At 44.0% G+C, this 141312-nt stretch overlaps 2 protein-coding genes and 1 non-coding gene across 20 annotated transcripts; all 3 read left to right on the top strand.

Annotated features, from left to right (window-relative positions):
- The first annotated feature begins 24593 nt into the window (after window positions 1-24593).
- On the top strand, window positions 24594-32101 carry EIF5 (eukaryotic translation initiation factor 5). Of its 2 annotated transcripts, XM_064713495.1 has the most exons (13): window positions 24594-24652; window positions 24820-25012; window positions 26314-26509; window positions 27005-27284; window positions 27536-27617; window positions 27850-28022; window positions 28328-28439; window positions 29118-29257; window positions 29761-29919; window positions 30113-30274; window positions 30528-30692; window positions 30909-31043; window positions 31705-32101. In XM_064713495.1, exons 4-13 carry the CDS (start codon window positions 27213-27215, stop codon window positions 31795-31797), a joined length of 1293 nt encoding a protein of 430 aa, XP_064569565.1. In that variant the 5' UTR covers window positions 24594-24652; window positions 24820-25012; window positions 26314-26509; window positions 27005-27212; the 3' UTR covers window positions 31798-32101. The 2 variants fall into 2 exon arrangements, with proteins under 2 accessions (XP_064569565.1, XP_064569564.1); XM_064713494.1 differs by lacking the exon at window positions 26314-26509.
- On the top strand, window positions 28793-28916 carry LOC135449286 (small nucleolar RNA SNORA28). The gene has a single exon (XR_010440712.1). It is a non-coding gene; the product is annotated as a small nucleolar RNA SNORA28 (small nucleolar RNA).
- A 28406-nt stretch (window positions 32102-60507) lies between the features above and the next one.
- On the top strand, window positions 60508-121485 carry MARK3 (microtubule affinity regulating kinase 3). Of its 17 annotated transcripts, none has more exons than XM_064714328.1 (20): window positions 60508-61178; window positions 69265-69303; window positions 73616-73807; window positions 79541-79594; window positions 86435-86483; window positions 87234-87299; window positions 89796-89866; window positions 95041-95097; window positions 96003-96239; window positions 96334-96453; window positions 97114-97213; window positions 97478-97590; window positions 98306-98459; window positions 99942-100159; window positions 105424-105527; window positions 110127-110291; window positions 111129-111302; window positions 113590-113616; window positions 118240-118284; window positions 120368-121485. In XM_064714328.1, exons 1-20 carry the CDS (start codon window positions 61128-61130, stop codon window positions 120711-120713), a joined length of 2382 nt encoding a protein of 793 aa, XP_064570398.1. In that variant the 5' UTR covers window positions 60508-61127; the 3' UTR covers window positions 120714-121485. The 17 variants fall into 17 exon arrangements, with proteins under 17 accessions (XP_064570398.1, XP_064570407.1, XP_064570395.1 ...); XM_064714325.1 differs by having other exon boundaries at window positions 60509-61178; window positions 111087-111302; XM_064714322.1 differs by having other exon boundaries at window positions 60511-61178; window positions 111045-111302.
- The last annotated feature ends 19827 nt before the right edge of the window (window positions 121486-141312 follow it).

Below are 141312 nucleotides of genomic sequence, written 5' to 3'. Positions count from 1 at the left end.
CCTTACCACACCCTTCTTGCAAGAAAATTACAAACTGGGCTTATTTCTCCATTCCATTATTATAAAGATGAAATCAAAAACTTGAGGATTTTCATCAGCTGAAGACAGTTTGTATTAATCATTACAAGCTGCATTGATTCAAAACCATGCACTATGCCACAATGATTTCAGGGGTATGAATTTAAGGGGTGATTTTTCCACATGTCATTTAGACTGTTCCAAATATGTTAATTCATATTTCTGGGTTTAATGCCTGCAGTTTCTTCCAAGATTTTCTACATTTTCATGATAGTAAAATTCCACTAGTTTCCTTCTTGGAAACCACGTGAATATTTTGTTCTGGCTCTTTTATCAGTGCTGAATTCCACCAGCATGTTATCACAGAGCTGTTTGATTCATTAGTAACAATAGGGAGGAGGAAATAAATACATTTCATTTGGAAAGAGAAACAGAAATTCCAGCAGTGGTCACACATTTGAGCTGCTGCCAGTAGGAAATACTGAGGTTGCAAAATACAGTGTTTTCCCAGCTCGTGAATAAAGTTGAAAACTGAAAGGCTTTATACACATTCCATTTTGACCTTAATTTTTAATTTGCTGAAGTAAAAATGTTTCATATTGAATGTTATAACTGCACAGTATATGAATACAAAATGGAGTAAGAGGGTCAGTACTGAGAGAAGCATTCCAGGCGTGCTGAAACCCTTCAGCAATATTTTCCCATGAAAATTCCAACACAATATGTTTATGTTTCACTTCATCAGCATTTTTCCAAGCCTGTCTCTAACAAAAACCATTTCCCTAGACTTCTCTGTGGAAGGAAATTAGATGTCAAAGTGCCAGTCCTGAAGGCAAGACTCCCTGCAGTACACAGATTTTGAACACACTTACAATTGTAGATCGTGCCCTAAGCTGTGGCAGCGTGATGTGTGGGAATGGCTGTGTTTTCCCAGAAAGCCTCTTTCAAGGGAATACAATACAAGCCTGAGGAAAGCAGGGAGTGACTGCAGGGATGGACTGACATCCTGAGGCTAGGACAAACTCTTATTCCATGCACCACTTGACCCGCTCAATCAAGGGAATGTCAGGCACTCCCCAGGATGAGAGGGCACGGCCCACCCGAGCACTGCAGCAACAACCACCCCCATGGCTCTGTGTGCTGCCTTCCCTCAGCCACAAAGCAGGGCAAGCAGGGCAGAGCAGGCCGTGGCCTCCAGCAGCAGGCAGCCAGGAGGGCTGTGCAGGGACAGTAGGGTGAGGAGGGTCACTCTGAGCAAGGTGCTGGGCCCAGCAGCAGCAGGAGGTGATGCCCCAGCTGATTGGTGACAATCCATTGTCACCACTCTGCACCCCTGCACACAATGGCTTTGTGCAGCCATGATATTTTCTGAAAAATCCTTTCCTTAGGATTTTTTCTCCTGAGAAGCTGAGAGACCTCAGGAACAAAACGTAAACAATGGTTATCTGTGCTGTGGAATGCAACAGGTGGATCTGTGTTTGGTCTCATGTGGTTGTTTCTAATGAATGGCCAATCACAGCCCAGCTGTCCAGCCTGTCTCAGTCAGTCACAAGCCTTTGTTATCATTCCTTTTCTATTCTTAGCCAGCCTTCTGATGAAATCCTTCTTCTATTCTTTTAGTATAGTTTTAATATAATATATATCATAAAATAATAAATCAAGCTTTCTGAAACATGGAGTCAACATTCTCATCTCTTCCCCATCCTTGGACCCCTGTGAACACCATCACAGCTTTGGGTTGAGGGATGTTGTCTCTGAGGGGAATGCTCTCCTGCAGGAGGGGACATGGCACAAGGGAGCTGCCCAGGGGCCACCAGCAGCCTGCTTTCCTGCTTTTCTGTGTGCCTTAACAGCACACACAGGGGGTACAGGTCTCTCCCCTCTGTCCCCAATGCTGTGTTACTGCTCAGGCTGAAATTCTGCAGTTAAAAGATGGGGATGATCTGAGTCTCTAGGAATCATCCAGCACAGGGCTCCCATGGATGCTGTTATGCTGACACAGGCAAAGCTCACAGGGAAGCTACACCTTCATATAAAGGGTTTAGATCAGACTAGAACAGAGGTTTTCACAAAGAGTTTACACAATGCAAAGGGGATTGTTTGCTGTCCAAAGCCATTGGTTTGGGCAAAGGAACTGGTGGACGGCCACATTTTATCTGCTCCTTCCATGGGCTCCTGAGCTGCCCACCCAAGGGAAGCCACACCAAGGAAAGAAGTGCAATAGGAAACCAGAAAAACACAGGACCAAGAACAAGGACAGTTCTGCTTCTGAACAAACTCCTTTGTCAGGTGTACAAAATGACTTTCTTCTTCCTCCAAAGCCACTTCTTGGAAGCCAGCCCTCTCCTTCTTCCTGGTGTTTCAATGCCTCCATTTATCCACAGTGGGATTTTCCTAGCAGGTCATTTTCCCTGCCATGACCCTTACTATGCTTACTGTGAAAGAGAAGCCATTTGTCTCCTAGGAACATCCCCAGCATTCAGGAGTTTCCCTCATTTCCTGGAGCTCCTAGAAAAGTCCACAGCCTCCCCACATCACTGAGACTCTGTCTTCCTATCTCAGAAAAACTGTAGCTCCTTTGTCTTTGGGATTTTACATTAAACAAGTGAATGTTGTGGAGAAATTTTATATTGTTTCCCTGTTGACTTATCTTTATCTTGCTATTTCCCAATTCTTCTGCCTATATAGATAAAATCTCTTCGTAACAAGTGGATCGTGTGCCTGACTTGAACAATAGGTGTTTGGTCCTGATGCTGATCAGATGAAGTCAGACTATTAGCACTACAAATTAAATGACTTTGCAAGAGTCCAATCACATTAATATTCCAATTCCAGCAATGCAGTGATGCCTCTGCTTGCTCTGCAGGGACATTGCATTAACACAGTCATGCATAGACAATGGAAACTTTGTGTTCAGTAGCATCTGTTTATGAAATACACTTGGTCCTAAGAGGCAGGTGGATTGCAGTATCTGGAGAGGTTTTTCACTTCCTTCTTTTGTTTCCAGAACATGCTGGTACTTTCCACTGCTTTGAACCAAAGGCATGAAACATGGCAGAAAGGATATATTAATTATTATGATAAAATGTGCAGAGTATGGCACAGAAAGATGCTGGATTCCTAGGATATAAATCCATGCAAAACCACTCTGTGAAGCTATATTGCAGTCAGACAAGGTGTTCCTCCACTCACACACAGCACCTTTGATTTCATCAGCAATCAAAGAAGAGCAAGTCTCCATTCCAAGCAGGGTAGGGTTTTCTTTGAGAGATACAAAACAAACAAACCAACAAAGAAACAAAAGTACCTTCCCCTCACATTTGACATTGCAGCTGGCGTTGCCATCACAGTCGTGTGCAAGAGGTGACTTTGCCTATTGCGCACAGTCAGATGTTTATCATCTGTGAAAAACATACATTAATTCTTATTTCCTAAGGATAACTCCACTTCCTAAGGAAACAAGACAACACAGCCAGAGTATCTCTGTATTCCTGTGATTCCCTGCCCTAATACACAAGAATGGATTTTAAGTCAGTTTTAACCAGTTTTAAAGCCAGTTTTAGCCAAACTGAGAGAAGGTGGCTCACACAAAATAGTTCATCCTTACACACTTTATAAACATACGCATCTGAGGAGAGGATAGACCTTCAGTGCCCCTCTAAGGAAGGGAACACAGCATGAACTCAGCCTTTATTTGATATCAGAGGCTCCACCCGGCAGCACAGTCTGAAGGTACACAAACACTGTTTCCTTGCCTTGGTGCTCACCAAATCCCCTGTACTCTCCAGATAACCTGTGTGCCTGTGCAAATAAAGCAGCACAAATATTTAATACAGGCAGCCTCTCCTGTAGCAACAGATGGAACAGAGTTCCTTCCCTAGAGTGATTCCCAGCCCCAAGCTGCAACCTCTCCCTGCCTGAGATCTGTGAGACCCCAAATTTGCCACCAATTTTGGAGCAAAAGGGAAAGAAGAAAGCTTCTTCCTTTCTCTTCCTGAGTGTGTTTGCTTGGGTAGCTTTTCTCTGCTCAGTCACTGATTTTTATCCCATTTTAGAAGAGTTAATCTGAAACTTCTGTTCTTCTCTGGATTTGTCTGAAACTGGAGGGGATGGGCAGATGGGTTGACAAGACACTGCATGGCCCAGCACTTTCAGCAACCACACTAAAGTCCAAAGAATAAGTTCCCTAAAGAATTGGATAGTGCTCCTTCCCCTGCCTTGAACACTGAAACATAACACTCATTGGATGTGTTATAATAAAATTTTTCACTGCCTCTGTTTCCCCTCTGATTGTGAGTACCCCATTTTGAACTGACCTCAATTTTCACTTAATTAGTAACCTACTTTGCTGTTCTTTTAGAATATTTTTAGCTAATTCCTGGGGATTTTGCCTAATTCTGTGGGGTTTTTTTCAGAATGAAACAAGCATTGCTTTAAGGAAGCTGCTTCCTCTTTTGACAAAAATGGCAATAGTAGTAATAATAAATAAATAAAACACACAATCCCCAAAATTGTAAAGATGAACTGTAGAGAGCCAAGCAATAGAAGTGTTTGATGTGGTCCTAAAAATCCTTGCATTGGGAATATCTTAATCCACATAGCAAAAGAACACTTGCTATAAACAGGTATATAAAACAGTGCTTTTCAGAGTAGCAGCTTAGTCCTCAGCAAGGTTTTCTGCCACCTAAAACACCACAGCACTGCAGGCTGCCAGTCTGGTCACATTGAAGAACTGTCACCCAGCAGCTTGGTTTCTAATCTTATGAGGTATCTGAAGTTATCCAAGGAAAACTCCAAGGGCAGCTTTGCCAGAGGAAATCTACAGCTTAGATGCTCCTTGGTCTCCTGGGAATGGAAAGAGCTTTTTAAAAAAATTAAGCATGTATATTGTTTGCTACACGTCTCATTTCAAGATGATCCATTATTTTTACCAGAGGGGTTTTTTTTTGGGAAAGTTTGTATTATGAATATTCCATCTACTTTTGGGCAGACAAGCCTAAAATGTTGAGTCTCTTCACTGTGCATTTTTACATCAGTTCTTTCCAGCAGTAAAAACTTTAAGTTCAACTTCAGAGGAAACTTCCTACACACATCTGCACCTACAGCCCTACACAGAGCAGCATATGCAGAGATTTGGGACTGAAAATCCACATTGCATCATTCACATCCTTCTTCTGCTGCCACAAGAGGCCAGTGATTGTGTAAATTCCAGTCTTCAGTGTTTCACCCCCAGTGCACTGACATGGCTCCACAGGCACATCTGCCAGACACCACCTGGAAACTAAAAATCCTATCTACAGATCAGCTGCCAGGACACCCTGAGTCCTCTGACAGGAGCCAGGTACATCTCAATATTGACAAATTATCAAAACTCAACTGTTTCTCCCCTCAACATCCACTGCAAGTGTGTCTGGCTAAACTAAGGCAGGAATGCCCCATGCACTTGCACTACACAGGAGCTATTGTATGGGGCATACTGATATATTAATATATTTGAATAAATATATATTCTAATATTACCACATTCACATATAAATATGTAATGTGGTCATATATCAATATATTAATACATTTATTAGTATGGGGTGGGGTATATTAACAACACTACTCAGGGCCCTCATCCTCATGGCTGAACAGTTTATTTAGGAGAGGAGGTCGAAGAAGAGAGATCAGCATTTGTATAGACACTTAATCTTCAGAAATGCCCAGCACAAAGTGTCTCCTGTTGTCACTTCTGCACAACCTGAGCAAGAATTCCTTTCCCACCCCACAGTGAGCAGCAATCTGGCTTAGCCACTAGCCCTGGTAAAGCTCAGGATAACCAAGAGGCCAAATCACCCTGTTAAAAGGTCTGTTTAGAAAGATTTTTGCAATCTTAGCACTGGAGCTTGCTAGCTACAGTGAGGGACTTCCTGCAGCAAGAGGCACCCAAAAAGGTCCTAGGAGAGAGCCAATCATCCTCTGAAACTATTTCAGAGAAATACCCTGGGGAGGAACTCTTCATGAGCACAAAGAGAAGCATTAAATTTTTATTAGCATCAGTTCAGGCTGAATAAAGCAGGCTTCCCAAATACATGGTGATAAAACATTTACACTACATCACTAAGTTTTCTTCCAAAACCAGAAAAGCATTTAGAAGAGAAATGGCACTAGAAAATTCAGCACTGTTTCATGATGTGGAATCTGTCTGAGGGTCTTCAGCATTTTCAGACCCATTCCTATCTTACAAGAATGAAAAAAAAAACAAGAAAAAACAAGAGGTGGGCAAAACCTGGGGAGGGAAGCATCAGGAACAGGCAAGGTAAAGGGAAGAGTATTTGTAATGCATGCATCTGCTGTCAGTATCAGGATGTATCTCATCTTTCCAATGCCTCCCACGTCTGAGCAGAGTAGAGGCAGTGCTAAATAAAGATCCAGAGACACTCTCCAGCTCCTGAGAGCTGCACAGCACCAACTGCCAGCACTCTGGCACTGCTCCCTGCCTCCTTCCCAGCCACTCTGCCGCCTTCATCCCTGACAGAAAGATTCTCCCTGAAAGGAGGAAGATGTGGTCCTCGAGGAACTAAAATTAGGAGACTTGGAAGGATGTTGCTAAATTATTGAGCACTCTAAAAAAGGAATGGCTATTTTTTCCCCATCATGGACAAGCACATTATCTGCACCATTAGGACCTTGGATCTCCTGCACGTGTTGTTTACTGGTTGTCAAGAGCCAAGAGCCATTCTTGAAAATGAATGAAAAAAGAGCATAAAGGCCACATTGCAGCAAAGGATTTAAGTAACTGACAAATTCCTTTTGTTTCAAATTCAGCCTCTTAACTGTACACATCTGTTTAGTGAGCAGGAAGGAGTGGTGCAGTGTGGTGTTTGTACACTCCATGACTACACAACAACAAATGCCTTGGAGTCAATAACCTCTGAAAATCACACAAACTGCAAACCAAGTTAGCACAGCTGATCTTGACACAGCACAGAATCACTGGATTTTCAGGCAGCTGCCTTGGAGCTTGTCTGTTTGAATAATTGGATCAAAAATGGTATTTTCTACACAAGGTTTTAATGTGGAGGTTCCAAGCCCAATAATGGGTGTATGTTCTCCTTGGCTGCTGCCCCACTCAGTATACCTTACACATGTGGGCAAAACATGTAAAATGGTAGCAAAAATATAAGCTGGCATGCTCAAATCCTGTTTTACATCAGGAAAAAGATGACTGCACATATTTTGTTGATGAGGACAAGAAGATGAACAGGGCACTCCCTATCCCTGGTTCCTATTAACCTTACCACGGGTAACAATTTCATCTACACAAAAGCAAGGCCAAATAGCTGCTAAATATCTTCTGGATAAAAATGTCTATGGATCACATTTCATACTAGTGGGACCTGAGTCTTTCATGTCTGCAACTGCCTTCCCCCACCTCCTGCAAATGTAAATAAAATGGAGAAAAGACATATTAACATTTTCTTTCCTCTTCCTTCCCAGTCTCAAGGAGCCATTACAGCCAGAAAAATCAGGAACTCCAAGATGGACTGCAATTTTATATAAAATATATAATACAACAGATCTTCTGCAACTAGTTCCAAGAAGAAGCAGATGCATCTTGTGATTATTAATTTATTCTAACATTTTTGAAAGGAAGAGATGGGGATAAATATTGATGTATATGGCAGGTACTGACTAATATTTAAAACCTTTGGCATTACCATGTGTTCCTGGAAATGACTGCCAGTGCTATTAGCTGCTGTCATTGATGACAGCATGTAAATGACTCTCTAATCTGCATATACAATTAAATAATTAGATGCCATATGTAAGAGGAGTTTTTTATAGGTGTGAAATCAAAGAAAAAGTTCATTTTATAATATATGTTTATAATATTTGTTTTTATAATATATGTTTCTAATATATATTCTTACTAATCAGATCCTCTTGACCACAGATACAGATCTTCATTACTGAGGATCCTATCTTAAGTTAAAAAAAATTAAAAATCACAATTAATACCTCATACTATTAATTTTGCCCTATGATGCACTGATTCAGTAATGCTTGCATCGAGCCTGCTGGCAGGATGCTATAGCTGCTGTCCACAAAATGCCTGTCAACTTCTGGAGCTCACTGTGAACAAAACAAGCCAGGGAAAAACCCATCCAACTGAAGGTCTGTCCACTGCATTCAATGAAGGCTTGATCTATTCTTACGAACAGCTGACCTAGATTCTCTGCTTGAATGAGAGCATTTCCCAGCATCAAGGCTGCTCAGAGTCAGAAATTCACTTATCATGAGAGATGGGAAAAATAAGGAAGAGGATATGATCTTAAGGGACAGAAATGGCATTCGTTTGCCTTAAAAACTTTATTAATATCCCCACAGAACACTCCCTGACACACTTTGCTCTCATTTAAGAGTCTGGAAAGGGCTACAGCCTTCCTTGCAGCACAGATGACAGGCCAGGCTCCAGGAGAGGCTGTGATGTACCAAGGCTGTGCAGGACAGGAGCACAGAGCAGGGTGACCGGCCTGCTGCTCCCGAGGCACCTGCAGCTTCCCAGCAGCTCAGAGCAGTGAGGCTGTGCTGGATCAGGGGCTGCTGGTTCACACCCCACCAGGCAGGAGGAAATGGGCCAGAGGGAGCTGCTGAGCCTGCACTGCCAGGGGGTGCTGGGATCCAGCTGCAGACTCAGCACATCATCACCCAGGGAGCCCAGGGAGGCCTCAATAAGGCAATGCCCTGTCCTGCAGGTGAGCCATGCAGGACACTTCTCCTTCTGCCAGTTCTCCAACACAGGGGAAGCACATCCTGTGGCACTCAATAATGTGAAGATAATGGTAGGCTCAGGTGGGCAAAATGATGGCTCAGCCCTGGGGGAAGGACCTTTTCATCCGGCCTTTGCTGCCGATCCATTTTGCCCTCATCTCCCTGAGATCCTGTCAGGCCCCTTCACATGCCCATCCCAGTAATCTTGCATATTAACCAATAATACTCAAAAGACCAGTGATCTCCTGGGGTGATTTCCAGGAAATTCAAGGGTGTCCATCTCCGTGAGGGAGGCTACCTTGATGCCAGCTGTCACTGTTGTCACTGATGCTGAGCTGCCCACAGAGAGCAGTTCCAGGTCCAGGCCAGGATTTGAACAATATCCACTTAGAAAGGATGAGAAGGAGCTGGCAGACAGGGATGACTGATATCCCCCAAGGTACAGAACCTGTCCTAGGGCTATGCTGCAGTCCTGGCCACAGGGACAAGGACAGGGACACAGACTGAGTCTGTGGGGCAGTCAAGGGTCATTTCCTTCAACACCAAAATGTTTCAATCTGTGCCACAGACAAAGACAGAAATCTAAACTCACATACACAAATTCAGGTCCACAGATTACAGAGATATCCTGCCCATTCTCCAGACATGAACTTCCCAGACTGAGGCTGCAGAAGAGAATTTCTGCTTATGTGGAACCCTTGCTGACTGTACCACACATGTGCAGGTTACACATCCAGCCCACACAGAAGGCAAGTGACTGCTGTGGGCCATGCTGCCAGTGAGCATTTCCCAAGCCCCTCTCCTCTGAAACCTCCAGAGGGGCCACCAAGAATCACAGAATCATGGAATTTTGGAAGGGACCCACAAGGGTCTTCCTCCAGCTGCTTCTGGCCCTGCACAGGAAATCCTCAAGGGTCACACCATGTGCCCGAGAGTATGGCCCAAAGCAGAGACTGTAAGAGCTGTTTGACAACCTCTCAATTCAGATCTGGTTCAGCAAATGCAAATACTCTGTCAGGCAATGGGTTTTCCTCACCAACTTTTTTTTTTTTTTTTGCACGTGGGCAACCTGCAAACTAGGTCAGTATTATTCCTACCAAAACACTTGCCAAGGGTGTTATTTTTAGAAAAGCATGTGATTGTCTGACTTTTATTTATGAGCACACTGAAAGATCCACTGTATATTTTCCTGTCTGTCTTGTTTGGGGTGGTTTGTGTTTTTTTTGTTCTTTGGGTATGTTGCTGAGATCTTGGGTCTCTTTTTAAAAGGCAGATTCAGACTTCTGAGAGACCTTGCAGGCTGCATGCCTTGGCCATCAGTGAAACAAAGCGCAGGCAGAAATGAGCAAATGAAACCAGACAAGAGCACAGACAGAATATGAATAACCAGGATAGTGACATAGGTAACAAGGGATGAGGTTATGGAGCAGAAAAGATGCCAAAGGTTTTGGCAGATGGAGAATCAGACAGAGTTGGATGGATAATAGGAAATCCATATCTTCACAACTCCTGAAAGGGTATGCCCAGGATCTCAGCAATCAGACAAAAGTCAGCAGGAGAGCCCAGTTCAGTGAACAGAAAATCTGTCCAGAGATTCAAGTTTATTTTCTGGGGGCTCTTCTTATCTCCTTGGCACAAGTAAAACAAATGAAAACCAAAATCCTGCACCAGCTTTTCCTTTAGCAGGTCAGTGGTCACAACCCTGACAGATATCCATCAGACAAGCAAGCCAGGGGAGAGGGCTCCTACAGCCAGGACCTTCTGTGTCCAGATCTCTACTTGCCTGGCTTTCATCTGGCCTGTCTGGGGAATCCAGAGTTTGTGCCCAGTGCTTAAGTCATCAGACTATTCAAATTCTGAGGAGGTGAGTCCTTCCACTAAGTGCATGGCCAGTGTGAAGGAGTGTACATCTCTGTGGATAATCCAGATTGCTTCTGTAAGCAGAAAAATACACAGGAGTAGGCAGTGTCCTTCCTCTCAAATGAATGCAGATATCTAAAATAGGCCAGTCAAGGAGCACACCAGCACTGCCTCATTCTCTTCCTCAGCAGCAGAAGGAATTCAGAATGAGTAGCTCAGGCACTGATATGCATATGTCAGAACTGATGAACCACAGCCTGAATTCCCAGAAATTAACCACAACAAAGAATGTCAGGAACCCATCTCCAGGCCCAAGGGTCTTCTGACTTTCCACTGTTATGAAAAACACAGATGTATATGATCTGTGAGGGCATGGGGTCAGATTGTTTCTTGCTAGGGTGAGTCAGCTCAGCAGGAGGGAAGTGCCACATAGAATCCTCTTTGCCAACCTCCCCAGAACACCCCCACCAGCCCAGAGCTTCTGCACAGCTGGGAAACACCTCTGCTTCTTTGGTTTCAAAGCTGCACAAGGAACATCAGAATGGGCTGCTGACAGGAAGAAAGCATGGGGATGATCTTCTCCTGCCACAGAAAAAGGGAAGAAGTTGAGCTGGCTGGGAGAGTCTGGTGTCTGCTGACCTTTTCTGCCTCTGTCTCTTGCCCAAGAGCTGCTACCCCACAATAAGGGGGTCTCAAGTGCCTCTTTGGCAATCCACCAACACATTGCAGTCACTAAAATTCATTAAAGTTACTTTTGTCTGTCCTTTGAAATTGATCTCAAGCCTGAAGCTCCCTGCCCAAGCATCCTGCCTCCCTCAGGTAACAGCTGGTACCATCCAGGTACCTGCAATAGGAAACAAGAATTCAAAAAATCAACACAGGCAAAGACAACTGGAACAGATCCAACTCACCTTCCAAACCCTAAAAAACACTTCTTTCTCCAGCAAGACCATGGTGATACAGAGCATCAGGTACAGCCTGCAGATGCAGTTCCACAAACTACATCTTCCACACAGGGCAGACAACAGCAGGTTCTCCTGCAAATAAACAAACAGGGAAAGGACAGGCCCTGTTACACATGGCATAGCATGGGAACTCAACAGAGGGGAATAATGACACTCAGGGGTGCTCAGGGGTGTTTTAAGAACATGGGGCATATTCTGAAAGCTAGAATGGCCCAGTTGATACAAGCTGGCTGGAGGCTTAGCCATGCTTCACAACCCCATCATCTAACATTGATATGCCACATGTTTGTAATATTGCTCCCAGGGAAATCACTGGTTTGGGACAAACATTATGAAGACAGCTTCTTACACCCCAAATTTTCCAATTTTTTTTTCCATCCCTCATATAATACTCACATACAGATGACTTCAGCTGCCTATAACCTGCAATAGCTCACATGTGATGTTGCACTGAATTTTCTGTAACCATATTTTGGGGGGAATCAGTTAATCCACATACACTTAATCAGTCACTGACACATGCATTCTCTGTCTTATTATCTTGCCTTGAAAAAGAACTGAAAGCAGCAATTATTCCCTGCACTCATTAGCAGCAAAACCAGATTTCCAGCCATTTCAGTCACACTCCTGAAATTACCCAGTTGGTGGTTGGTGCCAGAGTCCCCTTTAGCTCAAGAGCCCTTTGTAACAACAACAAACAATAGGTTCTTCTTCATTTATCTGGCTTCCCTTAAGAGGAAGAACTCATGTTACAAAGGAAGGGCTACATAATCATGTTTCACTAGCTCAAGGTACACAGGACTTTCATGAGTATCTTAGAAATTTCAGTATTTACATTAAAGCTATGAGTAGCCCAAAGGAAAACAGACTGATCTTGGTAACAGGAGAAGCACCAATGAGTGCAGGACAATAGTCACAGGCCAACAAAAAGAAGAGGAAAGGTGCAATAGGAGCTGGGTTATCAGCTGTGCTGTAACAGGAGAGCTGGTGCAGGCCTGCTCTGTGTCCCACCAGCACTGTGCATGATGTCTCTGAAGATCACAGAGCCAGCCCAGAAGCTGAAGGTGTTGCAGAGGTGAGAAATGCAACTCCTCTATTCCTGCTAAACAGAAAACTCCAGTCATGTCCTCCTCTCACCAAAGAGATATTCCTCTACCTTTCCTCATGGGAATGTTCACTTGTCATTCCAGTACAAAGCTGCTGGGAGAGCAAGCTCAAAATCACATCAGACTCATTCTTTAAATATCCCTTTTTCCTTTCTGGTTTTTTACAAGCATGAAATGAAGATGTGTCTTCCTCAGAGAAGGTAATTATTTATTAAGAGTGGCCTGCCAGCACCATGAATTTTACATGACAGAACCTCCATCCCACAATACATTTAAACCTCTCCTCGTTAGTCATCAGAGCTCTGATCCTTCAGCCAGAAGATGTGGCTCCCACCAGGAGTCCTGGCACAGGGTCTGGCTGATGTTGTTCACAGGCCTATTCCTTCTCCCTGCTGACCACCCCTGAAACAGAGCCTGCCCTGAGGCATTGCCTTGGAGGAGACAGATCTGCCGCATCAGCTCCTGCCTGCAATGTGTGCCACTGAAATGCACCCCAAGCAGGCTGTTTGGAATACACAGATGTGAGCAGAGATTTGGCAGGTCTAGCAGAGCATCCTATCTGCTGCAAGGCCTCTGGAGGTCACAGATAAGCAAACACAGGCAAGGGCAGTGCTGGGGGCATAGATATACAAGCAAAACAAGACAGGCAGAAGATGAGACATGTCTTCCTTTCATTCTAGATGATTTTGGTTCTAGTGCAGAACTCAGTTGATGACTGTGGAGTTATACTTGGTAATGAGTGTCCAGAAAGCCCAGATTTTACAGTAAATGAAATTTATTCAATTCTCAATTAGCTATGGAAGATTAGCTGTGTTGAGGATTAACCAGACACTCCCCCCCCCATAGCAACCACAGCTACAGCACCACACATGGAACTCAAGCCCCACTTTCACCCCAGCAGGTTAAAGCTGTCCCCACTCAGGACAAAAACTGCTGGTGTTCTACAATCATTTCACCTGTAGGTGAAAGATAAGACCTGAATAAATTCTTATCTCCTAAATACCATATAGCCTGTACAAGCCAGTAGCTGTTTCATCTAGGTTTCATCTAGGTTACCCCATCCCACATTTTCTTCAATGGCTGAAAGCTGACGACATTTAGAGGAACCAGCCAACATTAAAACAAGAACACACCATGTAGCCTGCAAAAGCTGTCCCAAGCATTAGGCAGCTGGTGTGCTGACACCGTTGCCCATGTGCTGAGTAATGATGTCTCACTATTTCTTTGTGCTCCCTTACCCATCTCTTTCCATCTGTTTTTCCTTGGCATCCATTTGGATCATATGCTGCTCAAAGCAGGGCTTTCTGTCAGCACCTAGGAGATAATCTGTGACAGGGCACTGCAAAAATCAGTCTGATTGATTCATGTGAGTAATTAGTGAACTGGAGTCAGAGCTGTACAAGGACATGTGTATGAATGGGTTAAGCACAGTGTGCCTGGATGGAAAACGTGACTCATAAGTGTTACTAACATTATTCTTTCTCATGTCCATAAACCTAAGTAAGAAATGGGGGAAATGGAGTGGGTAGAAAAAGACAGCAGGCTGGCGGGCAAGTCTCTCTGAAATACAACTGCACTGAGTTCTGGGCACATAGATCAGATGCTGAGAAGAGCAGAGCATTTGCTACTCCTACACACAGCCCCATTTCTTCTTTCACAGCTATTAACTTCTCAACCTTCTCCGTTTTGTTTTTGCTTCATCTTTCACATACACAGCCCAAGACTTGGATCTTATCTTCTCGTATCCCAGTGGCTTCCTGGCATGTCATGTGCAGGCACAGCTACTCCCACACATTGAGGCCTCTCTTTCTCTGCCTTCTGTACATGATGATAGTGCAACTACTCTGGTCACCAGGACAACAGTCACAGCCTGTCAAACTGATAAGAAGTTGGTTGGTTGGGTTCATGCTCTGAAAGAGAGCAAGACAGGAGCAATAAACGTAATACACAGCAGTGAACTGCAAATGACATTTGGTTTTCCCCTTAGGGAGCTGAAATGGGAATGAACATGAGAGGTACAAAGAAAGAAGACAGTCTGACTGCTGTTTAACTTCTAAAGTTCCTTAGTTAATGGGAAATGGGAGTTTTCTTATGTAAGACACAGGAAATTTAGATATGAGGCTTATCTCAACCTCCTCATGAAAAGGCAGAGGTTTTGAGCCCACACAGTCCCAAATTTCCAAAAGTGACCAAAGCTACTGTCATGCTAACAGGCTCAGAGATTGTCACTACCAGACACTAAAGTAGGGTGCAACTAAAAGAAATAAGCATTTACTTTGCTAGAATTGCCTTTCACTAACAGCAGCCAGGACTGCTATAGGACTTTGCTCTCTCACCCAACATGTCTCTTGGCTGGATCTGAACCCACTGCAGGAGCAGGAAGCTATATGTTCCTGCAAAACAGCCCCATCAAACAGTGCCTAGCTGCATACAGATATGGGACATGCTATTCAAGCAAAATATTTTGCCAAACAGGCATGTGGTAGTTATGGAAGTCAAGATGGACATCTAAGCTTTTGAATGCTGCCAAAGCTCAGGGAAGCACAGAACTGGTATCTCTCACATTCAGTTTTACAACTTCAAGGTCCACAGTCTGACCATTTTGTGAGAGCAAAAATAGATACGAAAGACAGTCTGAAAAGAAAACCAGTTGTAACTTGAAGTGAAGTCTATTTTATCTTGTTATCTATAGCCTATGGCAGGAGTACTTTATCAAAGTGGTAAAGCCTTGTCACAACAAATAGGAACTGCACATATCCAGGTGAAGTACAAGAACTTTGGTAAGACTATCTCTCTAAAACTGATAAGAAACACTCTCCTGTCTCTTTGAGAGATACTCATGGACACAGCAGAGCTTCAACCAAAGCAAGATTTGTGTTAGCTGTGTTTAAAATAAGATCTGAAAATCCAGGTCACACTGGTCAAACTGTAATCCAAATGGGAAGAGGGAAGAAATACAAATACTGGCAGACAACAGCTGGTGATAAAGGGGTAGGTGATGAGTAAAGGTCTCGTCCCCACCTTTGCTCCTCACTCCTTGCTAAACGCAGATAAATCCTGTTTCTCACCTGGTGGCCCAGCATTCTCCCCCAGACTGTATATAAGGGAGGGGGGAGCTTCAATCCAGCTGCACAAACATCTCTGTTTTGCCCAGGGATGAGATACACACATTCAAGGCCTTTCTAAGCACAACAAACCAATGCCAAGAAACAGAAGAATGTCATCAAGGCCATGTAGTTTGGTTTCTTGCAATTGTTTTGCATCTCACTCAGAATGGGCAGACAGTGCAGGGAGACAAAGAGGCCTTTCTCAGCAAGCACCATGTCCAGCACTCCTGGGTCACCCCGGGCGGCTGTCAGTCTGCTGGGCGCCCTTTACCCTGCTTAGATTGTAGCTGCATCCTTTTAGTATCAAGATGTGGGTACTTAATGCATGCTCACCTTTGCCCCTAGCTACACACTGTTTCTGCTTAGCTAATGCTTTTCTTGGCAGGCTCAGCCAGGCAAGTCAGAGTTCAGCTTGCACCCCGATCAGCTGAAGCACAGATGACTGGCTCTGGGAAATGCTGCAGAGGCACGGCCAAAATGAACTGAAGTCGCTTACAAGGAGCTGCAAATTACCCTGTGTTGGTACTCAGCCAGTTTGATTCTGGCCCATGACTGGGCATCCAGCCACAGCCAGAGGAAAAATCAAAATAAACAAACCAGAAATTTCTTCTAGGGGCATGTTATGAAGAGATTTTCAAAGCAGGATTTAAGAACAGAATACTGTCTGTCCATGCTTTAGCAGCATGGACAGCACAATGACAGGCCCTCTAAAAAGGTTTAAATGCAGTCAGTGCCAGTGGGAAACAGCAAGATAAAGGGCACAGAACACAAGTTAAGACATATACAGCTATTCTCAGCTCTGGCACAGCTCTCCCATGCAAGCAATCCATGAGCTTTCAAAAGTGGTTGGAGCAAATGGCTGAAGCTTAGCTGGTCCTGAGTACAGGCTTATGACTATTTGTTTTATCTGATATTTTTATATTCTTGTTGAGAAGTAGTCATCAGTTATCAGTTATGAAAGAGACCACTGTGGGAAACCCATGACTGCTGATTCTCCTTTGATTCATGTGTGTGTTCTCATTAGCAGGTCTTTGGAAGAATATATTGCACAGCCTTTTGTGCAACAGCCCTGTGCAGAGTCCACAGATGTGAACTGACAGTCCTCCCCAACACCCATAATGTCTCCCAAAGGTCTCTCAGGAGGTTTACTGAGGTAGGTTAGAATCAGTAAATGGGAAATACAACACTGTTTGCTGATTTGCAGCACAATAGGTAAACAGGCAAAAATCAGGTGAATCTGCCACTACCCAAAGTCAGTTACAGAGCTGCCTTTAAGACCTCTGCTAGGGTAAGAGAAGTGGCTCACTCTATAGTAGGTCTGTGCTGACTCTCGAGCAACCTGGCCAGCAGGCTGAGACTTGGCAGCCCACCACTACTTTTCCTGATTCCCTGCTGCTCCAGGATGTGAGTGAGCTGTGAGCAATCTGCCTGCACACATCCCAGCATATGCCCCTGAGCACCAGAGCTAGCACAGAGCTGGACAAGGTGCAGGGGACAAGCTGTTCACCTTCCTGCCCACCCAAATGGTTCTCAGGGTGCAGAACTCACTGGCTCAGGACTCTCTGCAAAGGAACTCAGTGGGACTCCATCACAGCTGTGAGAGAAGAAATTTCAGGCTTTATCTGTATGACTCAGCTGTTTACTGCAGATCTCTGTGGGAGCAGCAGTGGCACTGAGATTCACAATTCATTATCTATAAAATAAAAAGAAGTTTTAGCAATTGTCTACCAGTAACCACTCTTCAGAGCACACAGACCCACACAGAGACTTACCATCAGAGCAGATAAACTAAACTATCAAAAACCCTTGTACCAGTACTTCTTGTCTCAGTGCATCAGGGGAAAAAAAAAACCAAACAAGCAGGGAAAGTAAAGGCTTTCTTTAGCCACATTAGGTTCAACCAATCAAAAGAACTGGATATATGATTACAAAAATAACCTTTTATAAGCATTTGTCTTTGAAGACAGAAGCATTATATCCATAATCAGGGGTAAGTGCACAAAGCCAGTACCAGGAATGATGCCTCAGAAGTAATGTGCTGAGTTAAACCAGCACATTATCCACTGGTATAAAATGCTGCAGGCGCACAGACTTGAATGAGCTCACATGTATTTACACCTGACCTTTGAGATCCCACCTGCATCCACACACCCTCCCTAACTTCTTCTAGAAGAGGCTGCTCATCCATCATCTGTCCATGCATTAATCTGTCAAACATCTCTGCTGGTTTCAGCTGGGGCAGAGTTAATTTTCTTCACAAGGGCTAGTATAAGGATATGTTTTAGATGTGCAAACAATCACAAATGAGAGGAGCTGTGTATTTATTACACATTTCTGAATAAGTCATGCCAAATATCTAGGACAAACAATACATTAAGCCCTAAAGAACCCTTTGAAAGCTTTTTGTCTGCTGGAGGCAACAATGAAAAAGTAACATGATAGAAAGGGAACAGTAAATCATTCATGAGAATGATTAAAAACTAACTGTGGGTGAGATGCAGCAAACAACATTGAAAACAGCTACAGTATTTTTTGAGTATCTCATCTTTTAGAGGTTGGAGTGGTTGTGAGGAACTTTAGAAAGTCCTACTTTGTGTCCTTTATTGCAAAGAAGACATAGCAGATACAAAATCCATGGAGAACTGTACAAGAACAAGCTGCAGATTATTCAGATGTCTCATGTCTACATCAGGCACTGAAGCAAAAATGCTACTGGACTTGAAATTACTTGTGCAAATAAGGCTTAAGAAAAAGGCATCTTAAGGACACTGGTGAAATAAGTATAAATTGGACTAAGTGCCAATTAATTCTTTATACATGTGATCTCACTTTCATGCACACAATCATTTTGGAATCCTAAAATCAAGTTCTGAAAGAATTACAGTGTCAAAATGTTCACAGCTACTACATAATGTAATTCAGTTGTGGGTGCCACAGTTTCCCAAATGAGTGTGGTAGCCACAAATCATGTTATCATTAGCATTTATTTTAGACCACTTCAACTCTATGAGAAGCCCTTTACAGGAAAGCTTGTATCCTAAGACTATCCCAAGTAAAAAGCTCAAAAACAGGCACTAAGATTGGTTAAGATTTTTCTTCAAATGACACCCTTGAGCTTCAAGGGGAAATTCACTCTACATTATGTCTTCGAGCCTCCACTGGCCTAACTCTGTGTCTCAAGACTTTTGAAAAACTGATTTTGGAAACAACTTAATGTAGTTAAATCCTTGTCAAAATGTTTTCCCTTCAGTGTCCCCTGGGTCATTCTCAAAAGCAGAAGTCTACATTAGGTCAATAAATTCATGCTAGACTTTTTAGTCAACACCATGTTTGACCTGGATTCATATTCAAGGATATTTTTAGCCTCATTTCTTAAACAACCAAGATTTATGCAATGGTGGTGAGTGTGTTTGTGTGTGAGTATGCACCTGCCTGTTTCCTCAACACCATTTACCTGTTCCTGAACCCCCTGCACAATTCCAAAAACAACTGACATTCACAGGTAAGGACATTATTAGCGCTTCAAGTCAGCTTTTATTAAGTGTCAAAGAATCCCCACCAGCCAAAACCAGACTTAATTTATTACAGCACTCTTGGAAACCATGTGTGTTATTAGCTGTTCTAACATTGCTACTAGTCTGTGTAATACCCTAAGCATACATAACACTTGGCATATGCAAAGCATAGGACAAAGATTTTGCCTCTATTTTCCTATTTAAGTACCACTCCCCCACTTTGTTTTGTAGTTTGGCAAACAATTTATTTTAGTAATATAAATATTTGAGCTGCAAACCACCAAAGCATTCAAAGCCTTTGGCACTGCATGGCAGTCATGTATTATTTGCTTCATTACAAAAGGTAATCCCTGTGTTTCTATTAAGAAGCTGGCACCAGCTGTAATCAAGCTGCTGGTTAAACATCCCAAACAAGCAGCAAATTCTCAGCCATGATGTACAAATTCAACATTATCCTCTAGGACCTGTAGTGCCCTGAAAAATACCTTCAATGTTGCAAGAGAGGCAACTCTTAGGAATTCAAAATCAGATTTAGAAGAAAAAAATATTTTCTGTGATGTGTCTGTCTGTTTCCAAATGCACAACACCAGCCAAGCAGCACCTTCAAAGGTTTTGTTTTGGAGAACATAAAATTTTCCTTTTCCTTCAAAACTGGCTTTTCCTTTCTTTTCCGCCCAAGTATCTGGGATGCTTTATCCTTTTCCTAGAGCTGCCAGCAGAAGCAAAAACTTAATTCCTACATGGGCCTCAATATTGCCTCCAAAGCTCAGCTCTCCCAGCAATGCCCTTGTATCGTTCTACAGCAAAGAAACTCCTCCATGCTCAGATGGGCAGAAAAAAAAATAAGCAAAATTTGCTGCAGCCAGCAGTGCAGACCCCCAGAAACAAGAGCAGCAGCCACATTTTAGCTCAGGGCTAAATTTTAGAAGGGCTGTGAGGGCACTTAAGGTGTCCCCAGACTGGGAGGAGGTTTGGAGATAGGCTCTCAATACCAGGGGCTACCACATTTTCCCTTAGGAAAAGTAGAAATCCAAAAGGTAACTCTAAGTACTCATGACTCGTTTTTACTACTTAGAATTAAATCTGCTGGAAAATCTATAGTGATAATCACAGTACTTGTTGCTAGACCACCAGAAGCCAAAGAAAAAGGATGGATGTGGAGTTGCTGCAGAGGGCCTGAGCAATTCCTTTAACAAAATAGAAGTGCAGATTGCTAAAATTGTACTGGAAGAGAGATTTAACTTAACACAGAAGCAGATCTTGATGTCTGGAACTTGGCTATGACAAGAAGCAGGGAAATGTAAATGCAGTGGTTACTGATGGGCATTATGAACAGGCAGGTAGCTTTGGCAGCAGGTTCTCAGCTGGAAGCTGCATTCCCAGGGACTCCTTATCTTCCACATCCACTTCTTTCAACAACCATATAAATGTAGCAGGCAGATTTGCCAACCTCAGGCATGCAACTGCTGGATAATGGTGGTGGTTGCCAGTTAGGCCCATAGCCAGAGCTGCTACCTAGACAAACTGAGAATGCCTGGCTTCCCTGATTCCTATCACCAGCATTCCCACTGACTGCTGAGGCACACAGAGAGAAGGTGGGTTTCCAAGGCAGGGACTTCACTGCTATCAAACACTGGTTTGTATTCTGCAGAGAAGCTGTTTCCCTCTCCTTGCTGTGGTGACTCCCTGTACAGGCAGACATACACTGGAAGAGGAAGAGGGAGAGTACAGGGAACCTCACTGGTGACAGGACCAGATCTGGGGCAGAGCTCATGCTGTCAGCTGACACTGAGCCCTTTCAGAGCACTCAGACCCAAACACTAGCTGGGAGATTTTAGCATTTCTGCATAGTAATAGAAGGAACAAAAGTAACTACCATAAGTAATGGCTATATGTGTGTCTAACATCGCACTCGTGCTCTCATGTTTTTCTCTGTTTACCAATTCCTGAACTACTAATAATAGCTGACAGGACTGATAGTGCTACAGAGCATGGAAAGAAAAGCATTTCACAAACTGAACCTCTCTAAGACAGCCAGTGAGGTGCTGGACAGAAATGACTGGAGCTCCTGAACAGTAAAACCAGAACTAACCTCTGCCCTTGTGACTGATCAATGCCTAGTGTCAATCCCCATGGATTTCAGACCCACCTTCCCTAAAGGTTACCTGACATGTAAATAATTAAACTTCTCTACACATTGCCAAGATAGGAGGAAGAAAGGCTATTGCTATTCCACGTAGCTGCAGATAAGCCTGGCCCTCCTTCCATCTCCTGAAATTACAGCCAAAGCCATGAAGATGGCACAAGGAGGAATCCCTTACTCAGGTGCTAATGTTCCTGCCTGCACTGGGCAAAATAAGAGCTCTGACCCAGCCACGGGGAGAAAACACAGCAGAGACAAAACATTCAAGGCCAAGGCCATCAGGAGGGGGTTGAATCAGGGTTGTTTGCAGCCAGCTGTACCCCTGAGAGAGGACAAACTGGCTGAATAAACCACAGGAGGACAGCAAGCTGCCGATCAGGGATTAAAAGAACACATTGTAACTGTTCAGAAAACAAACCTAATTCTGGGGGTGGTAAATATGTTAAGAATTTCAATAGAGTTTTGATTTTGCTGCATTGTCACAGTCGTTGAGTCTTGGTTATTTCTAATAAAAACCAGCTAAGGCAACATGGAACAAACTCAGTTTGTTCAAGGCTGAACTCAGCAATAATAATACATTTCTGTGATAAGGAAATGCACACTAAATTCAACTGTGGAAAATTTCCTATTCTTAGGCATTAAACCATTTGCAAAACCTGACTTACTAATGTAGTTTAAAATGCTGTATCTACAAAATTATGTATAAAACCTGCATAGTTTCTGTCAATAAAACGCAAAGTACACAAGCAGTCTGTATTTTGAAGGTCACACAAGCAATGTGAACTATGAACTTCAGGATTCATGAATGTGTGACATTTTAAAGTGGGAGAAGAAAAAAAATATTTTTCTGTCTTGTCCATACCATGAAATATTAAAATGAACAAACTGTAAATATTAAGGTTCAGTAAAAAAATATTTGGAATCCAACATTTAATGTTAATGAATTTTCTACTGAGGAAAAAAATCAGCAACTAGGCACCATGAAGTCAATAATCCACAATTTTAGTTTGATTTGCATAATTCAGGAGAATGTTATGTGACTTCACCTGGATGAGTCCTGCTTTTTGCACAACAAACACTGTCTTAAAAGGCTCCTCTTTAACTTTGTCAATGTATATGCTATATTTTAAAACCATCTTTCTTTATGCTATTAATGGTAAGGGTTCAGTGTTATTCATAATGTCAAACACTACCAAATCCAGGGTCTCTTTCCCAGCAGCTTACTAAGTGGTGTTGGCAACAGTAAACTTTAACACTTGTAATTTATTAACCCCCCAGGTGTTGTAACACGGAGCTAAAGCCACAGACAGGAGGCATTTAGCAAGTTATACGTGCCACATGGTTTTACAGCAGAGGATTTGCTGCTGTGCTTTTCTTGCCTCACACTTTTTTATGACTTTTTTCCCCTCGTGGTAGCTGCCAAGCCTCACATTCCTTGGAGATGCTTCCTTATGCTGCCCTAGCACACTCTCTCATTTCAGAAAGTGTTGCTGTGCATTTCTCAAGGAGACATTTAACATATCCTGAAGAATTTTTACTTTTTTCAAATGCTGATAGTGAAGTCGAAGACAAACTTACATGATGGACCGTCCATCCCTGGAAGTGTCCAAGACCAGGTGGCTGATCTGGTGGAAGGTGCCCCTGCCCATGGTGAGGGGTTAGAACTAGATATCTTTAAGGTCCCTTCCTACCCAAACCATTCCTGGATGCTTTAAAGGACAGTGTCCTGGCCAGAACAACCAGCTATTCCACATACTGAAAGGAGACATGCAGCAAGGGCAGCTGCCACAATGAGGGTTTTGATGGAAAGCTCCAAGATGTGCACATTTTTCTCTGGTTGCTCCAGCTGAGGAAACAAGCTTGTCTATTGTCACTGTGTGCTACTGGAAGTGGCAGTAGTCTCCTGCTTTCCTGACTTCTAAGAAAATATCATTTATCAGCCACCTTCTTGAGTGCAGTTCTGCATATCAGACCAAAAGTGTTCCATATGTACTTCAAGGTTCAACAGGAGGGATGTCTCCTTTGACCACACCAATGTGATATCAAAGTCAGGCAGGAAAACTACGTGTCAGAACTAACTTTAGGCAGGAAGAGATTTAGAGTATATAACATCATTTAATGTCACTACTAGTTTTATTGTCACTCCCTCTTTTCCTCTATACTCCCACAGAGCCATCAAGAAGCTTTACAACATTACTCAGTAAGGCAGTGACAGGAACTGAGGAGCATTGCTCTGCTGGGGAATCTTTATAGGGGTAACAGAGCTGGTTGCCCACTCAATTCACAAAGTCAGGAAAAAATTCTTTGCCACTTGAACATTATTGATACTCTAAAATATCCAAAGCATTTAACTCCTGTAATACCGGGGGAGTGTAGATGGAAGAAGATGGGAAAGAACAAGAAACAGTGAAAAAAGGATGCAAGTTTTCTGCTTTGTACGTGAAAATAAATCGAGACATGCATTTAATTCAGGGTCCCAATTCAGCTCCATAGCTGGCAACATTTTCCACTGAGAACAGAGCACACGCATATGACACTTGTGTCATCCTTTGTAAGGCACCCAGAGCCACCCAACGCTGAGCCTTTATGACACCGGAGCTAAATAACAGGGCTCTTCCCCACACCCCGAAAGCCGGCTGCGCAGGAAAAACACAACTTCTTCACCAACTTAATTGCTTTAAATTCTTTGTATTATTACTCGTAACATAGTTGCTGAGATGTCAAGCACTGGGTCACTGCCCTCCAGGGAGTAGCTCGCCCCCCCACCTCAGAGGCAGAGTCTGGGCACACCGGGCAGGACGGAGGGGCCGGGAGAAGGTGGGAGCTCTCTCAGCCCCCGGGAGCCCCGGGAGCCCCGTCAGCCCCCGCCGGCCCCTCAGCGCCGGCCCCTCAGCGCCGGCCCGGCCTCGGCCCCCTCCAGCCCCGCGCTCTCTCGCGAGACTCGGTCGCTGTAGACGCGATGTCCTTTGGGGCACACGCGGGGGGAGGGCACGGGGGAGGGAGGCAAAGCCTTGATTGATAGCGGCTTTGACCAATAGACGAGGGGAGCGGCGAGGTTTTAGCCAATAGCTTTGCTGCGGGGAGAGCGTTGAGCCAATGGTGATGGTGGGGGGCGGGGCGCACCGCTGGCTGATTGATCCCAGCTCTGGCGTTGTTCAGTCGGAGCGAGAACATTCTAGAGGTGAGTACGGGGCAGCCATTGCCGGGTCCCGTCCGCCGGCCCCTCCTGCCTCAGCTGCGCGCCTCTCGCCGCCTCTCCCTCCCCCCTTCCCTCTTCTTCCCCCTCCTCTTCCCTCTCCCTCACAGGTGCCGCCGCTAACGATGCTCCTGATTGTGTCTTGCCCGCAGATATCCCGGCACCGCTCTCCCTGGTGATACCGCCCGCCCCAGGACGCCGGGACCCGGAGGCTGCGGCGTCCGCCTCCGCCTCCCTCTCCGTCTGGATATAAGCGCCCCCTCGGCCCTGTTCTCCTCTCACAATCGGCTTCGTCGCAGCCCGGGGCGAGCAGCGTTGGGTTTATGTCTTTATTGGACGAAAACGGTGAGTGCTAATAGTGGGCTAGGGCGTTGGAGGGCGTGGGGGACGGGCAGGCGGGCGGTTTGTGCTGGGCTGGGGCCTCGGGCGGTCGGTGAACGGTGGATGTTTGCGGAGGTTTTGTGTAACGAAGCGTCCGGGACTGACGGGAGGGGGAAGAGAAGCAATGCGGGAGGGGGCGGGGGAACAAACAACATAAAAACGCACAGCAAAATTCAACTCTTAAAGCAGCAGACCTTCAACTGTGAGGTTACTGATCGTTTTTGGGGCGGGCGAGGCTTTCCTATTATTTTTTAATTATTTACTTATATTCATTTCGCCGCCGCCATGCGACGAGACAAGATGGCGGCGGCGGGGCCGCGCCTCCCGCGCTGTGGCCGTAGGGGGGGCGGTGGCGCAGTTCCCACCGGCCGCGGGGGGGGGCGCTCGGCCGCGCTCCCGAGGGGCGGCCCCGGGGGACGCTGGGGGGCGGCCCGGCCTGGGGGGGGCGGCGGGGCTCCCCCGAGCGCGGCGCGGCGCATGCGCGGCCGGCGGTGACTCCCCCGTGGCTCCCGGCGCTGACTCAGTGCTTTAATTGCTGCATTTCTGAGTCACCGCGAGCGGGGCGGGGACGCGGCGCTGTGCGGCACGGAGTCGGTGTGTGCTTTCCCGCTCTTTCCTCCGTGTACGGCATATGGAGGGGTGGTGCTCGGGATGAGGTGGCGTAGGGACCAGGAGAGGGAGCTTCAGCCTGCAGCACAATAAGTGCTGCGCTCTGGAAGGAGGGAAAAGCGGTTCGCTCCTTCTGGGAACTCGGCCGCCGAGAGAGCCGCTTCCTCGGCGTTTCTGCAGACACGTGCTCAGGTTACGCAGTGGTTCTTTTTAGACATCCTGGGGAAGGAGATTGTGTGTTTTAAACTGAGTGCGCGTTGTACTTTTTGCTGAGGAAGGGTAAAATTGCATCAGGGCTAGTGTAGAACCCAAGGCACGTAGAGATCTATGTTCTTGTTGTGTAAAAAAGTTGTAAACCTGACCAGAGGAACTCGGATCGTGTTGCACCATAGGCACGCTCTTCCACATAAATATTAAGAAGGCTTTTTTAATGCGTCAGCGCTTCTGTCATTAACGATAACAACATGATGACGTGTCAGAATAGCCATGCTGTGTAGTCAGGGTTGCCTGTGTACTCAACCAGTTGTGGCTTAAGTACTCTTAGATCTGATTATAGAGGCACGTGTTAATTTAAATATGTAAATACTGCTCAAGGCAACTTTAATAATAGGATTCATCCTCCTTCCCCTTCCTCCCCCTCCTCCCTTTCCCCCAAGAAAAAAATCAACTGGAAAAGCTGCCGCACTGCTCTGTACCTCTGCATTGCTAGGCTTTCTACAGTGAAGCAACTTCTGTCAGACTTTATCAGGCTTATTGTTAAGTCAGAACTCAACAGAAGCTGCTATGAGAATCCATAATTGAGAGGGAGAATTACGTAATTTTCAACTCTTTTCCACTCCGATCCAAAAACTGGTAAGCCATGTAGAAACTATGTTGGGCTACAGATTGCTGCTGCTTCACCTTATATTTCACATTTTGGCAGACTTTGGTTTGTGATACGTTCATGATATGATGTGGAATTTGAAATAGATTTCCAAATCTTTCTCCTGATTTCCTGTGCCCTTCAGCCTGAAACCACACCATGTGACCCTTATGGTGCAAGTCACTGGTCTGCATAATAAATTGAGGAGTGTGCCCTTCCTTAGTGATCCCAGAACTTCTGCTGGAGTTGATTGTATAAAGAAGTAGTTGTAAGCTGTTCAGTGGTTTTAGGGTGGTAGGAGAGGGTGGAAAGCTTTGTGGTGCAGTGGTGGATTTCAGTTCCATAGGTTGAAGAAAGCCATAGCATAACAAATGTCCTTTTCCCTTTTTCTCAGCCTAGATTTCATCCCTTATATAGCTTTGTAGCAAGAGTGGATTGATGTACATTGAGCTAAACTCAATTTTTTTGTGTGTTAACACTTGCAGAGCTGTTGCGCAGCCACTGGTACCTGTATTGGGGAAACATAGCGTGCAAGCAAGAACCTTACAGCCTCAGTGGCGAAAATTTTTTCATGTCAGAGACCGAGAACTCTTGCAGTCGTTTATGTCATCCCGTCTTCTCCAGACAGAAGATACCAAAAAACTGCAATCAAAGATCTCTTCATCTTATTGATAAAGCTACTAATAAGGCAAAATGTCTGTCAACGTCAACCGCAGTGTTTCAGATCAGTTCTATCGCTACAAAATGCCCCGTCTGATTGCCAAGGTAACTTCCTAAGCAGCAGCTGGGAGCAGGGAGTGTTCTCCCATAGCTGCTTCTCCCAGGAGGGGAAAGAGAGGTCATGGTGGTGCTTGGCCACTCAGGGCAGGGAGGGCTCTGCTCCTTCAGTCACACTAAGTGCACATTAGGTCTTGGGAGGAGATGCACTCAGAATTTTGGTGCAGTTAAATGGGAAATGCACGTTGGGTTTGGACGTTGCAAGCATTTAACCTTGAAATATTGTTTGTTTTCTTTAGGTGGAGGGCAAAGGAAATGGAATAAAGACGGTTATAGTCAACATGGTTGACGTTGCAAAGGCGCTTAATCGGCCTCCAACGTGTAAGTAGTGATGTGGAATGACACAGCATTTTGTAATGCTTTTCTCTTTGAAGTGGTAGTGTTAATTTGGCTAACAAAGCGTTAATGCTCTTCTTTAAAGATTTGTAAGAAGAAAATGTGCTTATCTCAGGATTAAATAATGGACAGAAAGAAACAGTAGCCTGTTTACTTGCTGTTTAAGAATCACAACAAAGATATGAATGTGGTAGTGACTGTAATTCTTCCTTTACAGATCCTACCAAATTTTTTGGTTGTGAGCTGGGAGCACAGACCCAGTTTGATGTTAAGAATGACCGTTACATTGTCAATGGATCTCATGAGGCGAATAAGCTGCAAGACATGTTGGATGGATTCATTAAAAAATTTGTTCTCTGTCCTGAGTGTGAGAATCCTGAAACTGATCTGGTGAGTGCTCTGTCTGCATTAACAGTAACACTATGGAAACAGTGTGTTAAACTTTGCACAGCTTTCACAAATGTTTAAAGACTTCAGTATCTATGAACAGAAAATCAGGTACACGTTCTTGCACCCTTTGGGAAGGTTTTACATCTCTAACAGTTCATAACTTCTGAGATAAATTGCTACTTCTAAACTTTGTCTTTAGAGGGTGATACAAAGTATTTAAACCTCTGGCTTAAAACATAGATGCCAGATTTTGATGCAGTTGTTCTGTAAGTAGTAAATTAACTTGTGGTTGTTCTCTTTTACAGCATGTCAATCCTAAGAAACAAACTATAGGTAACTCTTGCAAAGCCTGTGGCTATCGAGGCATGCTTGACACAAACCATAAACTCTGCACGTTCATTCTCAAAAACCCACCTGGTAAGTGCCTTTCCTTACTTCTGGGGACAAAGAGAACTTATGTATTAGTGGTGTTATGGAAGTAGGAAAATAAACAGCTCGCATGCAATTGAAATGTAAACAGGCACCAGCATACTCCTAGAGTGTGTTTGGGGATCCAGATGAAGGAGCTGTGCTGGTAATGTCTTTCCTCCTTACAATGTGTCCTTCCCAAGTAGAGCTGTTTGTTAAAAGCTGGATTTGCCTGTGCAGGACAAAACTTACAAGGAAAGAAGGTAGTTCGCTGTAGCTCATGGCAGTGGTTCCTTTAGGTCAGCAAGAAATGTGAGAGTAGGAAGTAAAAACTGTAGTAAACACGAACTGTAATCTGTTGCAAGCAACACTCTGTAGTAAGCATCTAGTTGCCTGCTGCAATTTAAGCTTGCTAGAATAGAAAAGTCTAACCTATTCCAGGGGTCTCTGCTTTGTGAGGTCACCTGTTATATAGACTTGGACAATTTTGGTGACAAGCAAGACATTGACTTCAGCTGGGGGTTTCCCCACCAGATGTACATCTTCCCTCAGTGTGTTTGGGGATGGGTTCTACCCATAAGTTGCAGCTAATGAAAGCATCCAAACCCACTTGGGGATTTGGCAGAGGTGCAGGGACTTTCTAGTTTGCTCTAGTTCATAGAACAAAACATTAAAATTCACTTGCAGAAAGTGGTGACACTGGTACAGGAAAGAAAGAAAAGGAGAAGAAGAACAGAAAAGGCAAGGACAAAGAGAATGGTTCTGTGTCCAGCAATGAGACACTTCCACCCCCACCACCAGAGGAGATTACTCCTCCACAGGTTGTGGTAAGTAGAAGGGAAAGTGGGGAGATAAGGGTGTGTGGTGTGTTGCTCAGATTTAAACCTCTGAAGTCACTGGCACTCCTTGCTGGTCAGCATTGCACCTGAAAGTCTTACTGTGTCCAGAACTTAGTGCTGGAATAGAAGGGTCCCTGTGTCCTCTGTAGCAGCTTTATCAGCTCATCAGTACCAGCATTTGTGCTCCTTGCTAAGTGAAAGCTGCCTATCTGCTATCACTCCTTTTCAGGCACCTGGATTGTCTTCTGTGTCCTTGGTAGAGTGGTTGAACTGCAGTTCAGGTAGCCCTGCAGATGGCTATAGAATTAGCTTTAGCTTGCTTTACTTAGTTCCTATTTTTGCACTTTCTCCATGATCTTTGACTTGCAAATTGTACTATAAGCATTTCTTCAGTTGTATGGTGCTATCGAGTCCATATAATTTCTGTTCTCACATAATACTAAGCCTGCAGTAATATTGTGTGGATCTCTTGTTTTGGTTTTGTGTTGTAGGAGGAGGAGGATGATGATGACTGGGGTGAGGACACAACAGAAGAAGCCCAGAGGCGTAGAATGGATGAAATCAGTGACCATGCAAAGAACCTCACACTGAGTGAAGACCTGGAAAGAACCATAGAAGAGAGAGTCAATTTACTATTTGATTTTGTAAAGGTAGCTATCCTCTGGTTGTTGGCTTGATGCAGTCTCTCAGCTGTAATTGTACAAAATGTTTGTAAGGAAAGCAAAAGCACTTTACTCAAGCCTCTGCAAAGTACTGGCTCTGTCAGCAGTGGGAAGGGAGGATTGCAAGGAGCAGACCTCAAGTGGCATTAAAATGTTTCTCTCTGTACCTGGTTCCCTCTAGAAAAAGAAGGAAGAAGGTGTCATCGATACTTCTGACAAGGACATTGTAGCAGAAGCAGAGAGACTGGATGTAAAGGCCATGGGCCCACTTGTTCTCACTGAAGTCCTTTTTGACGAAAAGATTCGTGAACAAATCAGGAAATACAGACGTCACTTCCTTCGTGTAAGCCATCTCTTGTGCACTCATTGTGACAGCTGCTCAGAGTTTTTTGTAGCAGTTGCTTGGTACTGTGGGGAAGGACTTTTTGTAGTGTTTTATTTTTAAACTTCCCCTTAGCTAGGGGGAGCTGCTGGGAAGGGATAGTATGAACAATGGTAAACTTTGCAATGTCATAGAGCTGCTTCTGCTCTCTGTTCAGTCTGGAGAGAGAGTAAAAAAGTTCACTCAATCACTTTTGCTTTTATCACAATTCTAGTTCTGCCACAACAACAAGAAAGCTCAGAGGTACCTTCTCCATGGCTTCGAGTGTGTGGTAGCTATGCATCAGTCTCAGCTTATTTCAAAAATACCACATATTTTGAAGGAAATGTATGATGCAGATCTTCTGGAAGAAGAAGTCATCCTTGGCTGGGCAGAAAAGGTAAGGGGCAGTATGTAATGTACTGCAGCAATTAAATACCTGAAGGCAGCCAATTGCACGTGGCTTCTCCATTGTGCTGTAGCTTGTGCAGCAAAAAACCTTCACAAAAATGGGCTGTGGAAGGCAGTGGTGAGATTAGAGTTCCAGTTTAGGCAGTGTTTGGGTACAGTCTGGTGTAAACTCCTTCAGTGTTCACACAAAGTATCTGTCTTTCAGGCCTCAAAGAAATATGTCTCAAAGGAGCTTGCCAAAGAAATCCGTGTCAAAGCAGAACCATTTATTAAATGGCTAAAGGAAGCTGAAGAAGAATCTTCCGGTAATGAAGAAGAGGATGAAGATGAAAACATAGAGGTAGGAAAGGCTCATTTACTGTCAGCAGCTCCAGGGCTGCGCCGTTCCTGCATGCTTGAGTCTTGTAACCTTGTCCTGTGCACTCTGAAATGGATTACTTGGGGTGTTACTGTGCAGGAACAGGAGGAACACTCCATTTACAAAGCTTTAAGTGTTGTTAATTGTCAGGTGTCTGCATGAGATTACTGTAATGCAGTTGTAGGTGCACTGCAATTGCACCTGGGTGTAGCCCAAGATTTTACCATTCTGCAGTGACAGTAGCAGTCATGTAGTGCAAGGTTGACAGGAGGTACCAAGCATTGTGTCGTGTGTTGTAGATGAGTTAGTGGGGATGTGTTTGTTAGATAAGCTGATGGAAGGATAACTGACCACCATCTTCCTCACAGTTTAGGCCTAGGTGAAATCTGTTGGTTACACTCCAGCTGGCTGTGGCTGGAAGTGTTTTTACACAGGATTGCTTGGTTGTTATCCCAGGATTGTATTATTCTCCTCCTGAGTAGGAGATGTTACTTCTTCCAGATGTACGTGCACAGCTCTCCCTTACAAAGCAGAGGGTTCATGGCCATGGTCAGGAGGGTGGTTGGGTGCTCGGGTGTTGGAATTACTCCAGTGCTGTTAAGTAGTAGGTGCTGTAATTAAAGGAAGTGTCTTGTCTCCACAGGTGGTGTACTCCACAACTGCCAGTGTACCTAAAGTTGAAACTGTGAAGCCTGCAAACAATAAAGATGATGATATCGATATCGATGCCATTTAAAGTGATGCAACATAGCTTCCAGCATAATAATGCAAACTTCTCTGCGTTTTCTGCCAGAAGTGTGACTTGTATGTGCACAAGCTGAAATGGCTTAACATCCTGCTACTTTGTACTCTAAAATGTATCTTTTTACTGTGACTGGTCTTGTGTAACTAAGCCTAATACAAGGAGTCAGCACGTCGGTGAACTGATCTAGTTTGCAACTGGCATGTTCTATTTTGTTTTTCTAACTTGTGTTGGACACATACTTGGAGCACATTTATACAGTTGTGGAAATAAAGGATTTGGTTTTGGTCAATCTTCATTTGTGATTCAACCCCCTTATTGCTATTTCAAGTAAGTATTGACACAGCTCAGTGAAATTTGTGAAGCTGATCACACAGTGACAATGTCTTTAATGAGACAAAAAAAGCCACCTTAACCCTAGACTGCACTGTTCCAACAGTGAAGATTTGAAACCTGGGCAAGAAGCAGGTGTTGGATAATCAACAGTGTGCAGCTGCCAGCTTCTTAAAGCAGGACAGCTGTGTCTGAATTCTAATCTTTAGAGGTTTGGTTTTTTTAAACAACCTTCAGTTGTAATCATACATGAGTTGGGTTTTGGCTTGGGTTTTTTCCTTTCCTGTGGTTTTCAACAGCTCCAAGTCCAGGATTAAAGCAGCAGGAGCTGGTCCTGCTGCAGTTGGTGTGTGCTGCCCTGAGGAGCTGGCGGTTCCAGGGGTCCAGCTGTGCACAGGCCCAGCAGTGCCCAGCTCCAGCCTCCTTTGGGGAGGGAGGGGCACAGGAGGAGATCTGGCACCCACAGCAGAGGTACCCAGAGTTCACCTGCTTGTCTCTGGAAGTGAGTGTGTTAAATACCAATGTTGAGGAACCAGATTCCTTTAAAAGCAGGATAAATTAAAACCTGGTCCATCAAAATCAGGAATTTGGTATGACATGGTTTGTGACAAGTTTTGGCCAGGCACAAGTTAAGGGTGGGGATTTTGTTGCCCTTCACAGCTGCCTGCCAGGAAAATCGAGAGAGGGTTTGGGTTTTGTTTTTTTTTGTTGGATTCTGTATGAGAAGTGTAGGAGAGATCAAGGCTGCTGTGCACAGTGAGCTGCTTTTTCTATTCAGATTGTTCTGGCAGAACTTGGACAAAAACAAGGATTGTGTTTGGGTAATTGCAGCAGGGGTGCCTTGAGCTGCAGGTTCTGTTCTGCAGTGTCTTGTGTTGCATGTGAGTCATCATGGGCACTGGCAGCTGTGGCAAACAGCACTGGAACAATGGGGTAGAGCCATGGAGCATTTCAAAGTGCCCTTTTATGTGGGTTTTTATTGCTGTAATGCAAACCCACCGTTTTTAATTGAGAGACAGGTTCGTTCCTGGCTTCTTTTGTCTGAAAGAAAATCTGTTCTCCATTGGGTTTAAACCAGGTTTGTATTTCCAAAATACCCATTGGGCATGCATGTTTGGGAACCTGGAAGATAGATTACTGATCCCTGTTTACCCTCTCAGGAAGACATCTGTTCCTCCTGGTGCAGGCACATGCCTCCTTTGTCTAACTGTTGTGAGCACGCCCTGATAATTGTCACTCATGACCAGAAGGTTTCTGCCTGAAGTAGGTTCTTTGTGGTGTTGGCTGCAGTGACTGGTGACACCAGGGAAGTCCATTTCAGAGCAGACTTGGTGGCAATTGCAGGCTCCCACCAATAGGGATAATCTCTGGGTGTTTGGTTTTTTTCCCCCAGGATGTAAAGATTAGCAAGACATACCTGTTCCTTCCTGCAGGAAAACTAGGAAATAAATTACCCAGAAAAGTGTTTTATAGGGTCAATGAAGTGATGATGCCATACCAAAGCTATAGGATGGTAGATTTGCTGTAAAACGTGGTGGGGGTACACAGGGAGGAGAGGTGTTCTTGTCTGTAGTAACCCACAGGTGGATCGGAGTGTATCACACATTGGTACCCTAATTCAGTCATGGTGGAGGCTTCCAGAAGTGCTGAGGCTGCCCCTGTGAAATTCCTGGTGCTGAGTTACACTTCTGACCCCGTTTTCACATTCTTGGTGCTGTTTCTGTCTCAGATTATTAACCACTGATTCCACCAGCTCATAAAAATTGAGTGTTGGTTGTGCGACTATTTCTTTAGGGAAGGAAGTCTGACTTAAAAGTTTCATGAGTCTTTGAATGGATTGCCTCTGCTATCTGATTAAAAATAATAAGTACATCTTCAAAAGGCAACTTGGAGTTCAGATAAAGCCTACTCCAGGCTTCAAAGATAGATTCTGGCACCCAGGAAGGAAACAGGGTTGGGTGATTCCCCTCACTTGGGGCTGTACCGTGTCTCTGCTGCAAACCCCAGTGTGAGCACTGCCCTTGGGCAGCTGCAGGGGCTCGTGGCAGCTCCATCAGCCTCAGCTTTTCAAACCCTCATCTCCGTGCAGGAGCCTGAGATTGGGAGCTTTGCTGCAGCTTGGCAGCCTCTGGCAGCGGTTTCTCTTCATCCAGCAAGGATGACAGGGAGCTGCTCAGCTGCCAGCTCTGCTGGGGGCTCAGCAGCTTCAACCAGGGTTTGAAATCCTGACTGCTGTTGTGCAGATAAGAAGTAAAATTGCCTGGTTTTACTTTTATCCATTAAAACCTATGAGCTGTCATTAGAGCCCAGTGCCTCCTCAGTTGGATCTGGTTGGACATCTGTTAGATGAAAATGTGCTCTTTGCTCCTGAGCATGCACAGCTTGGGCTTGTAGTGAGGTGAGGAGTAAAGATGGGAAAAGTGATCTGAAGGGATTGCAGTAGGCAGAGAAATGTGCTCAGTGCTTTTGTTTCACCTTGCTGTGGTAGTGGCTTCCCTTGGCAGTGTTCCTGTGATGTGGTGCTCCCCCAGAGGTCACCTCTGCAGAGCCACTGGTCTGAGGCATCACCACAAGGCTGTTGTTCCTCCTCCCTAAGACCTGCCCTGTTCCTTGGGGTAGGAGGTTGTGGAAAGGTCCTGATCTCCACCCAAGTCTAACAGCTCGGTTGATTTGTTGCTGTCCAGATGTACCACAGAGTTTAAAAAGTTGATAATAAATAATGCTTAGCCCGTGGGTGTCTTCCAGTTGTGAAAGTTCTGAACCTTGCTGTTTGAAAAGGAGAGGCACCTCTGAAAAGTGTTTAATGTAGTGATCTGTAATAAACTGCCCTTTCATCTGAGAGCTGCTACAAAGTTGTAATAATGATCACAGGACCTCTGGGCTCCAGTGAAAGCAGGGACTGGACATGGCAGGGAGAGATGGAACAAAAGTAGCTGACCCCCAATTAGTCTTTCCAAACTGGCAGCTATTTTCTCCTCAAACTAATTAGTCCCAAAAAGCCTCAGAGGCCTGTTACTGAGGATTGACTCCTTGGCATTCAGTAACACCAAGGAACCATGAAGTTCTGGAACAGAAAACCCAGAAGTAAAGGAAAAAAAAAACAAACAAAAAAACCAAAACAACAACAACAAAAAAACCTTGAAAACAATTAAACAATGCTCTTTTAAGCCTTATCTGTGAAACAGTGCATGGCAAAATTCCAGCTTAAGGTTTATAAAGTCGTTGGAGCTGTTGGGGTTACTTACATGCTTGACAGGCTGCGGGCATTTTCAGTTTGTAAATGATCATCTTGCTGCCACAGAGGTGTCAGAATCTGTCTCTTGCCCTGGAATTGCTGAGGAGATGTTCTGGAGCCACTGGCAAGCAGCTTTCCCAGGATGTCCCTTCCTTCCCTAGTGCAGACCAGCACCAGGGTATCTCCACAGCTCCCTCAGAGCTACTGCAGCTGACATCCATCAAGGGCACGGCCCCACTGCCCAGGTGATGCTGCTTTTATTCAGTAAAATTCTTCCATTTTTTTTCAGAGCAAAATCAAAAAGAGTCTTGATAGTTTGGGTTAGGAACCTAAGAAACAGATTCACTCAGAGGGAACTCTTCTTCCTGTTGTTATTTGTGTCAGGGAAACCAAATGAGTGCTAAACCATCTTTTCTGCACATCAGTTTTTCTACTTGCATGTGCTTCCAAGTCATTGCTTACTCAATAACTGGGGCTCTTTAGGCTAATTTGTTGTGGCTAAATTACCAGTCCTGGGTGTCCTGTGGGTGAGATGGCATCAGCTTCCAGTGCTGGCCTCAGGGATCAGCTGTGACAGGACAGGTTTGGAGTGAAGCAGGGTCAGTAAGGCAAGGCTGGGACCTTTCACTCCTGCTCCTAGGTCCTTGATATTTTCTGAGTCTGGAGCGGATTTTCTGGTGCTGCTCTCACCCCATTACCGTGGTGTTAGAGGCATTTTCTGCACATTATTTTCTCAAGGGGAAAAGAGACGATTCAAAGGAGTGCTCTGAGCACAGAGTCACAGGCACTACAGCCATACATTCCAAATGAGGGAAGTATCAGCACCAGGAACAACTCAACTGGAGGTTTGTGTGGGTGTTTTATTATTCTCTGTGAATTTGTGCTTGATACTGTTTTTTATATTTATCTGATATTAATAAAACCAAGTAACTGCATTGACGTCAATGGAGTTTGGCTTTGATTCTGTGCAATTAAGGTAGACATCTGACATCTTGAAAAGAAACATGAGGAAAGTATACTTCCCCAGGAGAATCCTATCCCTGTCTTGTCAGGGAGTTGTTAATAAATTATTTATTAGTCAATTATCACTCTTACAGACAAAGTCACAGGTATACAAATTGTGAACAGAGTAGTTCACATAGGAAAATACTAAATAAAGAAGTAAAAAGAGACTAAATAAAGAAGTAAAATACTAAATAAAGAAATAAAACGCTAAATGAAAAGACTAAGGGTGGTCTCTGGGGTTGGGAAAACTGGATTTAAAAGCTTCCATCTCCTGCCTCCTTTGTTCCTCCAGCCTGTGCTCACGCTCTGTATCACAAGGCAGAGGAGCTGGTGGTTCCAGCTGGATGTGCTGTGGAACTCAGGGTGGTTTTGGATGGTGGGCAAACACACTCAGGCAAAATTGCAAAGAGGAGCACAGCTCCAATGACAGAAAAACACTTTGCTGTGTGGAAGTAATGAGATTTTAAATAACATCTTTTAGATTCTTATTTATCAGCTGACATTTAACACAGGAGTTTGCATTCTCCATGCCTTCTCCATGAACAGGATTGGCTAGATTGTAGTTTTGATTTATTCTGCTGAAAGATGCCTATAAATGGTTCAGAATGCAGAAGGGGAAATTTTAAAGAAACTTGTAAAAAAAACCCTTGGCTGTTGGTCCATTTCATCAAAATCACAAGAAACAGTTTAGACAAGGTGAATGATGTGGTAGCTGCATGCTGTCAGGAGCACACCACCTCCAAAGAGCAAAACCCCTGCTTAGGGCAGCAGTACAGAAACAGGGAGGGGGAAACCTCTCTGTGAGGAAAGCAGGCTGGAGCCTACCCAACAGAGGCCACTGAGGAACAGCACCTTCACCTTGCAGTCAATGAAGGAGCCAAAGTTTTATCAAGTAGCACAGCTTGCTGAAGGGGAGTCCAGGGATGAAAAAACACCCACCATGAAAACCAGTAACATATAGAGAGAAATAATCAGCTGTGCCCTCCTCATGCTGACTGAAAATCAAGGAGATGGAGGGGCGAGAAGTCCTCCTAACCAGCTCCTGGTCAATCCTGATACCAGAAGATGGGAGCAATGCATTTGACTTGGGGAAAAAGTGCTGTAGGAAGAAAGAGTTGTTCCTGGAGTCCCCAGAGCTGTGCAGTGGGCAACCAGCCTCTGCGACCCTCCTCACCTGTGGGGACCTGGGGGTGCTCTCAGTTCTGCATGGCCAGGTTTGTGTGCCTGGGTGAAGCATCTGCTCCAGGCCTGTCCCTGGGAGAGGCCAGGAGTGTGTGGGCTGGGCAGAGACTCAGGGCAGGCAGCCTGAGCAGCACAGGCATGGCTGGCTGCATCCTGCTCCGGGTCACCGAGAGGGAAGCCAGGAAGGGAAGGTGGCTGTGGTGTGTGGGTGGTGAGGATTGAGAGGTGAGCGGTGAGGCCTTCCTGTTTATAACACCAAAAGGCTTTTCCTGGGCAAGGGGGTGGTTTTATCTGAATCACTGAAGGGGAACTGAGTGTTCCTGGTGGGAGGAAAAGTGGGAGAGCAGGTACCTGTCTGTTGTGAGAGCCTTTCTGGGGGTGTTCAGGGATGTGCGCTGAGGAGCTGCGGAGCTTCACTAACGCAAGGCACTGACTGCTGCAGTTTCTTCTTTTTATTTTTACACTCTTTTATGATACTGTCTCTGCCTTTGTTCCTTTTTTTTTTTCACTTCAGCACCGTGGGGTGGGACTGGGAAACAGAAAGAAGCAGCGGTATCGCTAATACCAGAAAACCTGTTCTGCAGGAAAACCTGCAGATGTGTGCAGGATGGGGAAGGAGCACTCATGACCCAACCTGCCCTGCCCTGCACACGGAAGGCCAGAGGGTGCTGGGGGCTGACAGGCTCCTTCCTGTCTTTCCCCTTTCCCATGAACCCATTCTCAGCTCTGGGCAAAGAGGCCACGTGCTGCTCAGGGCCTGACCTGATAACCCTCAAGGAGCAGCGGGAAGGAAGGTCTCCTGCCTTTCCTGCTCCATGGGCCTTGCTCTGCTGTGTGTCACACAGCCTGTGCCTTGGTCCGGGCTGGTCAGTAATGGTGGATTTGGAGTTTATAAGGGAGATGCCCATATCTGTCAGAGGGCTGACATCCTGGGCCATGCCCTGAGAAGGCACCCAGGTGTCACAGAAGCCACCAGTGCTGGCAATTTTCTGTGGCCTACTTTTCTTCCTGAAATTCTGTTTCGTGACACTGGCAAAGACCCTTTCCCCAGGAACATCCCTAGGAACATCCCCAGGCTGCAGGAGGGATCCCAGCCGGGTCTGACCTTGCTCCCCCCATCACCGTGACACATCCATGGACACAGCCCAGGCAGGCAGGATGGGGAGGGCACAGGGGCACATTTTGTCCTGCCACAAGGCCTGGGTGCCACCTGCGACTCCGAGCATCCGCCACTCCCGGCGGGGCAGGGCTGCGTGGGGCGCAGGGATCATGGATTGTGGTTGAGATCGTGGCGGGGAATGCGGGATCAGGGGGAGCTGGGGCCAGGCCCTGGCACGCCTGTGGGGAGAGGCCAGGCAATGCGGGTTATCGGGAATGCGGGGTCCGGTAGTGCGGGATCCCGGGATTACGGGGTCCCGGGACTGCGGGGTGCCGGGGATGCCGGATTCCGGGAGAGCGTGGTGCCGGTAGTGCAGGATCCCGGGACTGCGGGGTCCCGGTCAGGCTCCCACACACCACGGTCCCCCCCCGGGCCCGCCCCGCCCGAAGCGCAGTGGCCGCCAGGGGGCGCCCGCGCGCCAGCGGCACCGCCCCGGCCCAGCGCGGCCCTGAGGCGGGGACGGAGCCGGGGGAACGGGAGGGAGAAAAGAGAATTAAAATATAAACCAAAGGAAAAGCAAAACAAACAAACAAGCAAACAATCAAAAAACCTCAAATGTAAAAGCAGGGGGAAAATTTAAAAAAATAAAGAAAAGAGGAAAGGACGAAGGAAAAAAAGGAAACCACCCCAAAAATCCTCCTCCTTCCAATTTTCACCCTCCTGAATATTGTTTGGCTGCAAATCTATCACGGTTGCACTTCTCCCTCCCAACGCCACTGAGCTCTCATGCTCTCTTGTCTGATGCACGTTTTTGGGGAATAAGTGGAAAAATCTCGTGTTGGATGGAAAGGGGGTTCCCACCTCACAGCTGCCCCTGCTGGGTCACAGCTGCTGCAGGGCCCAAGAGGTGTGCACAGCCTTGGCACAGCCTTGGCACAGGGAGGTGGCTCAGTGGCTGCCTTGTCACCTCTGCCCTACGGTGGCTCTGTCATTGCAGAGGGAGATGTCTCTCTCTCTCTGGAAGGGAACAGGGGGGAGCTGTGTGATGGGGAAGGGAATGAGAGTAGTGAAAATAATGCTTTATTGAAAGCACTGTCAAGAAAATACTTGAGACAGGGAGAGAGAGGGAGAGCTGCAGCTGTCTCTCCATCACACACAGTCCATGGGTACATCCATGTCACACTCAGGGAGACATTGCTTTTTTACATTCTCCAACCTGCGTCATCAGGATGCTCTTACAACCCTGGTCCATGTAACCTCAGTGCACATGCTTTGAGGGCAAAGTGATGCCTTTGGCACCACTGGAGGAAATATTCAGGTCATACACAGCCAGCTGCCCATCAGCAGCACTTTTACCAGCAGGAACAAACCTCCTCACCTCCACATCTGTGTGCTACCTGACTCATGCCCAGTAACACGTCTTGTAATGAGCCATTCACCAGCTGCACTCACCCAATGTCATGTGAGGAGATCCTGCACTCACAGCCAGTGGCTGCTTTGCCTGCATGGATGCTGCCCTGCCCTGCCCTGCTGATGATCTTGGCTGTTCAGATTTCCTCCTCCAGCAGGGAATTGTGCTGGGATGAAGATGGTGCCCTCTCTCACACAGCAGCGACTCACAGTGCAGCTCCATGGCCTCCCCTCCATCTGCATTTCTCTAATTAAACACCTCTGAAGAGCTGTGTTAGCATGGACATACCCAGAGCTGCAGGGAGCCACAGAGAAAATAAAACTGATGGCAAACACCATCCAGCTCCTGCTCAGCAGTCCAGTGGGGGGAATCTGAGAATCCATTTCTTTTTCTTCATTTTGCTCTGATGTTATTTTTCTGTGATGATGTTGCTCACAGCAAACCTGAAATGAAAAGCACAACAGCCAAGAGTAGCAGCAGTGCAGGAAGAGAGATCTCCCCACAAATTCTGCCTCAAGCTTGTCCTGGGGAGCAGGGCTGAGCATTTTGGCTTTGTTTGGGCAGTGAGGGAGCTGGTGCAGGGTGCTGGGATGGGTTGGTGGAGGCTGAGCTGTCCAAAATCAGCTGCTGGCATCTGGCTGCATCCCTGTAGCTCTGCCAGGCAGGTGAAAGGACAGACACAGCCACTATCCAAAAATCACCTGCAAATCATCAGTGAGTGCACATCCACTTTTCCTGGTAAATGAAGACACCAGAGGGGTCTGGGTGTTTTTACAGAATTATTTTTCCCAGTATTCCTAAATTCTTCAAAGACAAGCATAGGCTCCTTTTGGGAGGGCTTTAAGGTGACTGCCAGACCAGTGAATTTATGGCCTTGCAGGTGTCAGAGAAACAAAAAACTGATTGCCTGGGTCAGACTGGGGCAGTTTTAATGTGTGTGAGCTCCTCTGGCTTGACAATTGCAATGTCAGATGCTCACAGAAAGGCCGGGTGGGCACAAGTCTCTCCATGGACCAGCTGGACACCAAAGGCAGAAAGGGAGGTGAGGGATGATCCTGGGCCTGGGTGATGGATCTGCTGCAGGGACAGGGGCTGGTGTCACCCTGAGCAGCACAGGGAGGCTCAGAGGGTCCCTGCAGGCCCCTGCCCCAGGGCTCTCCATCACTCTCCTGACCCAGGAGGGGACAGACAGATCCTGCAAACCTCAAGGTGGTCCCCACATTCCTAAGTAGAATTTTTTATTTTTATTTTTTTTTTCACCAAAGCAGGAATACGATGAAAGTTGTGTCTCTGCATCCCAATTTTCCTGTTTGGCTCTGAAACATTAAGACCTGGTCAGGGCCTCAAACCATCCTTTGTTTAGGCTTTCTCAGGCAGGTAAATCCTCTGTGCTGGGGTGCTGATGGGGATGGCAGGTTCCCCCTCCCTGCTTCCCCCCACCTCCCCAGGCTTTGATCACAGCAGCTCTGGAAACTGAGCTTTGAAAATGCAGTCATTTCATGGATGTGTTGATTAGGAAATGAAATTCCAAGAAGCAAATGACAGCCCAGCTGCGCTGCCTGACTCTGCAAGGTTGGAGCTCCCCACCAGGAAATGTATTCTCCTATTTTTTTGACACATCCAGGGTGTTGTATCATTAATAAAAAATGCAGACAGAACTTCTTAAGAGAAAATGACTTCCAAAGAAACTACCTTTTTTTCCCTAGTTTTTCCTGTGAATCTGCAGCTTCCTTGAAGACAGCTCAGCTCAGTTCTTTCTCCCTTTTGCAGAGCAAAATGAAGCACAGATTTACCCTGGAGCAGTGTCTTCTGGACACACAGTAAGACCCCAGGGATTTGTTTCTCCTAGCAGGCTGCTAATCAAGGTTTCCAGCTTCACAGGAATTTGATTTTATTGGGGGACAGAGAGAAGCTGTGGGCCTTCATGGTTAATTCTACAGAAAAACAGCCCCAGCCTTGCAGTCCTGTGAGGACTGGATTCTGTCCAGTCCATCCAGCTGGGACAGGGACAGCTCTGACTGATGTGTCTGCCACACACTCACTCCAAGCAAGCCTTTCTTATTCAAACAACCCCAAATCCCTCTCTGAAAAAACAATCCTTTCCCTTCCCCTGTGTATTAATAGCACTGTGCTTTTTTGAGTATATTATATATTATAGTGCTGTGCTATTCTGGGCATATCAGCCCAGGGTGGGAGGGTGTTTTGGGGCTGATTCACCTCAATTTTGTTGCTGAGAAAGCAGGACATTCAACAAGGCTGATGGCAGAGGCTGGGCTGATTTGGTTTCAAAGTGGATTCAAGGATCTCCTGAGGCTTCTCAAGACTCACAAAGGCAAAAATCCCAAAAAAGGCCATGCCTGTGTGGGGCAGCCATGTGTGGGGCTGAGGGTCGGTTCAGACCCACTGGAGGGTCACAGCTGCAGCAGCAAGTGGGACTTTGCAAGGGTCTAAATTTGCTTAATGTTTAATGGGAGGTTTTTTAAGAAGGCCTGAAAAGAAGATGAGGTATTTGGAAGAACCTTTTTGTGAGTAAGAAATACCTCTGCAGGAAGAAGATTGTTTGCTGGGACACAAAGGAGCGCTCAGCCCCGGGCTGGCAGTTCAGGTTTGTTGTGAAAATGTTATAAAGGGCCTTCCTGTAAAAGGCAGATCACCTTTTCCTGAATGCAAGGAGGAAAGAAGAGCCAGGGGAGCGATACAAAGGAAACCTGTCAAAGCAGCAAGCAGGAAAAGCAGCTTTGCAGAAGGGCTTTGAAGGGCTGCACATGCTGTGGCAGGGGATGTATCGGAGCCAGAGAGGCTAAAGCATGTAAGATGAGAGATGATGCTGGCCTGGACATGAAGAGCCTTCTCCTGCTCTTCTCTGGTTTGTATATCCAGAAATAACCAAGCACACAGGGTCTGACTTCCAAACACTGTGAACAGAGGTAGACACCAACAGCCTTTATCCCTGCGCTTCTTTCCACCCCAGCACAGAGTGGTTAAAACTATTTCTTTTTCAATGGGCTGCCTCCTTTCCCTGGGTGCTGATTTAAACTCACCCCAAAAAAGGTCAGCTCTTACAACTGTAGCTCGTTCTGCACAAGACACCCCATTGGGAAGGGATTTTTGCTGGTGATGGCAGGAAATCCATTTAGAGCCCCCAGCACTTGTGCTGCAGCAGCCCCTTTCCCTCCCACTGCTCCTGTCCACAGAGGCACCCCCACAGTGCCAGAGGCTCCCCTGCAGCCCTGGGGATGCAGGAGGAGTGGGCTGGAGATGGGGATGCAGGCAGGAGAGGGGCTGCAGGTGGGGATGCAGAGTGGGGCAGGGTGGGAGCAGGCTGAGCAGCCCCAACCCTGAGCACATTCCCCTGAGGGATGGGGCTGTTCTGGTCCCTCCAGCTGGTTGCTCTCACCCATCTCCATCCCCATCCTATCCCCATTCCCACAAAGAGCAGCTTGCAGGTGACATCTTTGACACCTCCAGCTGTCTTTCTGCACATTGCAGCTTTTCATCCCTGGCAGCTAATAGCAGAGTGCTGGGGGAAGGGAACATATGCCAAAGCAGCTCAGCTGAGGTGCCTTCCTACTAATCCCATTACCTGCCCCCTAGCAGGAGAGAGGGGCCAGGGAGGTTCCAGAATATCTCCCCTTGCTGTAGGAGATGCTTTTGCCTCTGTGTGGGCTGCAGGAGGCAGCTCCGAGAAGGGGCAGGGATTGGAGCAGCCCTGTGTGGAGGGATCCCACAAAAAGCAGAGGCTGGACACAGGCAGGAGCTCACGTTCCTGACAGAAGTGCCCCGGGAGTGTGCGGGGTTGCAGCTGCTGTGCAGCACCGCAGGGCTCAATAGACCTGCAGGGAGAGCCGCCCTCCGCCGCTGCTGCCTGCAGGGCATTGCTGCAAGGGCAGCCTGGGGCAGTTAGAGGGCATGGAGCTTGGGCTCAGCTCAGGGAATCTCACCGCCCCCCTTGCAAACACCTTTTGTAGCTCGACAAGCTGTTAGCGATGTATCCCGCTAATGGCTGATGGTACACAGCGAATGCAGGAGTCAGGAATGCGGGATTCAGGCGGCAGCAGCAGCAGCAAGGCGATGGTTGCACCGGGGGAGGGGAGGAGGTGTCCTGGTACTCTGGGGAGCCCAAGGGAGGGGGAGAATCTGAGCTGCAGGTGATGCTGTCCCCATCTCCAGGCCCTGTCTGCTCCCTCCTGAGCTCAGCTGCATCCTGCCTCAGCCACGATTTCATGGAGCTGGTGCCCAGGGCCTGGCTCTGGGGATGTGGCAGTGACAAGGTGTGGTGCCAGTGGGGGCTTGAGAGAGAGATCCTGCAGAGCAGTGATGGGGTTACCTGTGGGGTTTGGCCCATGAGCATCACAACAGTGCCAAAACCCCCTTCTCGCCTTTTGCTGGCCAGCCTGACAGGAGCTGAGTAGTTGTGAAGGATGAACTGGTGGCCTTTTCCATCTCTCAGTGCATAAGAAAATATAACTCCTGCACCTTTTCCTAAAGTACATGGGAGTGCCAAATGTGCAGGTCTGCTCCTCCAGAGCCTGGGGCTGTGTAACTCTTGGCTGTGCTGTGTGGCTGCTGGAAGGAGCTGGGGACCAGCCTGCACAGGAGACAGACAGACAGACAGACAGACTCTCCAGGTTTGCTTCCCAGCTGGGGGAATCCTGACCTGTTTCTCCTCTCGTCTGATGGATAACTTTTCTGTAACTCCTGCTTGTGTTTGGGACTCCTGAAACCCCTGCCAAAATTGCCAACCCCTGCTCTCATCTTTGCATGCCTGGAGCCCTTTGGGGTCTGTGTCTCACCAGAGGAGTTATTACAGAGGGTTTTCCAGGGACTGTCCCCTTCCCTGCTCTGCTTGCCACTATCCAACTCATTGGCCAGAGAGGAGGCACGGGCACGCACATGTTTCAGTATGAGTCTCTTTTTAATGCCTTTATTTTTAGCTTGTTTTTGTGGCCCATAGAGGATTCCACAGGAAATCCTGCAGCCATGGGATCATGAAAAGCTCAGGTTCCCGATTGTGTTACATACGTTAACAGAGATGTGATCTATACAGGGTTTTTTAAAAAGCAGCTATAAATACTTCCTCCAGCTGCACCAATATCCCCTCGTCCCTCTGCTCTCCATGGCACCTGTTGACACTCGTGTACCCAGTTAAGATTAGCTGCTGCACAGGGAAGAGGAGCCCTGGCTCTGCAGCCATCCCTCCCTGCTCTGCTCAGCAGCACCTGGCTGTCCTGTCTGGGGACACGCCTTGGGCTGGCAAAATCTGAAAATCCCAAATGACCAACTCCCCTGATGGGTTTGCTTGGCCCAGCAGTGGTGTGGGGCAAGAGCCACAGGAACCAGCCCCATGTGGTGTGGTGGCACTTTGCCATCTGAGCCCCAGGCTCCATCCAGGCAGCCCCATCAGGGTGAGGAGGTTCTCAGTTCTCAGCTCTGCTCCTTCCCAAGCCCAGGCTGGCTGGGGAAGCAGGGGTGCTCAGGGCTGGTGTGCACACTCACACTTCATTCTGCAGCCGTGGGGTGCACTGCCAAGTGCATCATTTCCCTCCAGCTGTGGAAGCTGATGGCTCTTTCACACGACCCCTCCGACCCCTCCAGGCTCACCAGGATGTGTAATGCCTGCAGGGCTGGCCTGTGTTTGGGAAATATGGAGATATGCAGGCATGGAACTGGAATTCATGGCATTCAAGTGTGTGGGAGACCTCTGGGTCCTTTTGGTTGGATGTAGAGGGGCTTTTCACCTGAGAGAGGCAGCTCTCAGCCTCCTCACTGCCTTTGAGCTTTGTGGGGGAAAGGTGCTGCACAGGGTGCCCCAGAATGAGCTAGGACATGTCTGGAAGAGGAATCTGCTGGGAACATGTTCTATTCATTACATGATACATGCAGCCTCCAAACTCAACCCTGAAACACTTTTCCATGGAGAGCAAACCCCAGCAAGGCAAGAGGGAGCTGTGCCAGGGTCCAGCCCCTGCTGTCCTGCAAAGATGCCAGCCCGTGCACAGGGGACACTGCTGGGGAAAGTCCAGCTCCAAGCTGGGCCCGTTTTTCCCAGCCCATGTGTCATCATTCCTGGCTGCTGGTGCCTCCACAGCCGCCCTGTTCTGTGCTCTGCAGGAAACCTCAGCCATCAGGGGAGCCCATCATGTAGAGGCTGCAGGCAGTGTTCCCCTTCCATGCTGGGAGGGAGCCAAGACTCTCTTAAAGGTTTGTTTATGCAGAAATTATTCAAATCATAACGAGAGATTCCTTCATTTGTCACTTTCTCCCCTACGCAAGAAGCCAATGCCATAACCCTTCACACTCCTCTGGTCCTGGATTTGCCTAAAGAGTCTGTCCTGGAGCCAGAAGAGCTGTCTGATGAAACTTCAGTTGAACCTGAAACATGAAATATTGGCTGCACCATGAGACTTGATGTGGGAACTGGAAGATGCATTCAGTTCACAGTTAAAGCAATCAGAAATTTACCCCAGCACTTGGAAACACTTCTGATCCCCTCCTACACTCTCCCAAACTACACCTCTGAGTGTGCCACACTCCCAGGCTGGATGCTGGGCTGTGTCCCTCTTTGCCAGTAAGGGGGATGGATTGTGAGCCAAGCAAAGTCCTTCTGCCCAGCAGACCCTGCTGGGATCCCAACGTGTGTCCTGTACAGGGGGGTTCAGACGTGTCTTGTCAGCCCTGTCAGTATTGCTGTACTCCAGCAGACCCAGAGCTTGTACAGATGGGATGGCAGAAATCCAATGAAAGGCTCATACCAGCTCAGAGAAGAGCAGAGAGGGGAAAATGGGGTTGTGCAGGCTGAGCTGATAGAGAAAAAGCCAAAGTCAGAATCAGAAGGCAGAGGGCTTAGAGGTAAACTAATTCTGTTTATGTAGCTCTGATGTTCATTGGTGGTTTGGTTGTCCAAATCACCACAGTGAAGCCCATCCTGGGGAAGATGCTGTCACACACTGTGGCACACACCAGGACTGCCCTGGTCCTCTGACTGACCAAAGCCTCCTGGATCTGGAGAAGGTCTTGCCAGCAGGATCAAATATAAAGAGTGGGGGAAAAGGAACAGAAGTATTACCTTTCTTCTGCCCTGCTCCTCCCAGGCTGTCACTTTAGTCAGGGCTCCTGACAACCCCTTCAGATGAAGTGTACTCCAAGAATGCACGCTGGGGTTATGTAAGACTCTGGTACCTTTGGTGACTCACACGCCTTGTCCCAACACGCCGTTCCCCAGAGCCGTTGTGTAACCTCACTGGGAAAGCACGCAGGGGCCAGCCCGGGATGGGGAGCTGCTCTGGGATGGGAGCCATGGCCCCAGAGATCCTCCTTTGTGCCCCAGGGATGGGGAGCTGCTCTGGGATGGGAGCCATGGCCCAGAGATCCTCCTTCCCAGAAAAGGCAAACCCACTGAAGGACCATCCCATCCCTCTCACACATGGAGATGAAGGAGTCCTGCTGCAGTGTTGGTCCTGCAACAGGAGGGATGGTCAGGGAGAAGAAAAGTGTGAAATTTGTGAGACTAGAAAATTTCTGGTTGGCATCCAAACCTATGGTTTTCCCTATTGTGTGCCGTACTGAAAGGTCTGCTAGTACTTGTAATTAAAGGGTTCACTGGTAGGAGTACAGGAATAGGGATATCTTCTTCCCTTGTCCAGGGAGCCTTCTTCCTACAGTGAAGGAGCCTGAGCTTTCTCTTATTTAAGCATGAAAGCATCAGCATAGACTTTGCAGCCAGCAGTGGAGATATTGCCTTTCCCTCTGGCACAAAAGGAGGACCAGGCCTTTGAGCAGTGAGGGGTGCAAGCACCCAGGGGCAGCTGCATTGGAAGTGGGACAATATTCCCAGCAGTGGGGTGGGGACAGAACAGCCCAAGGGTGTCAGGATGGATAAACCCAGGCGGGTAAATCACATGTGTGTCTGTCTCAGTGTGAGAGGCTGTGAAGGAGAGGGGCTGTGCCTGTGTATGAGGAGCAGCTGCCTGGGGCTCCTTGCACACAGGTCCAGTCTGCCATGTCCTGCCATCTCCTGGGACAGCATCCCAGCAGCACAGGGCAGAGGGCCTCAGCTTCCCTCCTATCCAGACTCTGCTGGAGTCTACACTTGCTGGGCACAGCTATCAACTGGACAGCTGTACCTCACTCAGCATTTTGTGTGGCTGTTGTTTGGTTTGGATTTTCACCCTGCCCTTATTCTGTGTTTGAATGCATGTGCTGTGAATCCAGCCCAAACACCTCAGCCCTCAAGGCAGCAGAGCTATGGTAATGTGGTTATGTTTGAGGAAGGCTGAGACTTGGCAAGTCAGCAGCAAACTCTGCTTCTCTGAACTCACAGTGCTGAGAAAGTTCAGACTTCATCCTGCCTTGCACTCGTGTCTGTCAAACAAATGAGAGGCACAGAACAGCATGCTGCAGGTTTGGTGCTGCCTTGTGACTCCAGGGCCAGCTCATCAGCTGGGACAAGTGAGGGTGGCTGCCCTGAGGCAGCCCAGATGAGCAGGTATTTTCCTGACATCTTGCCAGTCCTTGATTCCTGTCCAGGACTCCACACCTACCCCAGCCTATCTTCTGGGGCAAAAGTGAGAGGTTTGAATCATGCAATGGATTTACTGCCTGGCTCATAGGCTGAACTGAAAAATAAAGTTTAAAGAAACTTTTCTTGTTTGACTAAGGATCTGTTTTCCACTGTTTTGTAGCTCTGCAGTGGAGCGATAACATATTAGGGCTGAGTCTTGGCTTCAGGACTCCACTTTTAGACTTGTATAAGATCACAGTAACACAGGCATCAGACTCATTATTTTTTATACAGTTATGAATTATACAATTTTGCCCCCTCAGTCCATAGCAAGAAATCACCACTTCCCACATACAGCATATGCAATGCTTTATTTTTAAAAAACAACTTCCATCTTTCTAAAGAGTAAAGGCAGAGCAAAAAAAACGAATTTATATGACCTATTATTAAGCTATGAAATGCTTACAAGCCCACAAAACCATGCATGGACTGAGCTTCCTCAGGAGAAAGGGCAACTGCAAGGAATTTCAGAGCCAGCACCTTTCTGATGGAAAGCAGAAGCCACTGACTTCAGCATTCAGCAGGAATGTCTGCTCCTAACTGCAGAATTGGTTCCCAGAACTGGCTCACCATGAAGCCCAGAACTGGTGGAGCTGAGGGATATTCATGAGAAGCAAACCAATTATTTTTCCTGATTAATAAGGCAGAATGCTCCTCAAGCCGTGCTCCAGTGGCCACAACCACATGGGCACCAGGAGCCAGGGCTGCAGGAACACAGAGGCCCTGCCTCTGCCAGGCTGCTCAGGCACAGGGTGTCTCTGCTGCTGTCACCATGGCATGGGTGCTTTCTGTAAAACCTGCTTCAGACACATTTTGTCAGGCTCCAACCACCAGGGCTGGCCCTACAGATGCCAGCTGGCTGCCACACCAGGAGATCTCAGGCAAGGTAGTCTGGCAAGGGTGAGGCTGGGAGATGACAGATTTGTCCCTCCCCTTTTGGGATGAAGAGGTAAAGAGAAGAGATGTGGGCATCCTGGGAACAGAGGGGGAAGTCTGAGATGGGGTGGGATGGCTGATGAGAATACAGAGCTAGGGGAAAGGAAGGAGTGCACCTCAGAGGAGATGGGACAGCAGGAAAGAGGAGTCCCTTCTCCCCATTAGGATGTGTCCTCAGCAATGTCTGGGGAGAATCACATATTCCCACCTGTGTTTCTCATCTTTCATCAGCTGGAACCTTCTGGCCCCATGTCTCACATTGGCTGATGCTTTGTGGACAGCAGCCTTTCACTGGGACAAACACACTGCTAGATCCCATCACACTTCTCCCTGTGGCCTCTGTACTCTGGCTATGCTGCTGGCCGTCACCCCCAGGTGGGCCTGCTGGGGACTGCCATGTGCTCTGCTGGAACCCAGGAGCAGCCCCACAGATGGGAGCATGTGTGCAAGTGACCTTCAGAGAGCTGAGGTCACACAGCCACTCCAGGGGCACGAGCAAAGCTGCCTCTGCAGGTTTCCCCTTTCACTGTTTCCTCAAGGCTCCCCACCCAGGCTCATCTCCATGCACAACATGGATGGTTCCTACCAGCAGAACAACAGCAGAGCCACAATCCTGCTCTCAGAGATACCTGAAGCACTGTGTGAGCCCTAAAGCAGTGCAACTGCTGAGCAGAGAGGAAATCAGCCCGTTCTGCTGTGCTAATATTGCATTTATACTGTTCCTGGTAGAGGTACCTGCTGTAACCCAGCTAACCCAGCAAAGGGAATTCCTCTCCCACACACAGCTCTGCTCCCAGTGCAGGGAGAGTGTGCAGGGGCCTCTGGGAAGGCAGCACGAACTCCTGTAATTAAAGCCTGGATCCTAATGTGCAAGTACTGAGAGACCACATGCTGGCTGGTTCTCTTTGTAGCTTGAATAGTGTTCCTTTAATGTAGGTGGGTTGTTTTTTTGGTTGGAGGGTTTTTTGTGCGTGTGAGAAACATAAATAGGCCTTCATCTTTTATGCATTTCCTTGTGCCTTCCAGACCCAGAGCTCCTCTCCATCATTTGACATCATTTCTAGCTCTGAAAGACGCACTTACTAGAAAAAGATAGGTATTTTCATTGCAGTACATCATATTCACATACATAAAATATTAAAAGCAATATAGATGCACCCAAAAACAATGCAGCACTTTAGAAAATAGTATTAGTCTTTTCCCTAGGTGTTTGAGAAGGAGATAAATCCTACCCTGAGAGACATTACAGCCTCCATGGACTCCCAAGGGGGGTGTGTGTCATGCTTAGAGATACCATGAGGGTCTTTTACAAGGGGAGCAAAAGATTTCCTGCTATATGCATGCAGACACAGAGGAATATAAATGTGTGTGTGTGTGTGGATGCTTACACAGCATTTGTCAGCACTGCCAAGGAGCATTGGCTGTGCCTGCCCCACACTGCTGTCTCTTGAGGACAGAGTGCATTTCCTGAGTCCTCTCCCAGTCTGTGCTGGGTCTCTCCAGAGGTTCTGAAATCGATGGCACAGTGCCATGGAGAGGCCTGCAGGACGCTGAATGGCAAATGCAGCCCAGTGGAAACAGCAGGTTTTTCTCTAATGGACAGCCCCACTAAAGGAGCCCTTCAGTGTCCTCCAAACATCCTTGCTCAAGTCACTGCAGTCAGACTTTGGCCCCAGGTGAGCCCAGGCTCGCTCTCAGGTGACTAAAGGTGATGGATGTGTCTGCCCATCAGCAATGTCCCCTGGAGACAAGGGCCCTCACAGGTCATCTCCCTCACATAAGAAGGCAAAATGGTTTTCTTCCTCTTAAAGGGTGTCCTAGAAGCTCAGCCCCATAATAACCAACTGCAATACTCACTGAAGCCCAGTAGCATGAGGAAACAAGACCTCAAACCATCCAGGATCACACCCAGCATGGGACTCAATGCAGCTCTGAGTTCACTCCTCTTTGTGAGAAGAGATTTACTCCCAGGGTTAGTGTCTGCATGTTTTTCCAGCTGCTAGCTCTCTCCCCATCCCTCAGATCCATGTGCCTTCCCAGTCTGTCAGTTCTTCATTCATGTCCACATGTGTGTTCCCTTCCTGCTCTCCCACTGGGAAGCCTCCCACAGCCCACCCAGCTCCTCCAATGCCATCCTCCACTTCCCCTCCTGGGACAAGGCAGCAGGAACCAGCACTGCTCCCACGTCCCTGCTTACTGGGGTTAAACCACCTCATCTGCTAATGCAGACACACAGAAGTGCTTTCAGGAAAAGCTCTTTGGAAAACAGGAGCAAGCGTTTACTGAACCTTTAAAAACCTGTAAATTCCTCTCCATTCCATTATCTTCCCTTTTTTTCAATCTTCCCTCTTTTATTCCCCTTTTTTCTACAGAAAAGTCCCATATTAATAATTGTTGATGTCTCTTTTTCGTGGGTATTTGATTCCATATTGCTGCTGAAAAAAAGAGTAAATATAAAAGGTTCCTAAAGCATTCACAGTCATACACCCACATTTCTCTCCAATATTATCTTGCTTTTCAAAGTTAGACTGAAAAATCTACAATTATTGTAAAAGTTTTAAAACTAATTTAAAGGTCTGATTCCTCGAAGCTCAGGTGGTCCAGGCTTCAGTAGCCACCAAAGAAAGTAAAACCAGAACCAACAGAAAATATGAAAATCCTTTTACAGGCAGAAAATGTTAATGGGAGAAATGTTAAAGGTGTTAATAGTACCAATGCCATATTCAGCATCTCCTATAAATGGGGAAGGGAATGTTACTGTTGGCAACCCTAGGCAATGACAGGAAGTATTTATTAGCTCAACGGGATCCTATATTTGCAGGGGTAAATCCAGCCAGCAAGAATTATCACTCTGCTGACAGACAAGCTAAGGGGCCAAGGAGAAGGTAGGCAGCAAAGAGGGCACTCACTGAGGGCAAGGGAGGGGTGCAGAGCCCCCAAAAAGCAGCATTTCCCAGGCATGAGGGTTCCCAGGGCTCACCTCCTGCCCTGCTCAGAGCAGCTCACAGCTGTGCCTGCTCTGATGGTATTTTTATGAATGGTGAGAGGGGACTTTGGTACAACAAGTCATAGAAGTGCTGGGCTAAGAGAGAGAAGGGCAAAAGAGAATAAAATCAGTGAAAGGTGATTAATGCTATGTAGTTGTACGTAGATGCTTGCCTATAAATCATGTGATGGTGTGTAATGTGAAAAGAAAATTGAAGCATCTTATTCAAAGGGAAGCTCCATGACACATGGAGAAAACTCTTCAGCTGTGCACCACAGGCTTGATTTTCTCTGCTCAGAATACCTGCAGCAGGCATAGACTCCACTGCCAACAGGGACTATTCATTTATTACGGTTATATAGTGCCAGGCACTTGAAGCAAGTCCTACAAAGCTCTGTGATTCATACAGACCACAGACCTAATCCCAGAATGTTTATTGTCATCAGTGAAAAAAGGCTAAGCTGTGACAGGCACTCTTGGCCAGGAGGAAGCAGAGCTGGTGCCCTGACTATTTTGGGACAAAGACGTCCTGTTCCTCCAAAGCCTGAGCAGGGAGTACATCTTTCCCACTGGGAAGCACCAGCCAGGCTGGCTGCAGGGGCAGCCAGGGGGAACCTGGCCCTCTACAGCAACTTCAGATGCCTGCTCATAAATACAGATGAATAAAGGACTTGAGTTTATTTTTTGTGTTTGAAATGATGATAGTCTTAATTCTTGCTTTTCATTTTGATAAGAATAGAGCATTCCTTCTAATTCATCTTGCTCTTCTATGCATCTTGAAAACTGTCCCATGCTTAGATGATAAAACAACCCCTCTCCCTCCAAAAGTGTTTTTATGTTCTTGTGTGATGTGAATTATAATCAGGATTGGGGCAATAGCATTAATGTGGTATTTTCCAACTCAGTTTGAAGTTACTGACCTTCTACCCTTTGTAGCCATAACTCTAGGTTGTGATAAAAAACTCACAACCTAAAACTCAGGATAAACATGCAAATAAAATATTTCTTCTTTCCTTTTACAAAGGTTGTTTATGATTATAGAGTTATTATACTATATTGTTCAAGCCCCCCTTGTTTCAGTAGCACATATAATGTTGCTGACTTTGTCTGGGTAATTATCAACACATAAGCACAGCAATACAGATGCCTGTGATATCCAGTAACTTTTTGGGCAGTGGGAAAGCTCCAAAGGAAAGCAAATGCTGGAAAAGGTTTTGGGAAAGGTAGAGAGAAGGATCTAAGTAATTACAGGCCTGTCTCCTGACACGAGTCCCAGCAGTATAATGGAATGACTCATATGGATCCAGATTAACAAAGAATCAAAGGAGGAAAATATCATTAATGCCAATCAACAGGAGTTTATGGAAAGAGACCCTTTCAAAGTGACTTGTTATCTTTCACCAAGGAGATTGTAAGGGTGAGTGATAAATGTAACAAAGCTGATGTAAAACACTTGGATTTCTTTGAGACCTTCAACTTGTTGCAGCAAGACATGGTGATTAAGAAACCGGAACAATCCAAAGCCAACGTGACACGTACAAATTGGGTGTCTAACTAATCATCCCTGAGACACCACCATGGGTTCCTGGAAGGGTGCTTGGGGCATTGTGAGCAGCAGGCACTGCTGGGTGCCAGCCTGGGGCAATGTAAGCAGCAGGCACTGCTGGATGCCACCTTGGGACCTTCAGCTCAGTGTCCCACCCCAACCATTTATTCAGTCCTCAGTCCTTGCATCCCTTCCCTTTGCTTGCTGGAAGACCTCATTAATCAGCTGTGTTTTCTCAGAGGTGTTTATTTTTTCCTTCCTCACCCATGCATTGTGTGAATTTTCAAGATGGCAATTACTTACTGACAATTTTTTAACATCAGAAAAATGCAGTATGGTCCCATAACCCTGCACAATTGGTTCTTCATGTTCACCAGCTGGTATTTTATCAAGAACTGTAAAGAAACAAAAGGATTGTTGATAAGGTTTGTGGATGGCACCAAGACAGAGAAAAAAGGCTAAAAATAAAAGATGTGTCACCAGTACAAGCAGACCAGTTTACAAAATTGCATTCAGATGAACAATAGACATTTGAGTATGACAAAAGGTAAAAATCACACCTGTAGGAATAATAATAATAAAGGGTAGTTTCAATATGGGAGATACCAAAAGGGCACATGAGACACAGCTGAATGTGAGACTCCAGAGTTCAGTTACAGTAGCTGAGAGGGCTAAATGGGTTCTTTGGCATCAGCTAAATAACTTGTGTCATGTCTGTATTTGGGTTTCACGTTATTACAGATGAAAAACCATGTTCACATCTGGTATCCACAGCACAAACCAAAGAATAAGGCAGAAATGAATCAGAGGAAACATGCATGCTACTGCTTACAAATTTAAATAGGATGCCTTTTGGTAACAGACCCCAAGACTTCAATCTCTTCAGTCTCTTGAAGAGATGGATGTGGGCTGAACTGGGTCCTGATTTGGAGTAAAAGTATGATCATCCATGACACAAAAACAGTGTGGGAAAGTTCCCATAGCTGGAAGATGTCATTAGCAGGCATACCCAGAAAAGAAGCAAAGGTTTCTAAAAGCAAGGAGGAACAATCACATGGACAGTCTTCCTAAATGCTAACTGATTCCTTGCCTCTGGTAATATTTAAATAAAATATACAATCCAAATCAAACACAAGGTATGTCAGGGAAATACACAGAGGGACTTCAGGGCTTGGTTCTGCTAAACTTGGAGACTGTATGAGCAAAAACCTGGGTCTTCACCTAAAGTGCCTTCAGAAAATGCTGAAGCTCAGCCTATGTCTGGACCTTGACACACACTCTAGTATGAACAAGGTGGATTTAACAAGTGTGGGCTGTACCAATTTTTAGTACAACCTGTACCCAAAAGCCCTGGAATTTATCTTACTGCTACAAAACACTTACTTCCCACTATTGCCTGTGCACCCCAATTCTTAACCAGCACTTGAAAACGTGACATTTTCAGGAGTCATCTATTCTTTTCCCATCATTGTGAATAGAGTCATTGATTTAATATCAACCACACAGGAAATGGCATAGGAGGCACAGTAATGTGCCTGACTTAGATGGCAAAGCATCTAGGATGTTGCCTTGGTCGGGTCCTGTGCTAAGAATGGAAGAGGCTTGCTATAAAACACCTATTTTAGCTTCAAACACACAGAGTCAAATTCAGAGCTAGCACCACCACCAACTGGCTACCTGTCCTTTGCATTGCCTTCGTAACCCACATGGCACCAGGGTCATGGAAAGCCAAGGAGGTATTTTCAATCCTCTGCTTCTCTAACAGTGACCTTGTGCCAAGCCATGGGAGCAGTGCTCTCAGCAGCTCTCTGCAGCACTGTGATTCTGTCCTGGAGCCATGATCCATACAGGCATTTGCATCAAATGGCACCAGAATTAGTGCAGTTCAGGCACTTGGTAGCAATCCCACCATGAAGATTCATGTGCCTTGCACCACACTGCATGGCTCTGCAGGCCAAGCACAGCATGCCTGGCCCTGCAGGAAGGGAAACAAATGAGGCATGCAGTCCAGGAACCAGCTCTGTTTGCTCCTGTTTGCCCACAGCTGCAGCCCAGCCCCTGAACCTCTCCCCACCTGAGCAATGCAGAGCAGCCACAGTGCCACGGCCACTCTGCTGTCCCAGGCACTGGTATGGACCAGAGGGAGAAATCAACACACACAAATTCTTCTCCCACCTCTCAGATCTCAGCCTCTGCTTGAAGGAAGATGTTTTTCCTTTCCAATGTTTTCTCTGCTGTCCACACCACATTTTGCTCTGGCCTTGCAGGAGGTTGCACTTAGGCCTCATCATAACTGAGCATGGACTATTGATTCAGGTTGCAGACAGTACTCAGTCCTTTTCCATCAATAGCTTTGCCACTGACATTTTAAAAATCACACTGTTAAGATTATGTATTGCCTGAAAGCTAAGATTTTAAAACCAAATACAAATACTGATTTCAAATGCAAGGAATGAATTCCGTTCTAAAGACAGCACTAATGATAAAACAATCCTGGAAATCTTTCACTGCATGGAATTGCCTTAGAATTTCTACAAGAGAAAGAAAAAAGGCATTGGAATAAGAATTAATAATATCTATATCCCAGTGGATGTAACATATTTAAAAATGTGTTTTTCAAAAGCTTAAGGAAAAAATGAAGAAGTTTCATCAGGGTTAACGACTATCAATCTAAACTGGAATTTTGTATAAACTAAAATGATTTGATACCTGGGCAGGTTTCCAGCTGGTAAGCACTGTCATAGCTGCAGAACACAACAGAGCACCTATAACAATTACATTAGCTGATTCTCTACTTGTCTCTACCAACTGATGTCTTTCAGTCCCCAGCCTCTAAAGAGCAGTGAGTGGAATACAAATTTCTCAGTCAGTTCTGCATTTGTAATCCTTCTTCCAGAATTAAGACTCAAAACCTGTGCATATGAATACATTAAACTTAATCCTTATGTTTTGCCCAGCAATTGTAATCAAGTCCAACATTTTTTGCTCTGACTGCAAATGCTGTTGGACTCTGCTCTGTGCAGTGCAGTGTTAAGGGGTTCTTAGTGTGGCTTTTAATGTCCAGAACAAAAAATTCTAAATTTTTCCCCATAGTGATGTCATTCTGTATCTTATTGTTTTTTTCTGTGAGGTGGCAGCCAAATGAGTGACATAAAAACATTACCTTAACTGGCAGAATCTGCTTCCTGTATGTTTTTGAGTCATATTCTCCAGCTCTACTGCCAAAAGTTTTTATAACTGCTAGCACTGCAGCCAGTACAGCTCAAAACACAAATTGCAGCCTATTCTGGTAAGATACAAACACTATCACTGAAGTCCCCCTTACAAAATCACTGCCACTATTACTAGTTATAGCACAAGAACCAGAAAGCATGATAGGATTATCAGACTGCTTTCTGAGTTTTCAAAACCTTTATATAGGAAAAGAAATCACCTTGTGATTTGTGAATGTGGCTTAAGCAGTACCTGATAATACACAGAATATTTATGGAAAACAAAGAAAGGCAAAACCCATACAATCAGCTTTTTTCTATGGCCCAATTTCTAAGAAGAACATGAATACATTTTGAAATTAACTTATCTGTTTAAATGGGAGAAGCAGAATATAGCAACAATGAAATGCAGAAGAAAGCACCTGCTATGCAGTTTGTCATTCCCTGTGCAACTTTTGCTACACAGTAAAACCAGCTCTAATCAATGTTGTCATTTAATGGCAATAAAATAGCAAAATCAGCTACTGTTATTTTTGTGGTCTTAAGCACTTCTTCAGAATTTCTTACTTCAAAATCCCTTTGCCAATCAAAAACGTGACTCTGAAAGGTAGAGTCATCCCCCACAGCTCCCCTGTTCCCTTTGCCCTTTAAATTTGGACTGCAAGTATTAAATGTAGGCTTTATCAAGGGCCACAGTGGAACTCCTACTGTATCAACAGGCCCAGGAATTCCATCTGACTATCCACCATTGTACAGCTCAGATTTTATCTGAGTGACTACTGCTTCCACGGAGCAGAAATGCAAGTATGTAAAACACAATGCTGCTTTGAATGCCTCTTCATGCCCGTGCACAGAACTTGCACAGATCAGGACAGGCACACTCCTAGGTGCAAACAGCATTACGTGTACTTCCCACACTGTGCCAACAGCTCCAACAGGGGCAGCTCAGCCTTTCCAGGCTGGCTGCAGTGCCACAGAGTGCAGGGTGAGAGCTCCAGGCTGGGTAACCACCCAAAGAAACCTCTGTCCAATTGCTGCCCTTTTTCTGACTCTGTCATAACTCAATTACCGTTTTTTACAAACACATCATAAAGAACATATTCTACTGGCAACCAAAAAGAAAAAAGATGAAGCAGCAGCCCTGTGGCAAAAGCAGAGCCAGGAGATCTGGATATTTTTCCTGGCTTTGCTTTAGATTTGTGACTGACCTTGACGAGTCAGATATAGACAAATCCCACTCCCTGCTCTGTGCAAGGGGTCCTGCCTGCTTCCCAGGGACAGTGGCTCTGCTATGAGCATGTATTGCCTGAGCAAAGACACACATGGATGTGCAGGTACACACAGAAATACAAACATTTGCACAAGGGGTGAGTCCTGAAATCCAAAATTCCTGTCACTGACACAGAGCAAGACATCAGCTTAATAAGAGGTTGGAAGGAAAATCTGCAGGTCAGACATTGTGGAGCATTTTGTAGTCCTGATGATGAAGTAACAGACATACAACATTATTGGGGGGCATTCAAAGGCCATCTTTCCTCGTTCATGTCTCTAAAAGCAAGGGAAATATCATCTACATCATAGGATGGATTTCAGGGCTGAGCTGGCAAATATTTATGAGAGCCATAAAGTTTAGAAGTCTAGTCTAATCTTTCCACTTTAGAAAGACAAAATGTTACTGCTAGGCTGCCAGATCCACAGATATGCCAAGTCTCTACAAATCCCACCAGACCCAACATTTTTTTTTTCTACAGAGGTTCATATTTTTTCTGTTAAAAAAAAAGGACAAAACCAAACAGAAATAGGTTTGGTTTTAAACCATCTACATGCTGAATATACAGAAGTTATTTCTCTTTCTTGTTTTTCATTCATAATTTGATCTACTCATGACGATACCAAGATCTTCTTCATAGACTTGAAAAGGACTATGCAGAGTAACTACTGGATACACAAAGAATGTTTTGATAGCTCAGGCTTCCACCCTCCTTCAACAAATGAGCCAAGCATCAAGCTGGTATGAAAGCACAGTGCTGTAACATTGTATGGGTGTCAGATGGCACCAGGTGAGATATGCCAGCAGCAGCCGCAGACCCCCACCACGTGTGAGCTCCCTTCTGTAACACACACCATCCTCTGAGCTGGGAAAGCCCAAGGAAAGGAAGGACATGCTTTGGCAGATGGCCCAAGGACAGAGCCTTGAACATGGATGACCACTTCTGGACTATGCCTGCCTGTGTCCCTTCCCCGGCTGTGAGTGGGCAGTGGGGTCTGTCCCCTTCCCCAGCCAAGGGCTGGCTCTGTAGGGAGATCTGCCATTTCTCCAGCCACTCTGTGCACCATCCCCTCTGCCCCACGGTGCCCCCCAGAACCTGAGATCCCCACCCCACATCTCTTCCCATGGCAGGGGAGCCACAGCTCCCTGAAGGCCTCTTTACAGAATCAGAATCAGAGACTTTTAAGGGGTTCGAAGAGCCCAGTGCCAACCCTCTGCCATGGGCAGGGACATCTCCCACCAGACCAGGTTGCTCAAAGCCCTGTCCAGGCTGGGCTTCAACACTTGCAGGGATGGGACATCCACCGTTTTTCTGAGTAGCCTGTTCTGCTGCCTTGCCACCCTCACGGTAAAAAATTTCTTGCTAATATCTAATCTAATTTTCCCATCTTTCAATCTGTACCCATTACTGTTTGTCCTATCACCACAGCTGTTCATGGAGCATCCCTCTCTAGCTTCCCTGCAGACCCTCTCAGACACTGGAACGTTGCTGAGGTGCCCACACCACCTGCTCCTCTCCATGCTGAACCACCCCAACCTTCTCCATCTTTGTAGGGGAAATGCTCCAGACCCCTTAACAACTTCAAGGTCCCCTCTGGACTTGCTCCATGCCCTCCTTGTATTGGGGACACCAGAACTGTATGCAGTGCTCCAGGTGGGGTCTCACAAAAGCGAGCCCGCCCCAAGCCGTGCCCCCCGGGGCTGCTCCGATCCCTGGAGGCCAGCGGGGCCGGCACTGAGGGCAGGGGCCGATCCCCCGAGGACAGCGGCCGATCCCCGGAGGCCAGCGGGGCCGGCACGGAGGGCAGGGCCGGTCCCGGCCCCGAGGCCCCCGCACACGCCGGGCGGGGGGCGGGACCTTCCGGTTCATGTCGGCGCTGGGCTGGCGCGGAGGAGCAGCGCGGCCATCTTGCCTCGTCCGGGAGCGGCGGCGGCGGCAGCGGGGCGGGCGGGGGGCAGGCACGGAGGGAGGGAGCGGCGGCGGGCGGGCACCCACCGAGCGTCCGCAGCCCTCGGGGCGCCGGCCTTCTCGGAGCCTGGGGCGGGCCGCGATGCGAGCGGCGGCGCGGTGAAGCGGGGCCGCGGCGGGGGAAGGAGAGGGCAGCCCCCCGGGCGGCGGGCCTGCGCTAGCCGTGCCCCGGCGGCAGCGGAGAGAAGCTGGGCTGCGCGGCATCCTGCCGCCGCCTCCTCTCGCCCGCCCTGCGCTCACCCCCTCCCCCCCGGAGCCGCTCCCTCGCCGCCTCCCTTTCCCCGGCTCCATCCCTTCCCTTGGCTCCATCCCCTCCCCGCTGGATGAGGCGGCCCCCTGCCCGCTGCTGACCCCTGCGGACCCCGGCTGTAGGATGAGCCCGAAGGACTCGGAGGGGGCGAGGCTGCTCCGCTCCCCGAGGAGGATCTAGTGGGGGGGCACCGACGCGACGCCGCCCCCCGCCAGGCACCTCGTCCTTCATGGTGGCTCCCTGCGACCACCATCTCGGAGCAGACGCGCAGCCCGGGGCCCGTGTGTGTGTCTGTGCGCGCCGCCGCCGCGGCCGCCCGAGTGAGGGAAAATGTCCACTCGGACTCCATTGCCCACGGTGAACGAGCGCGACACCGAGAACGTGAGTACCGCGGCCGCGGGGGACCCGCCGCGCCACCGCACCGCGCCCGGCCCGCGCCGCCCGGCCCCGCCGCGCGGGCATCGCCCCGCGGGGCGCTGTCAGCAGCCGCCCGTACGCTGCCCAAATTGCCGATTTAGTCTGAATTGATTGTTTTTTTAACCCCTCCACAGCACGGTTCGCCGGCTCCGTGGCGTTTGCGGGCATCCCTCCCCCCTCCCAAAGCCGGTGTCCCCTCTTTAATTCCCCCGGTTCTGAGTGTCGCAGGGTGGTGTGAGGATCGGGTTGGTCGTGTCGGTAACGGGGATCGGGGTGGGGACGGGAGCGCTGAGGGGCTGCTGCCTTCTCCTGATATGCCAACTTACTGCCAAAGCACCCGAATAAACCTCTGGTAAACAGATGGGAATAATTCAGCTTGGCTAGGGGTGGGCTAGGTGACCTAGATAATAGGCCTCTTCCCTGCTTAATTTGCAGGGTTCTCGGTGGTAATGACGCTGTGAGGCTAGTCACCTGTTCAGATGACATTAAAAGGGTTTCTTTATTGGAATTACCCTTCGCGCAAGGGAGCCTGTTCCCTTCACACCGAATACCCCCTCCTTTTTTTTTATTTTTTTTACCTTGACAAAGCCAAGGTTTAGGAATTGACACTTTATTTACAATATTAAGTCAGTTGCAAAGGTCGTATGCTAAAGGAAGAAACAACAAAAAAATAAGCTAGTCCTACCTACCACATGAGCATATAGCAACAAACGAAGCTCGGTAGGAGACTCCCTTTCTGCAGATAGAAACTGTGTTTCTCCTGAGTTTAAACTTACTTGATCCTGGTGTATCCTGTCTGACCATTTTTCTGCATAGGCTCTGACATGTCCCCAAATGATGAACAGAAGGGAGTTGTCACTCACTGTGGTCTAAAATGAGTTGATAGGTGAACTTTGTATTCAGCTTTTTGTGAAGGCTATCTGATATTCTTTACAAGATAGATGCTAAGCTTGACATAAGAGGCTTTTTTCTTTTTTTTCTTTTTTTTTTGCGAGGGTTTCTTATGTTTTGGACTGGCATAAAAGGTGGAAACTTTGGTTAAAGATCAGGAAAAACTGTTGGATTGTTCCAGACCATAAATAGTCTGAGAAAAGTGATGGTAGCCCCATTGTTTAAAACAAGACCAGACAAAGCGTTAGAAAACATGCTGCATGGAACAATTACTGCATTACCAGGGATTTAGATTTTATTGACATAATAGGCACTTCTAACTTCTGTGATCTTTATTTGCTTTAGCACTACATGCAACCTGCAGGCTAAGGGCTGTATTGAGCAAAAAGCCAACTAAGCATATTTGGTTGTAAAATCTCAATGAGCTTCCTGTCTTGTGGAAGAAAATAATTAAAATATTATGCAGCCCTTCCTATGCCATGGGGAGAGTTGAAGTTGAAACATACTCTACAAAATACTGTGCAGAGTTTATTTGGATGATTTTAGTCTATACCAAACCTGACTGGACTTTTCATGCTCCATGTGAATGTATGGAGGCCACATAATAAATAATTTTAGAAAGTGTTCAGATCAGATTCCCCAATTAATTCAAACTCTTCTGTGGATAACTTAACAGTGGAAAGACTTAATATGTGCTTGAGGAAACATAATTATTCACAAGCTGTGTGTTCTAGCACTTGAAGTTAGGTTTTTACATGTCTTCCACTTAAGGCACCTTATTCTCACTTCAGAATATTGGTCTAACACTTCTGTTTAGTTATCTTCATAATCTGACATACATGGATTGTCTTGCTTGCAGATAAATTGCCTTAGGTTTAGAATGAGGCATATTTTTAAGCTGCTGTATTCTGTGCTGGTGTCCACAGAAATACCTGTGGGTAGTGATATTGACAGGGAGTATTAATCCAAGTACTCGCCAGATCCAGTCAGCCAAGCCCTCCCCAGTACAATGCCATACTCCTCTGCAAGCTCTCTGATGTTTTGGCCATCAGCTGTCTAGAAATTTACCAAACTCTATTTTGTTATGCCTTGCTTAAAAACTAAATTTAAATCTGACATTTAGTCTGTCTGAATTACCCCTACAGCTGAGAACATCAGATCTCTTTTTTTAATACCAAATGCAATAATTTTGATTCTTCAGCTAACTGTTCTTTACCCCAAAACTGGGTGTGTTATATTGGCAGGTAAATTGAGCCTTGATTCATTCCCTTTCACATAAGAGAAGTCTAATTAGTTAATATTCAGAGGGCTCTTGGAAGAGGCTTAGGAGGTGCCAAGGCACTCAGCTAGCCTTTGGGCCATGGTTGTGGACCCCATTAGTGCCTTCTCTCTGCTTGGAAGGTTACCACTGCTGACAAAGGCTTGGCTGGTGTTGAATCTGGTTGAAGTGTGCTGATCACAGCTTATCCATGCCTATACTTGCAGTTTTGAAAATGAAGTTAGCCTCCAGAATGACAGTGAGTGTAAATTATCATTGTCTGTGCTTGCACTTAACCATGTTTAGAGGTTGGCTGGTCCTGTTGAATAAAAAAGTGTAATTGCCAGTACTTGATTTTTATTTTTTTTTCCCTAAGGCTTCTTATCAAGACATGCTGAAGTGGAAATACTGTCACAGTGACTTTCCCCAAAAGCTCCTCGGAGCTACCAAGCCTTTGGTGCCTTTGAGATTGCAGAATTTGGCTGCGAGTCACCTGGTTTTGAGAGGAAAGGCATCCCAGATGATCTGTGATCATAGGAACTTCACACTTGGACAGTTGGAAGCTGGCTGGTGGCCTGCCATGAGCAGAGACACAGCAGCTCCTCTCTGGCCATGTCTTGTGCAGCAGGGGCTGCTCAGGGGACAAGTGCAGCACAGGATCAGATCTTCTCTGTCTTTTTCAAAAGTATGTCCTGCATGTGAGAAAGAAAGCAGCAAAGACAGCAGAGACCTCCTTCTTGCAAATCTGGGAGACAGGATAGACACAGAAGAAGGACTTTAGATGACAGAAGAATGAGTAAACCTGTTTTACTAGTGATGAGAAGGAAGGGAGAGAAGATGGAGGAGAATAGAGTGTGGCAACACAGTGGAAAAGGAAGATAGAAGGTGGAAAACAAAAGATGAGAGGAGTCACAGAGGAATGTGCATATGGCAGGATGGAGGACAGCCAGTGACAAAGAAATAGGAGCAGAAGGAACAAGATTGTGAGGAATAGGACAACTATTCATTAAAAAAAATATTCAAAGAGTGGGAAGATGATAGCAAACTATAGATAGAAACAAGGAAATACAGGTGGTATGGAGGTTGGAAGATTACTTTTTTTAACAGCATGAAACAGAAAAGAATCTTGCATTAAAGAGTTTAATTAAAACCTCTGTGTTCGTTGCACAGCTGTGTTTTTTTGGGGGGAAGAAAGAGTAACTCTTTTGAATGTGTTGGTTCTGCAGGCCAATCTGAATTAAAAATTTAAATAATTTGAGGGAAAGCAAGACTAAAATATACTCTTATCTCCATGACTGTGCCTAATGTGAAAAATTTGCTATTGAGAAATGCCAGCATGATGGCAACTGTGCTTGCACAAAAGGATTCTGTGCAGCAGAAGTACCACCCCTTTTTGGTTTTTGGTTTTTTTTTTCTTTTATTTAAAAAGATTTAGCAAAGGCAGAGTTAGGTACAAAATTGTATTTTGAGCTACTGGGAAAGTTAGTGCAGTATTTCTTGGTTTATTACCAATTAACTATGAAATGCATTAGAGCATTTGCAGACAATATGCAAGCTTGCATTGTTCTATATATTATTTATCAGTCTTCTCCTATTACAGATAGATCTGTAATTTGAATGCTTTCTTCCGTAGCATGAAATCCTGTGGGGTTTTTTTAAAGAAGGGACTGAGGAGGGAAGCGTTCCTGTGGCCAAGACTTCTGACAGATTTTCTTCTACAGGACCATCTACACTATTCCATATTTTTCACCAGTTGTAATAAATGTTCTGGTTTGAATTAAATTGGGCAAAGATGGCAAAATAACTAGAAATAAAGAATATTTTAGGAATTCACCTGGCATGTATTTTATAGTGCCAAAATTCCCCAGAGCAGAAAAAAATGCTGATGCTCGATAGGCCTGGTACTGTGTCCTCAGAAAATACCTGGTGAGCTGCATGACACTGCGAGTCATCAAGTGCTAGTGTTTTCACATTTTTGCAGTGAGACATTTAATTCTCAGCTGTGCTGAGCAGCCTGTGCTGTGGTGTTTAATCACTTGGCTTCAGTCGGCTCACAGTGATGGGAGGCTGCTGGGGGCATCAGCCTCGGGTGCCCCTTCCCACCCGCGGTTTGTGCCAGCTCTGATTATCACGGGGCTCTGAGATGAGTCTGGTCAGCTCTGATCCGACTGGTAGAAGCCCTGAAGAAAAGTGGAGTTATCCCCATGCTGTGGCTGTAAACAGAATGCCCAGTGCAGGTGGGGAAGGTTAGAAATGCTTCCTAGTGGTTTTGTTTTGGTTTGAATTAAGCCAGTCATAGCACAGCACCCTAGGGCTGGGGTAACTTGAGTTGTGCTGCAACTACAAACAGATACATATTTACAACAGTGTAATTTGGGATGTTTTATTCCTGGAAATAATATTTTTTTCTTCCTTTCTTACATTATTTCAATAATAGGTTGCAGGACCTTACTCCAGAGAATGTTAAATAGTTAGACTTAATTCATTAGCACCACCAAATGTGGCTTATATTGCGGGCTTAGAAGTAGCAGTCTGAAAAACAAGACAGCTACAGGAATTGCTGAAAGAAAATGAGAGTAAATACAGTATTTAGTACACTGAACTTCACGGTCTTCTTCCTAGCTTTTGTTACCCACTCACCTGGTGTCCTTACCTGCTCAATTCTCCATTTTAGTTCTAGCCAAAGATGTATTCATGTTGATGTAAGCGGACAGTTCCTGTTGACAACATGTCTCAGGTGACTCAAGTCAAAGGAATTCAAAGAGTGGAGGCATTTGTCTCTCCCAGTCTCCATTTCATATGATATATAAGTAGCATGTGTCTGCAACTTCCTCTTCTCCTCAGTCAAGTAATGCTGCCTCATGGGTGTCAGCCAGATCAAAAATGGAGGTCACTTTTTTTTTAGGCTCATGGCATATCAAGGTTGGCTCTGCTTAGCGTGGAGATCATCTGCCACTAAAATTCTTTAGAACATATGATAAATAGGTGCATACTGCTTTTAAAACATAAACCTGAAAGTTACTGAGAACACCTGTGATGAGGAAGAAAACCTAACCCTCCTTGGGTTAGGAGGAATTCTTGCCCCATAAAGCAGCGCGTTGCTGAGCTCAATATGTGTATATATACATATAAACAGAAATTGACTTTCAAATAAAATTTGTTCCTGCAGGGTTAAAGCCTAAGCAAAGCTTTCTATCTGCAAGCTCAATGTGGTTTTTGAAAACCAACTGTGAGGTGGTTGGGTTTTTTCTTTTTTGTTTAGCATGTAATTACTGACAGTGATGATTCTGGAAACAACTTAGTTGGCAGTATTGTTGATGAAGAATAGAATATGGTTGGCTCTTTAGCTATTATTCCCCAGGCTGATGTCAATAAATATCCATTTTAATCAGCACTAAAGGAACTTTGGCTGGAAAGATATGATGAATGTCAGATCTTGATAATGTGAAGCAACAAAAGAGCTTTTAAAGAGCTTTTCTAACCGGCACCAGACTTATCTTTTTGATTATATAAGCAGGATTTCTTCACTGTTGTGTTGTTCAGTGCTAATCATGGAATTACAGATTCACTCTCTTTCATATGCTGTATAGAGCACGAACCAAATACTGCCAAACCCATCTCAGAGGCTGTTGTGGTTTTGCATGGGAGGACTCTTGAGCCAGACCCTGTGTGTCTGTGGGGGGAGCATCCTGCCTTGCTGAGGGCTCTTGGTGCTTGGCTGTCAGCAGTTCCCCACTCTGGTCCTCAGGGCACTGCTGCACTTGTCACTAGCAATTCCCACTTCAATTCCCACTGCAATTCCCACTGCTGGTCAGTAGCCAGAATTAGGGGTTGCTTTTGTGGCAGTGTTGCCTCTGCCAGGTGAAAGTGTCCTGTGTCCCTACTGTCCCACTCCATCACACTGCCCAGTGTAGGCTGTTCCACTGCTGTGCTCACTTTGAGCTGTGTCCTGAGCATTACTCCTGGTTTTTTTTCTTTTATTTTGCCTTCCCCTCTGAGGTGTGGAGGAATTAGGAATGTGTGTCAGAGGTATAGCTTCCATGTGCTAAAGGCTGTTTACTCTCCAGGTTCCCCCTTTAATCCGGTGGTTTGACAGATCTGACCTAATTAAAAGAGCCACTCGTTTTCATGAATGTCATACCAATTACATGAATGAACACTGTGACAGGCTGAGACTGCACAGTGAAATCTTCCCCTTTTGACAATGGAAGCATCCCAATTAGTGTTTTCTCTCCCTTAATATCTATATTATATTTCTAGAAGGTCTGCTTGTCTCCCTTGATGAATTCTGACCCTTTCAGTTGTTCCACTCGATCACAACATCCATAATGGTTGGGCTGTAGCCTACATCAGTGAATAAATCTGCCCTCATGGGTTGATAGCTTCAGTGTCACTTTAGGTGGATAGCATTTTTCTTCTTAGCAGACCCTTTAAAATTTTGTGAGATGGAAGCCATGCCTGTTTACCCTTAAGAGTGATTATGGAGCAAGCTAGTCTAAAAACTGCTTTTTAATTATATGTGTTGGAATCAAATAATTGGTTATGCAAGCATCAACATATGCATACTAGGTTTGACAAAACCCACCTCACTCCATATCCTGTTTTGTGCCTTGGTCACTGGTAAGAGGGAAGTAAAATCAGGACAAGTACAGGACATCTTCACCTGATGTATTCCTGTTTACAATTTAGGAAAATAATGTAATATCTTATAATACATGATGATTTAGGGAATCCCAGAGCAGTAAGTGGTATATAAACAATTGTGGATGAGTGTTTGCTGTGACACCCTTTGGTGGCTGCCAGAAACGTAAGTCTGTGTTTTGGCTTTCCAGCAGAATTCCTGTGTCAGCAGTTGCAGGATGCCCTGCTGTGCTGTTTCAGGGATATCTGTGCTCAGTAAGATGCTACCCCTGTGCATATCCTTAGGGCTGCATTTTTGCTCTTACACTGGTAGTACTCAGCAGTCTGAGTCTTCCTAAACATGTTAACGAGAATGGGAAATAAAATACATCGCATTGTTGGGAAGGGCTGCAGTGATATTTTGTCTTTGCATGTTTGATTTAAAATATTTTTGAGGTTTTTTTAAAAAAAACAAACTATTGTTTGTTTCCTGTTTTTCTGTAAATACAATGCTAATGGAAAGTGCAGAAATTACCATTTATTTATATATTGTGTGCCCAGGTTAAGGTAATGAAGCAATTTAGTGTCTCAAAAATTAATGTCCTGGATTCCTTACATTATTAACATTATAAGGTATAGGCTTTAAGTATGGTTTTTTCTTATTACAATTAAAAAAGCTGAATGAAATGAGGCTGTCATGATTGTTACTGGTCTGGATTGTTACTGGACAGATTTCCAAGAAATTCTGTAATATCACTTTGTAGTATTTCATGCAGAGGTTAGGTAACAGCTAAGGTAATAAACATTCCTGGAGACTTCAGTAAGATTAAATTTCATTAGTTCATTTTTGCTGATGATATGCTAGTTCTCACTATTTAATTAAATAAATATTTTTTAAAAATGCCATTTGTTCCCTACATTTCAGAAAGAGTTTCCTATTTACTGTAATTAAACATGGATTTTTGCAGGTCTTGGACATTCTGATTTCTTACTGTTTTTCAGCTCTTTGAATGCATATCAGATTCTGTTTCTTTCAGGTTTTTTCCTCAACTTTTGGCACCTTCTTAAGCAGTTCAAGAACTTTGACACTAGTCATCCCCTGCCCTGTGTGTTTCTAATTCTCTGAATGTTAAGATATCTGAAACCATACAGATGCTGGATAAAACTAACATCTACCAAAAAGATTTCAGTTGTTGACACCCTCATACTTCATTTGCTTTTTACTTTTTTTCCTTTTCTTTTTTCTTTCTCTTCATGCTAATCATTATCTGGCTATGAAAGGATGTCGGCTCATCATTGGGGGAAGGCTTTTGCGAAAAGGTGGGTTTTGTGTTGTGTTCCAAATGTAGCTGGTCTTGGGTGCAGTCCCTTCCTTGCAGTAAGGTCTCTCACAAATGGACATGTTTTACTTCATTTCCTTCTGGGTTGAGTAATAATAGGGTGGGGCCGAGGGGAGGAGGAGAATGTTTTGTTTTGGGGTTTTTTTTAATGACAAAGGTTGTCCTGTTAGCTTGAAAATGGATGGTGCAAAAAAAGAACAAACGTTTAAAGTATTTAAAAGATTTTTAAATGCAACCTGGTGCATGCCAAGACATGGAAAAAAGTGCTTTATTGTCATGAGTGGATTTCAGGAATTAATTTTTTTTAAAGAGGTGGTGACTGGCAAACCTGAAGTTGCAGAAAGTACCTCATCTCCTTGCCTTAGTTTACCTCTACAGTGTAATGGTCTTGCTTTACATAAAGACAGATATTTTGGGAATCACTTAGCCCTGGTGAGTTCATTAGCAAGTGTTATTCTTACACAGAAAACACCTCCAGGAAATACAACTCACCTACTGCAATATATGGAAACTTACTAGAAATGAACACATACTGATTTTATGTTTTTAAGACAAAGCCTGTATCTTCTTGAAACCATATAAATGTGGACCTGGAAAAGAAGCCTGAAATTGAAGAGAGTTTTGGAGAATCAGTATAGTGAGGAAGGCAAAATCTGGAGATTTGAGGGAAAAGATAAATGACATTCATCTCAATCTGGGGAGCAGAAGATGCTATTGCCATTTCTCTGGGCTGAGATTGGCACTGTTAACCTGTTAGCTGAGGAAACTGCCCTGGGAAGTACTTGAGCACAGCCAGATGCTCTACAAGCCAATGCATGATTTGAGCTTTTGTTGGACCACCTATATTTTGCTTTTTGCCCACACCATTTAGCTTTCCATCTGCCTATCACGGCTTCTTGAAAATGACTAGGCTGGGAGAAGCACTTTCGCTCAGTTTTGAGTTTATGCTCTTCATTTCCATATGCAAAAGAAAATCCATGTTGAAATGGACAATCTGTTTTCTGTGGTTTTTAGAAAGCTTGTTGTCTGTTCAGTATAATAATGTAACTGACAGAGGAAGGACTTGCTGATAGATTTATTTATGTGAAGTGGAATATAGTCCAAATTAGATATGGTTGCAAATGGCTGGATTTCTATAGAGGGAAGCATGGCTTTGAGCAAATCAGTTGGAGAGAACTGAACTGCTTAGGAACACACAGCTTGATACTTAAAACCCACAGCTGAAAAAGGTCATATTCTTGAAAAGAAATAATCTGGGTTGGAGTGGAAATGCAAACCTCCATGCAAGGAGATTGTGTTCAGTTTATCAGCCCTAGTCCAAATCAGTTCACAGCTTTTCATGCTGCCCTTTAAATGCAGAGCTAGGAAGCATGAAAAAAGTATAGGACACGAGAAGTCATTTCTCAACAAGAGGACAGTGAAGCTCTCAAGACACAATTACTGGGTGGTTTGCTATGTGGAATAGAGTTTGTTAGTATAACAGAACCTTTCCTTTTTCCTGATAGTGCTTATGTGGAGTAGGGTATGAGTCAGATCAATTTTGGCGAACCTGTTCTCTGGCTTGTGACTATGTCGTGCCTGATGCCCACATCTCAGCTGCTTCTTAGGCTAGCTCAGGGCTAACAGTGTTTTTGTTCCAGCACAACTACTGTGTTTTCAGAGTCAGCTGTGTGGTTCAAAAGCTGTTGAATTGAAGTTGTTGAATGTGTCTGCTGCAGAGCCTAAGCTAACAAGCCCTGCTGGGAGGCAGTCTGGCTCCTGCTGAAGGCAGCTTGTGCTGAGTGCCCAGGTGTGGATGGCTGTAGTTTAAATAGTTCTGATACACTTCTTTTTCTGAGGAAGGTTATCAGCTCAGTGAAGTGCAGTGTAAGTAGTACAGTTGTATTCCTGGGATGCTGTACTTGAACTGAAATGAACCTTCCTCTAATATATCCAAGAAATATCCTTATGGCCCTGTACAGAACATCCTGGTCTCTGATCACCAGGGGTAGCAATGTAGGAGGATGTTAGCACCTAGAATCAGCAGTTGCTGCTTTTTTGTAGCTGGTCTGAATAATTTGACACTGAAAGGTATGAAAGGAGCTGACTGAGAAGTTTTCTTCATTGTGTGTTGCAAGGTTTGTTAGAAGTCAAAGTTTAGGGAAATACAGAGGATTGGCATTGCTGTGCCAGTGCACACAGGGGTGGCTAAGGTGGCCTGAACAATCAGCACCAGCCTGGCATTAAGGACTTGCAAAATACTGAAATTGTTAACATAGGATTTCACTGGGTGTAGTAGGTCCTTCAGTTGTTGGCTGCTTGTCCTTCCTCTCCTTGAGAATTACTGATTGATAAACACCCCGTTGTTGCAGGTCTCAAGATATTATTGAGAACACTGAATTATTATCAAGCCTTGAATTTTTACTGGATATTGCTAAGGATGTGCTTCTTGTTCTTGTGCCAGTTATTAGTGGTTTGGAAAAAAGTGTACTCTTGCTCCTGAAAACTGTGATAAAATTGCTAGACTATGAAATAGGGCAGGATGGGCCTTTTATTAGGAGCACTTGATATTCTGCATGAAAAGAAACTTTGCATTTCACCTCAGCCAAGTGTGGTCATGCATGTAAGGATCCAGGAATGAGAAGAAGCAGCAGATCAGGGTTGGTGTTGAGTGGTCAGGTACAGATGTTCTTCTGCAGAGAGGGTTGGTTCTGCCCCTGTGAAATCAGTGGGGTGTTGAACAGATGATGCAGCCTCTGTGTTAGTCCTGCTGCACCTACTCTTGGTATGGTAGGTCCATGTCTACCTTGAGCCCCACAAAAAGATGTTGGAAGAATAGAGGAGGGTTCTCAACAGGAGTACAGGAAATGTTTCCTTGTCTTTAATCATCCATACAGCAGCCTGTTCAGGGAGCTCAATATACATATCACTTATTGAAGTTGAAGGGTGTTGTGACCAGAGAAATGAAGTACCTCCATGGGAAGTGCAAATCTTGTGGCAATGCAGTAGCCAGGCAGTAAGGAGAAGCTAAAGCCAGATTCTGTGTTTTTAAAAATAGTAACTATTGAAACAATTTTCTAGGAGTTGCCATAGACTCCTATCAGTAGCATTTCTTAAATGAAAGTATTTTTAAAAATAATTTGATCACAACTGTTGCACTCAAATGAACAAATCAAGGAGCCCAAGATGTGAGAGTGTATGGTCACAAGGTTACATCAGGCAAGTGAAACTTGCCAAGTGTCATGCAAGCACGGATTTGTTCATTTGTGCCTGTACCATGGTTGTTAGCTCTTGAGGTATGATCTCATCCTCACACTACAGGGATTTGCAGACCGAATGTTGCTCTATGCCAGTTCCTTGGTTGTCCCAAATGGGTTTCAGCAAGAGGAGGAGTAGTAGTAGAGCAAGATCTGGGGTTTCTGGGATGACTATGAATTTAATGTGTCATCTTTGGTGGAGTCAGATATTTGTTCCACCTTTGGAGGCCCCTAAACATTTCTAACTAATACTTTAATGTGTGTGGTTGGTGTATGGGCCTCAACCATGAGTGAAGAATGTAAGAGGGCACCTGCTCTTACATAAACAGGCTATCAGGAAGTGAAAAAATACTTAAATCTTAACCATGTAATCTAATGAGTAAAGACTGTTATAGATAATATATAACCATTCCTTTTTGCAATCAGTAGCTGTTCAGGGAAATGAGAGTGAAAGGAACTTGAAAGATTGCAGACAGTGTCTCAGATCTCTGTAACTGGCTTTCAGCTTATCAATATTCATGGTTTCAGTTATATTAGGTAAGATTTCTTTCCTTGTTCTCCAGGTCATCCTGGAGTCATATGGATCTGTAGGAACACAAGTTTAGTACCACAGGAAAGAAAAAAAACTTTTTTTTAAATTAGTGTAAGGGTTAACAGTTTGTGATCTTGGAAAATCTGTATTCATGTTTGCTTTCCAAAGGCTTTCCTGCACTAGTTATGCACAGTAATACAGATAGGAAATAACATTAAACACCTCTATATTTTGTGCCTGATGTGGCAGTCCATGTGAGTTACTTAGAAATGCTCAGCTGTTGCTGCAGTGCAGGTGATGTTCCACTGTCTTGACCAGGTGACGAGGTGAATTCTGTGTCATGAACTGGGCCCCACTTTATTGCCCCATCAGAACAAAGTTCAGTGTGAGCGTGAAGTTTCAGTTGGATCCTTTGAAGGTTTCTTCAAAGGCATTGCTGATGTTTTTGAATGCTGTGTGCTTGTCCCCATTGCTGTGTTTGGTGTGTGTCCCTCAGCCTTACCCTGTGTGTGTTTTTGTTGCAGCACACGTCCCATGGAGACGGACGGCAGGAAGTTTCCTCCAGAACTGGGCGCTCTGGAGCTCGCTGCAGGAACTCCATAGCCTCCTGTGCTGATGAGCAGCCACACATTGGAAATTACAGACTCCTTAAAACCATTGGAAAGGGGAATTTTGCAAAAGTGAAGCTGGCAAGGCACATCCTGACTGGCAGAGAGGTAACGTGGTATGGGTGTAAACAGCAGTGAGTTGCTGTAGGTGTGAAGGTTCTCTTGGAATAGCACCATCTAAGTTGGTGAACACAGAGCACATTTTACTAGAGATATTGCCACTGATGTAGAAAAAAACAGAAATTGAAAACTAATTTTTTTTAGTAACAATTACAAAACAATTTCTCTTGGAAATGGTTTCTTAAACTTGTATTTTTGGCGAGTCTCTGTCCAGCTGAATTATTTTAAAATTTGCTTCTAATATTCTTGGATAAATCCTCCATTTTCAAAAACCAGATCAATATACAGCAATTAAGTAAGCTTGTTGGAAGGACTGCCTCTTAGTGTCTTTATACTGTATTGGAGGCAAAGTTGGGCATGAGAACTAAATGTTGTCTTATTCATGTTCCAAGTAGCCCAAATGCAGTATTTTCTTGCCAGAGCCATGTCTCTCCCAGGAATCCTAGGGTGGATCATCCTAGGGTGTGTTTAGTGCTGGGTGGCTTTGGGAGGATGCTTCAGTTTGTTCAGGGATAGTCTTGTTTCAGTGACAGTTTCCTCAATGTGTGCAGTATAGACAAACTTCCTCTTGCATCTCTTCTTGGAGTCAAACTCAGCTCCATATTTAGTTCCTGCATGCCATTGCAAGTAATTAATCACTGGCACTTAATGGTGGTTCTGATTTAGTGAGCTGTAGTCCTGTCTGCTTGTTACAAGAAGGTGTTTCTGGTGCTGTTTTATTAAAAACAACTTATTTATTAAAAGAGGGAGAAGCACCTTGCTAACCTTTTCTTGCCAAACCTGTCTGATGAAGTGAATGTTTGCTGATACCAGCAAGGACTTTTACAGAAGCTGTGCTGCTGACTGCAGTGCTTTAAGGGAATTTCTCTTTTCTGAGCTAATACAGGGTTCAGTAGCAGGAACAGAGGGAAGAAGAGAGGGGACATCCTTTTGCAAGAGCTATTGAGAGATTTTTTTGTTTTGGCTGACAGTTCCCATTGTCTTCTGATGTTAAAGTTAGTTCTCATTTGTAGAGAAAGTTTTTGATTAATTCCTTTCCACTTAAGTTCCCTCCTCTTTTTACTGATACTTAAGATGGGATATGCAAGTACTTGGTTAGTGTTTCTTTGCTCTTACTATAGGTATAGAACTTGGAGATAGGTACCTGTCACACTTTGCAAAAAGCAAAGTACATTTTTCTTTACTTGCAGATAACTGTTTTGACCTCTGGTTCATTATTTTTGTTTGAAATTTGAACAAATAACGGGGACAGTGTAAAATTTTTGGCTAAATTTGGAAAGATTTGAGTACTAAGCTTCTTCCACTGTCATGGAATTGATGTAGTTTGATCATTTGAGAGCATAAATACTTTCTGGGTTGTGACCATTAGAATGAGTGTCATTCCGTAGAAGGGAACAATTAAGCTAATTTTATAGGAATATCTTCAAGATATTTCAAGCTTTTTTTTTTTAAGAGGCAGAGGAGTAAAATTTCTCTTCCTGCTGGATAAACTGTACAATGTTGATAATTTTAGGTGCCTGTGACCAGAATTGTTTCCAATATTCTGGAGAGCAATTTCCCCAATGTCATTACTTCACCCTTGCCCTTACTTTTTATGTGTATTTATCTGATCAATCTTCAGATTGCTAGGCTTTCTCGTGGCTGTTAAATTGATGTGTTTTGCTTGTGATCAGCAACAGCACCAACCTTGTATGTTGAATCTCAGTTTCATTGCTAACTCATCCCCAAGGCTGTTTAAATTGGTTTTCCATTGTGTTTGATGGTGCCTCTTAACTCCTTCAACAGATTTAATCATTATGCTTTGACATCCTCTGCCAAGGCCACTGATACAGATATTAAACAAGATTGGCCCCAAAATCTTGTCCTTGAAAAACTCTTACTCATTTATTTCCAACTTAGTATCTCTTTAGCCTCTTTTTTAAGGAAAAAATAAAAACAATTCTGTGTACTTTTCAGCTTACCTAGTTGAAAAATTTCCATGCAGCCTCTTAGATGAGGCTTTTCATTAGTCCAGGTAGTCATGTCTTGTGTGTTTCCATAGGGTACAGTTAACTGTAGGAAAATATGTTGCATTTAAACCTTCTCTTTCCTTGGTTTTTCCCTGCCAGTTTCAAGTTCAGGAATTTTATGATGAATTGGAAAAAAAAAATTGTCTGCTCATTTCTAAACCCAGCTCTGCTCTTCTGTTCTTGGTAGATGCTAGGAACCTGTGCTGCAAGAATGCTTTTTTTTCTTTCTCCTTTGAAAATCTGTCTCTTGTAAGAATTCCAGGGTCATATTCTCAGCCTGGCCTCAGCCAGATGGCACTTAGCTTTCTGAATTTGTGATTTCCTGCTTTACACTCTTTCTCCTGCAGCCTGTCCTGTCTTTGTTCCTGTTCTTTTTTCCATCTTATGTACCAAAACCTAAACTAAATGCTTGGCTTTGGGAGTTACACTGAAATGAGTTTTCATCTCTGCTGTGTTCTTGCTGTATTTGAACCCCACTTATCTTTTCCTTGTTATCTGTGTCTCTGTTCTGAATGTCCTTTTAAGTGACCATGTCAGGTTCACTTTTTGGCAATTCCTTCTTTATATCTCTGTGCTGAGTAGCTTCCAAATCCTGAAGCAGATCAGCACTTTTGTGTCCCTTCCTGGGAGGAGGATATGTTTGTTTAAGCATTCTTTTAGGGTAGTTGCTCATCTCTTTTCATCTGGAATCCTTCCCTGGGAGTTTTCCTGTTGCTTGAGATGAAGATTTCATGTTTCCAACTGGAGTAAGTTGTAGGACTCTTGTTCATTTCCATTTTTAGTATGTCTAAATGAGTGCCCATCTTCAAATTACTGAAAGGAAGAAATGATCAGAACATCAGCCTAATTTGAGGGGGTTGAATTGTCTTGCAAGGAGTGTGAGGCCAGAGATCAGCTTCACTGCATTAGGGCTGGTGCTTGGACACACCATCCTTCTTGGTCCTCTGCCTGGGAGAGTGTTATTTGTGGGCTGTCTGCCCTTTTGAAACCACAAGTCTTCATTGTCAATCTGCTTTTCTTAATTCTTTGACTGCAATCCATGTATTTGCTGTTGTACTTTTATCAAAAGGTGTTTCCTCTGACAAGTTTTCTGTGCTTGCCAAAATGAATCTAAAAGATAAAACTACCTTCTGCTATTACTGAGGTGGCCAAAATTATTCTGGACCTTTCTGTTCTTTAAAGACATGTTCAGTTAATAGCCAGGGAGCTGAAGTTTCCCAGTGAGGCTGAATTCTTTCAGAACTCAAGTCTGACTCCAAGGAATCTATTGTCATCTTCTTTCTGTTCTTCTCTTGGAAAAAGTGAAATTTAAGAGGGAGAAAGCATTCTGAATAGTAGCAGTTTGGCCAATTTGCTCAGTGTCCCATCTCCTGATTTCTTTAACTCCCTTATTCAAATAATGTAGGAGGAATGTTTTAAGTCACATTATTGTGAATGGTGGAAGCAAACTCAGTTTTAATTCTATTAACAATTTCACACAGAATATCATGGCAGTGGTGTAATAGTGTAGGTGGATGTGCATTTTTCCAGCACTGGCCCTAGCTCACAGTACATGAAACCATTCCAAAAGCACTTTATGTAAAGAGAGCAAAGTTTCTGCTTTAAAAGGCAATTTAATGTTTTATTAACTGTACTTAGAAAAGTCTCCATTTAACTTTGTCAGAACTGCTCTTGAGGGCAGGCTGCCTTTGCCTGTGATTTGGAGACCTTATCAAGGCACCTGAAGTTGTTCCCTGTTCTAATGATGGGTTCAAGCTCTCACAGCCCATGTTAACACATTGTACTCAGTGTTCATGTGGATAGGAATTCTCTGAATTCACCCTGCCTTTAAGGCTATAATTAGTGCACTGAACAGGCCTGAGAGTCTGTGTTCTGGAAAACTGAGGTCTCCACCTTCCCTGTATCTCCAGGGCTGAGTTTGTTTGACAGGTCAGAGCTGAGGTGAGCTGGCTTTGCAGTAACATGGCACCTTAAGGCTTGGTGGGTTAAAAAAAGTTTGCATCTTGTAAAGATTCACCAGAATGGTACAGCCAAGAACAAAAATGCAAACTTTTCTGAGTGGAATGTGCTTACTAAGTGAACAGCTGTGGGTAGTCTTGGGGCACCAGGTCACTTTCAAATAACATTATCTGCTGTTGACAAAGGCAGTGCTCACATATCCAGCATTAGAAGAGTCCAGCAGTATAATCCAGAATTATAAGAGATTGCAGGAAGTGAGTAACTTTGAACTATTGTCACAAAGTTAACAACAGGCATAAAGGTAGAGATAAAAATCTTTCTTGGGTTTGTACACAGCTGCTAATATAAAAATACCTATTGCTTAATGCCTTTCTCTCTTGTTTGTATTTTTGAAGTGATTTCTCAAGGTTTTGCAATGGAATTTTGCCTCGGGAAACAGCGATCTATAATTTCAGTAGCTTGCCTTAGAAGAAAACACTCCCCAGAGTAAAAACATTCTTAGATGGCTTCTCAGTCATGTCTCATCGTATCTTGCAGCTAGAAGAGCTCAAAATAAGTCTTGAATATCAGTTTCAGAAAGCACCATATCCATTATATAACTCTGTGATGCACCCAAGCGTTGAACACTGCTCCCCTCTTACCCTCTCCATCGTGACAATCCATCCCTGTGTTTTTGCACTTAAATGTAGGGATATAAATTGGCTTTGATGTAAGATATTCTTTATTCCATATGTCACCAACCCCAAGTTAATGAGGTGACAAAGATAGCTCAGAGTGATGCAGGGAAATGGGAGCTGTGGCATGGGAAGGAGCAGCATCTACTGTTTGAGCCAAAAATTGAAGTGGAGTTGAAAGCCTTTGCTTTGCACCAGTGAGGTATTATAATCAGCTGAGTTGCAGCATCTTGCCTCTTTGAGAGGCACCATCTCCTCCTGTAGAACTTCTTCTGGTGTGTTTAGTCTCTACTTTAGAAAGGAAAAATACCAATTGGCATGTAATTCTAGAAAGATTCTCATTTCTTGTTCTACCTCGTCCAGTATCCAAACTGCATTGCACTGAAGTTTCTGTTGCCTATTCATTGCTTCAAATCTTCAGGTTCTGACTAGTTAGCATGGTATGGAATTCTCTTCTGCTTATTGTGTGAATTTGTTATTATGTTCTTTAATATTTCTGTGCAACATTTACTGAAAAGAGGAGAACAAGGAATGTACTTACCCAAAGTGTTGTACTACAGCCAATGTGTTTTTGTTGATTTCCAAGTGATACTTTTTTTAATACCCATCAGGGAACAAATTGACACAAATATTTAGTGAATTTCCAAAGATGAACTTACTTCTTGCCAAATTTGTGTGGAAATGCTTTCAATATGCTCTGAAATCTCTGCTTTTAGAAACTGCCAGTGCCCAGTCACTACAGTGTAATCTGTTGTGTAATTAGACTGTGTAAATATTATCTGTAGGCACACTGCTCTCTATCAGGGCACTGTCTGCTGCTGGAGCTTCCACTGTCATGTCTGTGATAGTCTTAATGTCAAGTCAAATACTCAGCAAGCTTCTCATCTTAATATCCTTAAAATACCAGGCTTTTTCCATTCCTGCTTCTAGTTTAAATACAAGTGTATAATTTGCAGAAGGACCTTAAGCGTTTTTTTGTGTAATTTTCATGTTTTCCATGTCTGTTACTGGATTTGAGCATGTTGTAATAACGTGGTATTGTTCCTATGGAAAATACTGATCATGAACTCTTCCTTTAGGTTGCCATAAAAATAATTGACAAAACACAGCTGAACCCAACTAGTCTACAAAAGGTACGTTTTTACATTTAATCTTTCAACTCTATTATAACTTGTTTGCTTCCCCACCTCTTCCATTAACTCTGAATGCCTGTGCTGGAGAATCTGAAGCATTGCATACCTTTGCACACATCTGACTACTGTATTTAATAACTGGTTTTGTAACAGATATTTCTGACAGCCCTGCAGTTGTTCAAGCTGAACTCATGTGGAGCTGTAAACTGAGAAAACAGTGGTATTTGCCACTTCCTTTGTCTTCCAAGCAGAGCTGACTCTGTAGAGAGGACCTGTGGTTTGGTGTCATGCCCCCATGTCTCCTTTGTGCCTGTTGCTTTGTTAAACTTAGAAATGCAAAACTTATGTTCTGTCCTCTTAAACTGGCCTTGAAAGCACTGCCTGTGGACTGCAGGCCAGGCAGTATCTGTGCCTTTCATGCAGCTTGCAGCAGGAGAGGTGATGCAGTTGTGTGAAACAAATTGGGCCAAGTCTATTCTGGTTTCTTCCCTCTAGCTCTGAATGTTTAATGTGCTGTTACAGTTGTATCACCTTATCTTTTTAGTACAGAGTGATAAACCCTGCTCTTTCATTAGGCAACCCAGTCTGTTTGGGAATCCGTGCAGGAAGTACATTTAAATGTTACTTTTACTTGGGACTTCTCTAGCTCTGTCCTTTTAAGTTCTGCAGTCAAAGGCTTTTTGTTTACTTTTGAGTACTTTGATAAAAACCCCCTTGAAATATTTCTGTTTGAACAAGAGAATATGCAGAATTTACCTGCAAACAAAATGAAAGAGGATAACTAGAGCAAACTGGAGAATATACACATTTGTATTTTATGCAAATACTAAAAAGATCACTTGACTAGACTTTTTATCAAGATTAATGGTGCAAAAGTAAATTGGAAAAACACACAAGTTCTTACATTTTATGGTTTCATTGAGAGGCAAAGAATAACCTGTAGAAGAAAGGCTCCGTCATCCAAGCAGGTGGCAGCTTTGTATGACTCTGTAGACAGGGTAAAAGTAGATAATCTAGTTCCATTTTTCTCAGAATTTTTCTCAGTTTAGTCCCTGAGGTTACTGGTGGTTTCTGGGTAAGCAGGGTGAAAATAAAGTGCAAATTGGGTAATATGATGGATTAGATAAAGTTGATTTCTGTGGCAGATTGCAACTTGGAATGCCTAAATAAAAATGGTTGAATGCTTGAAGCACTTGAAAGTGAAACAAAGTGTGTGATAAAAATGGGAAATACCAGGGCATGGGAAGAATGGTCAAAGAGAAGTAAAGAGGCCATGTTTTCAGTTAAAAATGTAAAATCATAGTCCTTCAAATGTGGACTGTGTTACTTGAGATTGGGCTCTGATGCCAGTTTGAGCTCATATGGGGGCACAACACAAACCTTTTACAAATCACAGATGTTCAGCTGGAAAAGCTACAAGCTGGAAGTGTGCATGATGGTCCTTTGATTCCTGGGTTTCAGCTGGCTCAGCATCCACTCACGGCTCCATCTCTGTTGTAATTTAATTTTTATTTACAATTTATAAAATTAGATTATGAAGTGTGATTTGTAGTGTGATCTTGTGTACCACTGGATTTCTTAACTGGGAGTCTGGAAGAATAGTACCAAATGGCAGGGCAGATATCAGATCAAATTTGTGGAGTGAAATTGCAAATGTGCTTTTGTTTCTAAGCTCGCTTGATATACGAGGACAAGAAGAGTTTAGTAAGGTGTATCAGTTTTCAATTAAAAAACTGAAAGCATCTTTATTAAAATTAAATTCCTGCTTGCCATAGGAAGCAGAGTGAGTGCCCAGCATACAACTTGCCAGCTTTGCCTGACCAGGGCTTTTTGTGCTGCAAGCCTTTTCCCCTTCCCCCAGCGCTGCCGGCAGCGCCGCAGCCTCATGGCTGCACACAGGACCTGCGGATGCGGGGGAAGCTCAGATGGAAGTGCTTCTGGTCCTGCACTTCTGCAGAGAGAGATAAAATATTTGAGGTATGGTGGGGAGGGAAGGGCTGTGCCCAGAAGAGGGTGTGGTGTGCAGCGTCTCAGCTGCGGTGTAGCTGCATGCCCGAGTCATCCTTAGGTGGAGAAACAAATGGTGATTAAAGGCTGCCAGTTGTGATTTCTTTGTGCTCCGTCTTGCACATCGATACTTCAGCTGCCAGGAAGAAGTTAACCTTGTTAGGGACAGGCTTTGCTTTCCGGAGCAGCCATTCCTGGTATGCCCTCCCTGACAGCTCTGTGCTGACACTCAGCAGCGCGGCTCTGAAGGGTCGGGTTTCTTGTCTGCTGCTGAGGAAGTTCTGTGGCAGCCACATGCAGCTACTCTGTACTGTTGTTTTAGGACCTAATTACTGCTCTGCTGCTCTTGCTTAGTGAAGAGGAAGCTGTAACTGGTACTTCCCTGCTTTGAAAGAAAAGGGAATTCTTAGAGGTTTTTTCCCATGCTGGCGGTGTTAGTCATAGTCACTGTTCTCCACAAATGGACTTGTGTGTTTTATTCCAATGGATTTTAGTCTCACTGCAAACAAGTGCTGATGCTACAGAGTTCACTTCCTCCTAAACAAAAAATAAAACAGTTTGGTTTTTTTTTTCCCTTTGATTTACCAATGCCATTATATGCAAGGGTTTTTTTAGCAAGCCCATGTAATAGCACTAAATCATTTCTCATTTTCCTGTTTTAGAACTTGGCTCCTCAGCCAAATATTTTTGTTCATTATGTGCAGATGTTTTGCCACTTACTTGGGCAATATTTATTGTTAAAGCATTTAAGTGTTCTTAAACATCAATTTTAACATGGTTCATGTCCTTTCTGACCATGGGTCAAGCAGTGTTTTAAGAACTGCAAGAAAAGTATGAGAATTTTAAATGCTCAGGCCCTTCTGTTTGTAATGAGTATCCCTTTCTGTTTCCAAGTTGTGCTTAGTTTGAGGCAAACTTGTATTGTGTAAAGGCTTTTTGCCTGAGGTTCTTTATTAGTTGTAGGGCATATTTCAGTGAGCAGTTACCAGGAGAAGCCAAATACACAGGTCAGGCTTGAGCTGGCTTGGGACAACATCCTGTGAAAAGCCTCCTCCTTTAAGGGACAAGGTGACCAGGAGAGGTTGGTGCTCTGCAGCTGGCACTGACTCACTTTTCAGCAAACTTTTTCAGTATTTTTAAAATAATTTGTTACAGTCTTGTGATAGCTACTGTGGGAGCACTTCTAGTCTGTCTTTTGCTGTGTTCAAAGAGAGTTAACCTAAAAGAACCAGCTTCCATTGCTGGTTCGTTGGGGTTTTTTTATTCAGTTTTTTGGCTCACAGCATTAATTAAATGGCATTCTTTTCCTGTATCTGACATGGCTTGCACTCAAAGGACCAGACCACAACAAAGCTGAAAGCCATTTGTTTGGCAGACTAAGGATGTTTGTCTTTGCCTGGAAACGTTTGTAGAGCTCCTGTTGACGGAAAATGAGCTGTTCAACAAGCTGGGAGTAGTTTTGGAACTCAGTATTAGAAATTAAACTGATGAGAACTGTTTTCAGTTGTTTGTGTGCCTTTATGGTTTCATTATGACCAGTAATTTCCTAATACTAAGAAAATAAGTTTCTGTATTGAGAACCTTCATGTTACATTTTCTGATACTGCACCTTGTTCTGTGTTTCTGTGGGTAGAGAACCTCAGAGGTGTGAGGTTTTATCATACCTGGCTGTTTGCAATGAATTTTATTGTGTGATGATAGTTACCAGGTCATTTCCTAGAAGCTGATGCACATAATAAAATCTGTAAAACCTTTATCCAGAATACTTTGGGAAAGTTGTATGTATAAATGTGTACATTTTATTCCTCTGTCAGAAACAGACTATAACACATATTACAATGTCAGGAATTTATAGATAAATATATCTATTTCGCCAGATATCCCCATCTTTGTCAAAATGTGACACATAACAGATAAACTGACTAAGGATGCATGATCTAAAGTGCATTTATCTAACTAAAATTACAGTTTGGTGGTGGTTGTATCCTATTCTCAAGTATTTTTATTTTTAATTTCCTCTGAGGCAGAAATAGTCTGTTTTTTAAAAGAGCTTGTTCCTAGTCACCCACTTGAACAAATGGCTCATGAAGGAGAAGCTGCTTTTTGACATGCTTCATTTGGGTTAGTAAAGCAGAGCAGTCATTTTGTGGACCAGTGTTTTGGTGAGGGTGTGACCCTGTAGGCTTTATCTGGGTATTGGGGGTGGAAGATATCAGGTACCAATTGAGAGTGAATTAATCCAACTCTCTTTGAAATTGTAACAACTGATAAGAGCCTTTCAGTTATATAAGCTATGACTAAAAGTATTAATGGAGCATTCAGAATATATTATACATACACCAGTTTAGCTGAAATGAATGAAAAGCAAGAAAAAATAGCTATAGATTCAACAGCTTTTAAATTCCTGATGATCAAGAGAGAGATGATGTAGTCTACCCTGTCTGATTACATATGAAAAAGCTCCAGAAATAACATAGTTTAAAAAAGAAAAGAAGGCAATTTTACCTCTCTAGAGGATAAAGAAAACGTGTGCACAGAGGTTTTGAAACTATTTTGCATGGCCAATAATTACTTGATCAATCAGTCATGATTTCATTTAAGCAGCTTGTCATCTAGCAAAGTGTCAGGCACAGACCTGGGTAACAAGATAATTAAAAGCATTTGGAAAACTGTTTGTTTTTTCTCTGTTCAGGTAGTGTGCCAATCCCAGCTGGTGCTGTAGCAGGGAGAAGGCCTCCTAGGCAGTGCAGTGAGGATTGCTCCCCAGATGTTGGCATTTCAGAAATTCTGTGATTCTGAAATATCAGAAAGCAGAGCATGGTTAGGGCAGCTGGTCTCCGAATTGTGAATTTGTCCTATTGATTTATTTAAAACCCACCCCTTGCATTTTCTTTTATTAAAAATCACAAAGGCACAAGGACTTTGCTTTGTTGACTCTTTGGTTGTTTTCTGTTTGTTTCTAATGTTTCACCTTTTTTTATTACAAAGTTTCACCTTTTCTTTGCTGTTACTGAGTAAATACACTTACAAGTTTTTGGGTTGTTACTAATATGTGTAGACATACCAAATTTCTTCACTTTATCTGAAATCTGACCTGAGCCAAATCCTCTAGCAGCATTTTTTTTCCCTACTGTAATCAACTATGCTGTTCTCCCTATTCTATATTTACAAAACTTGGGTTTTTTCCTATGTCTGCATTCACCTGGAGCTGTGGAATTCTATTCTGCTTCGGTCTCTTTACATGAAGTTCAATATGATGTTAAGTTACTGATATTCCTGTAGAAATTTGTGTTAGGTTTCTAGTAAAACCTCTTGATTACTCCCACTTTTTGAAGCATGCTGTTAGAAAATAATTGACACTGAAGAACATTGGGCTGGAATGGGTGAGCTGCAGAGGGAGAACAGCCAAACACCTGGCTGCCATGTAGTGTTGTGCATAAAAAGAGAATTCTTTGGTTTTCTGAATACAAGAGTATTTATGCTTTTTTTGTAATAATATTTTATCTTGGAACTGCTTTACATTTATCTGCTATTTACCAGCTTTGTTCAAAGCAATGTTTCATTTTGCAGAAACACCACCTGTGGCATTTTTAGTATTATGGTTATGAATTTCTGTGTATCTTACAATAGTCTTTTGCAGAAGAGAGGTGAAAATAATTTACAACTGTTCAGTCATGACTTTGCTTTCATTTCTAGTTTGTTAAATGTCACTCCATATTTTCATGAAGCTGCAGAAGGACGGAGTTTGCTCTGTGTGACAGGCAAAATTGAAATATTCAGAAATAGTTACTCAAGCAAAGCCCTCTTCACACAGGTATTGGCAGTGGGGGAGGGACAGACAGGACATGAAACATGACAATATCCTTACAGTCAGTACACAATCTCTGGATTTAGGGCAGGGGATATAATGTCATCCTGCAGCTTGAAATGGGCAGTTATCCCTCACCATCATCCTTCTGGGATGGGCTAGAGATGGGGTGCTTTTATATGGGGAAGTTGTGTGTTTTGTTTTGTGAGGTATTTCTGTTAAATCATTCCTGTACCTTGTGTGTCAGTCAGGGTTAGTGCCTGCAGGAAGGGAAGCAGCAGATGGGGTCAGGAAAGCCCCATTTGTGTTGTGCCCTGGTAGTTTTGGCCAGTACATTCAGGGTGCTGCCCCTGGGCAGTGTCTGGGGGTGATCAGGGGAGCTGTGCTGGCAGACCCAGGGCTGCTGTGCCTCAGTTGCCTTGCAGCAACGCTTCTGAAGGGCTCAGGGCTGCCCTTGTCTTCCCTGCTCTCTGCAGAACTTGCTGCTGTAGGTGGATAACATGGTTTTTGCACAATATAAACAGCTGATGTTTCACCTGTGAGCTGCTGCTGTAGCACAGGAATTCTTGGGCTTTAACAGTGTCCTGAAGAATGCTGAATTCATACTGCAGTGGTCTTCTGAAGGTGTTCTGGTGGGGATTCACAAGAATTTGGAGCTGAACTTTTGTGAAGGGAGTGAAAGATGTGTGAGATGTGCTGGTCAGCAGGAAGCTGTGTGGGCTCACAGTGCTCTTCTGACCTCAAAAGTCTGCAAACCACAGGGCTAAGATCACTGCTTTCCTGAGCTGTTTAGAGTTCTTCTGGGTGTTTGCATGTTTTTGAGTGTTGATTTGCTTGGGAGGGGTGTTAAGCAGGCATTTAACTCTTCCTTTCAAAAAGTGCTTATTTCATGAACTTCATTGATCATGTTTAATAATGTTTGCCCTTTCTGTTTAAATTACTATATCAAAGTCTTCAATCTTTAAGGAGAATGGCTGTTTGTTAGTGATTTCATTAACTTATTTAATGTTTTATGTTTATTTCAGCTCTTTAGAGAAGTAAGAATAATGAAGATCTTAAATCATCCAAATATAGGTATCTTGTTTCTTTCACATAATTTCCATCTCTGGAGAAGTTTTAGCTTTTTCACTGTTAAGATTGCTGTGGCATGAGTTTAAAAGATTATTTTGCGCTGGAGTGAATTTACTCTAAGATAGCAGTAATAACTGGTATTTCAGAACTGTGTGTTTAAAAAAATAAAATAAACATTGTGATCCCATTGCACAGAACTGTTATTTGCATAGCTAACTGATAAATTTGCTCCTTTTAAATATAGTATTGATTTTTGACTGAATTCAGGTTCTCATTAAAAATTAACATTTAAAATTTAAAAAATAAAAAATCTCATTTAAAAATTAGCATATCAAAACCAAGAAGTGGTCAAGAATTTTTTCAAGTTTGTACATTTAAATAATGTGATACTCCTGTGGGAGTGTCAGCAGGCTGGTAACTGATTTGTCACCACATGTGTCAGTTCAGTGCACATGTGTGGCTGTTGCTGATGCTCAAATCTGTGCATGTTCTGCTTAGTTCAGTTATGTTCCCATGTAAATGAAGCAAAGTATTGGTTCTTGAGAATATGTTGTTCTGTATGAGTTGACCAAATGTGTTATAGTGTTTTCTGCTTAGGAGCATTAGACAGAAAGCTTCTTTAGAGTAAATAGTCTGATATTATCAAGAGGCAGGCAAACAGTTTGGGCATTTTTCTCTCACAGGATTCTGTGGGGTGTTAACATAATGCTTCTGCAGCTAGTTAACTGATGACTAAATGTCTTTCTCTTTTAGTGAAGCTATTTGAAGTCATTGAAACTGAAAAAACTCTCTATTTAATAATGGAATATGCAAGTGGGGGTAAGTACCTCTTTGCTGCAGTGACACTCTAAGCAGATTGCCAAGTGAGAGAAAGCACTTGTTTTCTTGAAAGTTTTGCTTTCTTTTTCAACAAATATTTGTGTCAAGGTAGTGTAAAATATTAAGCAAAATCTTTAATATTCACTGGGACTTGTTTGGTCAACATAAATAATTCATGTAACTTGTAAAACCAGCTTCTAAATTTACTACAACTTAGTAACATTTGCTTTTTTTTCACAACTCAAATTAACTGGGAATCTTTTCTCAACCACTGATTGTTCCTGCCCATAACAAATACTAATGTTCTCAATTTACTGTATTCAGCTCTCTACCTCTGGTGTCCTGTTTTGTATAAGATATTTGGTAAAATCATGTTCAGATGAAACATTTCTGTGTTTCTTTAATTGTTGCTTTCAAAAGCATGAGCACTGCAACTTCTGTTTTTAGATGTTGATGACATCTTACATATCTTAATCACAGGCCTTCTACTGTCATGAATTGTTAGGCTTAGCCTTATGCCATTTTAGAAGGAGCTTAAATGCTCTTCCTGATTCTGCAGGGGATGGAAAAATGCACATTGTGCAGTGTCAGATATTTTCACCAGAGCCAGAATTAAGGTATTCAGGCTTAAGTTACTCCTTGCTGGCTAGAACTTAATATCACTCAGCTTGTCAGTGTGACCCTTGAGCACCAGCATCTGGGAATCTCAAACACTTGAGGCTTTTCTTTAGGGGCAGGAAGGAGATAGACTTTTTTCAGAGAAAATCAGTGTTGAATTCAGACTCTTACATTAGATTATGTGAAGTTTCATCAATTGCTGCAAATAAAGCAAGATTCTCTACCCGCCTCTCTTTTCTTCCAGCAGCTTCCTAAATGCTCAGCCAAGGTTTGCTTAAACAGGAACAGAGTGGGAATAATCCCATTAAAATATTGACCAGTACAGGTGTTTGGGGAGACATCTTTGTGTTGTTTGATAGTATTAGACTTAAAAGTGAAGTCTTATTGCCATCTAGTGATTGGCTTCTAGGAGGAAGAAAGGCCAGTGGTTCTCTAAAAGAGTGAGGACCTTTCCTGGGGTGATAAGGGAGAGGTAAGCACTGTTCTGGTCTAAAAGGCCAAGAGCTGTACCTTTGATGTGCCATGCTGTGCAAGACAGGAATGGCTGGCAAGCACAGAGCAGGCATCACCTTCCCTGCTTCCTCTTTATCAAGGTGGAGGTCATCTTGTTGCACATGAACTCTGGCTGCAGGATGAAAGACATGATTGCTACAGCTGCAGCACTTCACATAAATTGGGGATAATTCTTTCCCTGGTGTCTTTTCCCCTGAATTATGAAGAAGTGTTCAGGTTTGCTGCTTCAAGGTTTTTTGAGAAATAGCTGTGAAATACAGCTTGGGAGAGTTACCTGAGTTGAGTATTTAAGGATACCCTGCAGAAAGAAAACTATTTTATGGGAAATCCTGACATTCCCTCAGATGGCTCAGTGGTTGCTGTTCCTGCAGTGTGACTCCTTTTTTTATTGCAATCTGGTGGAGTTGTGTCTTTTAAAAAAATAAATATGATATTACTCAGCTCTTCCCTTGTGAGGTAGCTGTCTACAAAACCATGTTTCCTTTCTCAGTAGGGAATGTTTAAATATTTGAACCACTTCTGAAGATTTTATGGTTTTTGCATACTAGTGAGGACTTTTAAAAGCTGTGTTATTATTCTGTGTTTGTAGTTCTTACGTACATGACTGTTGGTTTTTAGTAGAGAAATCTCCCATGCTTTCACAAACATGTCAGTGTTTCATGAGCCAGTGGCCTGCACCTAAAGCTCAAACACTGTAGTCTGTACTGATGTGCTCTAAAATGACTGCATTGATTAAAGAGGGGAAAACTGAAACACAGATCTTCAGTAATCTTTGGTCATGCGCAGCTGTACAACAGTGGCCTTGTTCTGTGTGTTTCACAGGTATGATGGTTGTGTGAGGGATTTATCAGTGTGTCCTGCTGTGCTCATTCTTGTGATCTTCCTTGTGGGTACCTCTTCCAAGTCTAGGTTAAAGCTAAGGTTTTAGATTTTGTTTAGAACCATTTTATATACATGCACAAATTAAAATTCTAGTGCTGGTATGATGGCATTTACAAATATCATCAATTGTTCTCATGTATTAAACTTTTTTTTTTTTCTGAAGCCAAAGAAACTCTTGTGAGAAAGTCTGTGAAGGGGTAGATGTCATCTTTGTTTACAAAACAGAAGTATGCTGCTCAGTTTCTATCCTAAGTAATTGGAAGGAAATGGTTTCCTTTGTGTATATCCAGTCACTCATTATTTTCTTGTAAAAGAGAGGATGGTGTAGTAAATTGCACAGCAGCTGTGCCTTGTTCTCTTGAGCTGTCCTGTAATCATAAACTTGAAATACAGTAATTCCAGTGAAGTTGCTGTGGGCAACTGCTGGAGAAGAATCTCTACATTCTGAAATTGGCATTAATGTATCTTGTTATTGAATTGTAGGGGAGGTGTTTGACTATCTGGTTGCACATGGAAGAATGAAGGAAAAGGAGGCTAGAGCTAAATTTAGACAGGTATGTATAACATTCCTATATGTCAGCTTTCCCCTCACCCCTGTTTTTAATGGTGAAATGAGTAAAACAGCTGTCCTTTGCATTTGACTTACAGCAGTGTTCAGCATGCTGTGGGCCTGTAGCTCTGAGTTAGAAAAAACTTGTGTCACAGCAGTACTTTAAGGAGTCAGAGTCTGTTCAGTGGTGCTGTTTCCTTAGTGCTGAGTGCCAGGGTGTCCAAGAGTGCCAAAACACAGAGGCTGCTTGGTTTGGAAGGGTATTCCATTCCAAAATGCATTTCCTCTGGGCTGATTTCATATGTCCTTAGCTCAGCAGGTCTGTAACATTTTGGAAGTTGTTCAAATGTAGCAGGGTTCTAACAGGCCAGTTTCAAACTGCAGACAGTGCATGTAGTAGGGATCCATTCACATTCATCTGCTTACATGAGAAGATACTGTTTAATAGTTGTTCTAAAAAGTCTCAGAAAAGTAATGTCTAGACTTGTTAGTTTAACTTTCTTTATGATGGATAAGCTAGCCCTGCCAAGGTGTTGGAATTTCATTGATCTGCAAAAAGCATTTCCATTCTGCAGTCAAGCAGTACTGAACAAAACCAGATATTTTTGCATAGCTAATTTAAATCCAAATGTCTGCTCTTGTAGCATTTGGAGTTTCAGATCTGACCAGTCTTACACACTTGTTTTCTGCTCTTGTGCTGAAATTTGTAAATGCCTGTTCCCTTTGGCCACTTGGATAGATTCAGTAATGTTGTGACAAATAATAAATGTCAAGACTATGCTCCAGCTTAATGGCACTTGAAAATAATGAGTAGGGACAAGAGTGGTTTTTTGAATGATGTGTAGGGGTTTGGAATTGCTGGATCAGGGCAGTGATGTTGCCCTGTTGGAAGGGGAGGCTCTGATGGTTTCACTTCTTAAGTACAGCCATGCATAATAGAAATTTGATGTAAGATATGAGACTTCCAGGAACCAAGTAATTGATTTTGCTTTGTTTTCTCTCATCTTATTTAATCTTGTATTTACCCTTTTTAATCTTTTGGGGGAAAAAAAAACCCACACCAAAACCACCACCACCACCAAACAAACAACCCAAAAGCAGCTGTAGAGTTCATCTCCCCATCTTCATCTTCTTCACTTGTGATTACTGGAGTTATACAGCTTGACAGTAAGGAAAACTTTTCTCCTTTTCTCACTCTTCAACAGTCTTATGTGTCTTTTTAAAGCTGCTGCCTTCACTTTCATATTTTGGTAGGTAGGGAGTTTTCCTTTGTGGTTGAAGGTTTCTGGTTTGTGCTTCTGTGCTGTGTTGGCAGTAGGAGTGGTGGGATGTGGAACAGCCATTCCCACTTCAGCCATCTCTTCTACATCCCTGCCTGTTGCCTTTGTAATGTCACTTGAAGAGCTTCAGAGTAACTTGAGAGGATTGACTGTTCTCTCTCAGATGTGAATACTGGAAAGTTCTGCTGATGGACTCTTTGCTCTCAGTCCTCAATTTCTTTCATCAGGAGCTATGTGGAAAAAAGATCTTGCAGTAATTACATTAAAATTACATGTTTCTTCAATAAATACCTATTTTTTTCTAATGATTCTACTCCCCTTTAAGTAAAAACATACAGAAACAGGTCAAACATGTTTTACAGGTACACTTAGTGCCTAATTTTATGGGATAATGTGGGTAGTACAGGATATATGTAGCTTCATTTTCAAAAAGAAATGTGGAGGAAAAGAATTTAACAGGGAGTTACCTGCTGAGCTGAGTGTTTGACCCATCAAGAATTGGGTTTACGTACTCTCAGCCTGATGATTTTTTGAGTTGGTTTGTTGGGGTTTTTTGGTATTTCAGTAGAATAAATGCTGTTTATAAAGATATATAGATGGCCTCACTTGTTTGAACTGGAATACACTTCACAGTTTTTTCATGCAAGTCTCCTGGTGCAGCCAGCTGTGCTCTGTCCTCCCCCAAGAGCTGATTTCCTGGCTGCTGAGCTCAACCAGTTTTAGAGGACCTTGATCTCAAAGAAGGGAGGTTCTTTAAAGCTTCAAAAGCTTCAGTTCCTGGGAAAAAAGAGAGAAGCCTGGAAATAAGCAGAGGAGAGAAACTGTAGCACAAGCTGATTGGGCTAGGCAGGAGAGAAAAGCATTGATGCTGGATGAAAGTCAGGTAACTTTGATCAGAGCTTGGCATTTTATTAGATGCTAAAGCTCAGCCTGAGGGACAGTGTCAAAGGAAACAAGGGAATTAGATCTTGCTGGGTTGACAGGTCATGAAACTATTCATTTCACCTTACTGTAGCCCTGGAATAGCTTGGTATCACTTTTGGTCATTGTTGCAGGAAGAATGTACTCTGCAGACCTTTTATCTGATGCAGTGCAGCTGTTCTCTGTTAGATGGAGACTTGTGACATAATAGTCTTTTTTTTTTTTTTAATTTGTTAACTGTTTTAGCAGAGAGTGGCTCCTTCTAAACTGAAGAAACAGTTGTGCCATGGTATTGAGATTAGTTCTTACAATAGGTTGTATTGTATCTCGTTTTCAGATCATGTTTCTTCTTCCAGTAGATGTGATTTCTGGATCAAACACTTGTGTTTTGTCTGAGGAGACACTTCCTCTCTAGCAGGCAAAGAGCAGGTTTTGGTAATTCTCCCTTCTTTCTTTGTTAAAGATTTTTTAAAAATGGGTTTTAGTCCATTTTGTTAAACATATGTAAGGTTTTCAGCAGGAAAAGAGAATACAAAAGACAGTAATCATATTATTTCAGTTGCACTTGACAAGGAACACAGGAGAAGGTACAGAGTCTAAGAATACAACTATGCTACACAGTTCTCCATTTCAAACTCCTTTTGTGTAGCCATGTGGGAGAAATTCAGATTGAGAATGTTTTGCATTCTTAATGTCACCTTAATTCTTCTTCCCCATTACAGACTTCCAGGCCGTTCTGGTTCAGTTTCATCCTTTTTCCACAAAAAATCTGATGCAGAGCAGCAAGTCTTGTTAAATTTGTGTGTATTAATTCCCTCTCTTTTCTGCAAGCAATAAGATCTGGCCTTTTTCAGTGTTCTCATTGTTTCCCTGCTGAAGCAGTTTAGAATTCTTAATGCTGATAGATGTTAGAACAGATCTTAGAAAATTATAAAATCCACAAAATACATCTTATTGGTGTGTTCCAGTAAAGCAACAGAATGTTCTTAGCAGTGTGGAAGGGGCCTTGAGAGGTCAATCATCCTTTTGTCATTTAATCCTTTTAAAGAATGGTTCTTCTGCCTAGAGAGAACTTCTTCAAAACCTGTATTTATACAGATTTTTGAAATCAATCTTTAGAAAAGTTTTTCAGTGTTCCAATTGTTACTTCTAGCAAAAAGCTCAGATGCCTTTCCTCCCCTTCTCTTCACCTGCCAAGTGTCAGAAAATTCCTCACACAAGAAGGTTAGGAAGTGAGGGAGCTGTCAGTGGAAACAGTGATGGAAGCTGGAAGACAAAGGTTTCAGTCTGGAGCAGCCATGCTTTGTGCTATTTTTCATTCAGTTATGTTCTTCAATTATTAATGTCCTACACATTTGATTATTTCACCTCACATGGATGGGACTCACTTCTGCAGTCTCTGTGCCATCCTGTTGCAGTGCAGAGGAGTTCAAAAGCATCTCCAAAGGAAGCTGCTGATTGATCATCTGCTCAGCCTTCTGCTCTTAGGCAGGCACAGAAAAGCAGCTCAGGAGTGAGTGAGTGGTGCTGGTGCTGTGTCTCTGCAGTCCTGAATGAAGCCTGAAGTGTTTGTCATGCTGTCAGCACTGGAAGCCCCTGCAGAGTGAGCTTGTGGCTGGGGCTGAGCTAATGGCAGCAGAGAGAAAAGGAAGGGAAACCAAAAGAGGGGACAAGTGGTGGCATGGGAGCACCTTGGCAGTTTCAGTAACTGGAAAAAGCTGAACTTGGAGTCTGAGAGAGGGAACCAGCATATAAAGGAAAAAGCCAAACCCGAATGAAGGTGTAGGGAATGGAAATAGTACTTCAGCTTTCCACCGTCTGCATGGTTTCTAAGGTGACATTTTGCATTGGAGTGATTCAGTGTTACAGGGCACAAAGATCACTTTGGTGCTTAAGTTTCAAACACAAAACTTACTGGTGCATCAGTTATTTGACCTACCAAGAACCTACCAACACCTTTCACGTGCTCTAAATGCTGAGGGAGAGAACCTTTGCTCCTTCACCAGTACAGGGAATCCTTTACTAAACTGCTGATTTGATCAGGAGTTATTTTCTTGTAACAGTAATGCTACCTCATCTTTCTGCTGGGGAAGTCTTCTTACTCTTGAATGAAGACTGAAAATATATTTATTTAAATAGAATTCCTGTTTTTATGTGCACTTCCACTTATTTTAACAGGTCATAACATCTGCCTCAATTCTGACCGTGCATGCATGACAAAATGCATTTGACTGTGTTTGTGGTCATGTAAGAATAATACTTTATCCAGCTTTTCCATACATGTGAATTTCTGCAGCAATGAGAAGCATTGAGAAGCAATGTACTATGACACTGCACTGTGTAAATAGCTTATATGGTTTGCAGGAAAATCTTTATGATATTTGGAAATTATCGTGGAAGAAATTATTCCATTGCACTTGAGAGACACAAGAGAATTTTTCCACTGAGCTTGCTACAGTATACAAAACACACTTAACCATATGCACTTAGCAGATCTCTGTCAGATGCCTAGTTGCTTCTCATTGCATAAATTTTGACAAACAGGCTGTTTCCCAGTAGTTTCTCAAATAATCAAAGCCCATTTCTTACCCTTTTCTCTCTGGCATGGCATGAAAAATCACCTTTGGAGAGGGCCTGGAAAAGCTCAGTCTAAGGGGAAAGCTTTTATAGCTGTATACAGTATGGGAATGGAAATACTTCAGTAACCTTTCTGAAAGTCATTGCTTCTACTGGTCTATAATTAGCCCCACAGGAAAAACAAAATCCTGGTTCAAGTATAGGAGAAAGCAAATAGATCAAATAACATTGAAGTTATTCAGCAGCTTTTTCCCAAATATACTGGTCACTGTAGGAGTTGGTTATGTAGCTCTGACTGGATAACTTCTTGTCAGCTTCAATAATAATTGTTGAAATCTTTGATTAAAACTCCTGCTTCTTTGAGATATCACTTACATAATTTGGTTTGTTTTCTATCCAGATAGTATCTGCAGTGCAGTATTGCCATCAAAAGCATATTGTTCATAGAGATCTCAAGGTGAGTAGGAAAAAGTGTGTGCAGTGTATGTGTGTCAGCTTCTGTACCTGTGGGTGTGACCTGTATTGCTTATAAAATACAGTTTATACTGAGCTTTCTGATTTTTTAATTTATTTATTTGCATATGTTATAGTGAGTCTTGAGAAATATTTGCAGCTTAGAACCAGTTTAAATAAAAGGAAGAGGATTTATAAAGCTTTTAAATGCAAACATTTAATGGCTGCTGAAAGATAACCTCTCCCCCAGTGGTCGCATTCAGATCTGATGCAGGTCAGTGTTAGATGAGAAATCTTTTTTTTTTTTTTTTAAGTGATAGTTTGATAGAGATATGACAAGAATTGATGTTGAACAGAATGAATTACCAGTAGTGATAATGAAACTGAAGTGTGGCTTCTTTGTAGCTTGGCATGAAACAGCATATCTCTTCTTTAAACTGCGCCTTTTATATTAATAGTACTGCCACGTAATTTGTTCAACTTGTCATAGCTTTGTAACTTAAAAAAGGCAAAAAACAATACCACAATTAAAAAAAGAACACTTGAAACCACTTTAAAGATAATGTTTATTACCAAACTACTGCAAGAATACCATGCTAATAAGTATGGATAGTGAAACTATATCTTATTTTCATCTGAATAGATCAAAATGTAAGATTCATTTCTGTGGAGAAAAACATGGTAACAAGTTTTCAGGCAGTGAAACAGCTCCTGTAGTCTGAAGTCATTGTACAGAGATTTTTAAAACAGGACATGCTAATGATTGACTAAAGCACACCTAAAGACCTTGAAAGGAAGGGAATGTTAATGGGTATTTCAGCTTCTTGCCTTTTAAGAATGAGTAAAAGCAATCAACAGCATTTTAAATCAAGTATTTTATTCATCTGCAAACCATTCTTTCTCTTCCAGGCTGAAAATCTATTGCTAGATGCAGATATGAACATTAAAATAGCTGACTTTGGTTTTAGCAATGAGTTTACAGTTGGAAATAAACTGGACACCTTTTGTGGCAGCCCACCATATGCTGCTCCAGAGCTCTTTCAAGGGAAGAAATATGATGGACCTGAAGTAGATGTTTGGAGTTTAGGTGTTATTCTTTATACTCTTGTGAGTGGATCTCTTCCCTTCGATGGACAGAACTTAAAGGTAGGTTTTTGTGGACTATGTTGGCCACGTTTATCTAATATTTTAAGTAACTTCCTGCTTACAACTTACTTTCTGTTCTTGTTCTGTTGCCAAGGAACTTAGAGAAAGAGTGCTAAGGGGAAAATACAGGATTCCTTTCTACATGTCCACAGACTGTGAAAACCTCCTCAAACGTTTCCTGGTGCTAAACCCAACAAAAAGAGGCACTCTAGAGGTAATTGCACAAATGAGGTGCATCAAATTCTGCAATGTGCATTTTTGAGCTGTAATTTATTATTTCCATGCTGTTCCTATGCATATTTGGGGTGGAGGTGAGATTGTTGATGAAAGCACATGACTCTTCAAAGATATTTTTTACTGGGGTTGTAATAGACCTGTCTTGTTACTTTCAAAATCAATGTGTCACAACACTTTCTATGTCATATAACTTTTCTTGCTGGTTAGCTTGTGGATTCCTGCATTAATGGGTGATCCACCACATTGTTTTCCACGTTTTCAGTTGTGAGCTGGAGGTATTGGCTGTTGTAGTTGCCTTTTGTGCCCTCATGGAGGAGTAAAGACCAAAACAGGGTTTCCATGGAATTCTGTTGGTGGAGCTTGGAATTCCAAGCCATGTCAAAGTTGTCACACTGCTCCTGGTCTGCAGTGCAGGCTCTCAGGTGTGAGCTGGAATACAAGTGACTGTGGGGAGAAGCTTGGCTTGATGTGTGTAGCTCATTCTCCTCACTGGAGCAAAGCAATAGGTGCTGGAAAAGTTTTGGAAAATAAAAACTAGGAAAGACCTTAGTGATTGTTGCATAAAGAAGTTGTTCTTCCCACAGCTTGTTTTCTTTGCTGCTAAGTGTACTGTACTAACAGAACTTTTTTTTCATAGCAAATTATGAAGGACAGGTGGATCAATGCAGGGCATGAGGAGGATGAACTTAAACCTTTTGTTGAACCAGAGCTAGACATCTCGGACCAGAAAAGAATAGGTAATTGGTTACTTTCCAGAACCACAGTAATGTACTGTTTGCATGATGTGGGAGGGTTGTTTTTTTTTTTTCTCTATCACCACTCTGTATTTGTTTGGCATTTGGAAAAAGTAACAAATCCTTTAAAACTGATACTTGATCGGGTTTATGTTCTCAAAATTAATTCTGTTTTAATTCTTTAAATGTTCCATCCTTTCTCCTGAGCACTCAGCTAGCTTGAACATCAGAGTTTCAGTTACTTACAGAATGTTTGCTTGGTTTTAGATATTATGGTAGGAATGGGATATTCTCAAGAAGAAATTCAAGAATCCCTTAGTAAAATGAAGTATGATGAAATCACAGCTACATACTTACTGCTAGGAAGGAAGTCATCAGAGGTAAGTACCATTGTTAAAACTGCAAGGAAGAAAATCAGAAAGTGTCCTTAGCAGAGTTAGAAGCAAAAATTAAGTCGGTAACTGTAGGCATTGCATTCCTGCACAAAAATCCATTGCACTTGAAGTCATGTTGTTCTACTCATCAGCAATCCAAATTAGGCAGATTTGCTCTCACCTGATTTAGGCTCTCCAGAGCTCCCTGTTTGCTCAGCAGTCTCTGTCCTGGCTAGTCTAGGAGCTCAGGTGTGAATGTGCCAGCTGTGACTATTCTGAGAGAACCAAGGAGCAGGACTGACCAACCTGAAGAAGTTCTTGCATTTTACATTACCCTTCCATACAGTGCTGAGAGGGCTCAGCATCAGCAAGGTGCTCTTGGTTCCTCTGCTGGAGGAGTTGGTGTGGTGGCCCCTACAAAGTGTATCCTCTCTTCCTGTAAAAATCTTGGAGACCTCTGAGGGGACAGTTCTGAAAGGACAAATGGATTTTCTTTACTGATTATCCTTTGAGGAGCTGCAAATTCTACTGAGTTTTACCTAAGACACTTGTACAACAACATTAAAGAAGGTGGGACCTCTAGGCAGCTGCCCATGCCATCAGTAATTTCCCATGTAGCAGAGCCACCTTCCACCCCCCTGTTCCTGTTCCCAGAATGTGCTGGATGTTTTAACTTGTTTTGTCTGAACTTCTCATTTTCATACTCTCATTTCTATTGTAGTTGGATGCAAGTGATTCAAGCTCCAGCAGCAATCTTTCACTTGCCAAAGTTAGGCCCAGTAGTGATCTTAATAATAGCACTGGACAATCTCCTCATCACAAAGTTCAGAGAAGCATATCTTCCAGCCAGAAGCAGCGGCGGTACAGTGATCACGGTGAGCTTTTCTCATTTCCATCTTGCAGAGTACAGTGACTGCCAGTTCTGCTCAGTTTCTGGGTTTGTCTCCATGCCCCAAGTGTAAGGAGGATGACAACAGCATAGTTCACAGCATGGTGGTTGAATATTTTAGTGAATAATTGATTTTTTTAAATTGGTTTTGTTATAAAGCCTTCAAAAGAGCTTTTAGAGGAGCACTGAATACACCAACTTAATTCTCTTGTTCTGCCTTGTGTTGTCCCATAAATTCCTGACTGTGCTGGCAGAATCTTGTTACACAAATTGAAGAGAATGTTGCAACCCCCTTTTTCATGAAAAGCACAGCACTCCTCCCCCATCCTCTTGTATGTCTGTTCAGCTTTTGTTTTCTTTTGACACTAGTAGGTCAGCTTGTGTCTAAAACTTGAAGAAATGTCAGTTTGCCAATATTTCTGGTTTCCTGTTTCCTGAGGCTAGTGTCACTTGGTTGTCCCCCAGGAATTCCATTTCTGAAGAACAATGACTCTGACAAACTTACAACTTTTCTGCTTAATGAGAGTGCAATGTAGTAGATTAGGATTTTCTAAATGTCTTAAACATCCTCCTGCTCAGACACTTAACTCATGAAAGGAATCCCAGTTTGGGCATTCTCTGCACTCAGAAGTTGCTTTGCTTGGGGAGTCTTCTGGGATGCCAGTTACTGAGGATTTTGATACTTGTAAAACATGTTTTAGCTACATATTATACATGCTTATGTATTTATATGTATTTTTTCTGTCTATGTATATACCTACATACACTTTTTGATTAATTCTTATTAAAACATTTAACTAAGAAGTTGATACAACTTGATGTTACAGGGGTAACATCAGGCGTGTGAGATGTCAGAGAACACAATCCTGACCCACCCCACAGACCTTTCCCAGTCTGGAGAAGGCTGTTAAAGCAGGAGGGAGCCTGGCACTGTTGAAGGGGCTCCCTCATTCTCAGGTGTGGGGCAGTTGTGCGTTCCTGGCACACGTGGGAGGCTGAGCCGCTGGTGCAGGAGCACAGAGCAGCAGGCACCGGTGCTGCTGTGCCCCAGGGCTGTGCCACCACCTGCCTGTCTCAGGAAATTGGCCTGGGCAGCACATGGCAGCTCTGTGCTAATGAGGGATGCTCTGGTTTGAATGAGTCAGTTGCTTGTTAAGTGTCTTTAAGATGTCTCCAAAATGTTTTTCTAGCAGCCAAATGAGAAACCTTAATGAAATTCTTGGAGTTGTACCTTCACCTTAAAAATCGAGTTGTACTTTCACCTTAAAAGGTTTTTGTTTTTCACAATATGCTGCTGTTTCCTGAAATACGTTTATTTCAATAATTTAATTATCTTTTTGCATCTCTAGTTCCCAGTGTTAACTGTGTTGGTTCTCATGTGTGAATACATTTCCATTGTGGTAAAAAATAGTCACTGAACTTCTGAGAAGAAAAATCCTTTTCCTGTTTCTTTTGTTTGTTTTTGAAGCTGGACCATCCATCCCCTCAGTAGTGGCATATCCTAAAAGAAGCCAGACTAGTACCACAGACAGTGACCTCAAAGAGGAAGGAATTCAGTCAAGAAAATCCAGCAGTAGTGCTGTTGCAGGAAGAGGAATTGCACCAGCTAGCCCAATGCTTGGGAATGCCAGCAATCCCAACAAGGCTGATATTCCTGAACGTAAGAAAAGTTCAGCTGTCCCTAGTGTAAGTACAAACGTTTATTTATCAAAACCTTTAATTTTTTGAGGTGTAAAAAAAGTGTTAAATGTGTGATTTATCAGTGGTGCTGATTTTACTTTTCATTTATCAAGAGTAAATGTAGGTGTTTTTTCCCTTGCAGTGTCAGCTATTAAAGTTACCTCTTGAACAGTGTCTTGAAGTAGTCAGTATTCATAATTAGCATTAGTAGCTCTTGGTAAACAGACATGATTTGGGTATTAAGAAAAAGTAAAAAAAAAAAAGGTAGTTAATGTTACTCCTGATATCACCAACCACTCCTCTGTGGCCTCTGTACAGAAGAATGAAATCTCTATTTTTGTTATCCTGTTTTATAGTTTCATGTGTATAAGGAACTACCATTTTAAGTCATAGTTATGTTGTTAAGAATATCAAAGAAATGTAGTTCTAAAAACCCTTCAAAGATGCATTTCAGCCTGTATTCAAAAGGAGTGTTCCTGGCTTTTGTCCTTGTGGGCTTCCCCCACCTGCCTCTAAACCACAACAACAACAGTAAAAACATACAAAGGAGCAAAACAGTAAATGTTCATGGTTTAGCAACAGGCGCTGTGCCAAAAGAAAGAAAATCCTTTGTTCGTTTTGGCTTTAACTTGTGTCCTCTGTGGTTCCTCCTTCAAAGGCAAAGTTGGAAATCTGTTTTCACATAATGCTTCAGTCATGTGACATTTAATTTCTAAAACTTAGGAATTTTGTATTGAAAAACTTTCTTCTTTTCAGAAGAAAAAAAATTCTCAGTCCTTTATTCAATTTGTTCAACTTGCAACAGAATTTTTGTTTTTTTTAACTCATCCCACAAAGCTGTCACAGTTCCTTTGGTCACAATAATTAGCATCATTACTTACAGCAAATGAGAACGTAACTTCCTGAGCTGCAGGACAGTCTGAAGCAAAAGAAGTGAAATGAAATTTGGTTTACTTCATTGGCCCTGTATTGTCAGTTGACTCAGTGGCTAGTAGTGACTTGGCTCTGGGATATCAGCCCAAGAGTTTCCTTGGAAAAACACATCTTCTACTGTAGCAGCTGTTATTCATAAATGTGAATAAGAATTCAGGATTTTGGGGGACCCTTTTTGTTTTTGTGGTCTTCCACAGTTTCCCTTTGTTCTTGATCAGTCCAGAAACCATTCAGATTTGGTTTTCTCTTAAAAGACAGTTCTTAGCTATGGAATTTCAAAATGGTAGGATAATCAAAGCAGTTTTGTCCTACTTTGGCCTTCACTTAGTATTGTATGGTGCCTTGTTGAAAAGATTTGTGTCACAGTTACAACATACTTTACATTCAGTATCTTTTCATCTGCTGTTCTGTGCCACTCCCAAATATTGGGGATTTATTCCAGTAGGCTTATTTCAAATTTCTTACTACTGTACCTGAAATGAAATTTCAGCTCATAATCATTCAATACTTCCCTGACTCAGTGTGCAACTGGTCCAGCTGATCTTTTACTAGCAGTGATACCAGGTGGTGAACAGGAAATCAGACTTATGTTGTCACTCAATAATTAGTGTTTAAAATTGTCTCTGTTTATAGCTCTTCACACCAGACAGTTCAAACTCTTTTGTTTTTCCTTTCCTTTTTCTCCCCCCTGCAAAAATGACACTTTGGCTTTCTGGTTGTTGGGAGTGAAGGGAAGCACTGAAAAAATGAGTTTTTAGTCATTTCCTGCAGCTGAGTAGGGAATTCTGTTTCTTACAGTGTTGGCATGCATCCAGAAGGAAAAAAATACAGGAGTTACCATATTGTCCTGAGGTTGAAAAAAGTTTGAGGTGAAGAGAGTTTCTGTTTTACTGAGCACTGAAGTCCTGAAATTTGTAATATGATGGAAAAGCACTGAAGAGATGTAAAAATATCCTACAAAAACAATTAGTATTTTCACAGAACAGCAAAAGCAGTAGAACCAGTCCCTGCTGCAGACCCTTAGTCAGATGTGTGCTGCTGTTATTGAGTAACAAAGCATAAAAGCCTGCACTTAAGGATAAGAGTTGTGCTTGGAGAGCAGATAGCTGAGTCTGGGATGAGTGAGGGGCTCCAAGCTGTACTTCTAAAGCTGATAAGAGTGTTTAAACTCTTGTAAACAAAATTGTTCTGCAAGCTGAACAAGTACAGATCAAAAATCTTCAAGCTGTTTGGGAAAATACCAAATTAATAATGAAAACCTGCTACAGACATTGGATAGTTAGCAGGAACTGATATATCTGTGTCTTAATAATTCCTTGTTTGTTTCTTAGAGCTTTGGATTTTTTCCTCAATGTTGTAATAAAGCTGTCCCAGAACCCTTAGAATAGCTTTGAGAAAACTGAAATAGGAGAATAGGTGGTACATTTGAAAAGTTATCCAGGACCAAATACCATACTAGTGCTCTTAACTAAATAGATTGGTTCACTCTTGTTAGTCAGAAGCTTTTATGAAAGTTTTTCATCAGTCCTTCCCCTGGTGTCTCTAAATGGGAAACAGCCTGCCTGAGCAGTGCACACAAGACTCTCTCTAGGAAAAGGGGAGGACTCTGTACCACAAATTCATCCTCTGTGCAGTGTTGGACCTTGTGCATGTGCTCACAAGTCTCAACATGTGCTGGGCTGTGTCAGCTCCTCCTGCAAAGAAGGCACACAGTGCCATGAAGATGAACTTAGGCAGCCACCCCTGACCTGGGAGTTGTCATTCCATCAGGGAATGCTGCTCTCACCAGTTTCCAGTGCTGTGCACCTGTGCTGTTTAGTCATGTCCAGAGATTAACAGTCTGCAGATTGGCTGAACAAAAAGTCACAGCTGAAGAGCTCCCTTGATGAATCGTGAAAGGTCATGCACTAGAAAGTGTAAAGGCCCCAATACCAAGACTATTCTTGCCAAAACTGAAATTTGAAACCTTGAAGTGCTTAAATCTCTTCCTCTGACCTCTGAAATCTGAGTCAAACAGGAAAAAATGTATACTGGTGCTTCCATCTTTGCATTTCAGAATGAGCTGGGAGAGCATGTCCTTGCAGTGCTCTCATTTCAGATATGAATACCAAAACTCCCAAACCTGAAGATGCATAGTCTTAAAAGTCTGGTCCAGCACAGAGATTGCAGTCTTGTCTTCCCAGATGTGCCACATGACAATACATTGTAATGTTATGTGGTGTTTTCTCCAGGGAAACCAACATTTCATGTTCAAAGGGAGCAGGAGGAAAGAAGGAAGCCACTGATTATTGTACTTATTTCCCTCCAGAAGACCAGTGTTGGATGTTTTAGGTGCTTCATCCTCTAGTATGTTCATAACACAGAACAAAATGATCTGCAAATGCAAATAAGCAATATTTTGCTGTACCATTGGTTTGTGAGGCCTCCAAGAAGAGTCCTGCACAGTGTGGTCTCCCAAGAGCAGATAAACAAAACCTCACCTTAGGTGCACAGCTTTCATTGCTGGCATGCTTAGTAAAGAGAGAGGAGTTTATACAGTGATAAATGTCAAAGTGGAAGAATTGGTGGTGGGTTTTTTTTTAAATAAATGAATGTATATGAAGACAAGTGATGTATAAGGAATAAAGCACAAGGAAAGGGCCAGGAAGGCATGTGGTGCTTGCCACATGCTTATCCCTAAGGAAAATCTAGTGAAGAATACTTGAGAACCCTTTAGACAGCTGCATGCATCTAACATGTTAATTAATTGTTCTGCCAATCTAAAATATCCTTTGTCTTTGTACTTTTCAACACCAAGAGGTTGTGCACTTCACTGTTGCATTTTAATTTGTACATTTGTATAAAAAGATGTGTAACAAACAGGTCAGCAGTCCCTTAGACAAGATGGCCTCAAGGTTAAATAGCTCAGGGAATGTGTTGCTTGAGACTCCCTAGATAGCAAATATTTTGCCTTAAGGTACTGGAGGAGCTTTTGGTATTTATTGAGAATACTCCACTTTAACAGTTTTATTTCAGGCTGGGAAACAACAAAGGTTTGGCTACTCTGCTTTTGTGCTTGAACTAGCTTTTCCTTTCTTTTTTTTTAATCCTTCTTGCCATGATTCTCTCCTGTGACCGTTTATGTGAAACCTTTTCTTAATGCTATTTTTAAAATCCGCTGAGTTTCCCTTGTCCGTCATAGCATAATTCTTCAAAGAGCTCCAAAAGGTTAGTTGAGCATGAAGTCCCCTGCCTGATTCTTAGTGGCCCTCCTCACTCAACATGTGCTTATCCAGGTGCTGACCAGTCATTCCCTTAAGCTGACCTCCTCCAAGACTTTCCCCAGCAGTGATGTTTGAAGTTTATAGCCTTTTCTGCTTCCCGCTTTGCCCCGTGATCCTTTTCTTTAAAGAAAACTTTTAAAGATTTTTTTCTACTTATTCAACCATTTGCAGTTTCCTGTGTTTTGTTCTTGGGGTGGGGAGAAAAAAGTACAAAGGCTTGCCAGCTTTTACTTCCTCTACGACCTGGGGGTGCATGTTTGTCTGGACCACCCTGCTTTTCCTACAGTAATTGCATCTAACTCTTTATAATTCTGTTATCTGTGAATTACCTGTAGCTTCTCAGTCGTTCCTGGAAAATTGACCGCCAACTTGGGCATATCTCCACCCTCTTTCTCTGTAAAGACAGAGGCAAAGTAATTCTATTTCTTTTCTCCCCTCTAAAGTAAGGTCTGTAGTTTAAGTCCCCCTGGTTCTCTTGTCCTCAATGTATTATGCTTGTAATTGAAATGTGTATTTTAAAAAATGTCTTACTAAAATTCTCTGCAATTTGTCTCTTATTCTTCCCTGTTTTTAAAACTTGTCTAGTGTTTCATAGTATCTTAATATTTAGAAGTCCATGTTTACCTTCCCACTGAATTTTACCACATTTGTTTGTTAAGTCTTTGCTTTTCCTATCTTGTTTAAGGGTATGATTTTAACTTAAAGGAAAATTCTCCAAGCTACAAGTGGTAAAGTATTTAAAAAATAGGTTATAAAGACACAGGCTATGCAGATGTAGAAGAATGCTGTATATACTCAGAATTTGTAATTCAGAACGTTTGTAATTAAAACCTTTAAGGAATATTAATTTTGAGCCATCAGTATGAAATACAAGAACAACTTGTTAGAATTATTTTTTCTAATTGCAATATTCCTTTCAAATACTAGATGGAGTTTGTATACTGAGTTATTTCATTATTGTAAGTTTTACAGTTGTGTAGAACTAGCATTAAGTAAAAAGCCTTCTGTTACATGCAGACTAACCTCAGAAAAGCCTTCTGTGGGGAATAACAAACCTGTGTTTTTTAATTGTAGAATAATACTACCCCTGGAGCAATGACACGGCGCAACACTTATGTTTGTAGTGAAAGAACCACTGCTGATAGGCATTCAGTGATACAAAATGGCAAGGAGAACAGGTATATGAAATGTCTTCCTATGGTGTATGTCACTTGTCTTCACCTTTCCAAAAAAACTCTAATGGCTAATTTAAAAATAAATGGTATTCTAATGTAATTCATAATGAAAGGTAAGTACAAATCTTTGGTTATGGAGCACCTGTAAGTATGTTGGGGCTTTTTTTTTTTTTCTATTTAATTTTATAGTCTCTGTACTTAGAATGTAAAAGGGAGTTTCTAATTTCTGGTTAAATAGATGAAATATTTGTAGCAGCCTTCATCTTAAATCTTTTGTGAACTCCTGTGGCCAAACTCTTCTGCATGTGCTTGCAGAAGAGCCTTTTTTAGTGTCAGACTTCAAAGTCCATCTCTCTTGAACCATTCTCTTTTTATATTTCACTCTAAACTTGCTTCACTGGGATTATTTGAAATACCATTTTTGCTGCAAAGTCTCAGGGAGAAAGTAATTTTTTTGAGCAAAGATGAAATGGTGATCCACCATTTTCTGGGACTAACAGTGTTCCTTGTTGATACTCTGGCAGTCTAATTGTTTCCCAGGATTTACAGAACTCAGCTGCCTCCCTCCTCAGGCTATCTCCATATTCTGAGTGAAAACAATCAGAGAAATAACACATTTCTTTTTAATTTACTGAATGAAAGCCTGAGTAGAGCATGCAGTGGAACTGGAGCTAACCACTGGATGTGTTGGCACTGTGGTCACATCTAGTGCCAGCCTGTGAAGACTGAGAAGAGCTGTCAGAAATAATGTTATAGTGAACATAGATATCAGGTATAGAGTAGCAGCTGGGAGAACACCACCAAATTTCCTGTCTGCCTGAGGTATTTTAATTTCCAGCCCTTCTTGTCAGAATTTTACTGCTGTCAAAAGATGGTAACAATTAAGTTAACCCTTGCCAGGAGAGCACTCAGCTGGTGCTTAAAAGAATGTGTACCCCTCTACTGAGCTTCCCAATTTTCTCCAGCCCTTCCTAATATTATGATACTTTGTAAAGGCTGGGAAGAAAATACCTATTTTCTAACTTGTGTTTTTGCACAAATTTTTTTCCTTCCTTTTGGCAGTTGATGAGGAATTGAGATGTTGACTGGAAAGCCTGTGTATTCCCTGTTTATCTAGGGATAGAGAGCATGATTTTGACCCTGTCTCTTCCTCCTAGCTCTCTGCAAATGGAAGGTGATTAAGGGAGCAGTCAGGTATAAGTGTGAAGCCTGCCAGAAGTGCAGTTGGCCAGCTGGGCCTGCAGTCACCTGTCCTGTGAAGCACAGCCCAGCTCTTCGGAGCTGTCCCTTAGTGTGCCCGTCTCAGCCCTCACTGGTTACTCCTTGTTAATGTTACCAGGTTGTTTAGGGTAAAGGTCACCATCCTTCCTCTGATTTGATGTGTTACTAGCTTTTTTCTTTCCAAACATTCTTTGAAAAAATGAATGTTTCTGTCCGTAATAGTTTTGATAATTTTTTATTACTTGATTACTTGGTTTAGTACCATTTCTGTTCATAATTAAACTAATATCTTGCTTACTGTTTCTTTATTGCATTTTTAAAAGCTACTAGATATTGCTTACTAGGAATGCTTGAGATTTAGATATTCTCTTAATTCAGGAGTAAGTTCATACTCATGAAGAACTATCTTATGAAGTAATTTTGTTTCCCCAACTTTCAGTTTCTCAGGAAACTGATGTTTTCTGATTTGTCACATATAGACCTTAAACTCAAAGTTAAGATTGAGTAGCACTTGACAACTATATTAGTTATGGTTTATATTCATAATTGGTTATCCTTGTGTAATTTACCTTTTATTGTCAATATGGTATTTAAACATCATTAGTTTTTCGATAAACTAGCCTTATTTGGGTCATTTAAAATGTCTGAGAATTTATATTTGCACAGGTAAAAAATGTCTTCATAGCTTTTATAATGCATTTTTTGATTTTACATTCATTACTTTTTATAGAGGAATAAAACCAGAGAAGGTAATGAGAATGCATTGCTAATTGTATTATAGTTGGAGACCTTTCATTGTCTGAAATGCTTCAGTACTAAACTGCATGTTCATTTTGGCACAGTTTCAGAATTACTGTGATTTGGCACAGAATTCAGAATTTACATCTGAATGTATTTTGTTGCTGTAACTGGGTGAAGCATTGACTGGTCACATAAAGTGCAGGGACCTTTAATGCAGGAAAAATCAACATGGTGATTGATGGAACTGGCTCTTCTGAATTAATCTTTAATGTTTCTGTACTCTCAGCTTGGCAGAAAGTAACTCTAGAAACCTATTCTTTTTTCTTCTGTAAAGCAAGATCTGAAGTTGAACCTGGGCTTTGTACATATCCAAGGTTTAGTTAAAAATTACTTCTATGCTTTTGAAATGTCTGTTGGTGGCACATGTTACAGGCTAGAGTAATTGCTGTAATTGGTTTATTACAGATTAGATTTTAGATTTTCCATAGCTACTCAGATACTTACTGTGACTCAGTGAAAACCTGGGAGACTTACCATAAAAGGCAAGATACACACATTTAAAATCTCTATTTTTCTGTAGAGAAAGCATTAAAATATTGCTTATTCTGCTTTTATCTTGAATTCTGAGAAGGCATTATTTCTGAAAGTATGAAACCTTTAGAGAATCACTAGTCAGTAGATCTGATGTTGGAGACAATAGTCTTGAAGACCCATGCCAGACTGGTGGAAGCAAAGAGTTCTGAGTCCCCCATCTCTCTTTAACACATTGTGTGGCTGACACAGGCGTTCTGCTGGAGACAACTCCTTTGGCTTTCCTCCAAAGCCTGAGCATTAATTAACGCACTTGGGGACTCATGAAACACTCTTCATAATGATAGGCAATTGCTTTAAATCATTTGTAACACAAATGATTTACAACAGCTTCAGATTTTTAATAAGCCTTGGCACTAATTGGTGATTGTTAGTTCACTGTTCCTGTGTTCCCAGGCTAATAATCCAAAGAAGCTGATTTCTAGCAAAGCACTAGAGGAGAAGAAAGTCCTTTATTGATACCTTTAAATGTTGCATCTTTGGAGACAGGTGACTTGGGTCTTGTGTTGTAAAACTAGAGTCTTTATCTTTTGCAGTAAATATAGAGGAAATGAGCTGGAGGAGCTTGAGAGGCTAGTGACCAATTTTGTGACTTCAGGGTATCAGTTTTGAGATGAATGTTCATTTTCTGAATATTCCTTAAAACCCTGGGGTAATGTAAATGCTGGGCCTGTATTGAAGGCTTCATTGTAAGTAGTGCTTTAGTTGTCATCCTGATGGATTCAACGTTGTTGAGATGCATGCATGACTCAGATGAAGTTTTTCATATCCTGAAAAGTTAAAAACAAACCAAAACCAAGCATGTTTTGCTCAGCATTTTAGCTAGCAGTTCAGATGTGTGAGCTGTGTGGTGCTTTGGGAGCCAAGCCTGAGAAGGGGGGAGCTGACACTTGTAGCTGCACTAGCATTCTTCTCTCCAGAGTCTGATGTACCAGAATTCAGTAACAGGACTTGAGTGTAACCTAGAAGTAACTTGGAAGTGAACATGCAGTGTCATGAAACTGTCACTGAGAATTATTGATTTCTTAACCTTGAGCAAAATTTCTGAATTATAGCTGTCTTACTTTTAAAGCAAACTTCATGTGAATGAGGTGGTGGTGTAGTCTGAAAGGCCCAAAATGCCTTGTGGCTTCTCACTTTTCTCCTATCCTTATCATTACTAGATAATGTGAAGGCTGCAAAGAGTATTTTGGCCTAAATAAATAACTAAATTTAATGTTCCTATTTGAACATACCATGCAGCTGGCAGCCTAGTGGCCATTCTGCTAAGACAGTGCTCTATACTTTCCTTCAAAGCCTGAATGGTAATTTGGAAAATTTAATGTTCATGGTGAAAGCAATACAAGATACTCTTCAACAGTCATTCTTCTTTCTTCAGGGAGCAGCAAGCATGTTCAGTGCCTGCTGCACATACAGGTTGATTATTAGCAGCCTTTCTCTTTTGGCCTCTCTGGAGTTGTTAAAGATCGTGGTATTTTTGGTTTTGATTGTACCTGTGAAGTCTCTCAGTTATCTGATATAGATTTAACAGCTTGCCCAGCTTTCGCTAATTTCTTTTAACATTCTGAAAACAAAGGATTTTGCTGTAGTAATGGAGCTATCATGAGTCCTTTGGAAAGTGCCTTTGGTGGGGGTTTTAATGCATTGTTTACTGTTAAGAGCAATACAAGTTACATCAGTGCTTTATCACAGAGCTTTGGCATAGAATTCTGAGTTACTCAGGTTTTGTACACCAAGGAGGGAATCACTGCAAACTAATGCTAATGGTAAGAGCATGGGCACTTAGAGATGTGCAGTACCATGCAAGTATGGATGCTTTTTAAGGGGATCTTTTAGAGATGTGCAGTACCATGCAAGTATGGATGCTTTTTAAGGGGAGCGCAGGGCAGTTACTGCTGTTACATAGAAGAGGAGGGCTGTTAGAGTTCGTGTTCTTTGATAAACCAGTTAATAGAAGGAAAAGTTTGCTTTTTTTTTCTATGCAGTAGTTTGTTGTTGGTCCATCATGCTCTTCTTTCTGCCTCTGCCTGAACCCAAACCCCCTCGCAGCCTGACAGAAATGTTCGCTTACGCAGCTAGCCCTGCTTCAGTTTGTACCACATCCTTCTCCAGTGTTCGGCTGCGACATCAGAAGTCGATGTCCATGTCAGCCTCTGTGCACACGAAGATGATGTTGCCTCCAATAGACAATGGCGCAGATAACTTCAGGCCTATGTAAGAACCAGAAATCGTTGTGACACTAACTTATACCCACTGCTTCTTAACTTTGTGCTGTGGAATTTTAGTCCTAGATTGTTCTAGTATATTTTGCCCACAAGATGTGTGTTTCCTCATTTTTTTAGTCTCGTTTACATTTGTCTTGTGGTGTGTCAGGCTGTCTGTGACATAATCCTGCAATAGTGAACCTTAATTTTTTCCTATTGTTAGGAGTATTGGACATTCCCTATTGTCAAAGTTTGTGGGAGACTTTAACTGTGTATCCCGAAGGACTTCGCTACTTGGAGCGGTTTGCTTGTAGAGAATTTTGTGTAGGATACTTTCAAATTAATTTTGTGTAGGATACTTTCAAATTAGCAAGACTTTCAAAGTTGTATGTACAGAACGTGGAGGGAGAGACATTAAAGTTACCTATTCTCTTTCCTGGGAGGAAACTTTACCGATCTATTCTTTTATCAATCTTCTCAGCAAAACACTGTAGGCCTGGTTTATCTGGTCTCTTCCAGGATACTCCTGTTGCACTTTTCTGCCTATGTAGGTTTCTGTTTCGGCAGCCTCTTACTCCTAACCTCTTACGAGTTTTGATTCCATACGGTGCTGTAATAACGTTGGTATTTCCAACCCGGGCCTATATCAAAGTGTGTGCTTACGCTTGACCGTAGAACGTAGCGTTTTGTGTTTCCTGCTGAGCCGCAGTGCCCGTGCGAAGGCGTTCTAGCGTTGGTTTCTTTGTTTTGTTTTCTGCCCTAGCGCTATTCCCGATCAGAGAACTCCCGTTGCTTCCACCCACAGCATTAGCAGTGCGAGCACCCCTGACCGTGTTCGTTTCCCCAGAGGGACGGCCAGCCGCAGCACGTTCCACGGGCAGCTGCGCGAGCGCCGCACCGCCACCTACAACGGCCCGCCCGCCTCGCCCAGCCTGTCCCACGAGGCCACGCCGCTCTCGCAGACCCGCGCCCGCGGCTCCACCAACCTCTTCAGCAAGCTCACTTCCAAACTGACCCGAAGGTAAGCCTCTTCAAGTGCCACTGCAGCGTGTCTTTTACCTCCTTGTTGTAGTAGGAATACTTCACTGATTAATGGCTGAAGTTCTGCAACTTAAAATGCAGTTGCTTGGGATTTTTTCATAGGTCTACTTTTCACCCATTTGTTTTTGGGTGTTGAGTCAAATGGGATTAATTGGGAAACAGTTTGGTCTGTGCTGTTTCTTCTGTGCTCTTCAGCCTCATGTCTGCAGAGATGAAACATTTCAGCTCAGTTGAAGAGCTGCTCATAGTCCCATCAGTATATGGCATAAACTAGGAGCCCAGTCTAGATATTTGATGTAGCATTAGAAGCTCAGGTTGTGTTTCCCATCAGTGTTTCCAGCATAACCTTGCTGGCAACACAGAAACAGAAGTATCACAGGTGTAAGGGTCGGGGCAGGAGACAAAAGCTTCTGTTGGCAGTAGTGCTGTCACAGGCCGTCTTAATATAAAGGCAGTATTAGTGTTTCAGTCTAGGCAGGAGTCTGGTCAAACATAAAAAAATCTATTCCTACTTTGGCCTTTAGTTCCTGTGCAGATTCTGTGTTAGGCGTGAAGATGTGGTGGTCCAGGCAAAGCCAAGTTTCAGCAGGTCTTGCTCCTGCTCTAACAATTTTATTCTAACTGAACTTCTAGTTTCAAATCCATGTATTATTTAGATTAGTTACTACAAACCCTAAAATTGATTTTTTTTTCCTTCTGTATTTAAAACCTGTCAGTTGCTACACCACATACTTCAGAACATTGATCTCCACAACTTGCATTTGCAGAATTGAGGGCCTGTTTGTCTTTGCTGTAAGATAATCATCAAGCTTTTGTACACTCCTTATCAGGTGAAGTTTTTTGGACAAGATCATTCTGATCTTGGACTGCTAGCTTTTGTTTTAAGCTTATACCACGTCAGCAGCAAGCCATTTCCTTCCTGTCTGCATTATGGCTATGGATGCCTCCCTCTCAGTATCACCTTTGCAGTCTCCCATTCCTACAAAATAATGCTAAGCCACACTCCAGTTTTTCACAAATAGCTGATTTCAGTTTAGAGTGTGAATTTCTTTAAAAATGTAGAAGTTGCTTCTTTGCAAAGCAAGAACATGAGAGTCTAGCCTTTGATAAATGTTTTAATTTGCTCAGTTCTCTGCCAGGTAACACTTCTCTGGGAAAAACTGTGCTGTAGGAAATTTGGTTTGGGTTTTTCCCCTTCTTTTTATGTTGAGAGAGAGAGAAGTTTAATTTGAATATTTTTTAAGTGTTAAGCCATCTGCTTTATGTCAAGTGAAGTCTTAATCAGCCACATCCTTTTGGCAGGTCTTTCTTTCTGTACTTCTGTTTGTAATATCCTTACTTAATTTTCCATTTGACGTTCCAAATGTGGACGCTCAGACTGTGAACATGCAAACTTTTCACTCAGTTGTTTAGGCAGCATTCAAACTTCTATCATTACCTCAGAGTTTCAACTTTTGCAGTGCAGTGTGGTTTTCTTGAAGAAGTCTTTCCCCACGACTTTTGACAGTAGTTTAAATTCCATCTGGACTTGATTAAATAACATGCAGTTGTAACACAATAGCACAGTTACAGATGATTAGTTTGCTCTTGGAGGATCTCTTGCAGCTGGGGCTCTGTTATATTCAGTGCTGTACAAACTACTGAGGAGATGGATAGTGCCACTGAAGGACATGGTTATGCTTCTTCCTGTTAAATTGATTGTTTTTAAACCTTATTACTCATTAATTTATTGTAGCATTCTCTATGGGGAATCAGAATTCTTTTGGTTATGAACTACTTATGTTCTGATGTAGGCAATTGTTACAGCTGCTGCCACTAAAATAGCTAAATATTTAAGGCAGATTTTAGCACAACATGGCTGACCTAATGTTGTGAAGAAAGGAAACAACCTAACTCTGAAGATACTCAAGATAGAATTATGGTAGTGTTACTGATTTTTGCTTTCCATGATAAATATATGAAGGAAATCCAAACATATTTTTACCTGACCTTGCAGATTTTGAGCTCTAAACTGTTTGACACCAGTACGTATTTTAATTCATAATAAATACTGGTTACATATTTCCCAGAAAAAACTGAAAGTAACAGTGCCAGGAGTTTGACTCTTCAGCCCCTAAATCATCTGCCTAATCTGAGAATGTATTGAAGTGTAATTTAATTGTGCATTTAAAATGAGATATTTTTGCATGTTTCGCTTTAAATGCCTTTTTCAATTTATTTTGTACAAATTTTTTTGTTAATTATTATTTTGGCTTAATTTCTTTTAGAAACATGTCATTCAGGTTTATCAAAAGGTAGGATTTATTTATATTTAAAAAAAAGTGGCTCCTGCAATTAACAAAAGATTTGGCTTTTCTAGCCTTGGTTTTCTGAAAACTAAACTTCCTGCTGAGAACTAAATACTTTCTTTCTTCAGAGGAAAGCATAGAATAAATCCATTAACTCATGATGATACCTAAGAATCTGTGGCACCATCTGTGTTGTATAACAAGATGCTAAGCATGCCTTGTGAATTCTTCTTTCTTTGATAGAGTTGGTAGTGCCAAAGTAATTCTGTTCTCTGTACTAATACACTTAGCATGCTTATGTTTGAAGAATGAGGTGTTTGATAACAATGATGAAAGTATAAACAAAACATAAGGTTACAAGCAAATAAAGGTAAGTGTTGTTAAATTTATGCTATCTCTTTGTTTTATGATATTGAAGAGAGAAAAAAAGGTTTGAAGCGTTGCCTGCAGCTGAGCACAGCTGTGAGATGAAGTTTTGTGTGGAAGATTGAATGAAGATTCAATAGCTGTATATTTGTTTTAAAATGGGGTGCATTTGTTGGAGTGAGTTGCAGCTGAAGTGCAAATAGAGGTCTTCAGTTCTAAACAAAAAGTACAACATTTATGCAAATTTATCAACAAAAGGGAAAAGCTCAGAAGTCTGATTCACATTTCAAGCCAAAGGAATGAATTTAGTTTTGCAATTTGGGAATGAATCAAGCTGCTATATTTCTCATTAATCCATTATGATTCATGAAAATTGCTTATACAATTTTGATGTGCAGGTCAATTTTCTGGTAGAGTTTTGTAATAGCCTGTTTAGTTGTACAACATCTTGAAACTTCTTAAAGAGTGGTACTTCCAGTTTCCTGCTACTGATCAAAACCAGGGAGATGGGGCCAAAACCATCTGTTTTAACCTTCAGAATACAAGGCTCTGCTTGTGACTGTAATTTGGAGTTAGACCATTTCAATGAAATGCTTAGATTAGGGAGTCCTGACATATGTAAATTGCTGCCTGAATGTGGATTTATTATGTACAGTGCAAGGCTGAAAGTACCCTACCTGATGAACTGAGTAAATCCCATGCCATGGTGATGATAACCAGTGCTCTTCCAAACATGTCCATGTTTGGAACTGGTGTTGCTTGGCTTGGCTGGCATTGTCACAGCTGACTTGAGAAAAGGAAAGAAACCATGCAACTCAGCCTAGAGCTGGAACTGAGCAGGGACAGTGGCTTTAACCCAGTGTGCATCATCAGCTGTGGGCTGCAGCCCACTTCTACAACAAAGCACTTTAATCTGTGCAACCCTCCACAGCTGGGTGCATCTACATTTTTTCTGAAGAAAGATGGGAAATGCTAATATAGGTACAGTTTTAAGCTAGAAGGTTGTTGTAAATTTGAGAGTTCAGGTAATTTTTAGGTAATTTTTAAAAAATTACCTTTGACCTGAGGCCAGGAGTCTTAGACCATGTTGGAAATGTCTACTACAGCTTCCATGAATGTGTCTTTTTGAATAAGAATTTTTTAAATCTAACGCAACCTTCAGAGGAGCAATGTGCTTTTTAAATTCTGTTTTAAGAATATGTCCCTCCATTCCTGATCTGTATGTAGGTACAAAACCTGAAAGTGCTGGGGCTTTTGGCAGTTTCTCCTGGCTATACTTGCTGTGAATCCTACCTGAGCTCACTGTCTTTGTGGTTCTGAAAGAACTACAGTAACCTAGTAGCATGTATACGTAGTGCCACAACATCAGTGCTAGGGAGCTGAATGAAAGTTGATGATCAGTCACTCCTTGTTAAACTGCTGAGTTTCAATATTGTGCTCAGTACACAGAGGTATCAAATATATATATATGTGTGAGGATATATATATATATATCTATCTTGTACTATGCACTGTCTTTGCCAATCTGCATATTGTGGAAGTCTTAACTTTTTTTTTTTCTCTGACAGCAAAAATGACTCAATGTTCTGGATTTTATTGCAGCATCATTTCTCTGTTTCCATAAATTGATCTTATTTTATCATCTTGCACTTTTTGTTGATTTTCAGTATTTTTTAGACAGTTTTCTTTGTGTTTACTTGGATATTTAAAACAGCATACAAAGATGTAAAGAACAGGAAACACAGCATAATCTGGGACAGATGTGTGGAAACAATCAGATTTGTGAAAGCCCTTCATAAACAATAAGGTAGATAATGTGTAAGCATGGCATGACAAATGAGAACAGAACTTGTCTATGTATTTGTTCCATTCTCAAGACCAAGAAGCATCTTGGTCCATAAAATCAGTTTATGTAAAACACGAGCAAAAGCAGAAAAATTAGAGCATAAACTAGCACAGAAGTGAAGATGTATTGGCAATTGAGGAGGCCTCAGGGCTGCCTCTGGCTCACAGAGCCCAAGCAGAGCAATCCTGGCAGTACAGGCAGTGCCTGTTCCCAGAGCAGAGGGCTGCACCATAACCATGTCTGCCATGAAGGAAGGAGCACCTTGAGACACTGGCACAGCTCTCCTAAGCTGGCCATGATGGCTCACACTTGAGGTTTTGTGTCACTTCATGCAGCTCCTCCTGCTCAATGAATGGAACATTGATGCATGGAAAAACTGAGCAAAGTGAGGGTTTTCTGAGAGGCTTCCATGAGAATGTTTATTATTTCAAAGTGGCAGGTATGTTCTAAATAATGACCTTTCTTAGATTTAGAGTACTGTGGTTTACAAACTGAACACTTTGGCTTAATTTCAAGCTGAAAAGTGTGTGAGAGCATCACTAGGGATTTTTCCTTACAGACTTTTCTGGACAGATTCCAGCAACAGTAAGGCTGTTCATTGTTGGGGAAACTGGTTGTGCTCCCATTTTCTTCAACCTTTGGCAAGCTTCAAAACAAAACATCAAAAACCCAACAAAAATCTGTAAATGTTTGCAGCTCTTAAAGCTGCCATCTTCCACTTCCTAGGAACACAGAAGGATCTCTGAAGTTTAAGTACTCTTAATATTTCAGTTGAGGAGTGTTTTCTAACTTTTTCGTTGCTTTGCCCAGTAAAATAATCATCTGAAAAGGGAGGATCTGTTCAGTTGGTCCATGTGGTGGTTCCTATCTACCCCTTTTTTGGTCCTGTAGAGCTCTCATAGGGATGACTTCATGCTTTTGGTATATACAGGCATGAAAAATCTTTTTCCACCTTCTCTTATATCCACCATAGATTAGCAGCATGAGATCTCATGAAAATAAATTCAATAACTGCTCACTTTGCTCTGGGACTTCCAATTGTCTTCTTTTCATTTTTTCTGTATCTTTTTTGCTGACAGCTGTGCATTTGCCAGTGGCATTGTCCCTGTTGTACCACGAGCACTGTGGTACCTCAGAGAGCAGGGTCCTGCTCAGATGCTGCCATGACCAGCAGCTCTCAGCTGAGCAGTTTTGCACCCTGTTGAGTGCAGTTGCTTTGCAGTAGCCCCAGAGTTGAATTTGGGCTGGTTCTGTGCAGCCAGTGCTGCCACCCTGCCCCTCACAATGCCAGCACAGCTCCTGGTCTCCTGTGACCACGGACTGCCAGAGTCACCTTGCAAGGCTGAGCCCTCAGCAGAACTCTCAAAAGGAAGGAAAGGAGGAAATCACGCCTTGTAACACCCCACACACCCTGATATAAATATCTCTGCATCAGAAATCAGGTTACTGTCTTACATTGCTGTCCCTAGACACCTGCCACCCAAACTGCAGTGTTTGTGGTACTTGGGGAAGCCATGCACTGCCTTGGTCTGGATAAAAGCAGTGTACAGGAGCATCCCCCTGAGCAGAGTTAATGCTGATGTGTAAACCATCCTCCTTCAACAATGGGAAGGTAGAGAAAGATCATTTCCCCTTAATTCTTCTTGTCCCTGGGCTTTCAATAGATGGTAGTGACCAGCAATGTAGCCTTAAGCACTGCAAGAAGACAGAAAGCTTAAGCTTGTTCTTGGGTGGGGAAGATGCAGCAGTGTGGAATTACTGGGATGGAGTTACCACAGCTTGAGAAATCCTGGATTTTGGATTTTTTAACAGAACTCTTAAAGTTCTGTTAAAATGTATATGCATCTTCTTTTGCATTAAGGTATTTTGGTATTGTTTGAACATGCAGATCTGATGAACATGCAAATACACAAGGTGATCAGACTTGCCTGTAAATAGTTATGGGGATTTTTTTAAATATATACTTTATTCCAGATAAAACTTCTAAATAACATTAGCCTGAAAATATTTGGGAGTTATTTCTCTTTTAGGAGGTACTTAGTAAATAATACAGTCACTTCAATATGCTCTGTAACTTTACTTTCACATTTTCTGCTTTTAGAACTTCAGATTTATTCCATGAGTTCTACAGATTTAATATATAAACATATACTGTTAAAATACTGATAAAATTAGTTATGGTCAGTTTAAAAACTTAAAAAATGGAAGTTTATAGACTTCCATTTGATTTGACAATATGTTACTTTCTGTGTTTGTCCTGACCTACCAAGTTCTTTACATCTTTGTTGTTTTGCATTTTAACACACCTTTGGTATGATTGCAGTATCTTTTAGCAACTACTCAGATATTATATATTGTAGTGTAAGATTTGTCTTCTCTTTCCCACTTCCTTTTGCTTCTGCATTCTTTTCATTGAGGCTCCCGACTGAATATGAGAGGAACGGGAGATTTGAGGGCTCAAGGTGAGGGTAAAATTTTTGTTTAAAACGTTGCTTAGGTGAGTTTGAACCTTTCTTCCCTTGATTATGTGGCATAGTGGCTTCAGGCAGCAGCTTTTTTTTTTCATGTAAGTCATTGGAACTAAACAAAGAAGCATTTCTGTCTGCAAAACAGCTATTAAAGCACTGACTGACTTGGTTCTAAACTTCCATCTTTCCTGTTGCCTTTTTCCTTGTGTGGTTTTTCTTTTTTTTTTTTTTGCATTTTAGTCATTGTAATTTGCTGTTGTCGTGTAGATGTGTAGATGAGTGGTCTCTAGTGAGGCTGCAAATGTGTGGAATAACCACTGAAAGGTGATAAGATATTTCTCATCTCCAAAATCACAGGTAGTTAAATATTTTTCATGTTATACTCTTCTTGCAAAATCAGCATATCAAAAAAATATTAGAAATTATCAAACTGCTGGGTTTGCTGACTGTTTTCAAGTGGAAAAAGCTTCCAAAAATAAAATGAGTATTGAATAAAAATTGGGGTTTTCCCTGGCCCTTTACAGCCCTATTAAATTAAAACCTTAAATCAAAATACTGTTTAATTTGTGTGATGAATTTTGTAACATCTGGCAAATCACATTGCGTAGTCTTATGATTCTCACAGTCACAAGAAATCTTTTAATAGAAGAATTATGAAATAGGTTATATTTGAGAAATATATTTATTTAGTTGTGGCCTTGCTATCACTTTTTATTTAACTTTTTCATAACTGCCTGCTTAATGGTAGTAGAAATAAAATGTGGTGTAACCATTGCCATCTATTTCAAAGAGCAGCTTGGCTTAATATGGAGGCTCAACATGAGACCTAAACTGCATGGTTGGGGCCAGTCAGGTTAGCTAATAGTTAAGTGTGACAGTCAATATATTTAATTAAATTTAAAGAGGTGACTGGCAGTGTACAAATATTCATAAAACAAATCTGTATTTTGTCCCTGGGGGTCCAAATGTAGTTCCTTATTCTTTAGCTGCATGACTACTGATTTTAATTTAGGTAGAAGAGTGATGGCAAACTAGAAATTTCTGGAACATTTCTTTCCTTTGTCCTGTTTAACTTCACTTACCCATACCAAAAGAAAAAAAAAAAAGTTGCAGATTTGGGAACACACCCTAGATATTTTGTGCTTCATCTCTTAAAAGTGTGACAATAATGGTACCCTCTCACCATCTTTACAAACTGTGTTGAAGAGGTGTCTAATAGTGACTTCCAGCTCTCTCTATGCACATCCCCATCAGAGGCACTTAACTGCAGACTTGTAGCTGCAGAGGATTTCATCACTTTAGCTCAGTGGTTGGTATTTAATGAATTACTGACCGGCTCAGGAGGAGGCATCTCCTCTCTGGGCAGCCCCCAGGGTGTGTCCCCAGGGATCATCTCAAACACAGCCCAGCAGGATGGCCAGAGTGGAACTGAGGCAGCCCAGTTCTGGGGCTCAGGGTGACCCTGGGCAGCAGGCGGGTGACCCTGGTCCTGCTGTCCTTCCTCCTGCTTGCATTCAGCTGCTGTGGGCTCCAGGGGCCCTCCCAGGGCTCTGTCTCCTGGCTGCTGCCCAGGAGGAGGTGCAGAGGAACACCAGCACCTTTGTGCATGGGCTCACCCCATTCTGTGCAAGTGGGCACCTCCCAGGGCCCGGGCTGAGCACATCCTGCCACAGGGAGCTGTTATTTCAATGTTCCAGAAACTTCTAGCATGGAGCTGGTGTTTCAGCTGCCCACGTGGCTCGGGAGTAGAGTTTTGAGCAGAACCTGCCTTAAAATCGAGTTGTAGGTGCTGCATGTAGTTCTGCCTCCAGAAGGTCATTGCCCCCGTGCTCCTGAATCCAGTGAGTGCCAGTTGTGTCCCAGTGAGTGCCAGTTGTGTCCCAGTGAGTGCCATTCCTTCGTTCCAGCCCCAGCAGCTACAGCTTTCCCTGTGTGTGTGTACAGCAGCCGGGGGAACTGGGCCTGGCCACAGCCAGAGCCTCCAGTGCTGCTCTGGTGTGGGTTGAGTGCTGGCTTCACTGAGGTGGCCCTGGGGAGGGTGGCTGGCCCTGCTCACTCGGGAATTCCTGTCTTTCAGCCGCAATGTAGCCGTGGATCAGAAGGACGAGAACAAGGAAGCCAAGCCTCGGTCGCTGCGTTTTACCTGGAGCATGAAAACCACCAGCTCCATGGATCCCAATGACATGATGAGGGAAATCCGGAAGGTCCTGGATGCCAATAATTGTGACTATGAACAAAGAGAGCGTTTCTTGCTTTTCTGTGTCCATGGAGATGGGCACGCAGAAAACCTCGTCCAGTGGGAGATGGAGGTGTGTAAACTGCCAAGACTGTCCCTGAACGGAGTTCGCTTTAAGCGGATATCGGGAACATCCATAGCTTTCAAAAACATTGCTTCCAAAATTGCCAATGAGTTAAAGCTGTAACAAGAAAAACATAGTTAAGTTGTAAATTAGTTAGCAATTTAAAGTGTTTTTGAGAATTCCGATGGAAATGTATAGAATAACATTTAGGCAATAACTTCTGCATCCTTCTGAATAGTGATATTAAAAAAAAAGCTGCTGAGCTGGGAGGGAGAGTTGGACTTTTTTATAAGTGCACTACAGCATTAAAGTTGCCTACTATGTAAAATATTACCCCTTCTGCTTTATTTCCATTGCTCCTAAGTCTTTGACAACAAATTGAAACACAGAATATATTCATTTAAATATGCCTCCTGTTTGTGTGGATGTGTGAATGTACAGTATGTGTGTATAATATATAAAGTATTATATGTAAACGATTCATTTACGACATCGAGCTGTACCAGTACCTCTTTTTGGGCTAATTTTGGTGCTAAAAATTGAAATGGCCAAGGAGGAAACACTTGAGTTAATATTTAAAATGACTGAAGCATTAACCAGTAAACGCAGGTTTACAGTTCACTGCTGTGTTAAGAAAAAAGTGTGTGAAGGGTTTGGATTTATGGTTGTGAACATTATTAGTCCTGTTTTCTAAGTAGATCTCATGAGATGATTAAAAATTCACTTCTACTGAGTAAGTCTTGCATTATATTTTGCCCACCTATTTATTATTTAAGTCTGAATCAAATTTTAATAATGTAGTTAATTTGTGCATTAATATTTGGGTAAACGCTTCCATTCTTCTGCTTCTGCTAAACTACTAAAACTGTATCTTTGTCCTTTTGGCTTACGAGTATTGATTGCAGCTACCAACGTTTCTCTGTTGTTCCTCTAGGGAATGAGGCAGTGTAAAAGGAGGTGCTAATTGCTGAGTAGTGGTTTTCTTTCAGAGCGAATTTGCCACGTTAGACTAGGTCAGATACAAAGCACAAAGGGACTCCCAAACCATGGCCATGCTCTGCCAGCTCCGAGGCCTTGCTGCACATGGGGCAGTGCTGTCCCTCGCCTTCCAGGCACCCTCAGCATTGAAACCCAACAGTGGCAATCACATTGGCTCCTGATCTGCTCTGTCCAAATTCCAGCTTGCCGAACCACAGCCATAGGAGGAGCAGTGGAAGCTTTTCCTTGCAGCTCTCCCAGCGTGCTGCCCTTGGCTGGGGCTGTGCTGCTGTGGATGGCTCTGTGCCAGCGTGTGTGTCCCCATGGTGCCAAGGGAGTCCCCTGTCCCTGTCCCCGTGCAGTGTGGCACCTGCCCCGATGAACTCTGATGGCCTGCTGGCTTTGGGTAGGACATGGAGCTGCTCTGGGACAGCCCCCACTTTTTAACCACCACAGCGGTGAAAGGGATTTGATTTTGCAAACTAGCACGAGGAGATTTCTTCACGTGTTGTTTCCTACTGATACTCGGTTTATTTCATCAAGGACTTGTGTAGATAATACCCTGCATTATCTACTTGACTTTTTGTATTAATGTTTTGTGGTTATATTTCAGTGAAGCACTTACGCATGTACTTAACATGTGCTTTAAACTGGAGCCTAAATTTGCATTTTAAATTTGCAGTGAGCTAATAGTTACTCATAGTACACAGTTCAGATTTGACCCGAGGTGAAAATGCAAAGTCCTTAATATTTTGCAAGTTAGCTCTTGTGATCTGTAGTCTGTGAAGGCAGCAGACTTCCCCTCTCTTTCCCCCCTAAGCATTGGTATTGATTATGCTAGTTTAAAGGGTAATCCTAGTTGTTAAATGTAGTAAATATTCCTGAATTTGCATTTTATTCTCTGTATATTCTGTATCATGCCATGGCTTGAGAACTCCAGGTGCTATTGGAGTTCAGTTGGCTTTCAGTGCTCTGCCCATGCCTGTGCTGCTCAGTATGGGTTTTTTCCATGAAAACTCCATTTTGTAATAGCAATAAGACATTTCAGGGCAGTCATTGTACTTTCTCAGGTGAATGGTCACCTATCCTTTCACTCCCTACATTTTAAGCACTCCTCCAAATGTATTTTTTTCACCTGGCAGTGCACTTTGTTGTCTGAACTGAAAAAGTGTTCTGATAAATTATGTAAATCTGTATTCGATGGAAGTTCCAAAAGGTTTCATATTAAATGTTTTCTGAAATACTCTCTTCCTACTTCACCTGTTAAGTATGTAAGTGTTTCTAAAAAGTGCACCAGTATCATACTTTGGATATTTAAAGTTTGTACTTTGGTATTTTTCTTAAAGTGTTCTCAAAAGGTTCTTTCAGTAAATCTTTATTTGAGGTATTAAAAAAAAATCACTTATTATAATCAGAAAAATATTTTTAACAGCTTCCTTCCCAAATGCCTTGTAAAATTACCTTGTGTGAGACTGTTTAGCACCCTGCATGCTTGGTGTTCAAGCCTCTGGGAGCTGCCTGGGAAGGAAAATTCTTTCTTCAGCTCTCCAAACCAAAGATGAACTGCTTCCCCAGCACAGGCTTTTTACCTGTTCTCATTTCTTGGGAATCTGTAGGTTTGCAGGCACCACTGCTGATGGGACTCTGCAGAACCACACCTGGTTTTTCTCACCTTAAGGGGCAAGTTTTAAAAATAATCAGAGGTCAGTGTGTGGTGAGGAGGCAGCAGCAGGTCTCTGTGTTTTGAGACACCTGAACAGCAACCAAGAAGTGTTTTTATTTCATGACATGGCTGAGTCCTGGAACGTGTGGTCCAAGTGCTGTGTTAGGGGCTGATTGTAATGGGCTCATAGGTGAAGGTTTGCATCACTGAAACCTGTGTCAGCCTGCACTGACAATGTCTATTGATTGCTGGATCTGGCAGAGAAAAATGTATTAAGAGTTTGGGTTGTGGGGTTTTACTTTACTAAATAAAAGCATTTAAAGATACACACATAAAACAATGAACACCGAGCAGGAACAAATTCAGATACACTTTTTCTTATGCAAACCTTCCCTGTACTTAGAATTTTTAAAACACTTCAGCAGTTTATTTGACCTCTTTACAGGACCTGAGGTCCTTGACCATATTGAGAAGTAGAGAGAGGTGGAAAGGAGGAACAGCTAGTCCTGCTGGGCTAAATGTTTTGCACACTACTTCTGTTCTGATCCAATCTTTGGGGATTTAAAGATGTATAGTACAGATTTGGGCAAGGTTGAGCTTTTTTTCTTGCATTACACTGAGGCTTCAAGATCAAATATAGCAAGATACTGTATCCTATTTTTTTTTAATTACAGAAGTTTCTGTCAAGATAAATTAGATTATTTATAAAAATATGGAATTCATATCCACACGTTTATGTTGCAGGAATGAAGTACAGGGTTCAGTAGTCCTCCCAGTCATATGGAAAGACTGTGGCATATCTGGAATTTAAATAAGAGCTGTCTCCAATTCAGTTAAAAGCTCAGCTATACATGTGCCCGTTGGGATAATGTGTAGATGCTTTTAATCAGTATTTCCCAGAGCTGCTGTGTCACAGACCATGTTGTGGATTGCAATTAATTAGGCCTGCAGCCAGCCCAGAGGGCTGTTCTCCCTTGGAGCAGCAGTGTGTGCCCCTGGGCTGGAGCATGCCCAGTCCCAGTGGCCACTGTCCCCAGAGGGCTCAGGTACCCCTGGCTGTGGCAGAGGCCCCTTGAGCCAGTGTCACTCTCTGGATCTCAGGGAGGGGCTGGTTGGGTGTTTCTTGCTGTGCTATCCAAGACCACATCTTTTCTTAGTAACCTAAAGTGTTAAATATTTAGAGAATTTCAGTAGTTGATGGTATTTCTGCCATCTGGGCTGGGGGTGGGGGGGGGTCATACTAATGTAACATTTTGGTTTCTGATTTACAGCAGATGTTTAGGAATAAATACAGTTTTGGAAAGCTGGTACCACTGTGGATTAACATTTAATTTTAAATATGTAGGCTTGTAGCTGTCTATACTATCTCATTTCTGTAAGTTTTCACAGAAAAGTCCTGGAGCTTTCCAGTAAAGACAGGCTCATGTTATTACAGGTCACTGCTGCTGCCAGTTAAACCCCTGATTTGACATTCTGATGAAGTGGAGTTTTGAAAATTGCACCTTTGACTGGAGTTTTTCCCCTCCAGTAGCAGTGAATCATTTCATTGATTTCACACTGACAATTACTCTATCACTTCATAGAATAAGCTGTTATCCAGCAGGAAGGGGCATGAGCTTTGGATAAAGCTCAACCTAGAAAAATGAATAATTTGTATGAAGTTCAACTTTTTCATACCCAAGGCCAATCAGAGTCCTGCATTGCAACAGCAGTAAATGCTTAAAGAAAACCAAGAACAAGGGGGATGTTGAAATTACTGTCTCTGTGTGTGCTCCTTACTTCTGGCAAACTTAAGAGCAAGAAAAAGTTTAATTTTTAAAATTTAAAAAATTTTTGCCTTTAAGAAAAAGGCAAACCAGTAAACTTGCATAACTTGATGGTTTTTATGTTCCTGTTTCTGCCAGTTTCTTTTTAGTGCACTACCAGGTACTGCCTACCAGCAAAGGGGCTGGATAAAAAAAGCAAAACCATGGAAGAACAGTCTCTTGAGCCCTCAGTGCTTCTGAAGTTGGAACAGTTTGGTATTCAAAACAAAGGAATTTGAAAGACCCTTAACTGTTCTCTTTTAGCCTTCTAAGAATGCTTTAACCTTTGGTACAAACAGCAGGCTCTTGTTCCAGCACTAACAGAAAACAGAAGGGTGTCAATACCAACGCTATGAATCCTGCAAGTATCTCTGCACAGAAGCCACATTCAGGGCATTAATTGTCAGCTGTCGGGAGTCACCTTCACCTAGGAGTGCCATGAACACCTTGTAGTGGTTGTGACTTAGCAGGTAAGATGTTTATTGCAGGGGGAAAAATGCTTTTGCTTAGTTTTTACTTATGAGTGCTGAGCACTTGGAACAGTGTCAGACTGGGATGTAAAATCCATGAGAAGTGGCCATGGTTATGGTTGCTGTGGGAACCACAGCGTGGATTTTCAAGGCATAGATATGTTGCAGTTCTCATTCCATTTATATCCTTCTGTTATCATTTAACATCCTTTAAAAATTCAGGGCATAAAACCAAAATACTTGTACAGTTCATATTTCCTTGTAGTTGCTGATCACATTGAATGTATTAGGTGAATAAAATCAGATAACAAAATAGCTCACCACGAAAATAATTCTGTTAAAACATATGGGGATGCAAAATCAGAAAGCAAAATTCTACTGGCATTTCAATCATATGGTTTTCAATCCTTTGCCTGTCTTGAGGTAAAATCCTGTTTGCTTAGAGGTGCCTCTTACCAAGACCTCAGTGTGAGCACCACAAACAGCAAAGTCTCTGAGCATGGGATAATTTCCTCCCCTGGCTCACACAGTGAAAAGGCGTGAAATGAAATGTTTTCACACGTGTTCCCACATGGATGGGAAAAACACACTGATATGATAGGAGCTGGGAGGCATTGTCACAATGGTCCTGTGTTTGTGGTGCCCAGAGGAGCAGGGGCTGGTGGTGGGACGTGCCTGCTGAAATGTCAGGGATGGATGGATGGATGGATGGATGGATGGATGGATGGATGGTCGGTCGGTCCCCTCTGCAGGGCAAGGCGAGCTGCAGAGGAACGGTGCAGTGTCTTCAGCGGCCACAGGATGTCTCCCAAACGCAGAAACTGCTCTGGTTGGGGTTCTCCTGGAAATTTTTTTAGAAAAGAACATGGATCACTCCCTCCCTGCGATTTCACATAGGTTATCGGTGTTACCATCTGCTTGGATACCTTTCTCTTAATTACAGAGGGAAACTGACCACAAGATATTGATGGAAACTGTATTTTTCACCTTGAAATACACCCTAATTATATGTCTATTTTTCCATTAAGTTGTATTGCTTTCTGAGCTGAAGTGTAGTTCCAATGGGCTTTACCTTTCCCATGGAAAACCTATAGGGCGACAAAGCCCTTTTTAATTTCTTTGTTAAGCCTTGCTCAGTCTCCTTTCCTAGAAAATGACCATGTCAGGCAGCATGCTCTTCTGCTGAGAAGGGCAAAAATCATATTGAATATTTAAATTCATTTCCAGCTCATTTTACGAGTAAGAACCTTCGGTTTCCTCTTCGGAAATTTAATTACTGAAGTTATTTTGCTGTTCATCCTTTAGTAATCAGTCTAATCAAGGCTGTAAATTGCAGCCAGCCTTTTCTAAAATAATCTGGGATCGCTTGCCATTTATATTCTACAGTATTAGTAACTCTCTAAAGCTTTATGCCTGGCATTTTCCATGCCTGCAGTCTATTTTATTCTTCAAACAAATCATGTCACATGTGCTTCAAGTAGGCAAGAAGTGAAACTTCCTTATTTGCTCAGGAGCTTTTTTCAAATTGCATATTTTGCTCCAGCTTTCACTTGTACTGTAATCCAAGTTTTGCTGTTGTGGCATTAATAGTGACTGGTACTAATATTTATCACTGGGGTGTTTGGACTTGGCAAGTGGGAATGGAGAAGCTGTTTATTTCAGGTTCCTTGATGCTTGTTCTGTGAAGGAGTCCTGTGTCTCATCCCCTCCTTCCTGCAGTCCCAGAACCATGGGCTGCTGCTGAGCCCTTTTCTGAGCCTCCCAAGGCAATTCCTGGAGTGTTGGTTGTGGTGAGAGGAGTGAACAGGGTTCACCCCGCTGTGTGTGACTGCAGTGGGAGAAGCAAAAGCAGAGTTCTGCTGTTGGGAAGTTCTGCTCCTCATCACTGATCTGGGAGCAGCACCAGAGTAACTTTGTTAGGTCAAATATATTTTAGTGGTTTTATCTAACTGACCCCTTGATGAACCTCTTTATCCTTGGCTTTCAAAACTTGTTGCTTACTCCTTATCTCCAGAGACAAGCCTTGGCTGAACCCTTCTGAGCTCAGTCTTGCTTCAAGGGACAGTCCCTTTTAAAGGTCTCCTGTGGTGTCACAGCTCCATGAGTCTCTACAGACCAGATCTGTGAGTGCTTTTCTGGCTGGAGAAAGATTCCAAGTGCTCTGGGGTCCCTGAAGCATCTCCCTGCTGGCCTGTGGTGCAGAGCATGGCAAGAGCAATGGGATCTCCTCAGTGCTCAGTGAAGTGAATCCAGACCTGCAGCATGGCTTAGCTCAATTAAAGCCAAGGCTGTAATGAATCTAGCATTTAGAGCAGTCCCTAGGATAGGGGGAAAGAGAGACATCAGTTCTGCATGGCTTCAGTTCCTGGGTGTTTTCCAGGCCTCTCATTAGGGAATCAGCCACCTCACCAGAACGCTCTTTATTGGGTGTGTTCTGTAATGCAGGGGGCAGAGATGGGCAGGGAGCACAGAGCACCCCAGAGGGGCTGGGAGGCTCTGGGTGCTCATGGACAGGGCAGGGCTGTCCTGCTCTTGGGGCTGCCAGGGAGCTTGCTCTCACTGCAAGGCTGCCACAAGCAGGAGCAAAAGCTCGTCCTGGCCATGTTGCTGTGGGAAACCACATCCATTTCTCTTCCTGGTGGCCCTTCAGCTCCACTCAGACATGGAAATGAATACTGCAGGGTGAAAAGGGAGACATGGTGGGAGCTTACCAGTGGCAGAAGAAGAGCTCAGTGAGCACCACTTCAAAGGGCCCCTTGTGTGGATTTGAGTCTGGAGCTCAGTGCACTGTTCCCCATATTGGTTCATAGTCTGCTGGAACAAACAGCTCCTGGAGTGAGGCTGCAGCCCACAGGAGCTGCATGGAGGGGCTCATTCCTCTCAGGGCACATGCAGGGAGGTTCCTCTCTGACCCTTCTGCCTGCTCACTTGCAGGTGCCACAGCTCCAGGGGGCACAGACTGAGCCCAAGCTCTCACACACAGTGTGTGGCCACATGAGGCTGGTTTCTCTGGGAAACCAGCCCAAAAACTGTGACAGTTCACAGCAGGGACCAGAGCTGCTGGCCAAGAGGCATCTCATCTTTAAAGGTCACTTTTTAGGTCAGAGCTGCACTCAGGGTGAATCCTGATGGAACAGGGGAGAATTCTGCTGGGTGCAAAAGGGGAGCTGAGCTCTGCTTTGTGCACCAAATAACTTGGGTAGTTTAAAATATCAAAGATGCTTCTCCAATTTTCTGTCTACTGCTGACATTATGAGCTGGGTCTGCCAGGGTGGGCGTTGCATGATGCAAAATAGTCAGGAAAAAAAATGGTCTTATGTCTGGCTAATTCTGCTGAAGGAATGGGGAATTGTGGAACCACCTTTGCAAAGCAGTAGAAGTAAAGGCAGTGACAAAGACATTCATCAAGGCTAAAAATAAAGCAGAGGGATGAGAGCCAAGGTTTATAGGGACAGACATGCTGTTTATTTAACCAGCATCCAGCACTTCTCATTAACTTACTATTGCTTCTACCTTACCCTCCCCTTCTGTCCTCCAACAACATGTAAGAATAAAGAATGCTTCATCCTTGCCTTTTTTTGTCACTCAGATGATGCCTTTTCCCAGTTTTCTGTCTTGGGAGCAGTAGCATTCCACATTTCATTGCAAAGCTGTTTCATTGATCTAGCAGCAGAGTTCAGGGAAGGCAGGGGATGAAAACAAGTCCTAAATTGGGACTGAACCAAAGATAGACATGCTGCTAAAGGAAAAACCAAAAGCCTGGAAGGAAAGCTCTGGATCAGCACGGTGCTGCACTGAAATTTGTGGTTATGCTGATTGCACCTGTTACACTGGCTATGCTGGAGGATTTTCTGGATGCCTCACAGCCAGGCTGTAGGTGTGGATGTGCAGTGAAGAAGAGGAGGCACCCCCAGCCCTGATGGTGCCTAACCAAGGCTGGCACAACATTCAAGCTGAGAACTGAGCCTCAGTCTCTTCTCAAAGGGGACTGAAACCCCCCGGGCTGCAGAGCACCCTCCAGCCTGGCTTCTGCTGCAAGGGGCATAAAAACAGGTTGTCCATGGAAAAGGTTGCCATCTCCAGTTGTGGATGTCCTGTCTCTGAAACAGTTCAAGGCCAGCTTGGATGAGGCTTTGAGCAGCCTGGTCTAATGGGAGGTATCCAAGCCCATGGCAGGGGAGGTGGAAGTAAATGGTCTTTAAGGTCCCTTCCAACCCAAATCATTCTATGACTCTATGAGCAGCTCATTTAGCTCATAGGCCCAATTTGTGCAGCTTGGGAGGACCCAATGAGCTGCTTGTGCTCATTTAGAAATCAGTGCATGTGCAAAGAGTCTGCAGTCACCAGCAAACCTGGGCTCCCAGACCAGTTCTTCAGCCCATAGCTGCTGGTGCTTGTGTGGTGCTGTACAACTTGCTGTTGAGCCTGAAGGGCACAGAGCCTCCTTTCCTCATGTTTCTGGGGCAGACAGCAAAGGAAATGAGGTGTTAAACCCAGTAGGAGCTAGAACACAGCCCTGCTCAGCCTTGATGCCACCGGAGACAAAAAGGGCTGCCAGCAATCCCACTCACCAGCTGCCGTGAGGAAAATCCTAGAGTGTGCTGAGATTTAGGGAAAGGTACTAAAATCTGTCTCTGTGGGTGATGGGGGTCCCTAAATAGGCCATGTCCTGAGGCAGGAGACTGAGCAGAAATGGAGGCAAACCTAGAGGAGGAAAGGTTGGGGTGATCTAAATTATGCTTCTATTTTCAAGCAGGTGGAATAGATCTATGGGTTTGAAAAGGGAGTAGCAGCAGCTCCTTCCCTTGGCACACCTCTCCCAGGCATTGCTGGAGGATTGGGTCAGTTTTTGGGACAGCCACTTGTTCCTCCTCCCAGTGCTTGTATATAACAGGGAGCCAGTACCAGTGTGGGGTCACAGTGGTCACCCCTGCCTGCAGCAAGGGTCCAGCCTAGCAGTCCTGGGAGCAGCACAAGAAACAAGAGCCCCACTGGCACATCCTTCTCCAGGTGTGGATTTCTTCAGCAGAGCAGCCTGGTCTGCTGCTGTGTTACTCTCTATCCCAGAGCTCTGGCTGGCAGGGGTGGCAGCTGGGGAGTGAAGGACAAAACTCTGCCTGATGGTAGCAAAAAGTCTCTTCCTGTCTCAGCTGGTTTCATTTCTCTGTTCTGGTCTGAACACACACTGGGTTGGGGCCAGGACACTTCTGAGCCCTGGTTTCTTGTCTAGTTGCTAAACCAACTTCTTCTTTGGCTGGCTGGAAGCTTTTCTGCTGCCCTTCCACATGGCCAAGACTGGAGCCTGTGTGAAAGAGGAAGGGAAGGTCCTGCTCTCTCACTCAGAGGGAGTGGTGCAGCTCGTACAAGTGTCTGTCACAAGGCAGGAAGAGTAGGAGTCAGACTTTCCCAAGGCTCAAGTTAGATCTCTGTCTGGCTGCTGCGCTGACGTGTGGGACAACAAAAGCACTCTGTTGGTAAATGGAAGTGGAGTCGTTTGAGAAGGTCCCAAATTTTCTTCTTGGCAAAGTGAGGTGATGCGTTTTCACAGTGCTGTGAGAACCTTTCTGGAATTTTCTCTCCTGGAGAAGGGATTCACAGTATGCAAGGAGGACCTTCAGGTTTGTTTTATAGTCACAAGGCTCAGCAAAGAACTAGGAGGAAGCACAATACCACAGCCCTGTGGTTACTTGTCCTGTGCTCAAGCTGCTGCTGTCCTTCCTGGAGGTCATAAACAGTCAGCTCTGAGGATCAGCCAGTGAAGTCTCTGGGGAGCCAGAAAGTCCCTTGGAACTTCACTGTACAGAGCTGGTGCCTGTTTGAAGCTGCTGAAAAGGACTGTGCATCTCATTGACAGCCTGTGGCTGAGGCGTGGCTGCCTGTGCCAGTTGGACCTGGGGAATCCTGTGCATGTCCCAGGGAGGGAGGGAGCTGGGGATCCATGCTGAAGTCTCCCTGGAAGGCTAACTGTGACTGCCTCACTTCCACTGTTGAAGGAAGCAGCAGGCTGTTTTGTGAACCCCTCAGCCTGCAGGGATCCATAAAAATCTCGAGCACAGGAACCTGCTCAGACTGTCTTATGCTTGAATTCAAGAGAAGCTTTCTCCTTTGGCAAAGAAGTGAAGCCACCTCTGGTTTGGTGCTAGCCAGTAGCATCACCCCTTCCCCTCCTGCCCCATCCTGAGCTGGCTGCCAGAACTCCATCCCTCCTGCCATGGTCCTGCTCTCTTGGGCAGCTCCTCCCTACCTGTGACATGCTGCAGACATTGCTCCCAGAGAATACAAGGGAAGGAGCACTTGTCACCAGGAAGGACAGGTCTTTCAGACATCTTTTGAAGCCTCACAGCCCTGGGAGTGGGCAGGGCTGAAGTAATTTGTTCCTGGAGCCAGAAGTCTGGAGGAAAAACAGTTATGGAAATAATAACAACAGTGACAATCAGAATAGGTGGGATTGTGCTCAACACAAAGACAATGTGTTGGCTGAAGCAGGCATCTGTTTCTGTGGAAAAAGTCATCTGCTCCTGTGATGAGCACCCCTCCCTGCCTTTGGGGAGCTGGGAGGAGGAGGCGACAGGAGGGATGGAGGTGGCTCAGTGCACACAGACCTGGCTGTGCCTGGACTAAAGGCAAAGTTTGATGCCTTGGTGTGTGAGTAGGAAAAAGCAAGGGAGCTCTTTGCCCCTTTCACTGCTCCTGGACAGCATCAGCTGTGGCTCTTGTGAACCTCTGAGCCACGCTACACCTCAGTGAGGTGAAGACATCAGCAGAAACCATAATGCTTTGCTTTTGTGTCAGGTTTGGCCCCACTCACCTTGGTGGACTCTGAGGTGACAGTAGGGACCATTTGTGGTTTTAAAGGGGTCACAAATTGCAGTAACTCATGGTGGCCTCAGGTGTGTGGCCTGCAGGTGAATGCCTGGAAACAGAGCCTCAAAGGGAAGTGGAATCCTGTCCACAACCTGTTGCTGTGGGGTCAGCCTGGGCTGAGAGCAGTGAAATTGGAGGTCACAAACCCTGGTGAGTGAAGAACTGTGTCCTTCCTGCTGGCACTGTTTGTGCAGGCAGCTTTCACTGCCCAGCCCAGGCTGAGCCCAGCCCCAATCCAGCCATGTGCTGGGGTTCCTGGTGCACCTGCTGCTGTGACCCCTCAATGTACTCTGTGTCTGGTGGGTGCCCCCCTGACCTGTCACCCCCATGGTGGAGCCTGCCCTGCCAGACCTCAGGGGGCCATGTCCCCCTCTCCTGACATGTGGTCTTGTCACCTGCAGAGTGACATCCAGGCTCACAGAGCATGCCTCAGAGCTGCAGGACTCACCGTCCCACACCAGTGTGGGTCTGTCCCAGGGCAGCCCCACACAGGCAGTGGGGTGGGGGCTCAGCACCTCGGCTGTAGCAGCCGCACCCAGCCCGTTTGGTGTCCCAAAACAGACCTGACACCCTAATGACACTTGCCAAGGGTTTCTCCTGGGCTGCAGTTTCCAGCCTGCGTGAGCATCGCCCGGCTGGAGAGTAAACAATATCCTTTAATAGGAGCAGGCAGCGCCGTTCGCAGCGCGGGGAGCGGCGGAGCCTCCTCAGGCAGCGCTGGGCCGCGGCGGGGCTGCCATGCCCTCATTTGGAAGTCTCTTGCTCGACCCAGCTGCTCGAAATGCGGCTGTTTCCGACGCACAGGCCAAGGGAGGCTTTTTATTTAGAGGATGCTTGGCCTGCTCAGTGTAGAGGGGAAGCCGAAAGGCACCAGCTCTGCTCCTGGGCTCTGCCGGCTGTGACTTGGAGCTGGAGCAGGCCCAGGAGCCTCCCGGGTGTGCTGGTGCTGCCATTTATGGGGCTCCCCCGCCGAACAGATTAGATAATGCTCTCCCTCCTGAGCCCCGGCTTTCTCTGCTCCTCCCGGGAAGGGGCTGCTCTGCGTACACAGGAGCTGCCTTTAAAAATAACCTGAGGAAACAGCCGGGCGGGAGGGCACCGCTCCCGTTTCCATGAGAACACGGGGAACGCAGCCTTCCACGGCAGCTCGGCCCTGGCCTTGCCTTTCTGACCCCGCTCGCTTTCTCCCCAGCTTTTCCCTGCTTTTCCCCCCCTTTCCTTCTCGGGGCTCCTTTGGGTGGGCCCTTGCTGTGGGCCTGCTCTCTGCAGCCTCTCCCGCTGCCTCCCAAGGCCTCTGAGCCCTCCTGGGGTAGCAAAGCCCCATCCTGCCCCCACCAGCACCCCAAGGCAGGGGTCCAACACAGGGTCCCACCCCCAAACGGGCACAGCTTGGAGGATAAAGCCCCCTGTCTGAAACAGTGGGGCTGGGGGCTGAGACAAGGGTTCAGCCACATCTCTAGCAGGGCAATATTGCTGCCAGCTCCTGGGCTGGCACAGGGATCTGTCCTGAGCTGGGCCAGGATGGGGGCCCTGTGATGCTCTCTGCATGCTGACCTGTGAGAAGGACCAAGGTGTCCAGCTGCAAGTGGACCCCAAGGCTTTTCACCTTTCATAGCATGCTTTTTACAGTCTTTTCAATTCCCAAGAGAAATTCTGCAGGAATTTTCTATTTCTGCAGGAAAGGCAGCAGGGAGATGAAAGGTTGATCTCTCCCGAGACCTTTGTACTTTATTTTTACTTTTGTTGTTGTTTTTATTTTAATCTTGAGGAAGGAACAGGCTAAAAGAGGCATACATAAAATCCAGCCAGTTGGGACAAAAATACTTGGTTGAAATCCTTGCCCAGCACTGTGGGTGAGTTTGTACATGAGAGAGACACTCAGCTAAAGGAGGATTCTGCATCTCAGACCAGGATTTTTTATCTTTCTCTGTGTTGCATCTGGAGAAGAAGGAGAGTGACCAGGTTAACCTTCACCTCTGAAGAGGGTGAGCAGCACAGCAGAAGATCATATCCAAGGGCCACCCTGTCCCCAGCCTCAGCAAAGCAGGTTCTCCCTGCTGTGAGATGGGGCTAAGATACCATTCAAGGGCTGGTTAAAAGCCTGAATGATGCTTTGCTAAATGCAGCATTACAGAAGCACAGAGTACTGTTAGCACTAAGCCCAGCATAAGCTGAAGGAGCAATCTTGTTTTCTTTTCCAAGACAGACTTTGGGATTTCCTTCACCTGGGTCAGCACCTGGGCATGTGTCAGGAGGCTTTTTTGGAAAGGAGAGAAAATGCTGTCAAGTTTTCATCTGCATCTAAAACATGTTTTAGCCTCATGCTTCATGCTGAGTACAGTGCCATTGCTTAAAACAAATATATACATCTCTAATTTCCTTGTGTTACTTTCCAAAGATCCCAGTGTCAATGTGGCTTCTCAATAGTCTCTCACCACAAGTCGCCCTTTCTAAGAGGTTCATTTCCAAGTCCCAGAATGTCTCCTAGAACAGTTCCTTTGGAAACTGCAGCCCCTTGGCCATGGCCACCTGCCCTGGATGCCAGTGTGAGCCTGGACTGGCCACCTCTGCCAGCACTCCAGGGCTTTCTCAGTGGGGTGGCAGGACAAGACAGAACATGCTGAGAAATAGCAAGGAGAGAATTGTTATGCCAAGTTCAAAGATTAGTGGTTGGCTTATTAGGTTTTCCCCTGAGCTCAGTATTGAGTAATTCTAAATGACCCACACAGAAGTCTGAAAGGAGGATTAGTAAAGTTTAATGGTGGAGGTTTGAGTTTGGAAGTGTCATGGGACTAGAAGTGCTGCCAAACAACAAAATGTTTCCCCCCTTGCTGGTAGATGTTTCTTAGTATCTTAAAAATTGTTTTAGCTCACTTGCTAGTTTTCTGAGTCTTCTTAATAAGCATTCCCATGCCCATTCAGTCTCAGACAGTTCTTGGGTTTCTAAATGTATTTCATTGTTTCTCTGTATCTTTTTGATGCATTTATTCCAAATGCTTTTTAGGTAATCTAATCTCTGGTTTTGGTGGTCCTTGCTCAGGGCTGGCCTTAACTGGAAGTGAAGAAACTGAGCTGAAAGGCAAGTAAGGTCAGCACTTAAATAACTCCTACAGAAGATGGTGGCTCTCCAGGGAAGTTGCTCCTGGTGGAGGCTTCACTCTTGAACTAAGTAGCATGAAAATAATCTCCATGTGGCCATGTCAATGGCAGTGGAAGTTATCTTAAAAGAGAAGAAGGTTGTTCAGATACCCCAGGGAAGTCCAGCCTGATGGAGAACATACACCAACCAGAAAAACATGTCATTGCTGGTTTTGGCACTGATTCATATAAAAGTATTTGGAAAAGATACACTGGCCATCTCCCATTTCAGCTGACCCACCACTTGGTTTTCTCATAAATACTGTTACAGGGACAATCCTTCATTCCTTGTGAGGAAAAACAAAATACAGTTTCAGCCTGCTTTTAAAGCTCCATCTTATACCACATGCAAAGGTCTTCCCAGGCATATGTTCTGGGGTATCACACCCAAACAGCAGGGCCACCTGAGCCCAAGGCATCTCCAGGGAACAGGAGGGGGCTGCAGAGGGGGGCTCTGCCCCTGGAAACATCCTGGTACCCCAGGAGAGGAGAGGGTCACTGTCCCTTTCTGACACTGGGTAGCAGCTGAGGGTTTCATCCCAAAACATGCAGTCCTGCTGCTGGTGTGAGGACACAAGTGACCACTAGCATGAAATGCTGCCAAGCACCTGTGGCTGCCACAGGGAGAGAGGATGGATGCTCCATGGATGCAGCCAGACTGATGATTCCCACTGGAACTGGGGCCTGGTTCTGTCCAAAATTTAGGTCAGTGCCAGGAGGGGATGCACATGAGCCAGGGCACAGCCCCGTGCTGCCACAGGGACCCTTCCCCACTGACACACTCAGGATCCAGCCTGTGCCAGGGGTGCTGCCCTGCTGGAAGGGACAGGTCTGGCAGAGATGGATGTCTCCATGCCATGCTGAGGTTGTCCTCAGCTCTGTTTCAGCTCAGCAGTGACCCAGGCTGCTGCCTGCAATCTGAGGCTCCCCCCACACTAAGCTGCAAGGTCTCTGTCCTGCTGACAAGTCTCTGCAAAGCACAGGCTTCATTGCAAAAATAAAAACCACACAGAAAAAAAAGGCCAAACCACCAAGTAACAGAAAACACAGACCCTGGGGCGCTGGGCTGGCCAGTCCCTGCTTGCTGGCTCAGTCTGGTGCCCAGGTGAGCCCTGCCCCACTGCAGCAGCCCAGGGAATGAGCTGGAGCAAGCACAGCAGTACCTGGCACTGGGCAGCTCAGCTGCTGCACAAGGTGATGGTGCTCAGGTGCAAGGTGTGATTGCCAGCACTGCTGCATTAGGTGTCCCTCACACAGCCTGCCCAGGGCTGGCTGGAGCAGCCCTGCTGATGATCATCCACCTGGCTCTCTTCCACCTAATGCAGTCAGGAGCTGGCTGCAGTGAGCAGCAGTCTGTACAGTCACCACTGGCTGGGGACTCTGGCCAGGACTTCTGGGCTGTGGGGAGGTCCGTCCATCCATCCATCCATCCATCCATCCATCCATCCATCCATCCATCCATCCATCCATCCATCCATCCATCCAACCAACCATCCCCAGCACTTACCTACTGCTGCTGGGATAGGGCTTCAAAAAGAGTTGGGAGGTGGGAAGCAGGGACATTGAGGGATGTTGTGAGCAGTGCTGTGGGCTGGGGATCAGCCTCTGGAGAGCCACAGGCAGATTTGGGAGCTGCCCAAGCACCTGGTGGGCACAGAGGCTGAGCACTGGGGCAGCTGGGCACTCTGCAGCCCCTGCACATGTGTCCATGCACACCTGACCTTGCATTCCCTCCTCAGCTCTCCTTGGCCTCCAGGACAGCTGTAAGAAAGCTTCAAGGCTCTCCTGAAGCTCTCAGCAGTAGGAAACAGCTGAGCTGTTTGATTTCTCATGGTCCTTCCTGGCTTTAGACAAGTGCAAAGTTTGGGGGCCCCAGCAGCCATCCCTTGGCAGGATCAGAGAGCAGCCTGTGCCACCCACCAGATGGAGGAGGGGAAGGGGCACTGACAAGGGCAAAGGGGGGACATGCCAGAGGGAAGGAGGTAGATACCCATTCCAACCATGAGGGATAGATCATCCTCAAGATGCTCAATGCCTTTTTCCCTTAAAATAATGGCTTATTTAAAAAAAAAAAAAAAAAGAAACAAAAAAAAGGCAGCCATGACTCTCCCATGGAGAGGAGCTGAAATTCTGGGGCCATCCATTGCAATCCCCTTGCCATGCATATTCCCACAAGTATTTCTGGAGCCATCTCTCCCAGACAAGTTCCAGCATGGAGGCTGTTACAGCAACAATCCAAGACAAAGCTATCTCATTGTCCTTGCTGAGCACAGCCCACTCCCTCATGGAGCAGAGCGGTTCCATGGCCCTCCTGTGCCCATTCCCCCTCTCCTCTCCTGCCCACCTGGACAGGTGCAGTCCCTGGCTCCAGCACGGGCTCTGGGTCAGCAGTGCCAGCACGGGATGGCAGTGCCAGCTCCCAGTAATGGCAGCCTGGGAGCTCTGGCAGCCCCAGCAGGGATTAGTGATGATTCAGGGGATTTCACCACAGCCTGCAGGGAGAAGGGCCAGTTTCTGTGGGCAAACCGCAGGGCCTCAGTGAAACACCAGGTTCCCTGCCCGAAATGGCTTCACCAGCCATGCCCCAAAGCCACCTGGTTTGCTCCTCACTGCCTCCAGCCTGTCCCTGGCCAGCTGGGACAGCGCAGCAGGAGGAGTCACCTCTGTGCCAAAGACAGTGCCCAATCTCCATCAGCTCCCATGGGCAGAGCTGGCACTAGAGAGAACCCTCCAGCTTCGCTGCAGTTTGGATGTGCAGCACATTTGAACTGCAGACAGACAGACAGACAGACACTATTCACACCCCAGCAAACCTGCCCTTGGTGCAGCACATCTGAACTGCAGACAGACAGACACTGTTCACACCCCAGCAAACCTGCCCTACTGAATGTGCTCACTGCTCTGCTGGACCAGGCATGGGGTTTCAGGTGAGTTAATTCAGTAATTTTCCAGTCACTCTTCCCCATGTAATCCAGGAAAGCTTTGCTGTGCTTGAGTGCTACCATCAAACACCATCACAATAAGGCACTGCTGCTGACACTTCCAAGGTCTTCCAGGTTATTCTCAGTTTCACTCCCTGGTCATCAATAATGGATGTGGAAAAAGCAACCAGACTGCAGCTGTCAGCCAAACCTCACACCCACCTGCACAAAACACAGGGAAAAGCTGAGGTCCTTGCAAAGATCTGGAGCTTGCATGCATATGGTAAATTAAACTTCACTTTTGGTTCTATTCTGAAATTGCATTGAAGAAAGTTCAGGGTTGCCCATTCTTGTGTATTTTTAGCTGAACTTTTCACATTCATTAAAAACTTCAACGTTAACATTTTTCTACCCATTTTCCTGGGTGTTGAACATGAGGCATTCTGCCCTTTTAAAAGTTTAATTCATATATATATATGTATGTGCATATATATAAATGTTTTCTCAGAGTCTTACTCACTGGCTGAACAAGAAAAACAAAAATCTTTGGTAGGTTTGGATGCATCTGAGTTTATTTTTACCCTGTCTGATACTGCAGAATTTCCCTGCTAATTGTCAATCCCAGGCTGAACTCATGCTGCCAATTTGATCACTAGACTCACACTGTGGGTGTAGCAGGTACTGCTTCTCACCTGGCACACTCAGCCTGGCTCTGTGCAGCATTTGGACAAAAAAACCTGCCCAGATTGTGTTCCAAAAGGTGGGGGAAGCCCCGTGGTTCAGCACTGACACCTTGGGCAGCCCTCACCTCTGGCCAGTGGCTCGTGGCTGGTGAGGTGCTCAGGGACTGGGAGTCCAGGGCAAGTGTCCCATATGGGTCTGGGGCTTGTGTGATTTCTTTGTAAGAAAATAAATCTAAAATGTCATAACCAGGGCAAGAGGGTCAAGCAATGCAAGAGGCCCAGTTGTGATTAGCTTCTCATCTTGTGCTGTGGGGTGTTCTCCATTGCTGGGCTGGGCTTCCCTCCACTGCAGAAAAATAAAGCCCAACAAAGCCCCATGATAGTGGGGAAGTGCCCTGCCCCACTAGGGGAGAGCTGGAGAAAATGTCACCCAGGCTATTTCCAGCTTTGTAACTATGTGTTTTTAGGAGGAGGGAAGGCAGACTAGCCAGAGGAATGTGGAGCAGCCAAAGGAGCCTGCTGGCCTGCTGCTTCCCCAGGGGAAAAGCAAAGCAAACAGGAGATGAAAAGCTTGTGATGCCATCTCCATCCTCAGAAGAGTGCCTTGCCTACCACACTACCACATTTTTTGTGTGTGGGTGTGTGGGTGGAGAAAAGAACAAAGATCACTCAAAGTCTTCTGCTCAAGTTATTCCATGTTGCGTAAAAATATGGTAATGCTCATCTGAGGACAGGCTGGAGCCTAAACACTCCCAGGTGAGTGCTGGAGACATTAGGCAATAGCACCTTCCTTTTCCTTCTTGGCCTAGCAATGGATGCTGAGCAAAATGGAAAGCTGGGAGAAAGCACTGCCCTGCCCTAGGCTGTGGTTGGAGCTGAGCAAGAATCCTCTGTGGAAAGCCGGACTGGAGCAGGAGCCTCCTGTGCCCCAGGCAGAGCACTCACCAGGCATCCAGCAGGTAAAACCACCTTGCTCCATCCCTTATTTTTGTGAGAGAGGAGGGTTTGGCCACCTTGTCCTGGGAAGCAGGAGCCACTCTGGAGCAGCTGGAGCTGCTTGGGAAGCAGCCACCCTGTCCCTGAGCTGGCCAGAGGCACAGGGAGGCACAGAGGCACAAGGGAGCGCGCGGGGAGCCTGAGCCCTGCTCTAAGGGCTGGGAGCCTCCCCTGCCAGGGCTGTGGTGCTGAGCCCACAGCAGGGTGAGACACCATGAATCACTTTCCAGTAGATAGCACAGAAGTGGGATAAGGAGCATTTAAGCTGCCAGTGAGTGTAACATGAGAGGCAAATGGTTTCCCAAAGAGATTCATTTCTTGAGCAAGGGCTCTGGGGTGCCAGCAGGCAGCGCGCTGCCTGTGCCACACGTGTCCAGAGGCAAGGCTTGGCACCCCACCAGCCAGGGCTGGGCAGCTGCTCCCTGAGGGAAGCAGGAACAAGAGGAAAATGTAATGACAAACAGAAATTTCTCTTTAGAACATTATAAAAGGGGTGCATGTTTTGTAGCACCCGAGGGACAATGTGCCAGCCTGGAGGAGCAGGGGCAGTGAAACAGGACAACACAAGGGGCTGCCTTGCAGCAGCAGGATGGCAGCAACCATCCCTGCTCCCCTGTCTATAGGGGAGAAAAGCTCAGCTGAAACATCACAGGAAAGCCCAAAGATGGCCCAAAGGGCTCCTGGCCCCTCTCCTCCCCCCAGCACTGCTGGGACCAACAGAGCAGTCCCTGTTCCAGGCCTGATGAGGACACTGCCATTACTGTGGGGGTGATGAGAGCAGGAGTCACACGGCTCCTTTCCAAAAGCTATGGGACACAGGTGGTTAATGCAGGCTCCCTGGATAAAGCACAGCACTGACTGATAACCTTCCTCTCCTCTCCTGCCCCATGGCAGCCTGCCAGCACCTGGCACCATTTTCAGTGCCCAGAGCACAAACAAGGCTGCTCCATACAATCCATAATGGGCACCCAGGGCACGAGGGTGAGTAATGCCAAAGACCAAACCAAAGCTTTTAAGGTGAGGGGGCAGGAGCTTTAATCTCTCTCTTGATCAGAGGTTTTTAGAAAGTCCCACCTGGGGTTGGTCACAGTATCCACCTTTTGCCAGGACACATTCTTTCCCTGAAACACTTGCAATTGCTTTGCTTTGTACAGGCTGAAACAAAAGCATGGTCGCAGTCGCACGGCAGCAACACGAGGGAACA

This window comes from Zonotrichia leucophrys, chromosome 5 (assembly GCF_028769735.1).
Source record: "Zonotrichia leucophrys gambelii isolate GWCS_2022_RI chromosome 5, RI_Zleu_2.0, whole genome shotgun sequence".
Lineage (NCBI taxonomy): Eukaryota > Metazoa > Chordata > Aves > Passeriformes > Passerellidae > Zonotrichia > Zonotrichia leucophrys.
Note: the sequence above shows the minus strand (reverse complement) of the source record. Positions and strands in the feature narration are given on the sequence as shown.

Excerpts from the sequence above, each read along its gene's own strand:
- EIF5 (XM_064713494.1), top strand. The coding sequence starts at position 27,213 with ATGTCTGTCAACGTCAACCGCAGTGTTTCAGATCAGTTCTATCGCTAC. Across the intron at positions 29,258-29,760 it reads TTACTCCTCCACAGGTTGTG|GAGGAGGAGGATGATGATGA; the intron begins GTAAGTAGAAGG and ends TTTGTGTTGTAG. Across the intron at positions 29,920-30,112 it reads TACTATTTGATTTTGTAAAG|AAAAAGAAGGAAGAAGGTGT; the intron begins GTAGCTATCCTC and ends GGTTCCCTCTAG.
- MARK3 (XM_064714322.1), top strand. The coding sequence starts at position 61,128 with ATGTCCACTCGGACTCCATTGCCCACGGTGAACGAGCGCGACACCGAG. Across the intron at positions 61,179-69,264 it reads ACGAGCGCGACACCGAGAAC|GATGTCGGCTCATCATTGGG; the intron begins GTGAGTACCGCG and ends TGGCTATGAAAG. Across the intron at positions 87,300-89,795 it reads AATGGAATATGCAAGTGGGG|GGGAGGTGTTTGACTATCTG; the intron begins GTAAGTACCTCT and ends ATTGAATTGTAG.